Raw genomic sequence first — 144,179 nt, 5'->3', positions numbered from 1 at the left:
AAGAACTGTGGCGATGCAGGTAGATGACACTCGCTCCCCACCTCTGAAAAGGAAACCAGGCGCGAACGCGCCGCAAGAGCCCACAATGGCAGGTCTATGCAAGAAAATGGACGCCTTCCAGGCGAGATGGGAGGCAAAGTTCGCATCAGTCACCTAAGCCGTCCAGGCGCTATCGGAAGAAAGACAGAAACACAGGGCCGCGTTGGTGAGCATTAATAACTGGCAGAGGGAAACAGAGCAGAAGGTACATGGTGGTTCTCAGACGGCTGCGACCCTAATACCACTGGGTGATAATCCACAATTCAATCATGGCCAGTCACAATAAACACACGATTTGGCAGTGGAATTGCCGCGGGTACCGTCGCAAAAGGGCGGTCCTACAGCAGCTCCTTCTTGGCAAAGACAATCCGGACGTAATCGCTTTACAAGAAACTGCGGGGATGGCAAAATTATCGGGCTACATATTGCTACGGCATGAGCCGGGCGAGAAGAAGAGGAAGAAGAAGTGAGCTGGTGCAGCCTCAGGACGCCATCTTGACTTTACCATCCATCTCGTCCCTTGAATAAAGCCGGTTTAACATTAACCGTAACAGTTTTGTGGTGGAGGTGCGGGGTACTTCGACCAAGACGACGGAGCTGCTGCAGCAAGTGCCACGCCGGAGCCGACGCCTCGCTCGACTGCCTCCAACACCGCTTGAGATCCCGATGTCCCACAGCAGCGACGAACAGCCTTCTCTGGCAGCTCCAGTGCGAACAACCGGCGCCTGGATGCATCAGATGGAGCCCCGCCCTTTCTCTGGAAAATTCGGCGAAGACGTGGAGGAATGGCTCACCCACTACAAGCGTGTGAGCAAGTACAACGGCTGGAACTCCACGACTCAGCTCGACAATGTGGTTCTGTTCCTCACAGACACGGCGCTAGTGTGGTTCGAGAACCATGAAGATACGTTCACAACGTGGGACAGCTTCGTTACTCACCTCACAGAGTGCTTTGGCGATTCCACCACGAAACGGAAGCGGGCGGAGCAGACATTGCTTCAGCGCGCTCAAGTCCCAGGTGAGACCTGTACTACGTACATAGAGGCGATCCTGAAGCTTTGCAAGACTGTCAATCCTCGAATGTCCGAAGAGGACAAGGTTGGACACCTTCTCAAAGGCATAGCCGAGGATGTTTACAATTATTTAATCGGAAAGGAGGGTCTCGCCTCGGTCGCCGACCTCATCAAGCATTGCCGCACATTTGAGGCCTTGAAGCTGCGCCGTATCACGCCAAAGTTTGGCAGGCTAGCAAATGTCACAACGGTGGCAAGCGTTGACGAAAACGACAACTACAGCTTTCAATTTGACCTTGCGGCAACTATAAGGCAAATTGTCCGCGAAGAACTTGAACGACACACCAAAGGGGCGGATGTCGAACAGCTTGGTTGCGCTTCCCACCAACCTCAAGAACATGCATCTGCTGTGTCAGCATTGTCTGTCATGCCAGGCGTTGCAGACTGTCGAGGTGATCAGCTGCGACAGCACCGACGTACCTTTCCCGACGACATGACGCACGATCAACGAACTCGTCGAGCTACCACCACGAATCGGAATTCGGAAGATCGCGTTTATTATTCGCAGCGTCCCAGGGTTGACTCCGAGGCATACAACGTCGGTCGCGCATCTCCTGTATGTTACAGCTGTGGCGCCTCAGGACACATTGCTCGTTTTTGTCGCCGGCGCCGACAGACAACAACATATGGCCCACCACCAACTTGGCCTAATTTTGGACGTGATAGTTATGACGACCGTTGGCCGATAGACCCTGCAAACACCACAGGCGTGCCACCTCGGAATACCTTCCGTCAGTATAGTAGAAGGAGTGGCTCGCCAGCTTCTGACCGCAGCCTGACGCCCCCAACCAGTCGCCAACGCCGTTCACCGTCACCACGGCGACGTGCTACGTCTCCACCGCCGTCGGGAAACTAGCCGGCGCGGCCGATGGAGGTAAGGTCGCCGGACAGTCTGTGTATCTGCGAAATACTCCTCTGCCTATTATGATGGTGAAGAACAAAGTGCGTGTGTTAATTGATAGTATACCTGCAACAGCATTAGTGGATACTGGTGCTACCGTTTCCGTCATGAGTGTGACTTTCAAAGAGAGGCTGGGTAGGAAAGTTATGTTCCCGTGGAATGATGGTGTGACGTTTCGTGGTGTCAGCGGAGAGTGCCTAGTTCCCCTTGGTATTTGTGTTGCAATTGTTTTATTCGGAGGAGAAGATCTTAAAACAGAATTTCTCGTACTACCGCGATGCACTCATGATGTGATTCTCGGGATTGACTTTCTTCAGGATTGTGGTGCATCCGTTAACTGTGGCACAGGCGAAATTACTTTGAATAGCGCGCTTCTCGCCACCCTTGCCGACACATCCTTACCAGTGAAAAACTATTGTGTTGTTTCGAACGATTTGCTGCTACCGCCTTGGTCGCTGTCACGTATCCCTGTCAATTTCGCTGCTGCCGACCTTTCATCGTTTGACGCGCAAGTCCAGCCACTTACGTCGAGCTGCGCAAAGAAAGATGTACTTGTACCACGCTCTGTCGTGAGAGTAGTGAATGGCGCCTCCAATTTATGGGCTTTCAATTGTTCTTGCGTCCCTGCCGTTCTCCCGCGTGATATGAAGCTTGCTGAATTTGACGAGATTACTTACAGCTCCATTACAGTTCTAAGCGAGGAGGAGCAGTCTCATACTAGCGATCCCCAAAGAAGCATTTCTGAAGAGCAGATCCTACGAATGATCAACAAGGCACTGCCCTCACATGAGCGCCGCGCTCTCGCACAAGTTTTGTGGGCACATCTTTCTGTGTTCGATTTCACACAAGGCGACAAGCAGGCTTCACTCCCGCGTTCTCGTGCTCGCCACAGAATTGACACCGGATCTGCGCACCCCATTCGGCAAAAGCCTTACCGCGTTTCTTCAGCAGAGAGGACAGTTATTGCTGAACAGGTGAAAGACATGCTGCGTAAAAGTGTTGTCCAAGAGTCTTCTAGTCCGTGGGCAGCACCAGTAATCTTAGTAAAGAAGAAGGATGGATCGTGGCGGTTTTGCGTTGATTACAGGAAACTGAATGCGGTCACCAAAAAGGATGTGTATCCGCTTCCTAGAATTGATGATGTCATCGACTGTCTACATTCCGCTGCCTACTTTTCATCACTGGATTTGCGATCGGGGTATTGGCAGATACCCATGCACCCAGACGATAAGGAGAAAACGGCCTTCGTGACACCAGACGGTCTTTATGAATTTAACGTTATGCCGTTCGGCCTTTGTAACGCGCCAGCAACATTCGAACGATTCATGGATACTATCCTCCGAGGACTTAAATGGGAAATTTGTTTGTGCTACCTCGATGATGTGGTTATTTTTGGCAGCACATTGAGTGAACATAACAGCCGTCTCAATCTTGTTCTGGATTGTGTCAAACAAGCCGGCTTGATCCTAAATTCCAAGAAATGTCGTTTTGGAGAAACCGAGACGTTAGTACTTGGGCATCTGGTCGACAAAAACGGTGTGAGGCCAGATCCACGGAAGATTGAGGCAGTCAGCTCCTTCGAAGCACCGAAGTCAGTGCGGGAGTTAAGGAGTTTCTTGGGCCTGTGCTCGTATTTTCGGCGCTTCGTCCCAAGATTCGCCGACGTGGTGTACCCCCTAACATGCCTTCTCCAAAAAGCCGTCCCTTTCAACTGGACATCGGCTTGCGACGACGCGTTCCGTCAGCTAAAAGTTCTACTAATATCAGGGCCCATATTGCGTCACTTCGATGCATGCGCACCTACGGAAGTGCACGCTGATGCCAGTGGCATCGGCATCGGCGCCGTACTTGTGCAACGTCATCAAGGAGCTGAACACGTTGTGGCTTATGCTAGTCGCTCTTTGACTAAGGCGGAACGCAATTACACTGTGACCGAGCAAGAATGCTTGGCAGCTGTTTTCGCTGTCCACAAATTTCGACCTTATATCTACGGACACCCGTTCACTATCATTACTGACCACCACGCGTTGTGCTGGTTGGTGAATCTCCGTGACCCGAGTGGACGACTGGCACGTTGGGCTCTTCGACTGCAGGAGTACGACTTCGTTATTTCCTACAAGTCCGGGCGTCGCCACGCAGATGCGGACTGTCTCTCCCGCCTTCCTCTGACGACGACGGAGTGTGACGAAGACAATTTTGATGACTGTTTTGCTCCCATTTCTTCTACATTCCCAGACTCGATGACTTTCAAAGCAGAGCAGGAAAATGATATTGGTTTGGAACCTCTATTTGTGGCCGCATCGCGTCCTGGAGCCACCGGTCGATTTTGTGTCCGTGACGGCCTGCTTTACAAGACCAATTATTCGGTTAAAGGCGCACGCTTCCTTCTGGTGGTGCCGCAGAGTCTGCGAACGGACATACTGAGAGCCATGCACAACGATGTGACCTCTGGCCATCTAGGATTCATAAGAACTTTGAACCGGACACAGGAGCGTTTTTACTGGCCCAGAATGCGGGACACGGTCAAGCACTACGTCGCCAGTTGCGAACAATGTCAACGCTACAAGCGCCCTACGACCGCTCCGCCAGGTCTTCTCCAACCTCTGCCGCCGCCTCGCCTGCCATTTGAACAAGTGGGTATCGATCTTCTGGGCCCATTTCCCCGATCATCTAACGACAACCGATGGGTGATCGTATGTGTCGACCATCTGACCCGTTACGCGGAAACGGCGGCCGTGCCATCTTCAACAGCTGCGTCCGTTGCAAAGTTTTTGCTTCGATTCATTATACTTCGACATGGTCCCCCCCGTGTGATCATCAGCGATCGCGGTCGTCAGTTCGTTGCGGACGCCGTAGAAGAACTGCTTCGTCTCTGCAGTTCGCAATTCCGTCATTCAACGCCTTATCACCCTCAGACAAATGGGCTTGTAGAACGTACGAACAGAACTCTAACTAACATGCTGGCCATGTACGTATCTTCCGATCACAAGGACTGGGATGACGTACTCCCCTTCATCACCTATGCGTATAATACTGCAAAGCATGAGACGACCGATTACAGTCCTTTTTATCTCCTTTACGCACGTTCACCGCTAAGCTGCATTGACACTATACTACCGTTTGACTTTCACAGCGAGTACTCTGTTGCCAAGACGCTTTGTCTTGCCGAAGAAGCCCGGCGTATCGCTCGTCTTCGTACTGTGGCATCGCAAGACCGATCGAAAGAGCGCTATGACAGCCGACACCAGTCTGTCTCGTACGCCAAAGGAGACTTTGTGTGGTTGTGGACTCCTCAACGTAAACGTGGCTTATGCGAAAAGTTTTTACCTCAGTACACGGGCCCATTCGTCATCGTAGATCGCTTGAGTGACTTGACGTACGTAGTGGCACGCTTGACGTCGACTGGTCGTCGGTCTAGCCGGACCCAGTTAGTACATGTTGCCCGTCTTAAGCGGTTTCACCCTACGCTTTCCGAGTGATTTGGACTTGCCCAGCGGGCTTCATCTGGCAACCGGGGATTGCTACGGCATGAGCCGGGCGAGAAGAAGAGGAAGAAGAAGTGAGCTGGTGCAGCCTCAGGACGCCATCTTGACTTTACCATCCATCTCGTCCCTTGAATAAAGCCGGTTTAACATTAACCGTAACAATATCATTTAGTACAGATGATGGAAGATCCGGGGTAACCACCCTGGTCAGGAGAAACTTGGCAGTCGTTAAGCACGACACGGAGGTTATCAACGTAGACCACGTCCTTGTAGAACTCATTCCAGCAAAAAAGAAAGAAGGCAGCCTCTTTGTTCTCAATATCTATAGCAGCCCGAAACAAAGGAAGGCCCGATTTGGACCTCTTCTCCAAAAAACTCTGCGTATTGCCAACAAGCAAGCTTTGGTAGTGGTGGGAAACTTTAACGCCCAACACGCTGCCTGGGGGTACAGAAAAGAAGGAGTTAAGGGAAGGGAACTCTGGCTGGATGCACAGCAAGAGGGGCTCACCTTAATAACCGACCCCCAAACCCCCACTAGAACGGGGAATAGTGTCAGCGTAGACACCTCACCCGACCTCACATTCGTCAAAAACGTGGGAGATGCAACCTGGGTTAATATCCAGGAAAACCTAGGTAGCGATCACTTTATTCTCGAAACAGTGGTGAGCGCAGGCCCTGCCAGGAGAAAAGGCAGAAACCAGCTAATTGTTGAATGGGATGCCTTTCGCGAAATAAGAAGCGAGACGGCAGTGAGTGAGATAAGGGATATTGATGAATGGGCTAAGAAACTGGGCCAGGACGTTAAAAACGCAACCAAGGAGATAACGGAGGACTCTGCACTGGAGATAGCGGACAGCCACCTCCTCCATATGTGGGAAGCGAAGTTCAGCATGGAAAAACGGCTCAAGGCAAAGGTAGAACCGCAATCTCAGGAGACGGATCGCTAGGCTCAATAAAAATATAGAAGATTACGCGCTCAAACTAACCAGGCAGAAATGGGAGTCCACCTGCGATAGGATGGACGGAAATATAGGCCTAGCTAGGACATGGAATCTACTCCGCTACCTGCTAGATCCACAGGGCTGCCAACAGCGCAGCGACAGAACCTTCAAAAAATTCTTCACTTGTACGAAGGTACGGAGGTAGATCTAATGAAGGACATACAGGAGAGATACATAGGGGACACTAGCAGGGAACCCCTACCTAACTATGAAGGCGTCGGCAATTCCAGCCTAGACGAACCCATCAGCGAGGCGGAGGTCCGGGCGGAGATTGCCAAGCTCAAAACCAAATCAGCTTCAGGCCCGGATGGCGTTAGCAATAAAATGCTCCGCAATCTAGACGATAACTCTATAACTGCATTAACTAACTTTATGCAGAAGTGCTGGGAAGAGGGTAAACTACCAAATCAGTGGAAAACCGCTAAGGTGGTGATGATCCCAAAACCAGGCAAGAAACTCCAGATAGAGAACTTAAGACCTATCTCTTTAACCTCTTGTGCAGGCAAGCTTTTGGAGCACGTTATTCAAACGCGGCTCAATAACTACATGGAGGATAATGACTTCTATCCGCATTCGATGGTGGGCTTTAGGCCCAAGCTCTCCACCCAGGACGTGATGCTGCAACTAAAACACCAAATCATCGATGCGGAAACGGTGGATGCAAAGGCAATCCTAGGGCTTGACACGTCACACATAAAGCCATTCTTGAGAACCTTCAGGACTTGGGAGGCGTACGAACCTACAATTACATTAGGGACTTCTTGTCAGACCGAGAAGCAAAAATCCAGATTGGAGAATGCCAGTCGGATGACATTAAATTAGGCAGCAAAGGGACCCCACAGGGCTCTGTGCTCTCGCCATTTCTTTTCAATGTGGCCATGATCAAACTCCCTGAAAGACTGGAGGCTATTGAAGGACTAAACCACAGCATGTACGCTGATGACATCACGTTGTGGATAGCTAGGGGCAGCGATGCCCAAATAGAGGAAACCCTCCAAAGGGCTATCCAGGCAGTTGAAGGTTACGTCGGACCTAGGGGACTTAAATGTTCACCGCAAAAATCGGAACTGCTTCTATACCAGCCGAAAGGCAGGGCCAGTAAGGAGGAACCGCAAATCTCCCTCACAGCTGGGGGGATCCCCATTCCAAAAGTGGACAAAATCAGAGTTCTGGGACTTTTGATTCAGGTCAACAGCTTTAATGGCGAAACAATAAGGAAACTAGACGGCTGCGCAGTGCAGACCATGAGGCTGACCCGCAGGATTGCCAACAGGCGGTCCGGGATGAGAGAAGCGAATCTAGTTAGGCTAGTCCAGGCCTTTGTTATAGGTAGAATAGCTTATGTTGCTCCCTTCCTCAGTTTTAGGTCATTCGAGAAGAAGAAGATTGAGGGCATCATCCGTAAAAGTATAAAACAGGCGCTGGGGCTTCCCATCCGCACTGCAAATGAAAAGCTTTTAGCTCTAGGGCTCCACAAGACTCTTGAGGAGATTATTGAAGCAGTGAGGATCTCGCAGTATGAGAGACTTGCAGGAAGCCCTACGGGCAGGAAAATCCTAGCTAGGCTAGGCATAAACTATGAGGGGCAGGAAGGCATCAAAGTCGACCTGCCGCGAAGCGTGCGGAACCGACTAATAATACCACCACTACCTCAAAACATGCACCCAATCCATCACAAGGAACACAGAGAGAAACGGGCCGAGGCTCTTGAGAAGCGTTTCAAAAACTCGAAGGACGTGCTCTACGTTGATGCTGCAGACTATGACAACGGCCGCATGGCCCTAGATGTAGCGAGCGCTGAAACTAGATTGATAGCCAGTGGCACAGTTCCAACGGATTGCTCTCAGATTAGAGAAGAATCTGCCATAGCACTTGTAATTGCAAGTACTTCAGCCAAAATTATAGTCAGCGACTCTAAGGTTGCGGTGATGAACTTTGCCAGAGGCAGAATTTCTCCCGAGGCGAATAGAATCCTGCAGACCTGCAGAGATAGCAGGAAAATTGAAGTAATCTGGGCACCTACGCACGCCTCCCTCGCTGGGAACGAGGCGGCCCACGAATTAGCTCGAGGACTTGCATTCCGAGCTGGTGGGCTAGCCGAAGGCTTTACGGGGCGGGACCGCTTAGTGTGTTACAGAGAGATCACACAACACTACAGACTAGGGCGGGTTAAATATCCTCCGGCTGATATATCCTTAAACAAGAGCCAGGCCTCCACTTGGCGCCGCCTGCAAACCAACTCGTTTCCAAGCCCGGTGTCGTGCAGCCTCTACTACCCGGGTCAGTACTCCAGCCAGTGTAAGCTATGTAAAGCCAGGGCTAATCTTAATCACATTCTGTGGGAATGCCCACAGGCTCCCTCTGAGGGAAGAATAAAGTCTTTAGAACAATGGGAGACCTTATTACTCAGCTCCGATCCCGAGATTCAACTGAAGACCGTCCGACTGGCCGAAAACGCCGCTAAGGTCCAAGGACTCCTGGCCGTCGTCTAGGTTGGAAGGCTGAAAGCCTTCCCTACATCTGTTGGACAAATAAAGTTTTACAATCCAAAATCGACAGTAATAAAGTTTTGAGAGTACTTACAGAAATGTACAGGAGGGCTACCGCGTGGTGTTTTTATTAAGCGCCGTAAGCCAAACCTATGAGGAGCGTGCCGCGTGATACTACGCAAGGGGAGGCGCTTATTCCGACAGATGGCGACTCCGTAAGTCCTCGCCCCCACTACATGAATCATAGCATATGGATACAATGTTTTGCGGGATTGTAAAATACACTTAAAAATCAAAAGAGAAAGAAGCAACTCGTCAATTTTAAATTGTTTTGTTTACAACAAGCCTTCTGACGCGATATTTGAATTAGAGCTCAGTATAAGATGAAATTTTATTTTCTGCTTTGTGCGATTCAATAACACAGGCACACGATAAGTTCAGAATTTTTCATACTGCGTTTACGTGGCAGGTATTTGCATTTCCAGCTTAAGTAATGTGTATTTATGCGAGCATTTATATTCCGAAGTTAAGTAACGTGTATATTGCGGGCGGAAAACGATAGCTTGTAGTGAAGATATACCTCGTTTTAAGAATGTAATATTTTATACATAATGGATTCGTAGATGATTCCCTTGGATGGCCATGAAATCTTTAAAGAAAGCATCGTATTTTCTTTGGAAGAATTTCTAATTTGTTGAAATTCTTGTCGCTAGTAGCTCCCAACACTAGAATGCCATGGGCCGAGCGGAAGTACACAGCTGCCATTCCATCCCTACCCAGATGAGGCTGTTCGCAGCAGCAGGAACGCTTCCAGGCAAGGTGGACCAGCGAGGCAGGTGGAGGTGGTGGAACAGCTCGGCGACGCGGCGGCACGCCAACTTAGGCTGACTGAGCCGGACTTGACGGGCCGCTGAGACGGGATTTTCTCCAACGCGGCCGCCACGCTGTTAACATCAAAGGCTAGGTACTGCTTTGGTGAGCATCGTATGAAAGTTACTGTAGAGCAGGAGCAACAAATGACGCAGCACAGTTAACTAGCGCAACCACTACTTGAGTCACGCAGGCTAGGAAAACCAATCGTTAGCGGCTGCGCCGACGTAAATGCATTCTGCACGGGCCAGAGGACGTTTGCCGGCCTTCCAAACGCCGAGCGATGCTTGTCCGAGTGTCCAATGCTGGTCTAGCTTTGTCCAGTCCAAAACCCAACCGTCATAAGGCTCGCGCTGCAGCGTTCAAGCGCGACCTTTGTCCCCCGATAACGTTCCGAAGCGTCATCGGAATCTGAATCAAGTCCGAATCGCGTCCTTCCAATTTTGCTGCTTCCGCTCGCGAGGCTGTGGCTTCTGGCGCCGCTGTCCATTATGGAAAGCTTCGGCGCAAGGTGCTTGTAAGCCACACCGGAATATTGTTGTTTCGAACTTGCTTCTACATACGGCCGCTCGCACCGGCCACGCGCACCTTCGCATCCTTCTCTTCTTTTTCTATTTCTCTTCACCGCCCTGGCATTAGCATTACATATAGTGGTGGCGCTAGCAATGAATAAATATTGTCTCTTTTCAGAAACTCCCCCAAGGAGTCCAACATCTCTGGTCCAACAAGTGTCGTGTGTCCTGCCAAGTGTTTGCCTACATCCACGTCGACCTTATGAGATCCAAAGCAGCTCTGATACAGACGAGCGAAAGTGGAAAGAAGTGCCTGCAGTCACCTTTCATTTTCACTGACTGTGCAAGCAAATGTTCCAGTTGCGATGCAGTTCTCCAGCTAGGGAACGTTACGGTGCTACAAATGTTTTTGAAGATGTGCTCAGTTCTTGTGCCATTTGGTTACGACCTTCGTCAGTCTTGTCGGTTTCGCCAGCAAGTGTATAAAAAACTGCAATTGATTAACGGTACCGAATATACTCAAGAAAACCACGTTTAAGCGTCCTCTCGCCTAATGACTTGAAAGAGTGTTTACATGATGTTCCCTGTTCCTTGTACCATATTGATGCTCTTGTAGCATGAATAAACAAGAGAGATGTTCACAGGAAGATGGAGGCTTGAAGTGATTAACAGTGCTCGAACAAGGAATGTCGCGGAAGCCAACGTATTCGACAACGGGACTTCGTTTTCGTTTGACGAGAACAAGTTCCTTTGTCGAAACGTTGGCGCCAGCGACTTTATTTGTTTTACAAGTGTTGATCGCTTATAGCATAACGCAGACCTGTGAGCGTCTACGTATACGTGGCCGCAACAAGCAGCGCTTGTGATGGTGACATCTCGTCACACTGTGCTTGTCCAATAAAAGCAGAAACTTATTGTATACTGTCCGATTTATCATCATTAATTTACTGCTTAATGCCATTGCAGGAGAAAGGTCTCTTGTATTAATCACCATTACTCCTGTGCAGCGTTAGCCGAGTTAATTCTACGCCTGGAAAGTTCATAAATCTCGTCCCTCTATCTAACCCTCTGCCGCTCTGGACACCACTAATCTGCTGGCGTAAATGTGTCTGCGGTGACATAACTGTAGGTTACTATCTAAAAGGACGCAATACAAAGATTTGTTGTGAACCTGGCGTCCGTCTTATTGTTGCTCGTACCCACGAGGGGGATCGACCACGCTGGTGGTAATGAAAGGTGCACCCAACAAAAGACAAAGAGGGCTAAAATGCAGAGTATCAAAAAACAAAACATTAGGCAACTTAAGCATTACAATATTTTGAGTGCCGCTTCTTCCTGCCAACATTATCCTCCTTTCTCCCTTCCCCAGGCTCTTGCACTGCTTCATCTTCTTTCAAAAGTTTCATACCGCTTCACCCTTCCAGGTTTCTTTCGCTAACCCCTCCAGGAGTAATACTTGAAAACGTTTCCAACTGAAGAACATTCAACCATGCCATGTTCACCGATATACCATTCTTCAATTTTCCTCTCTGGGTGGCTGTCTTCCATCCACGATCCAGCGGCCCATCTCACCTGAGCCAGTGAGGTGGGTAGCTCCTGTTTGAAACTGACCATACAACAACATACGGTGACTCGCGGGAAGTTTTTCACGTGACAGTCAACAGGCAAAAAACTTTGTGCAGTCGGCCTCTGGAACAAATGCGCCATACACACTTTAAGGCGCCCTATACTTCGTATAGCAGACGACGTAATAAAAGCATGCGCCCGCAGTTGTCATCGCCACGCCAGTCATTTCGAATAAGGCGCCAGAAGTGAAGGCACCATTGCTAAACATCGCAAACATGGGCACGTATTGGGGAAATCCACGAGCCATGTAATATTTTTTTCTTTAGTGATCAACGGTGAAAGGGGTATATAGTCCCCCCCCCCCCCAAAACATACCGCATATTCACGATAAAGACTTCTTTCTCACGTTACGTGCTTGCATTCGTCGAGCAATATTCATCCCTCTCATGTATCACAGGCCAAGAGGCTAGCAGCTCCAGCCATTAAGAATTGCCACATATATACGCAATGCAGAAAATGAGGCGACAACATTCTGCCACAATGACATCATATTTTTTTCTCTGTATCTTGAAGTGAAGCCGAGCCGTTATCGAAACGGATGACGCAATGCCAACTTGTGCTAGTACTGAGAATAATATCATGTTATTATTATATTCTCTATTACGTTTGCGCATCTTGATGCCGCTTTGTTGAAGAAAAGCAAAAAAGAAAGAATAGCACTCTCTTTCTCCACACAAGCTTTTCTGAAACAAATTTTGACTGGGCATTGTCAACCGCTTTCTGCCTTGAGGAAGCGACGAGCATCGCGTGCCACTGGTGCGCGAGAGGTTTGGCCACGTTGACAGCGAGGGTGCAAGATCAGCTGCAAGATCAATGCGATCAACATGAAATGTTCTGGGATCTCCCCAACATGTAGCTACTGCGGGACACGAAACCGAGAATCATGGGTGGAGGAGTTCGCTAGTTCTGGTGGCTTGATTTGTTGCACGGAGGCCGCAGGGTTCGGGATCAGCCAAGGCAGCCTCGGTTTGTGCGGCGCATCAAATCATGGTTATGGCACGTAAAACTGTAGAATTCTTTTTTATTTCACTCATTGCACACACCAGAAGCGCAAAAATGAGAGCCCTGGTTTCTGAGAATACGTATGGGGATATAAGAGTACACCGCTGGTACGATTCATTCTCAAGCGAGTAGAAGACATCGCGGCATTTATTTCTATTTTTGAGGTCAGGATCACAGGTTCGTGTGAGATAATACCGGTGGCCTCCCACCGGCCTCTTTCAGCAATGCACAATCATTAACCGTTGTCGCATTATTTCTCACGCCTCCCCTGCCTACATGCAGCCTCACACATCTATCATGGAGCACATATTTTTGGAAGAAATTTTTATTTCGCTCCATTAGTCTCTCTCCCATACAAATGCCCGTGTACTATTGCGACTCGGCGTCGAAGATGAGGGACGTACTCTTAGAGCAGGCGCAGAGGAGACGAAAAGCTGTACATAATAGCAATATGTACAATGTGCACAATACAATAATATATATATATATATATATATATATATATATATATATATATATATATATATATATATATATATATATTAGCGTACATAATAGCGTACAAGTAGCGGTGTCGAAGAGCGCACCAAACCGACGGGCACGGCTGGTGGCGACTCTTTCCTAACAATGGGGCAGGTGTCCCATCGTTGGCAGGAATGAGGCAGGACCGGTGCTGACGTCAACCACGTCGTTTTCCTCTTTCGTCGCGGTAGAAGTCCAAGCTGCATACCACTGGTCTCCACTGCAAGGGATCAGCCGTTCTGTGGAATTCTGAAGGCTGTCAATAGCTTTGTCGTGGTGCTCTGTGCCCCTGGGCTCCTGACTTCGACTCACGGAAAGTTTCTTGGAACTTTTGCAGGCCGTCAGTGCATGTTTGAAGCCCAGCACAAGGGCAACCCCTTCAGAAGAACGAGGGGGGCGGGAAAAGCGCCCGTTGCCTCAACGACAGGCGCGCTGTGTGGCACAACAGTACGGATAGCTGCAGCAGACAACCCGCGTTCTCAGGTGGACATGCGGCATTAGTTTCAAGAAGCCGTTCAAGTTTGTTGCATTTGTTTACTTAATTTTGACCGGTAAACAAATTACGTATCCCTACACAATTGAAAACAAGATTAGAGGAACTGCATGCTTGAATGTTCTGAATGACGTCTAATAGGCCACCAATGAGATCGCTTGCTCGAGTAACTTCACTAACCCATGCTACGTAGAAATGCACACAGGAGTGATAAAATGCATGAACAGCTGTCACTTTGATCGGTAGGGCTGCGATATCTTCAAAATTCGTATATGTATTACTGAATTATGGAAAGACAGCTTAAAATATGGAGACAGTTGGGAGCCTGAAACCAACGCTTCGACATATGGACAACAAGGGGTCCTTACAAAGAGGCATCCCCTTGTTCCCTCCCTCTTATGTTCCCTGTTGATCAGGGCTAAACCTGATCGACAGTGGCCTCAAGTAACTTGTCGACAAAATTCATGTGAACCTGCACAAGACTCTGAATCGTTTTAAGGCACCTTCAAGCAGAGCGAATCTGAAAACACAAAAACTTTAGAATTTAGGCGAAATAAGTTATTAGTTCATTCCGACAAGTGACTCCTGCAGGATGGGGCAATAGAGACGCAGTGGGGATATAAAATTTGACGTGAAACAAAGTCATTTCTGCATGCAATAATTACGGTGTCCAAAGAACAAATATCCCGCGCGTATTCATCGAAGTATAGATTACCAAAGTTATGAGACGAAATATTGCAACGCTATCGTAAGCAAATATTTTATATTGTAGACACGAATATAGTACTGCGTTATTGGTACCAATTTTTCAAGAAATGAAGAAGGCGAAGATTCTGCAACACAATAATGCAAAAAAAAATATAGGTGAGAGGCCGCAGCTCCATTTTGAGGTATTGCTTTGGATGGACTCGAATGGCAATTACACTGCAATATTTTGAAAGGTTATATATTGTGGAGTAATAAGAGAAGCAGTAATAACAGAAGGAGCAGTAAGGACAGATGAATGTGTATATGGGCGGATTGATGGATTGATTTGAATTGGATCGACGGATACATTTTGCGAGCAACCTCCTTGAAACCGGATGGTTGGTGCCACCACCAGGCTCGTTGAAGCTATGCACTATACAATTATTCCCATGGTAGCTGAACTACTACTACCCACTGTTTCCACGGTATACCGCTATAGTTTCCCGAAGTGATTTTTGTAGGCAACTCTATGATATCCATGCTAGGCATATCGTCCTTCGTTTCTTTTTTTTCTTTTTTTTTTACTCGACGTCTTTATTAGTAAAGGCGGTCTGCGTCCAGACAGGGCAGCGTGCTTGGGGTGCTTCCGTGCACGAGAAGGAGCGGTAACAGCGGTGGTCCACGCGAAACCGGACGGGAGACCGCGGCTGCGACCGACACTCGAGTCTTGCGGCCAAGATGCCGTACAGCAGCGGCGGCCGGCTGATCCATGGGCGGATGCCCACCGCTGGCTGTCTCACCACTACGCGCCGCCTGCTCGCGGCCGTGCGCGCGCATATCGGCTCCAGCCGCTCATCACGCGCTGCGGACTCATTCTTGTTTTTTTTTCTCTTCGGCGCACGTGCGCGTCGCCCTATCACCGCTAGCCCGCATCTGGGCGCAATTAAGGCCGCCACCGAAGCAGGGCGTTGGCTCCTTGTCACACTATGCAGCGTCCTCGTTAATGCGCTGTCTGCCGTACGCTGGCCCCGGCTACTTCGTCTTGTTCGTTCTGCAACCACCGGACTTGCATCGGTGCCGGCCACCAACCCGCATATTCTTCGTTTTCAGTTAACAGCATTAGAAGTAGAAGATTAAAAAAAAAAAATCAATTCAAACGGCTCACTCTGTATCCAAAATGGGAAATCTTGTTCAATGTTTCGAGCGCCTTGCAGTTTTCTCCAAGATGCTTGTCATATTACATGCAATTTCTGTCAAATCTGCCTTCCGAGTTTAACCTGCACAATCGTTCTATACCTGATTTTTTTGCTGACTGTACTAGTGTACGCTAAAGATACGCACGTGATCGGTCCACCCGCCTCCGCTTTATGCATCTGTCCCCGGTTTTATACGCCGCCCAGCTACGTCACAGGAGAGTCGCAGCACCAGCGGCGCTTCGCAGTGCTGAGTGACGTAATCAGGCAAATTCAACAAATTATTTCAGGCCAATTATCTCGTTTTACATGGCCGTTTTGAAATGTTGAAACACGGAATTAGACTTCTATGACGATTCTCTTCAACTTTTCAACATAAACATGTGCTGTGAAGTTTGTAACTAACAGGGTTAATTAAAGTATAAGTCTAATTTGCGAATTGATTGCTTTGTTGTTTTTTCAAATGATGTCCACCTAGGGACATAATAATGCGTAATGACGTGATCTGAGAACATTTGTGGGCTTCTATAAAAAAAGAAAGTGTTTGAAGTAAAAAAACAAAACAAAAGAAAACACAGTTTCTTGATTAATATTCCAACTGATGACCTATTTTTAGATTTCAAAAATGTATTTGATAAGATGCCTCACTCTCGTCTTTTGCTGAAGTTATCATGCGTAAATATTCACCCTGTTTTTATCTGGATCCATGGTTGCTTAACCAACCGAAAGCAGTTCGTATACGCTAACAACCATGCATTTTCCGTTTTTCCCGTTCTGTCTGGTGTACCTGAGTGCACTGTTCTTGGGCCTCTCGTATTTGTTATCTATATATAGCAATGACCTGTCATTTTCAGTAACCTCATAGATCCGCCTTCTTACGGATAACTGTATTTAACCGCCCTGTCAACAACCTCACTGACGTCTCTTCCCTCCAGGATAACCTTTCACATTAAAGATTGGTGTGCAACTAGGCTCCCGTCACAGAGCGCTAGCAAGACTACATATTTAATTCCATCGTCGACTTCACTATACCTCCCCTGCCTACAAGAATATAACTGTATTATAGCTACCGTTGACTCCTCCAAGTGCATAGGCGTGCCCCTCTCCAAATATTTGTCTTCGTCGAAACATGTAACCCACACGATCGATTCATATAAGAAGGTTATTGTTTATCTTCGCCGTAATCTCTTACGTGGCACCGTCTTCCGTAAAATCAGTTGCTTATAGAGAACTCGTACGACCAAAATTTGAATACTCATGCGCTATTTTCGAACCACACGCCAATCTAATCTCACTAAAGCTCTAGAAAACCCTAGGACCGTTCTGCTAGATTCATTCTTTCGGATTGCTAATATCGCACTAGCATCTCTTCACTAAAATCTAAACTATAGCTTTCGACTTTTGCCTCTCGTCGCCGAAATATATGCGGGCACTCCAGGAGAATTTCCGCCGTCGTCATCGCCGTTACCGTCGCCGTCGCCGTGATGTCCCGCATAAAGTCCAAGTGCGATAATATCGCGGCCGCGCGCCGTATGCTCTATAGGTTCGAGCAAAAGCTTCTGAGGTGAGCCGAGAAGGAAGGTGCCTTGATGCGATGGCACTTCTCGCGCTCGCAAGGGAGGAAACGGTGGGAAAGTGCGCGCCGTCTTCTCGCACGCCGCAAGGGCGGGAGCGGGGAGATGTGCGTGCGCTAGAAGAGGGGAGGGGGTGGCAAGGGAGCAGGTTAGTGCGGATCTCCACTTCTACTCCAGCTGCGGTGGCTGAGCGCGGCATCGCGCTTCCTATCTTGGAGGCAATCTGTGGTAGGTTTCAAGGCTAGCCGACCGGTGATAGCTGATTGCTTCGTGTCAGCTGGGTTCTCGCGCGCCTACTTCGCGTTGAAGCGAGAGGCAGCACAAATGGGGAATTCGGTCGCCGCTGCTGCCGCTTTTCTTCACAGCAACGTTCTGACTGCGAGTGTCCGCAATCATCTGATGGCGATTACCGGTGCGTGCGTGACAAAGTGCTTGGTAATTTAATTACTAACCTGCCATGGTGGCGTAGTGTCTATGGCGTTGCGCCGCTAAACCCGAGAGCAGGAGATCAAATCTCGGTCACGGCGAGCGCATTGCGATGGTGGCGAAATGCGAACACGCCAGTGTGCCCTGCGTTGGGTGGCCAGGTGGTCAAAACTAATCCTCAGGTGGTCAAAATTAATCCGGAGTACCCCACTACGGCGTGCATCATAATCGTATCGTGGTTTCGGCACGTAAAACCCCAGAATTTAAATAATTCCCTTAGTAAGCGAATGTTCACAGCAGTTTATGCAGCTGATAAAACTACTAATCTTATACTTCGTTTAGCTCTTCAATAGTTTGCTATCTCAGTCAATGCTTCGCCGGTTGGGCGAAACTGATTTTTTCATTCTCACAGTTGACAACGATATCATTCAGACTGAACGCTGCATGACTTCTTGACAAGTATGCAGTTCAGATGTGCCTCAGTCACGAGGACGCGGTTTCGAACGCACTCAGTATCAAAGGGGTTTGCTTTTAGCATGTACAGTAAGTTCCCAGAGCTCGTAGAAGCCATCGCGCAAGCGACCGGAGCTGTTATCTTGGCGCGTACGCTTGCGCCGTTGTGGAATTCCCATAACATTCAGTGCCACCGATATGTGCCGGTTTCCCTTATGACCTTAGTGAGCACGATCAGAGCTACAGAAGCGCCGACACGGAGCTCGGCTGACAGCTTTTGTCACTCGCGTAGTGACCTTGCAACTTTTGCAGCAGAATCCGTGGACCGGTATAGCGCTCGAGCACGTGAAATACGCGGACACTTTTGAGAGCCACGGGCACGCAGCCGACTCAGCACGTGGCGGCAGCGGTGCCCTGCAGCACAGACGCTTGGGGAAGGGGGGGGGGGGGGGGGGTTCACGGTTTCTCGCGCATATGAGGGCGCCAATCAATAAATCAGGCAGGCTGGCTGGTGCAGCTCGCTACTGCTGCTGCCAGGCGCGCGGCTTCGTAACAGGATGGGGTTCGCGACCGGTAATCCATCAAATGTGCTACGCTTCTTCGGCGGTTGCCATGGCAACACTGCCACCGACAACACGCCCCCTTATGCTGGCGGCAAAGAATGAAAGCGGAGGGTGTCACTCGGGGTGCCGCCGTAGCGAACCAACGGTGGCTACCGTTTTTACTTCTTTTTTCTTTTTTTTCCCTTTACGGCAATATATTAGTTCTCGCTTGTGTGTCAGCGCTTTCTTTGCGTTGGAGTCTTAAAGAATTTAAACATGCAGCAGTCACGAAATTCACTCTCAAAAGACGTATGTCGCCAGTTGAACGGCTATGAAGCCAGTCCAGCCAGAAGAATGCGACAGGTGCAATTTGACACCCGCTTGTGAGCTTAAGCCATAAAAATGCGCGGTATGAATCAAAATTTACTCTTGATTTATGTAACCTGGTGAACAGTTGATACAAAGTTAATGACGCTCTTCGGCCTAGATGCCGTTGTGTCATAAAGCATCATCGATCATCATCAAAAATGCACGAGAGTGATGTGGCTTGACCGCGCCGCAAGTTGATTGCATTACTGACACGCCAACTAAACTTTTGTTATTCTCTTCATTTACGACATTGGCCTATTTCATATCGCTGCAGTTGTGTGCCATCTGCTTGAGCATTTTGCTTTCTTTCCTTTCGCGTTTGGCAGCTGATTACCAAGCAGCAGCGGATGTAATTCTTTGCGTTAATAAGTCGCCGAGGCTCTTCAAATTGTTGATATAGCCCGACCTTTGTGTGCCTTGCCACACTGAACCCATGACACTTAGTACATGTACTGCGGTAGTCGTGCATTCCCACTGGCACACGGCACCCGCATATATAGGTGAGGTAGTCATGTGAACGGGGCTGGAAGTTATGAAAGCTGTGCGTTCTTCCACAGTTACAAACATCTGTACCCGCCGTGGTTGCTTAGTGGCTATGGTGTTGGGCTGCCAAGCACGAGGTCGCGAGATCGAATCCCGGTCACAGCGGCCATATTTCGATGGGGGCGAAATGCGAAAACACCCATGCACATAAATTTAGGTCCACGTTACAGAACCTCATGTGGTCTAAATTTCTGGAGTCCCTCACTACGGTGTGCCTCATAATGAGATCGTGTTTTTGGAGCCTAAAACGCTCTAATTTAATTAATCGAACATTTGCAACTTCTGTACGATCTAGAACTGTGCGCGCATGGCTCGCATTTCGTGAGACGCACGCACACACGAACGCACAAGACGTACGCACACAAACATGCATTGTGTGCGCTCGCAAGTGTGCGGCATCTTCCCAGGCCGCATTCAGCTGCCGTCTCGCAGCGCTGGGTGCACGGGCGCGCTCGGGACGTCGCGATCCCATTCATCGAACGCGCGTGCTTCGTCGCCGGTTCGGTCGGATTTAATGAAAACGCGCACAAACGAGGCAAAGCTGTGCCCAAGCTATAGTGCGCGTTGGGCTGCGTTCACAGAAGACAGGCCGCACAAGCCCACTGCGCTTTTGAGATTGTCGAGTAAGAGGGGGGGGGGGGGGATGAAATTGTGCGCGCCACGACGCAAAAATTGCGACGGCTTTGTCGAAAGGAAGCTCGCGCTGCGGGCACCTTTTCAGGCATCGTCCTCTCGTCAGTAATTGATTCCCTAATTAGATCCGCATAATGAACCCTGTTACAGCGTGCCTTGCGAGAGGCGAACAGCACGGCGTCCGCCTTCGGCGCCCAGTTTAATCACAGGAACCGAGCAGAAGACCGGCTCTGATTCTTTGCGAAGTGGCAGCTGAGAGTCCCAGCGCGGCATCCGTCGTCATATATACGCGGTTCGCCTCCGTCTCTGGTGACGGCGTGGCTTCCGCAGCCGGCCCGTGCTCCGCCCAGGCTGATTCATCTGAATAGACTCGGCAACTCCTGGAAGCCCGCATGCGGCACTCGTGAAAGCGTGCTGTTCGTATAAAAGTCTGAGGTCAGTTAGCATTGCTTTTACGAACACCGTCTGGATTATTTCTCAGCAAAAGTATTCGCGTGCGCTATATGTTGTCTTGCACACTGCGCATTTATCATCGAGTGGACTATGTGGGTGTAATAAAAAATGAACAGCGAGTGATTCAAAAGGCTAAAATGGCTGAACATTTAACATAAATGGTCAACGGAGTTTTCTGGTTCAAGAGAGAGGCGAGATTTGTTTGATAAACGGCAGAAAGGTCGGCCTGAGCTCAAAGCTCTCCATAGCTTGCTACTATGCGCGGAGGGAATGGGGTTACTAATGACGGCTATTACGGTTGATGAAATAAATGCGAGGGTTTTACCTGCCAAAAGCACACTCTAGTTTCCATATATAACTTTGACCATCTAGGTTTTTTAAAGTGCATCCAAGGCACGGTAGACAAGCGTTTTTGCATTCCGCCCCCTTCGCAATGTGGCTAGCTCACTAGCTATGAATGTGGCTATAGCCAATGAGCTATCGCAGTGGTTATGACAAGCAGTAAGACTTTAGTATGTGAAAATTCGCAACCTGGAGGCCGTATATCACCGTCGTCGCGAGCATAAACCCGTGTTGCCTGCTTAGTTTACATATATTTCGGCCAAGGGCCCAATGGGACGCTCTGTCTCTGTCGCCTGCCGCACACGCGCATATATTGGGAGCAAACATAAAATTAAAAAAAATGTATGGCTCGTGTATTTGGATTTAGGTGAACGTTAAAGAACCCCAGCAGGTCAAAATTTGTCCGATGTTCTTCGCTAAGGCGTCCCTCGTAAGTTCTTTTGTGCTTCAATGCATAGAACGACGTTTTGTTAAGAAAGTAATTGGAACTAACTTGAGTCCAATAGTTTTTTTCAGTAGTTCCCAACACGGGTACCGCAAAGCGTTATCGTGGGAAACGGACCTGCTTGTCTTTCACTAATGATCTGTTCACTAATGCAGACCTGGGATTTGAACACCTTGTATATTCATTGATTTCGCAAAGGCCTTTGATTCGGTTTCGCATGATTTACTTATCTTCAAACTGAGTCAGCTTAATATAGATACCAATGTCTTAGAGTGGATAAAATAATTTATATCTAACCGCACCCAGTATGTGACATCGAACAACTTTTCTTCTGTCTCTGCAAGTGTTTTCGCATTTCGCCCCCATCGTAATGCGGCCTCCGTGGCCAGGATTCGATCCCGCGATCTCGTGCTCAGCAGCCCAGTACCATAGCCGAAAAGAACGTTAAACTTACCGGACCTTTCCTTCCGCCCCAAATGCTCCCGCCTGACTCTTTTTCATAAAATCTGCCATTACAATCAAGCATTGAAAGTCGATCTTTTTTCACCGCCTTGCTATGTTTCTTGTAAGTAAGCTTGCCGTCGTGTCGCACTAACTTATATCAGGATTCTTTCGTCCCAAGAACAGCCACCGAATGGAACCACCTTTCCTCCTCCCTTTGATGCCATTGCAGATACAGTACGATTCAAGATCGCCTTGGAAAAATACCTTGCAACATTTGTTTTTTTTTTCAGTTATTTCACTGCACACGTTTCTGTCCATACCACTCCTTTCTGTAGTGCCTTCGGGCCCTGAAAGTATTCACAATAAATGAATAAATAAATAAATAAATAAATAAACGCCAATGCTTTTCTCCGCAAAGTTCAAGAATTAATGATTCGAATGTGGTGTCATCCTAAGGATGCGTTCCAAGCGGATTTGCCTTGCGAACTGCACGGCTAGAATTTGTAAATTGTTATATGGGCCATAAGGCAATTAGTTTAAAGTTAATTAGTGATTTTTTGTTAACTAGTATATTATGCGTTTCAATTTTTTGTGCAATTTTTAGTGGCCGCCACTTCGAGTAGACCAGCTCACTAACTAGAGTTGTGCTGTCTGCCACAGGCAACCTTTAAAAATTTTTGAAAATGTTCGCTGGAACACCCGGTATATGCTGCTGAACTCTTGCTGCTCACCAGCGTCTGGGCCGAGTGCACGCGCGAACGAGAGGCGCTGACCTCCTCTTTCTTGCTGTTGAAGTTTATTGTCTGCGATAGTGTTCAATGTCCGGGTATACTGATGAGCCCACTATCTCAAGGTCGTTGCTAAACACAGACACATTTAAAAATCATTACAGTAGAAAATGTAATTAAAAAGAAAGAGCCAAAAGTTTTTAGAATGGCTTATAGAGTGAAACAAACACTCTACTTTATATAAAGTTGTAAATCTATATAAATCATGCATAAAGCAGAGTCAGCGTATGGCCTGTGACAAACAACAGTAGTTTCTTCTCGAAGCACAGCGCCTAAAAATTCGCTAACGTGGAAAAATTGTCATATAATAAATTGAGATGAAGAAGTAAAAACACACCAAAGCACGCAAAATGTCGATGACATGACAAAGTCATGATGCTGTTATCGTGAGTCAAAAGATTGCATCACTCAAATAGCATTATTCACAAGGAACTAATGAGGTCACCGTCCAGAAGAAAATCGCGCAAGGCTTTCACAGCTTCTCTGTGTTTATATTGACAGGACCAGGAACTAAGCAATTTTTGTTGTTGTCGTTTTACTACAACTAATGTTCACTACTGCTCACGCTACAAGATACCGCACCGTAACTCCAAGTAGTATACGTGTTCTGTTATATGTGCTCTACTTTGCTGTACTGCATTCCGACCTGCTCGTGCTTTCGAGCTCTACTGTATCGCGTTTGTATTTTGCCTCTTTCCGCGATCTTTTTCTTTTTTCCCCGGCACCTCAAACGTAGCTGAGTCTCCATCACCGGTTTACGTATACGTTAGTGATAAGCGACTAAAACTTACCAATCAACTGATTGCCCGTAACTGAAACCATCGAGGCCGTCTCGGGCGACAAAAGTGGGCGGCTGGATACGGCGACGTCAAGGACGCCGCTTTGCGCTAACCCGGGCCATAGGTGCCACACACGTTCTGGCCACACCTCTGCTTTGCCTCCCGCGCACTCGCGGGCGCCCGCCGGTCGATTACGCACACTGCGCCCGAACTTTTGCGCCTTGCGTCATCGGCCGACATTTATTCTCTCGGATGGTCGAGTTTCCTTATCTACATTAGTAACGCCGGCTGATGGGAACATGGACACGAAGGCCGGTCGCGACGGTGTTGCTGAGCGCGACCGGCGCCGTTTTGGTTCTTCCGCGCAAGAACGTCACGCGGGAGACGCGCCATGCGTGTCCGGCCGCATATCGCGGTGCACTCTGGAAGTTGAACGGTTGCGACATGTGTCCGCCGGCTGCAACCGCCCCCGGTTTGGACACTGTTGCGGCGTGCATGATTTTAGGATTGCGCCTCACGAGCGTACGGCTCGCTACAGTGCTTGCCACACACACATATGCGCGCAGCGAGAAAAACGAATTCTGTTGTATAATTTCGGTGATGGATGTTCTGGGGTCGGCGGTGCGCGCAAGCCGCTGAACAGGCAGCTAGAGATATCGTGGGCAAAAAAAAAATTAGGGGCGTGGGTGCATCGGCGGCATTGTTGCGGAATCCGGCTCTGAAGAAATGCTCTGAACGTACAAAAAAAAAAAAGGAAAACTGTAGAAGATATACGTTTACTTCGACAGGCATGGCCCGTAGCAACAGTTGTAACGTGCCTATATAACGCTATAGTATCAAACGGAACAAACGAGCTGGCTCACTTGCACGGTGCGTCCCACTATAAGCTTCTTCTGCGGCGGAAAACTGCGGCCGTATTTTTGGCTGACGCGTTCCATATACGATGCCGCATTTGCGTGACGTATGTCCTGCGCTCAGGGAGTGGAATACTGTTGTCCTCGATTTTACACTGCAGCGCGCGTTGTGCACTGCGCTCTTCGATTTGACTTCGTGCAAGGCAAGTTCTGCACGAGTTCCCGGTTCTCCTGCACTCACAAAGTACACTTTGGAAGTGCAGGCATTGCGCAAGCTCTCGGCACCAGACGGCACGGCACAGCGCTAGTTTAATAATGGCGCGCGGACGTAAATATCCCCCGCTTTGGTTACAACAGTTTCATAGTTGCAGGCATAACAATCAGAGGTGCGATTTCGACACCTGAATGGTTGTAAGGGCAGTTGTGTGATGCGTTAAGTTGCTCTCGATCGTTAAATTGCTTGGAACGTTGTCTGACTTAAAAACCAGCATCCACGGCTACCATTCCGTTCTCACTATACGTAGTATAGTAGTACTAATATGACAGCTCTTATTGCGACAACGAAAAGGAAATACTTTTGTTTTGCTACATGGGAATTTGTGGAAATAGTTCACGACAGGCCTGTACTAACTAGGTTGAGGGGAGGTGCTGCTAGATTGCAGAACCATGTCAGCACTAGAGGCAAACTTCGACGTAGTTAAAAACAAAACATACCTCGGACCGCGAGGAGCCGCATCAATTCAAAAAGCGCCCGTAGAACGATGTGGCGACAGCAGCAGACGCCAGGACACGCCCCACAGCACGCTGTGGCGCGTCACAAAAGCCGACGCTGCGACACAATGCGACAAACGCGCGAAATGCGCCGAGCAGACAACAAGGCTTGCACCTTTGTATTCATTTTTGAAATAAACGTACTGCGCTAGTGCAGGTATACTTCACATGAGCTATATATATGTACCGCAGCGGAACTAGTGCTGCTGAAAGCGAAGCAAAATCGAAGACTTTGTGACTCCTTGATGGGACACTGAAATCCAACGAGATGAATGGCATCGAATGAGCATTGATATTGACGAATAAATCCAAAGTTAAAACACTAACTAGCGCGTCTGGCAGTTCCATTTATTATTCACCGTCCCTACAGCATGACGATATCTAGTTCTTGATGTACCTTGAGGGGAAAAGCCGCAACGTCTATAAATGGATGCCCATCTAGTATACCTATATATATCCGCACCCGAGTAAAGCAGGCGTTAAAAACGGCACTCATTCCATGCTCTGTGTAAGCGTACAGGTTGCACACTGCATGTACTTACAGTCTGTTGAAACACAGCTACACATTTATCGCCAACAACGAGTTGAATCCATCGTCGGTTGCATATGCAGCTCACGGGGTTGTGTTCTAACGCTTAAAATGAAGTGCGGTAGTTGTTTCAAATTCGTTTGGCATCTGTGCTGCCAAAATCTACATTTATGAGATAACGCACGTCTAGTCAATATTTAAACCACAAAGCTTCGCGGCTCCTCCCAGACTCGGCATTATTAATCCGTCCTTCGGAGCTGACGCCACCGCGCCTTCGACGTTGCATATAACAGTGATGTCGCTCGGCGCCGCTCTTTTGTCGGCAGTCTTTCCGGCCTCATTCATCAAAAGTTTCGCCTACCGTCGTGACCTCGGATGCACAAGGCTGCTTGCGGATCCCGCGAATGTAACGAAAAATGAGAAACGGGAGACGAGCCCGGCAACAGGCGTGCAGCGCCTGTATGCGAGGCCTCAACGGCGGGCGCGCGTAGCGGAAGGACTGCGGAAACCTGCCGGTGGCGGAATTCGCGCCCCCTCTAATCGCCTGCTCCGAGAGATAATTTGGGAAACTTTGCGACCGGGCCGGGGCGTCATCAGTATTCTGCGACGGCAGCAAACCGCGTTGCCTTTCTTGGTTTTTCGCTCTCCGCCTCGTTGCGCCCCGCGTGTCGATTTGAAAGCGAAATGCGAAGACGCGCTTTGCATCCTAATGGCGCGCGCGCCAGAGCCCCGAACAGGTCTAGCCGCGCGCCTCCCGCACCTCCCCGGGCGAGCCCGAGGGCGCAAACGGGCCGAGCAAACATCCCGCGCGGAGGCGAATCCAACGAGTGGCCACGGAAGCCGCGGCCTCTATCAACGCTACCCCACGCGGATTTGGCACCCGATATATCTCTATGCTTGACACCGGCACAACTCCAGCGCAGACTCTTTTCCTCCCCCCCCCCATTTTTTTTCCCTTTAAGAGCGCGGCTTATCAGTCAACGCCTGCCGAGGTAACGATCGCGGTATACCCTCAGCCTTCAGGCTCAACTATCTTCGTTGTGACACCCAAGTATTCGGCTATAAACAGTGTAAGGCGTCGCCGATATGCTCGTTTTCCTTTCGAATATCAGATCGCCAGGCCTCGAATCCGCAAGGCCTTTTCTCCAACTAAGAACCGATTTTCGCTGGCCGACGTCGTTTCTTACAAGCCGCGCTAGTGCACTAACTGCTTTATAAGTCTAGGAGTCAAGGTTAACGTGACGTAAGTCTACAGTGTAGCTATTCTGCGCAAGCACATTTTCCCATTTATGTGTTACAACTACATTCTTATAACCACTTATGATAACATCTTTACTACCTTTTATGTTCCCGGTCTTTTGTTTTTGTCTGGTGTAAAGGTAATAAGGTTCAGAATAGAATAACGATTCCAACCATTGCTATTCCTTTTAGCGTTTCGTCAGTTGTGCAAGCGGCTTTCCACTGTTTGGATCGGGATCGCTGGTACGATCTGTTGGGAACTCGGCGCTGACGCCCGTGGTTGTACCTGGGTCGCAAGCCCCAAGGGTAGCGTTGGCCTGGCGGCCTGGGGTACAACTGGAAGCATCCGAAGGTCCCGGCAAAGCATGAGTCGACTGGTAACAACGAAACAACTTGTTTATTTTAACATCGCAAAGAGTTGGTGGTCAGGTTTGACCGAAGTAGAGAGACGGGAGAGCACTTCACTCAACAGAAGAAATCGGAGCCCTCTCTTTTGGCGTCCGGGGGCAGCTGTTTTTATACTCTCGCAGTTGAGGGCAAGAAGGAACCCCTCAAAAGACGAGCACGTGAATGTACAATGGGCTAATGGTGACGCACACTGTCGTAGCGATGCCGTAGCACCATGTCGAGCACGATCTCGTAGCACCCTGTCGTGGCGCTGCCGGTCGGACACAATGACTGTATTGAGAGGATGGTCCCTGCTTTGGCATCGCCTGTTTCGGGCATAATGACTGGAACGAGATCCCTGCTTTGGCATCGCCTGTTTCGGGCCCAATAACTGGAATGAGATCCCTGCTTTGGCATCGCCTGTTTCGGGCACAATGACTGGAATGCGAGGATGATCCCTAGGCGGTCGCATCGCCGCAGTCGCGCCTGGAAACACCTGGCGATGAGTGTTGCGGCGACGACGATCGGGCCAAAATGTCTGCCGCCCCGCCGCAGTCGCGCCGGCAAAACCACGTGTCGCAGGCGAAACGCAACAGACCGCCCCGCCGGGGGAAGGAGATCCCGATGGACAGGGGACTGCATCCGCTGGCCGGAGGGATGTCGCTCGATGATGCTCATAACCGAAGTCGGGCGTCCCTCGACGTTTCTTGAGCGCAGCGCACAGAGAAGGCCTCGTTCTCTCGTTCAGGTTCGCACGGGACACTGCAAAGTGACTTCGGGAGAGTTCACATTTTTGTTCTCGTTCCCGGCAAGCGTTAGAACTACGCTGAATCTCAACCGCTCAGTCAGCAAGCACGGCACAACCCTCACTAAGCCCTGCCAGGCTCTTTCCCCTTTTTATACCACTGCCTAGTTCCTTACAGTAGTCTAGCATCACTCAGAACGCGTCCACAAATTGAAAAATTGCACTAGAAAGCATATCATCACTTTGAAACACTAAACAAAAGCAATATGTTAAAAAAAAATCCTGCCTCAGGAAGAAAAACATCAGTAACAAACAATTTTGAGGCTGATTCCTACGTTAGGGGCTTCGACTTAAGCCATCGGCGTTACCGTTGAGACTCCCCTTTTTGTAACGCACCTCAAAGGAATATTGTTGTAAAGCGAGGCTCCAGCGCAGGAGGCGGCCATTTTTGGGAGAGATGGTCTGCAGCCATTGGAGAGGGCAGTGATCCGTCTCAATGATAAACCTCGAGCCGGCTAGATAGCATGACAATTTCTGAACGGCCCACACGAGACACGCACACTCTTTCTCGGTGGCGCTATACGCCTGCTCACGACTGGACAGCTTACGACTAGCATACAGGACGGGGTGTTCTACTTCTCCATTTTCCCGTTGGCACAGTACAACGCCCATGCCTCGCTCACTAGCATCGCACTGAACAACGAACCCTTTGGAATAGTCTGGCGATCGTAGCACAGGCTGGCTTGTTAGGGCACTCTTTAGGGCGCTAAAAGCTCTTTCCTTTGTCTCGTCCCAGACGACTGTTTGAGGCTCTGTTTTTCTTAGAGCATCCGTCAGGGGAGCCGCGATATCAGAGTACCTAGGGATGTACCTCTGATAGTAGCCGGCGACACCCAAGAACGACCGAATATCGGTCTTGGTGCGCGGTTGCGGAAAGTCTCGCACAGCGGCCACTTTTATTTCAGAGGGGCGGCGACGACCCAGACCAATCACGTGACCGAGGTAGACAACCTCGGCCTGTGCTAACTGGCACTTAGGAGCCTTTAATGTCAAGCCTGCTTCTCGCAGGCGGGTTAGCACTGCCCGCAAGTGTGTCATATGCTCAGACCAGGATGCGGAGAATATCGCTACGTCGTCTAGATACGGTAAAGCGAATTCTTGCTGTCCCCGCAACACTTTATCCATGAGACTTGAAAAACAGTATGGCGCGTTCTTCAAACCAAAACTCAACACTTTAGGACGGAATGTTCCCATTGGTGAAATGAACGCCGCATACCTACTAGCCTCTTCTGTAAGTGGAACCTGCCAATAACCCCTGACAAGATCTAGGGTGGAAATAAACTGAGCGCTACTAACTTTCTCAAGGCGCTCCTCGATGTTAGGGATCGGATAAATTTGATCCTTAGTGATGGAATTAAGCCTGCGGTAGTCGACGCAAGGACGAGGTTCCTTGCCCGGTACCTCAACTAAAATCAAAGGGGAGGTATAATCACTCTCACCTGCCTCAATAACACCGAGCTGTAGCATTTTCTTTACCTCAGCCTCCATAATATCGCTCTGGCGGGGTGACACCCGATACGCCTTGGATCGTACTGGCTCTGGGGAGGTAAGTTCAATATCATGAGTAAGTACAGAAGTCCTACCAGGCCTCTCAGAGAACAGACCTTGAAACTCTTGTAAGAGCTGGTGTAGTTCGGTTTTCTGCTCGGGCGACAGCGGTGCTTTACTGATAAGGTCACTAATGACTTGACCGGTGTCTTCCCTGTTCGTCACTGAGCCTAGTCCCGGAAGCTCGACCGGAAGCTCTTCAGGAACGTTTACCATCATGCACACCACTGCTTCCCTTTGTCTATAAGGTTTGAGCAGATTACAGTGGTAAACTTGCTGTGCTTTCCGCTTTCCTGGCAGACTTACCACGTAGTTAACGTCCGACAGTTTCTGAACAATTCGTGCTGGGCCCTCCCACTGCACGTCTAGTTTGTTGTTTAGCGATGTGCGCAATATCATGACCTCATCGCCAACCTCAAAACGACGGGCCCTGGCTGTCCGATCATAATAAACCTTGGCCCTCTGCTGGGCCTTTGTCATTGCTTCACCTGACAACTCCTGTGCCCTTCTTAAGCGTTCGAGGAGCTTAAGCACGTACTCCACCACGACTGGGTCGTCGCCCCTACCTTCCCATGATTCTCGAAGCATGCGAAGCGGAGATCGAAGCGAGCGACCGTACACCAGTTCAGCTGGCGAAAACCCCGTAGCCGCATGCGGCGCGGTCCTTAAAGCAAACATCACCCCAGGCAGACACAGCTCCCAGTCAGTTCGATGTTCAAAACACAACGCTCTCAACACGCGCTTCATGACGGAGTGGAGCTTCTCAACGGAATTCGACTGTGGGTGGTACACTGAGCTGTGTAACAGCTTTACCCCACACCTTTCGAGAAAAGTTGTCGTCAAAGCGCTAGTAAACACTGTGCCCTGATCTGATTGGATTTCCGCAGGGAAACCAACTCGTGCAAATATGGACAGTAGTGCATTAACTATCTCAACTGAGCTGAGTTCTTTAAGCGGCACTGCTTCAGGGAACTTTGTCGCTGGGCAGATCACAGTCAAAATGTGTCTGTACCCCGTGGCTGTTACCGGCAGAGGTCCCACTGTATCAATAACGAGCCGTCTAAAAGGCTCCGTAATGATAGGTACCAATTTCAACGGCGCCCTTGATTTGTCCCCTGGTTTGCCCACCCGCTGACAAGTGTCACATGTCCTCACGAAATGGTCTGCGTCCCGAAAACACCCTGGCCAATAGTACTCTTGCAAGAGACGGTCCTTAGTTTTCTTAACTCCTAGGTGTCCGGACCACGAACCCCCGTGTGACAAGCGCAACAGATCCTGACGATAGCATTGAGGCACGACCAGCTGATCGAACTCCACTCCTCTGCGGTCTAGATACTTCCGGTACAGGACTCCACCTCTTTCCACAAAACGCGCAGTTTTCCTGGCGATACCTTCTTTGACATTGCAGCGTATGTTTTCTAGGCTACCATCCTTTTTTTGCTCGGCTATCAAAGCCGACCGGCTGACTTTTAGCAACCTATCAAGTCCGTCTGACGTAGGCGCGATGAGCAAATCAGTAGATAGCTCTTCTAACTTTCCCGTGTCGGGCGTTTCCTCTCCAGTATCTGGCGCCTTCAACGCTACAGACTCAATTTTATTCAGTTCGGGCGTGCTCTGAATATCAGCTTGCTGCGCCTCTGACCCTTTTTCGTTGTTTGATAACGTCGGCCCCGCAACTACCGCCTTTGCAGCGAGCTCCCGAACCTTCGACCTGGTTAAGGCCTGAACACTAGCTTCACCAAACAAAAGCCCCTTCTCGCGCAGGAGGTGATCGGACCTGTTTGAAAATAGGTACGGGTACTGGGGTGGCAGCATAGATGACACTGCCGCCTCCGTCTCAAGCGCTCCGAAAGGTCCTTCAATAAGCACTTTTGCTACCGGCAGACACACGCTATGAGCTTCCACGGCTTGCTTGATCCACGCGCACTCGCCCGTGAACATATGGGGTTCTACGTAAGACGGGTGAACTACATCCATTGTAGCTGCGGAATCGCGAAGCACTCGGCACTCTTTCCCGTTCACGAGGAGGTCTCGCATGTAAGGCTCGAGAAGCTTCATGTTCTCGTCAGTGCTGCCTATTGAAAAAAACACAACTTTTGGTGTTGTTTCCGGACACTGCGCCGAAAAGTGACCCGGCTTCTGGCACGTATAACAAACGCCCGCTCGCCTCATCTCGAACCGCTTTCTGCGTTCGGCTTCGGCTGCCGTCTCTTTACGTTTGGTCGGATTGCTTTCACTCGCATCCTCACTACGCGTGTCCCCCTTAAATCTCATGGGCGTGAACCTTGGCCTCTCAGACTTGGAGCCAAATTCACCCTTTTGACCGTCCTTAGCTCCGCGAGCTCGACGCGTCACAAACTCCTCGGCTAGCTCAGCGGCTCTAGCCACCGTACTCACGTCTGGCCTATCCAAGACCCAGTATCGCACGTTCTCCGGTAACCGACTATAAAACTGTTCTAGCCCGAAACACTGCAGAACTTTATCGTGGTCACCAAACGCTTTCTCTTCTTTGAGCCACTCCTGCATGTTCGACATAAGCCTATACGCAAACTCTGTATATGACTCACTTCTGCCTTTCTCATTTTCCCGAAACTTCCGACGGAACGCCTCCGCAGACAGCCGGTACTTTTTTAGCAGACTCGATTTTACTTTGTCGAAATCCTCTGCTTCCTCTCTATCCAAGCGAGCGACTACGTCGGCCGCCTCGCCGGGTAACAAAGTGAGCAAGCGCTGTGGCCACGTTTCCCGAGAGAACCCCTGCTTCTCGCACGTTCGCTCAAAGTTAACCAGGAACAAACCAATGTCCTCTCCAAGCTTAAACGGCCGCATCAGGTCCGTCATTTTGAACAATACGCGTTCTCCTGCACCGTGTGCCTGACTTCCATTACGAGCGCGTTCCATCTCTACCTCGAGACGCTTCATTTCCAAAGCGTGTTCGCGCTCTTCTTTTTTCTCTTGTGTCTCTCGCGCTTTCTGTTCTTTACGTTCACGCTCTTCTTTTTCTTTCTGTTCTTTAAGTTCGCGCTCCTGTTTCTCTTTTTGCTCTTTAAGTTCGCGCTCCTGTCTTTTTGACCTCTCCTCAATAGTCTCAAGGCATTCCGACAGCTCGTCATCCTCAGCCTCTAACTCAAGAATAGCCTTTAGCAGTTCAGGTTTTCTTAGTTTGTCTGAGACATCCAGACCCAACTCTCTTGCAAGCTCCAACAATTTCGGTTTGCGCAACGACTTCAAATCCATGGCTGCTCTGAATGCTGCTTTCTCTACTGCTTACTATTGTCTTGCCGCAAACTAACCCGGCAGCAACGACAACCACAATTACCAGCTCTGTTTCTAACACTAACAAAAGCCTGGCAAAGCTCAGAAGAAGAAAGTCCCGCACTCACCAAACCTCGCAGGCAGGAATTCCGCGCAGTCGTTCCGCTGCAGGCAACCAGTCGTCACACAGGGCTCGTTGCACTGCTCCCGGATCGTCGTTGAGCTGCTCAGCATACCGTCAACTGCATCTCTTCGCTGCTGGTCGTTCCGCTGTCGCGATCTCGCCGCTGGCAGACAGTTGTTTGAAGTCGGAGGCGATCTCACCGCTGCCAACCAGATGTTTGGATCGGGATCGCTGGTACGATCTGTTGGGAACTCGGCGCTGACGCCCGTGGTTGTACCTGGGTCGCAAGCCCCAAGGGTAGCGTTGGCCTGGCGGCCTGGGGTACAACTGGAAGCATCCGAAGGTCCCGGCAAAGCATGAGTCGACTGGTAACAACGAAACAACTTGTTTATTTTAACATCGCAAAGAGTTGGTGGTCAGGTTTGACCGAAGTAGAGAGACGGGAGAGCACTTCACTCAACAGAAGAAATCGGAGCCCTCTCTTTTGGCGTCCGGGGGCAGCTGTTTTTATACTCTCGCAGTTGAGGGCAAGAAGGAACCCCTCAAAAGACGAGCACGTGAATGTACAATGGGCTAATGGTGACGCACACTGTCGTAGCGATGCCGTAGCACCATGTCGAGCACGATCTCGTAGCACCCTGTCGTGGCGCTGCCGGTCGGACACAATGACTGTATTGAGAGGATGGTCCCTGCTTTGGCATCGCCTGTTTCGGGCATAATGACTGGAACGAGATCCCTGCTTTGGCATCGCCTGTTTCGGGCCCAATAACTGGAATGAGATCCCTGCTTTGGCATCGCCTGTTTCGGGCACAATGACTGGAATGCGAGGATGATCCCTAGGCGGTCGCATCGCCGCAGTCGCGCCTGGAAACACCTGGCGATGAGTGTTGCGGCGACGACGATCGGGCCAAAATGTCTGCCGCCCCGCCGCAGTCGCGCCGGCAAAACCACGTGTCGCAGGCGAAACGCAACACCACCCATGTGATCACCGGGATCGGCCAGCCGTCAACGGTGGTTCATTAGGAAAATATGGAACAGAACGAAAAGAATCCTTGTATTACACCTAACGTTCATCGTAGTGACATTTCCGAGAGCAAATAGTGGTAAAAGCAGCGCCAGACGTCGCGTTACATGCGTTATAAGGCGTACCAAATGGACTCTTGACATAGCACGTCCCCGAGACACGCCGGTCGCAACAGCTGTGTTGAGAACTGCTCTGCGAGGTGGACTTTGTCCACGCCGAGTGTGTGGGGGTTCCACTCTGCGTGCTCCTAGGGCTGAAGGCGAGCTCCCGATCTAGCCCCACGTTGGGCTCCAGATGTGGGGTTTTCACCCGTGCTCTTGGGACAAAGAAACGACAACACAGTAGTGCAAACAATCACAAGGGCATCTATTGCACCTTTCATTGATCAATGCCTGCTAGCCGAGTTGCTATCCACAAAACATGCCCATGGGCGCGCGACAAATCGCGGAAGTCCGACTCACCGCGACCGGATAACAAGCGAATATGTTCGCCCCATGCTGGACACCAACACCTGGTCGTTCGCGCGTACGGTCACGCGAACTGTGGCGCGTTCGAACGAGGCCTCGCGAGACGATCTCGCAGAAGCATGGATCGGCGCACGCGCGGAACGTCCGCGCAGCTTTCCGATGCCGAGCCAAAGAGGAAGAGCCTTCTCCTTTCGCGCCCAAGTAACCCCCGCTGTTAGGTGGCGTTAGCACAGCCACACTCGCGCCATCTCTTGCGATGCGCTTCAACCACACCGACTGCCACGGGCATCAAGCCACGCAGCGAAGCCAGATTACAGAAGACGGGAGCTATGCGGGAAAACAACATATCAGGGGACGCACGAGAGTCACGCATCCCCACAAGTGTCAAAGAAAGCGCGTGCGAATCGTTCCTTCTGGCCAGTGTTTCTGACCCATCTGCGGTTGTGGTGTTAAATATGCGTCGTGTATTCAGGTTCACGCAGTGCTTCATATACAATGTCGCTAGCACTGTTTCTTTCCTTCCTTTAATGCGAAGCATTCATTGGCTCATTTGGAGCACTTCCCGGTAGGTTCATGTCCCGCATCGTTGCGAGCCTCTTCAAAAAGAAAAAAAAAAGAAAAAGAGAAACCGTCCGATGGTGCTTCACAGCACAACAGGTCAGTTCTCTAACCATTGGACCATGATTTTTTTCTTTACCACGGGATTTTAGCAGACACTAATTGAGGTAAATATAAAACATGTGAAACATAAGTTCAACATAACAGGCATCATTAACTAGAAGCGCCTAATACCGTCCCTGTCCCATCGCGACTAGCGTTGTCATCTAAGATACGTTTAAGGCTGTTAGGGGTTCCACCCTGGCCTGCCACGGCGAGGTCAGCCCTGGGTTTTAATTAACGCTAGAAAACTACTAACATGATCTCGAAAATACATACGGGCTGGCCTTTTGTCTGGATCACAATAGAAGCCAGCCATACGGGAAGGCCATACCGCAGCAGCTTACGGGAGCTCCACACACATTAGAGGCGAGTTGCCATTATAATTTGAAGGGTGTACCATCTTGATTATATTTCATTATATATTGCTAAATACCTGATAATTCTGCGATCTGATGAAAAAATCATGAGCCATTCCACTCTGTGAAGGTAGATGACCAGTGAAGCTGTGTAGCACACGACGAAGAGGTGACACAGAATTTTCAACAAAGGTACGAACACATTTATTGTCTTCATCGGTGGTCATCCCGACGAAAGGTACGCGCACACATTTATTTTTACGCGAATACATCCGTGTTCGTTCGTGTTAAATATTCGTTATATACATTCGTGTTTTAATTTTGCGATATATTGAGGCAAAGGATTTGCGACCGAAATCACTGCACCGAGTGGCAGTGGGCCAGTGCATATTACCACCCGGTTCGTGGCCTATCCCCCACAGTGGGTTTGTGTCATTAATGAGGGCTTCATCATCATCATCATGATGGGTGTAAACAAAGGATGTAAAATCAAAAGGGTGTAAACTTTTCTTAGAGTGTACACTCTAAGAACAGTTTACACCCTTTGGAGTGCCCCTTCTGCCACACAACGATAATCGTCATCTGCCTTGATGTGTTTCCTTTCTTGAAAACGCCGCGCCCTCTACTTTCCTGTCGGGAATGCTATGTCATGCTGATAACGCGCATGGCGTTCTTTACTGGGAAGTACCGGGCTCGCAGCGTTAAAGAAAGGAAATGCGGGCAAGACAGATGACGAATATCGCGTTGTGGCAAAAGGGTGTAAGTTTGCTTAAGAGTGTACGTTTGCTGCCGCGAGCATCGAAAAAAAAAATGTGAAATGAGATTAACAGAAATTGTTTTTTTTCTTTCCCGGCAAAAGTAAAAATATCTGCGCATCAATTAAACTTTGCGGCTTACTTCCGTTGCCTAGCGACAGGCGAATCGGCGAATGACGAGCCAGATGCATGCGTCATTCGTCAGACACACCGCCGAAGCGAGAGAGACCGGCCACGCATCTGAGCGTTGGCTTGTTCGGTCACCCGTCTGCCTGTTTTCTATTTTTGGATTTAGCCTGATTTGGTGGGATCCCGGCGAATTCTTGCGTTCCTTCTGAACTTCGACATGGCACCACTGCACTGTTGGACTACGGCAAGGTGAGGATCTATGTTCGACAGTCTGCGACGCATTTCAAGCAGTTAGGCTTACGGCACGACACCTGTAGGCTAGACTTGTGACGCAGTTAACGAAAAACAGCGTGGCCGTCGTGGCGCGGTTAACTTGAATTAATGACCCGTACTGGGAGATGTTTGCGACGCTTTCTATCAGTCCCGTTGTTACTTTAACTTATTTCGGTAGTTTTTGGGCGCGCTAGTCGCACCGGGTGCTGTGACGCAGTTTCGCGTGTACTAAATCATATATACTGCGACAAGTTCTGGCGCTTTCTCTGACCCCCAACAGTCGAATGAAACATCATATTGTTTGATTTTTGTACGATTTAGTCAAACTCCTTCATGAGTGAATGGTACGGCTTTGACGAGTAGAAATTCAGATCTACTTTTAATTGTGTTCATGTAGGCTCTGTGTAGGAATTCTGTCTGCGAATAATGGTTGCATTTGGTTGAATGCATCGTAGTGTTTTACAGTTTCTTAATGAGCTGTTCAGTATGAGATTAGTGTAGTATCAAGGAACTGTCGGTTTGTTTTCCCCGTAGCTTTATTTATGCGTGTACATTTTCTGTCTATTACAGTTGCTTGCAAGAGCGCAGTAAGGAGCTCTCCGTCAAAAAAAATTTGACCACCATCCGGCCACTGCAGTCCAAGCTAGCAAGCTAACGCCGTCCATTTCAAAGGTGCTGTTCATTATCCGTCCATGGGTGACAGAGGAGGTTTTTGCACTTCTGCGTACACACGTGCGGTTGCAGCAGAGGGGAAAAGGCAAGCACCTCCCTATCTGGCTCAAGAAGATTGCTTTGCATTTGAACTTCCGTGGACCACGCGCGTACCGTTTATCTATTTTTTTTTTGGGCACCAATTTTCTCTCTGCCAACACAGCTTTCTCTGAGACGCTGGTTGAACAACTTTAGGATGTCACCAGCAGTGATTCCCGGAGTTGTCGAAAGTATTTCTGCTCGCACTCACGTATGGAATGTGCGCGACCGAGTGTGCGCCCTCATGTTTGGTGAAATAGCTTTAAAAAAGAACTTGTCTTACGATGCCGGTGAAGATATTGTCCATTTATTTGTAGACGATGGCATGGAGCGGTCTTCGAGTATTGCCGACAGAGCCATGGTTGTGCTTCTGGCGGGCGTTTCTAAGGGGCGGGTTCAGCCAATCGCGTTTACGATAGGGCATGTATTGACATGGGCAAATATTATTGATAAATTACTAATCTCGATTATTGAGCAACTTAAAGCCGTCAGAATTATTGTCAAAGCAGTAATTTGTGACCAAGGCACGTCAAATGCCAGCTTAGCTCAGAAATTGGGCATCGCTATTGGGAAACCATTTTTTTTTAAGTTCTAGGCGAGCGCGTCTATGTCATCTTTGATGTACCTCATTTGATTAAAACAACTCTCAAAAAATATCCATGCTCATGAGTTGCTCATTGGGAATGAAGTTGTGAATTGCTCGTTGAACACCTCCACAAATCCACACATGAACTAAGATTACGATTGGCTCCAAAGCTCACAGAGCGGTACGTCTACCAGAGGCCATTTTCTAACATGAAAGTCAGCAGAGCTGCACAAGTTGTGAGCTCATCAGTTAGCATTGCAATTATGGCATTGGTTTGTGTAAATGAGCTTTCTTCTCTAGCTATAGCTACAGCAAATTTTTGTGAGCGTATGCATAAGCTGTTCGACACACTAAACTGCTTCAGCCCCCTTAGAAATCCTCAGAAATGCAGATATGCCATAAAAAAAAAGGCCAACATGAATTAAAATTCTGAAAGAACAGCTTCCGTGGATTGCGTCTTGGAAATTTTCTGGCAAACGCCAGCCACAAACAATCACTGGCTGGCAGATAATTCAGGCAGTCATCCATCTTTGAGAAGATCTCAGCCAATTGCAATTTCGTCTATTTGCTAATTCGTAGGCTGCAACAGGATCCACTAGATAACATGTTTGGGCACATCAGACAAAAACAAGGTTGAAATACTAACCCAAATGTCTCTCAGTTCATTTCTGGTTTAAAACATATTTGCATTCAGAAAGCTTCAAACTCTCTGAACAGGCCAATGTAGAAGATAGATCGGAATTCCTTTACGAAGTGTCGCCGTTCACTCTAAATAGTACCTCTCTGGTTGATGTAGTCCAATCGATTAGGTCTGTTGACTTTCCGTCTCTTGAAGACATTTCAGTTCTTGCAAAAGACATTCAGTCGCATATTATCAACGAGTCAACAGCATATTACATGGCAGGCTCTCTGGTCAAAGTGTTCCTGGCAAAGTCATTCATGGCGTGGTGGTATGGAGCGGGGGTGGTGGTGGGGGGCGGAGGTGGTTGTGGTGGCACCCTCAGGAGGTGCAGCAGCACCTCCGGAGATGAGGGGGGGAGGGCGACCGACATGGTCCTGCAAAATGCTATTCATTGTGAACACGGCGCCAACAGCAGGTTCGAAACAGTTGTTTTAACCTTTACGGAGTGCCAAAGTATGAAGCAGTGCGCACTGTGGTTGCCTCGGGAAGGTTACTCTCGCCTGCGTCAGGTTGAAACATCAATGCTTCTATTGATTTTGCACACGTGATAGAGCTGATGAGGAGTGGGTAAAGATTTAGGTGGAAAGCAATGTGGTGGTCTCAGCAATACTACTTTGTGTGTTAATTGGATACGCAATGGCAAAAGCATACGTGGATGTGCGTGTGTCATTTTTTCTTCCAGTTTGCTTGCAGCGCGTAAAATGGATCGCGAATGTATGACTGGTATGGAAGTTGCTTTTTTTTTTATGACCTGAGACTGGTATGAAAGTTGCTTTTTTTAACTGAGATCATGGAGATGAACATTACTTTTTGTTTTTCTCTAAACTTCTGTATTGTACTCATAGCCTCACGTTATGTATCTATCAGCATTCTTTTTAATGCGCCAAATGTATTGCATACCATGTTGGTGCATGATTTTTGGGGGAGGGAGCACGGATTTAAATTTAATTGCAAAGCAGTGTGGTGGCCTCAGCAAGATTACTTTGTGTGTTCATTGGATACGCAACGCCAGAATTATACGTGGATGTGCGTGTGTCACTTTTTGTCTTTCAGTTAGCTTGCAGCGCGCAAAATGGATCGCGAATGTATGACTGGTATGAAAGTTGCTTTTTTATCAAGTGAGATCATGTGAGATGAAAATTACTTTTTGTATTTCCCTAAGCTTCTGTATTGTACTCATAGCCTTATGTTATGCATCTATCAGCATTCTTTTTAATGCGCCAGATCTATTGCCCGGATTTAGGAGAGGGAGGCAGAGGAGAGGGGAAAGGCAGGGAGGTTAACCAGAGGGGAAGATCCGGTTTGCTACCCTTCGCTGGGGACAGGGGAGGGGGAGGTAAAGTGGTAACAAAGTAGAGATAAAGAATGGAGCGTAGGCATACAATCACAGTCGGTCACTGTCGCCGCATACTGCCACCGCACAGCACAGTAGCACTTGCAGCACTCCAAACATCTGTTCAGGCTACAGCCGCTTGTCCAATTCTGTCGCCCTCAAAAACCGCAACAGTGCCCTCGTCGCCCTCTGCTGCGATGGCTCGTGACGGCGGCATTTTAAAATAAGTTCCTCTGTGAGTTCTTCGGTCAAAGCGCGCTATCGTGATTGCGAGTGATCGTCTCTGTAAATTATAGCGAGGACAGTCACAAAGAAGGTGTTGAAGAGTCTCCTCGTTACCACAGTTATCACACGAGGCGTCGTCGGCCCATCCGATTCGGAAAGCAAGACTTGTTGAAAGCTACCCCTAGCCATATTCGACAAAGCACGGTAGCTTCGCGACGGCAGAGTCCAGCTGGAATGCAAAGGCGTAGAGAGGATTCAAAGTTGTGGAGTCGGTTGTTTTGAAAACTTCCTGCGTTCCACAAGGAGAACGTGATATCAGGGCTGAGCATTCGAAGTTTTCTAGCGGCATCTGTCCTTGATAACGGTAGCGGCTCCTCTTCGTCCCCTTCAAGAGCCGACCGAGCAGCGTTATCGGCGTGTTCGTCCCCTATGACTCCGCAGTGACTTGGAAGCCACTGAAATGTCACGTGGTGTCCTTTCTCAGTCAAGGTATGGATTAGTTCCCTAATCTCAAATACCAGTTGTTCGTGTGGTCCGCGCCGCAGGGCTGATAGCAAAGATTACAGTGCTGCCTTCGAGTGACTGAATATTGACCATCTTCGAGGTTGTTCTTGGCTGACGAGACGAAGTGCAGCGCGAAGAGCTGCAAGTTCCGCAGCCATCGGTGTCGTTGGGTGACATGTCTTGAAACTGACGGTGGTGGCTTTCGCTGGGAAGACCACCGCTCCAGAGGAACACTGAAGAATTGCCGATCCATTAGTATAAATATGTACCTGTTCGGCCTACCTCTCGTGCAAAAGGAGCAGAGTTGTTTAAGAGCAGGTGATGACAGCTCAGATTTTTTCCTGATCCCTGGTACGGTGAGGTGCACTGCGGGTCGAGCCAAGCACCATGGAGGAATCGATGGCTTAGTTGCGGGGGTGAAGCCTGATGGAAGGCAGGTGTTATACTCCGAAATCTTAGTACAAAATGATGTCTGTGGCTTCTTAAGTGCAAAGCAATGTGGTGGCCTCAGCAAGACTACTTTGTGTGTTCATAGGATACGCAACGCCAAAATTATACTTGGATGTGCGTGTCTCACTTTTTGTCTTTGTTTGCTTGCAGCGCGCAAAATGGATCGCGAATGTATGACTGGTACGAAAGTTGCTTTTTTATGAAGTGAGATAAACATTACTTTTTTGTTTTTCTCTAAGCTTCTGTATTGTACTCATAGCCTCATGTTATGCATCTATCGGCATTCTCTTTTATTGCGCCAAATGTATTGCATACTGTGTTGGCGCTTTATTTTTGTTGAGTGAAATAAATATTCCATTCAAAGCTTATCCTAGCATCTCTTGTGGAATGGCACTGTTGGACAAACCCTGTGTGGCAGCTGCCTTTCCGTATACTTTCACATCCTACAAAATGCTGCTTCCCGCCCTAAGCATCAGCGCGCGTAAATAGGATAAGCCGACCAGCGCAGCAGGCGTCACGCGTCTCAGCTAGCGTTCAAAACGCGCGCGCCCAAAACCGAAACCGGAAGTGTGGTTCAGGTGTTAGCGTCGGCGGCTTGGTGCGCTGCAGTCAATTCGGCCGCGGGACTCTATGGGCGTGTCCGCTCTTATATTCCTTTCTCTAAGATTATTGTTTGGGGGGAAGAACACGCTCCCAAATGTGTACACCTTTTTTTTTTTTTGAGAGTGTACACTTCAAACTAATATTTGTCGTTTGCTTCCCTTTGTCGTTGTCTTCCGCACCGTTTCACCATGTCACGACACTGACTTCTCCAGCTGTCCTTATTTCTGCTATAGTCTAAACTGCCGTAATCTGTCTTTCTCTGGAATTTACGTAATGAAATGTAAGGTATAGACCACTGCTCTAAGCAAATATTCTGTTAAGAATAAAGAAGCTGAATGTGCTTTCTTGACAGACCCATTCATGGCAAATCTCTCTACTACCCGTAATTCCAGCGGCGGCTGACCGACTGCAGCGCAAAAGAACTGGCCAAGTAGTTTCAGTATATTCGCGGTATATAGTGACGGTGCATAAGCAGGAGCAGTACAAGAAATAACTAATCGAACCTTTTATTGGGCGATCATGCACCTGAGGAAGCTAACCAGCACTATAAATATGACGACACCGACGAGCACGCCAGCAGGCGGACGGTTGAACCCGCTGCTCGAGTCTATCATAAACACACGTGGCTGTTCATTCCAGAGCAATCGCTAGCGCTCACGTTGATTCCAGACTGTACAACGTCACTCACGTCACGCTGGAAATCTAACTAGAATCCCGTCTCGTTATCGACGGTATCGACCTGGTGGCAACGTTCACGAATACAGCAAGCGCGTCTAGCGCGAGTGATAACGTGATTACGGGAATAATTTGGGGACACGAGCAACCGATAAAAAAAAGAAAATCTAAAAGAATGAAATCGGGGCAGTATGTGAAACTAAACAGGCCAGTTTACATGAATCCTATACAGTAGCGCATCGCATCACATTTCTAGAGTATCGTATATCATGTAAACGGGATTGATATACGGAGACTCTTCACCTTTTATCTTACCGGCCCACGGGAAATCGATCAGTTTGACTGTGCATATTTTGGAAACGTTAAAACATTGCCACCGGAACTCTTCCACGAGCAACGCCTTGCACCCACTGAAATGAAGGCTGCACTATTACTTTTTATCTGAAACAATGACAGAAGGTATCGTCGAAGCTGCAGCGTCCAGCATTTCTCGCACTTCCCAAATCAAACAACGCAAAATGTGCGCTTTAGTCGACTCGGCCACATAAGTTTTGAATGACAGCATCAGTGAAGAGGTGCAGCGGTGACGTAGAGGTAGAGCATCCGCCTCGCGTGCAAGAGGACCGTGGTTCGAATCCCGGTGCCGCGCAGTTTTCCACCGGATTAAAAAACAATCCGCACTAGGAATAGCAGGGGAGAGTTATTAGTAGAATTTGCAGAACAGAATAATAAGCGGATAATGAATACCTTCTTCCGCAAGAGGGATAGCCGAAAGTGGACGTGGAGGAGCCCGAATGGCGAGACTGAAAATGAAATAGACCTTATCCTCTGCACTAACCCTGGCATCATACAATATGTGGACGTACTCGGCAAGGTGCGCTGCAGTGACCATAGGATGGCAAGAACTCGAATTAGCCTAGACTTGAGGAGGGAACGGAAGAAACTGGTACATAAGAAGCCGATCAATGAGTTAGCGTTAAGAGGGAAAGTAGAATAATTCCGGATCAAGCTAGTGAACAGGTATACGGCTTTAACTCAGGAAGAGGACCTTAGTGTTGGAGATATGAACGACAATCTTATGGGCATCATTAAGGAGTGTGCAAAAGAAGTCAGTTGTAACTCCGTTAGACACGATGACAGTAAGCTAACGCAGGAGACGAAAGATCTGATCAAGAAACGCCAAAGTATGAAAGCCTCTAAGCCTACAGCTAGAATAGAACTGGCAGTACTTTCGAAGTTAATGAACAAGCATAACACACCTGACATAAGGAAGTACAATATAGATAGAATTGAACATGCTCTCAGGAACGGAGGGAGTCTAAAAGCAGTTAAGGAGAAACTAGGAATAGGCAAGAATCAGATGTATGGGTTAAGAGACAAAGCCGGCAATATCATTACTAATATGGATGAGATAGTTGAAGTGGCTGAGGAGTTCTACAGAGATTTATACAGTCCCAGTGGCACCCACGACGACAATAGAAGAGAGAATAGTACACAGGAATTGGAAATCCCACAAGTAACGCCGGAAGAAGTAAAGAAAGCCTTGGCCTATGCAAGGGGGGGAAGGCAGCTGGGGGAGGATCAGGTAACAGCAGATTTGTTGAAGGATGGTGGGCAGATGGTTCTAGAAAAACTGGTCACCCTGTATACGCAATGCCTCATGACTTCGAGCATACCGGAATCTTGGAATAACGCTAACATAATCCTAATCCATAAGAAAGGGGACGCCAAAGACTTCAAAAATTATAGACCGATCAGCTTACTGTCCGTTGCCTACAAAGTGTTTACTAAGGCAATCGCAAATCCAATCAGGAACACCTTAGACTTCTGTCAACCAAAGGACCAGGCTGGATTCCGTAAAGGCTACTCAACAATAGACCATATTCACACTATCACTCAGGTGATAGAGAAATGTGCGGAATATAACCAACCCTTATATATAGCTTTCATTGATTGCGAGAAAGCGTCTGATTCAGTCGAAACCTCAGCAGTCATGGAGGCATTACGGAATCAGGGTGTAGACGAGCCGTATGTAAAAATACTGAACGATATCTATAGCGGCTCCACAGCCACCGTAGTCCTCCATAAAGAAAGCAACAAAATCCCAATAAAGAAAGGCGTCAGGCAGGGAGATACGATCTCTCCAATGCTATTCACAGCGTGTTTACAGGAGGTATTCAGAGACCTGGGTTGGGAAGAATTCGGGATAAGAGTTAATGGAGAATATTTTAGTAACTTGCAATTCGCTGATGATATTGCCTTGCTTAGTAACTCAGGGGACCAATTGCAATGCATGCTGACTGACCTGGAGAGGCAAAGCGGAAAGGTGGGTCTAAAAATTAATCTGCAGAAAACTAAAGTAATGTCTAACAGTCTCGGGAGAGAACAGCAGTTTACGATAGGTAGCGAGGCACTGGAAGTGGTAAGGGAATACATCTACTTAGGACAGGTAGTGACCGCGGATCCCGATCATGAGACTGAAATAATCAGAATAAGAATGGGCTGGGGTGCGTTTGGCAGGCATTCTCAGATCATGAGCAGCAGGTTGCCATTATCCCTCAAGAGAAAAGTTTATAACAGCTGTGTCTTACCAGTACTCACGTACAGGGCAGAAACCTGGAGGCTTACTAAGAGGGTTCTACTTAAATTGAGGACTACGCAACGAGCTATGGAACGAAGAATGATAGGTGTAACGTTAAGGGATAAGGAAAGAGCAGACTGGGTGAGGGAACCAACGCGAGTTAATGACATCCTAGTTGAAATCAAGAAAAAGAAATGGGCATGGGCAGGACATGTAATGAGGAGGGAAGATAACCGATGGTCATTAAGGGTTACTGGATTCCAAGGGAAGGGAAGCGTAGCAGGGGACGGCAGAAAGTGAGGCGGGCGGATGAGATTAAGAAGTTTGCAGGGATAACATGGCCACAATTGGTACACGACCGGGGTAGTTGGAGAAGTATGGGAGAGGCCTTTGCCCTGCAGTGGGCGTAACCAGGCTGATGATGATGATGATCATTGAAGACACAGAAGCTTATGTGCTGTCTAATTGCCCACTCTGACAGCTACGCTGCTTTAATGATGCCTACAACCTCGGTACTTGCTAAGGAGTGTATGATGTTCTGATTGATGTTCGACTAATGCCGAGTGCAATTTTTTTTTCTCGCGGTGGGTTGCTTTTGTCTATTAGTCTTTCTGCAACGTTTCTGCAGCGTATTATGAGAAACCATCCCTATTGTGTGAAGCTTTCTCTCCCACGAGAGCACGCAGTCAACTCTGGAAGGTGGACCTTTCGCAGAAGCTAGGCTAGCCGCCTGGTGTCCTAGTGCTTCAACACAGCCTACTCATTGCTATAAATATTGTACAAAGCACGCGAAGGTTCCAACGTCAGTTCAAGGAGCACGAGCAACCACCTTGCTCGCAGAGAGAAGCCCATCGAGTACCATTATCGAGTATGAGGAGGTTAGTGGATGCTCCACCAACCTGATAAGGATTGCTTCAAGAGCCTCAAGAATGAAGAACGAAAGCAACCAGGCGCTTGCTGCAAAAAAAAAGGAGCCAATTAGGACAAACGTTCACTGCCACGACCGGCGCGTACCTCTTTTCCCATGAGCGAAGCCACGGCTTTCTCGCATACCTTGGCGATCCCTATGTCTAATTCGAGTGCCTCTAAACATGCGCGCATGTTGTGTATTTCAGACGTCTGTTTTACTATCGGTACTTTCAGCGAAGTCGCAAATTATTCATTTTATTGGCCTTTATTGAGGTACTGAAATTTCAGATACGAATTCTCATTAAACTTTTGAGAAATTATTTCTGTTTTACTTCAATTCAAAACACCAATAATTATCACGGTGGTTGCAATGTGGGCTTGTTGGTAACGCATCTTGAATAGGTGTACCGTAGCGCGATTAAAAGACAGGACAAAAGAAGAGACATAGGTACACACACAGCGCTGTATGTGTCCCTGTGCGTCTTCTTTTGTCCTGTCTTTTAATCGCACTACCGTACAGCTAACCAATAATGAAGCTACACTTTTATGTCTGAGAGTGTGGTGCGAGTGCGCTTGCACACGTTCGTTTCTTGGAACACCTGAAAAAAGCCTACAAAATGTGCTGAAATTGCGTCCACCGCAGATGCAAGGAAAACGAAAGCCATTCATTCACGAATTAAACCAGTCACATCAATTTACTTATTAATTGCAACATTTACGGCGCATATTTATGTCGGAAAGTTCAAGGGAAATATCATGAATTCTTAATTCGGTGCTTTTATATTGCAAGACTGTCTTTGTAGATGGAAACAACTGCCGTGAAATTACTCGTTAAATTTGTTTCATTACGCACCGCGAACCGCGGCTCGTGGCTCAACCCGTATATGACGTAGAAGAGCTGCTTAAAATGAATATGTCTTTGGGCTTCCCACATTACTCAAGGTTGAAGCCAACTGCCGCTTTGTGGCATTACGCACAGTGCTATTACGCACAGTTATTTCAGCTGCAGGTGCGAGCCATGCCCATTTATCGCTAGGTGTGACGAATTGCGCGAAGCGGCCATCGAAGAATTGGCGGCCTAGATTTTTAAAACCGTGTTCGGATGTCGGCTGTGACATCCTGCAGGCACAATGTGTTGTCTGTAAAATGAAAGTGCACAGCCATCCATATTCAGATGTTCTTGCGTCTTTATGAAGTCCAAATAAGACACAATTGTGTTTGGTGCAAAATGATTTATTTAAGGAAATGATCGTTCGCGCTCTTTTCTGTGGAATATCTGTTGGCACACAGCGCGACGATTAGAAAGGAAAAGCGCATATGAATCCTGCCTTCCACCCCTGCCACTCTGCGCTTCACTTTCCCTTTTGAGGTATCCGCACACACTTATGCCTGTCGTCGCGTCAACGCGTGTGGTATTGAGTCTGCTGATGATTTTTTGCACAATGCACGACAAATCTAAACTTGTGCCATTTCGTGGGCCCACCACGACTAAGGCGCAGAAGCAACCCTGCCTTGGCTCCCTTCACCCGAAGCTCTTCGCTATGTGCTCACGCTTATTCTGCACTCACTCCTACTACTCCTACTTATTCTCGCTGAAAGACTCCAGAATTGTACTTGGTAGTTGGTACTTGGAATTGTACTTGGCGTTTTGCCGTTCGTAACAGGTTTGTCTCAGCGACACATCGTCGACGTCATCACCTCCGACAATTCCACACTGTTGCTCACCCCAAAGTGTCCCCTTTTAACCTTGTATTTACTTGATCCGAAATCCTGCTTTCATCCGCTTACCTTTTCGTCGTGCGCGGCGACAGCCTACAGGCTTGACTGCTCGTCTCGTACCTGAGAGGCGCAAGAGGATCTCGTGCTGCGCAGGAATGTGCGACACGCGTGGGTGACGCTGAGCTGGGAGGACCGCGTGCCGAGTTTGGAAGCAACTTGCTTCCGGGCAGACATGTTGTTTACTTATTGTTCGCGCCTGCAACAAACTGTTAGAACCCACGCTAATACCCCCCCCCCCCCCCACCTCTTCCGCGTCTTCGTCCTCATTGTGTAGAAGCGCCATTATCGTCAACAACCCTTACACTTACTATTCCGTTTTTCTGAGACTCCCTGTTAGAAATTTCCTTTGATCACTTCGCTGATCCTCGCATCTTTAGTGGAAACATTTATCCAATATTTCCCGTGAAGTTTACATATGATACTGCTGTTACATCAACTGGATTACTTGAGAAGGTGGACATTACTTGTACGAAAAATCTCAGCTAGTAACAGTGGTTCACTTTACAACTTCGTAATTATTAACTTTAAAGTACATGTCTCATGCATTTGCGGTATTGAAGCCGAACAGTAATGAAGTTTTATCCATTCAGTAGAGATCCGGTGCTTAGCACCAGGTTTCGAGAAATACGTCATCAAAATCTTGTTCCACTTAACACTTCTCATCACTGTCACAAAATTAAATGTTATCTCTGTCGCGATATATGAGAAGCGATTTCTTATTAAGCACTTTTAACGTTTGTTTCGAATAAAAAATCGCGCCCTATTTCAAAACGCCCTTGAAAACGCCTCTCACTGGGTGTGATTGCGATTAAGCACCCTTTCTCCAATTTCGTGCTCACTTTATATGGGCAGTCTGCCCACCCTTGTGATGCCGATGCTCACAGCGCGAACACCTTACCTTGCCTAAGTGGTGCGGGTCAGGTCCCTGCAATCCGCGACAGACAAACAAAACGGACAAACGGGACTCGTGGGCTGGAGTTGTCGGCAATGCTTTTTTTCTCGCGCCAATAACAGCTGCGCAAAGTTATCGAATCATGGTTCCATTCATGAAGCTGAAATTAACGAGAAGTGCTGCGTCGACTGCCGCTGCAGATCTGTGAATATGGGCCGAAGAAATGTGCTCACTGCACTCATTTGCATCTCCTGTTAAGTCTTCTCTGCGCCTTGTCGAACAGACCCCTTGTTAAGCTCCACGTTTGCGCTAAGGGTTCGCTAGAATGCTCGCGGTGAGCAATCTTTGAGCCCTGGGAGAGAGAGAGAGAGAGAAAGAGAGAGAGAGAGAGAGAGAGGTCTCAAGATCATTCATGTCGTCCTCGACGGCCGTGCCAAGGTGAAGGGAGAGAAAGAAGAAACAGACAGCACGCACAGATTATATCAACAATACGGTTCTTTTCTTTAATGATAATGTACATTAAATTATACACACTCAACGGATGCTCCGCGAACGTTGCTTAATGACGACGGAAGTGACAACGTCTGGTGATAATTGGTAATAGCAATGACAATAGCAATATTTCTTTATATATACATAAACAAAATGTACACGAGTTATGCTACACCTAAGCGAACAAAAAAATGGCGTGACAAATGAACGTGGAACATGAGCATGTATACATACACCTGTAACGTAGCACGCATGGATAATCCTCTTTTTTTACTCTCTATCTTCGTCAGCGTAGACCCTGTGGTTTGTGCAAAGTGGTAGACACAGAGAAAGTGTTTGTACAGCGACGCGACTTGTTTCAAATAGAGGTGTAAACTGTTGGCCACTTGTGATATGTTCCTTCTTCTGCTGCCGCCCCGATGGCTGGGACAGCGGAACTGAAAAAGTTGGCCGAGCTTCGAGGACATTGCATTCGAGACAAAGTGAATGGGCTCGCGCTGAGGCGGCTCAGCTGCAGCAATACGTATGGCGTAACGAACGACAGCCGACCCAGAGGGCCTGTAGGCTGGCAGAGGCCTCGCCCCCGTTTGGCGATCGCGTTGACACTCTCGACGGCTCCTTCCTCTTGGGCCCGAGCCGCAATGTACAAACTCTTCGGGAAGATGCCTGCGGCTGGCAAGAGCTAAGCTGAGCGCCGGTTTACCGGGCTTTGGTGCGCACTGGGTGGCGCGACTTGGCGTCGGTGCGCGGATTGTGTCCTTGCCGTTGCCACGTCGTCGACACGAAATGGCGCTGGCTGGTGCTGAAATTGGTGAGGGCCGCAGTAATGTAAATTTTGTCTTTTCTTTCAAATTCAATTCACTTTTGTTGTTCGTAGTCCCGTCTACGTTTATCAGCACAGTCGGCCGGCCTGGACCAGCGGATGATAAGAATGGAAGTTATTTCATCAATTCGTGTGCGAAACGGCGATTCAAGATCTGGCCATTTCCAGTTACCACTTTTTAGAAGCCATGGCAGACGTGTGTGGCTCTCGGGAGTGGCCCAGAACATGCACAACTGTCCCCACAACGTTACAACATGGCAACGTCTCTTCGTTTGGCTGTTCGCCGCAGGTTACGTGAAAAATTAGCTGACCTTCAAATTTCCGATCAATGGGGGCGGTTTTTTTTTCGTTCTTCTTTTCTGTACCTTTCTTTCCCCTTTTCTTTCCTTCTTTTTTGCAATGAGCTCTGTGGGGAGTTTCACAAGTGGTACGATTAGAGTTCTGAAAAGCGGCGGGATTCTTGTTGCACTAATTCGGCATACTGTTTGCAATGTCGCTCTCCCGAAAAGCCTGTACAGATCTGACCTGGACCACACCGTATGGACGAGGAAGTGCAGCCTTTGATTCACTCGTGACACGAGCCTCATGGCGCGTCGAGGAGCGCGTCTGTCGGCGCTTCGTTGGTGTACAAGAGCGGCGCTGCTACACATACAACGAGGTTGTATGTGTGTGTTACCTGGGCATTGGAATCCGCGGCTACGAGCCCAAGTCATTATCGGCCCACATGACGCTGATAACACCACTGACACCACGAAATAATGACGAGAAGTTTCACGCTGGGCGGCGACACTCCTTAGCTGTCTTTTTTTTTTTCTTCGACGTGGAGACCACGTAATACATGAAACACAGACTCTGTGATAACATACAAAATGGATTTGTGCACAAAGAATAACCTATGCACATTCGGTATTTTGGCGCTGCGTTGAGCAAGTGCACAGAATATTTCCTTCTTAGCTCGGCCTTCGTAGACCACTTGACACTTGAGCTAGTATATTTTACCCGAACGCTGTCGAGCCCTTTTCAAGTGCTCAGAGTTTTGGAAAACATACCAGGCGAGGCGGTACAGTTAAGATTGCGTGGAGACTCAAACTTCTCCTGGCGCATTTTCCTTTTTTTTTTTTTGTTCACAGCGTGGGTGCACGATTCTTCATCTGCATTAACATCGTAGTACACAAAACACACGCTTCTTTGTGTTGTTGATGCAAACACGAGCCCACCGATTGCGAGATCGGAAACACAAACAAAAGCATTCCTCTACAGACGGCTTCACCACAGCTCGGTCGCAAAGCCCAGGGCCTTTCCCAAACGACGCAAGCTCCGACATCGAGGGGTTGTGTGCGTGTAGGGGCGAAGCGGTGTGGCAGGGAGCCGGTACTGACGCCGTGAAATAGGTCAGCCGAGGTACAGGGCCCACGCGGCGTCGCGCGCTGCATACAAATGGCAGAAGGGCCCCTCGCCTCGTCTTGAAGCTTTCCAGAGACGCAGCGCCGACAGCCGGAGTCGCAGCAGGCATTCCTGCCTCTCCGTTTTTGAGTCGGCTTGCTCTCTGCAAGGGCGCAGCGCGCGACTCGCCGCAAGGTGGCATATCCGGCGTCGCTGCCGGGGCATTCGGCGAGACGCCCTGTCCGCGACCGCTTGCCCCTAGATGCTTGCTCTGCGACTCGAAACCAAACACCCAACATACATCAGCGCAGCCTTGCTGGGGCCCCTCCGCTGGGAACTCTTGGCTACTATACAGGACAGCGGACACCGGCGAGGTGACTCTCTCCTTGTGAACAGCGCCGGCTGCGCGCTTCGACTGCGGTAAGCTCCTACTACAGGAGAATCGGGGCGATACGTGATGGGTAACGCCCCAGGAGACAAAACAGATATCAAACGAGCACTAATAATCGACACACATTTCAATCACGTATCACGCAGGGAACGAGCCTTTGTCCGCTGCGAAGAATATCCAGCAATGCGACAGAGTGCGCGCCACAGTATTGCAGAGTAAGCAGTACGAAGAACCTACAGAAGGGTGTTCAGTCATCTAAAACCAAAGCAAAGCACGTATACACGGATGTGATGGAAGCGTTTGTTCGCACCGATTTCTAATGTAGATTGTATTACCCACGTGAAGATCAATGCAACGTCAATAAATCAAAAGGTAAAGCATGTTCTAGGAATAGTCGGGATGGACGTATCTACACTACACACAGCCGTAACGATAGCGTTGCACTGACTTTCTTATCTGCGTCATACACTTTTCTTTCACCTCAGAGATCCATGGCCACACATAAGCCTCCATTATGGTCTCCATTCTAAGTTCTGCAACCTGAAGTCCTCTTTTTGAGCACGGAAAGGTGTGCTACCGCTTTTCAGTGGCGAGCGAAGTTTTTACACATCAGACACAGGGTACAACAGATAGTGTGGTAGTCATTACGGGCGTCCAGAACCACGCGACTACATCAACTGCGCTAGGTAACATCAGCTCTAGAATCACACCAAAAATTATGTTGCGAACAACTATACGAATAAAGTTGGGACACTTGGCAAAACTGATCATACGGTTAACAGTTTCCAGCTCAGCCCTGCTACCTGCATGAATGCTAAGCGGAGAGAGCTGGAAGGTTTCAGTGACTGCTTCTTGGTGCGCTCCTAGGTTACGCAACCTTTCGCATGTAATGGAGCGAAATAGTTTGCGGGACTTTTAGACGGCTGCTGCACGTCTTAGTTCAGAAGCAGTGCAGCTGTAGCCTTCCGCTCTCTCTGAAAAGGATGGGCTCAGCGAGACTTGCGCGGCACATATTATTTCACTGACCAGCAGCGCCTGGCCTCGCGGGCGTGATATCGTAGCGCAAGTGAGCTGCTGACGCTGCTGCAACATGCACTAAGAATAAGCCCGAATCCGGGCGGCGGACTAGACGGAAGGTGTTGGAGATGCACGCCGTTCAACTCGGGCACCAGCAGGAAACGTCCTCACACATGTGACAGCGGCAACTGCTTGCCGCCATGGCTGGATAACTGCCCGATGTGACTGACTGGACTCATGGACTGTTTGAATGTTCGTACATGGGGATCTGGAAAATCACCAACTCCTCCACCAGCCACGCTGCGACCTCGGCGGCGGCGGCCTCCGCAAAGCCTGGCGTAGAAATTCCACCAGGATTCCAGCGTCTTGCCGGACCATATCCAGAAGCCAGACGTGATGCCCACGACTAGACACATGAAGTACTTGACCATGAACATGAAGAAGTGTGGCCTGGGAGCCTCGTTGTTGCGTGGGCAGGGACAGCGCAAGCGGCGCAGCCAGGGCTCTCGGTAATGGTGCTCATAGAAGTAGCAGGCGATGACCACTGTAGCTGGGACCGTGTACAGCACCGAGAAAATGCCGATGCGGATCATGAGCTTCTCGAGCTTGTCGGCCTTGGCGCGCGCCTGGGCGCGAATAACGGAACGGATGCGGAAGAGTGACACGAAGCCGGCCAGCAGGAACGAGGTGCCTAACAGCAAGTAGAGGCAGAGCGGTCCGAGAACGAAGGCTCGCAGATTGGTCAGGTCCTGATTACCGACGTAGCAGACGCCGGCGACCGAGTCCCCGTCCACGGCGCTCAACAGCACGGCCACGATGGTCTTGACGGTGGGCACGGCCCAGGCCACCATGTGAAAGTACTGCGAGTATCCCGCGATGGCCTCGTTGCCCCACTTGAGGCCCGCAGCCAGCAGCCAGGTGAGCGTGAGGATCACCCACCACATGGAGCTCGCCATGCCGAAGAAGTAGAGCAGGATGAACACGAGAGTGCAGGCGAACGGCCGGCTGCTCACGTAGTAGCGGACCACATTGCCGTCGCAGGCGATGGGCTCGTGACCCATGGCCAGGCGTACCAGGTAGCCGACGGATACCATGAGGTAGCAGAAGGAGAGGAAGATGATTGGTCGCTCGGGGTAGCGGAATCGAGCCGTGTCAATGAGGAACGTAAGCACCGTGAGGCTAGTGGACACGCAGCACAGCACGGCCCACGTGCTCACCCAGTACGTAGCGAAGGTCTGGTCGTAGCCGTTGAAGTAGACCATGCGGCAGGGCAGCGCGCACTCGGGCGGTCTCGACGAGAGCCCGCGCGCGTAGAAGTGCGGATCGGACGTGTTGATGAGCGGCGCTTGGCACGGGCAGTCGCAGTCGCCGCTCGACGCACCCCGGCCGCCGGGCTGCCTCTCGCGCTGCCGGGGCCGCGAGCCTCCCCTGGGCTTGCTCGGAGGCACCGGAGGGGCCACCACGAGGCTCGTATCGGCGCTGTCCGGTCGCGCACCCTCCTTGGCGTCCATGCACAGCTGCTCCGGGTCACCGTACTGCGGCAGCGCGTCACAGTTCATGCGCTCGGGCCACGCGAAACCATACTGGCGCATGATGGGCGCGCAGCCCGCGCGCGCCCTCTCGCAGACGGAGCGGCAGGCCGGCACGCTGCCCGCGTACTCTTCCATGCAGATGGGCGTGTACAGTGAGCAGAGGAAGAACTTGAGGTCGTCGGAGCATTGGATCTCCACAAGGGGCCAAAACTGGTGCACCTCCATGCCGGCCTCGTCCTGCGTGTCCTGGTTGAACTGGTTCGGCATGGATGTCTGGTTGTAGCCGATGCCCTTGCACATGGGGATAGTGATGTCCTCGCAGCGCTCTCGAGACCAGCCGCCGCCGGCCGACGCCAGCAGCAGCAGGACAAGCACGTGCAGCCGCATGGTTCAGCGGTCACGCATGCCGGCCCGATCACGAGTGCGTCGGCTGCGCCTTCGTCCGGGCGCTGCACCTGCCACCTGCGAAGAACAACCATGCGTATGCAGCTGCCGGACGACGCTTTCACCTGGCACGCGCTGCCTGTCGGCCATACAGTGCGCGGACAGCGGCGATAGCCTCGCCGACTCCTCGGGCGGAGTGATTCTTTTAGGCAAATGACATCAAACACATTTTGCACGTTTCAAAATCCAATCGCCTAGTTATGAAAAAAAAGAGAGAAGAATACTCTCACTCCACTGACGTGCAAAACAGACATAGCATGTGCATTTCGTAGCGTCAATAAGCCTGATTATTTTAAGTTTCTTTTTTCGTAATTTTGGTTATGACCCCGGCATCAGCGCACTTAACACACTCAAATCAATGGACGCGGAGCAACAACAACAACAATAATAACAAATACATCATCATCCAAGCAGTGGTTCCACTAGTTTTAGGTATACTGTCAGCCTTTTATTAAAATTAAGTACGCATGCACTTATTGAGGCGCTCAGCTTAATTCTCCATCAACACAGTTGTATTATTTTACATAGTTCTGCGGCGAAAGCATCGCCTTCGTGAGATCTGTTAGAGGCACGTTCAGAAAATCTGCGAGGGCATGAGTCAAAATGGCACTCCTCAAGGTTTGTCCATCCCCTCAAAAAAAAAAATGCAATTGTTACGATAAAACACACCCTCTTTGTGCTATATGAACGCGGACTGTAAGATAGAAGAGGAGGTTTGGACCTTTGCACCTACCAAAGTTGATTTGAGTGAGAGGCAACTCACAACGCCAAGCATTCACGCGTGCAACATATTCTGAACTGGCAGCAACTCGCCACTTTTATTATACTTCATTTTGTCCGTCCAGTGTCCAATGTAAACGCCGCATGCGGGTCATCTGGTCGTGTATATATATATATATATATATATATATATATATATATATATATATATATATATATATATATATATATATATATCGAGAAGAAAGGGAACCGAGGGGCCCGATTTTTATTAATCATATCATCGATAGTTTCTATGACTACATATCTATGCGTGTCAATGTCCGAATGAGCTGCAGTAAACGAACACCTTGATACGGGCAGGTCTGCTGCCTCACGACCACGATTACCAGCCACGTCGGGTCGAAATGACAGCGAGTTGTTTTGGAGACAGGATGCAGGGGCCCGAGGGAGGGCAATCGCGAGAAGGGACCCGTCACCTGAGCCGCTAAGCCCGGGGCCATTAGTGACCCCCAGCGTCTAATCCCAGCTTATCTAAATCCGCACTTCCGCACGATAGCACCACCGGTCGGCAAATTCTCGGCCGACGAAAGAGAGTAACGGGCCGGGGAAGCGGAAAGAGGAGCAGTTCGCGCGACCAGCGGCGCCCGCACAGCGCCTTGGCCTGCCCGTGGCTCTCGGCCAGATGCGGCTGTTGCACGGGATGCCTCTGCGGACGCCCGAGTTGTTTCTTCTCCCGAGAATGACAGCCGAGGTGCTCGACGAGTTCGTCTCAGTGAAAACATACGAGGCGGGGGATAAAAAATTTAAAAAACAAACATGGGGGCCTCGGAATAGCCAGCGGTGCCTATATAGAGGATGGCGTTTGTTTTCATGCCGCTGTGCTGAGCGTACTTTCGTTGTAATTAATAGAGAGCTTTAGTTTAGGGGACGCAAGCGGCTTGCGTACGCAAGAACTAGGGGCCACGGTACTGCGCATGCGCAGACCTCTACGTCTGGATCTGCGCATGCGCAGTACCGTCACCCTTAGTTCTTGCGTCCCCTAAACTAAACCTCTCTAATAACTTACAAACGGGCGCAAGTTGTGTTGCGGTACCGGAACGGTTTGGTATAACGCTACCGCGCTAGTGCAACCGTCGCTCCCGCTGTTACTGGTGCCATCTGCACACGTGGCGTGGTAAAGCTAGCATGCAAGCAGTTGGCACCTGGTTTGGGCGGGAAGCTTAGCCGTATAGAAGACGAATTTCGATATGGCTGAATGCTATAGACTGAATGCTTGCGTCTGTCAAAAAGTACGTCTGCATTAGGCGCATAAATCCTTTTTTTTTCCCCATATGAAGCGCGTCGTTTGTGCATACATTTCATTTCCTTATATTTTTCTCTTACCTTTCAATGTATATATACTCCTTTGCGATAGTAGAGGGTATGACTAACCGCACGTTGTTCAGTTCAATCTCCGTCTTTACCTCTCGTTACCAGTCTCTCTCGGTACGCAGTACCATTTCAACAGAAAGTCTCCCTTACGACAAAGGGATTTCGATGTCCGCCCGTCTGCGCCATAGGAGTTAGCGCAGAAATACTGCCTTCGGCAACAGTCTATCAACGGACTTGGTCTTTGATGACGGCGTAAACGCTGGCAGGCACCCAGACATGCGAATTGTGCGCATCCACGGACGCCGGCTGTCACAAGTCAGGCCTTGAAGCAGTGCAGTTAGCAAGCGATCACCTTGACTCCGTCGAAAGCCCAGCAAAAAGGCGTAATTGAGCACTTTTTGATGCGCGACCTTTCCGCTGACACCAGCTCGTTAACTTCTGCGTTCAAAAGCTGCGCGTGCGCGACCTTGACGCGACTTCGCTGCGGCGGTTGTCTAATCTCCGTGAGTCGAACCCCCGGAGTGCGTCATTACGGTGCGACCTTCCAACCACAAAATTGTGAACGAAACGGTCGCTTTGGCGATACCTACCTTTTCTTCTCTCTTTCCCGCCCCTGGTACGAACCCCACTTTCACTCCGGCAGAAAGATACACGGAGCCAAGTTCACAGCGTTCTACGACAGCAGTAACTGCTAAATGCTGCGCTAATAAATGCTACACTCGATGTCACTGTTGATCCGCACCTGTTCTCATGGGCGGCTGTGCGTATACTCGCGGACCGCTTTTTTTTTTTTTTTTTTCGGCAATGAAGGGAAATCTACGAGGGCAGAGCTTCTGCACCCGTGTCACCGCACCAAGTAGTCTGATAGCGTTTTACAGCGCTTTCGGCCTCCAGGAACAAGTACTGAATCAGCGTAGCTTCCACAAGCAACGGTTTCGCATTTGTGGAGACGCGGAATGAGAAAAGCATAAAAAATACTTCAAATTCAGCACTCAGTAGTGTGTTTTGCCTTATGCTGCTGTAGTAAGTGCCTTGTGTTTTGTCTTCCGCAGCTTAAACTAACGCTGATGAAAATGTGTGACACTTTTTTTCGGTAGAGCTCTTACTTTTGCGCACTTTGCCTCCGTAGCTTGCACTTCATTTCCAGAGAAAGTTGTCCGCGAGTATAGCATGTCGAGGACGACGCAACGAGCTATGGAAAGAAGAATGATGGGTGTAACATTAAGGGATAAGAAAAGAGCAGATTGGGTGAGGGAACAAACGCGAGTTAATGACATCTTAGTTGAAATTAAGAAAAAGAAATGGGGAGGCATGGGCAGGACATGTAATGAGGAGGGAAGATAACCGATCGTCATTAAGGGTTACGGACTGGATTCCAAGGGAAGGGAAGCGTAGCAGGGGGCGGCAGAAAGTTAGGTGGGCGGATGAGATTAAGAAGTTTGCAGGGACGACATGGCCACAATTAGTACATGACCGGGGTTGTTGGAGAAGTATGGGAGAGGCCTTTGCCCTGCAGTGGGCGTGACCAGGCTGATGATGATGATAGCATAAGTACTGCTCTGTGAATACTGACCCAAGGTCCCGTATATGCAAAACTTCTCTTGCGCAAGTGCCGTTCGCGATTGAATATCGCCCGCTATTGTTGTTTGGTTTATTGCCTTGACAGAAATCACGAAAAACGCGCGTCGAGCGCCGTCCAGTAAAGAAACGCTTCTACGAATGAGGAGTTCTGTGTATAAGGACGTGACAACATCATATGCTGCATGACAAAGAGAGCGCTAGAACCACGTTCTCCTGGGCAGAGATATTGCCCACTTCGGGTACGAAAGGACTCCATCCGTTCGACAGCCATTAACGGATCACCCGCGTGCCACGCTAGGCACCATGAGCTAATTCTCGGTTTGCGATAACTACCTACGTAAAGGAAAACTACGTCGAATTAAGGTAACTATTCCATTCTAATCCTATTTCTTTTCGCGCTTCGTAAGTGGTGCGGTGGATGATCAAAAGTGAATGGAATCGAGGTAAAGGAATCCTTAGATTACACAGGCCCTGATGCTTGACTAACTTTTCACGAAACTAGCTATCACCGCGATCGGAGACTCGGCAGGTTGCGTGAAACGAAATGAATAGAGAAAGCGGAAATGAATCCTGACAAAATACGGACGCGCACTTGCAATGATTCTCGACCCGTATTCGCAAAGCAATTCGCGAACTACAGCGCTTCATAAGAACAGTTGTTGGTCAATTGTGATAGCGGAGATAGTATTGGCGACGGCCAGGCGCCCAAATGCAAACCATTCTTACGAACAAATGGCTTTGCAAATTCAGCCGTTCATTCGTAAGTACCATCATCCATTGGTCGTCATCGCGGCTAGCGTCTCGTTATCATGTCGATCGCTATCGTTAGTGGCAAACGCCCAAACGCTGACCAATGGGGAAACGCTGCTGCGCAAGACAAGCGTCTTGAATACGGGCCGTGCAGCGCACGCGCAGTTGTCACTGGTGCGTGAGGCTCAGGTAACCGACCACGGACACAAAACACCGCTCAAGCGAGGTGTTGTAGTGGTGGCTTGAATGAGATAATGGCATGCCAGTAAAATGTGAAACACCCAAGTACACCGATCGAGCTAAGCAGTTTTGAGTGGTTTCACGCGAAGCCAAGTGCCGTCACTTGTCTGGAAAACTTCCGTTTTCGTTTAATGGAAGAATCGATCACGAAAGTGTTCGTTTTACGGAAGTCGGAAAAATCGGTGTTCACCGCAGAAATGACAGGTACAGCACGCACAGCATATATGCCGAGGCGACTTGTCTTACGCTCCGAAAACATTTGTTATGTGAGTTGCAGGTCTGCGTGTACTGCAGCATGAAAGGGTATAGCATATCACCGTCGAAGGTGGAAGTGCGCGTTCAGTCCCTGTATTCGAGTGCGGCAGCACCAAACGTACAACAAACGATGAAAAAACGTATCTCGCCACTGAAAATGCCGTTTGTTCGCGGAGGGTCATGCGGCTATAGCGTATATAGGGAACTTCCAGCGCTGGCCAGCGCACGCTCCTCCCTGTCACTGGAGCCCGTTACCCGCAACAGTAAGCGAACGGACCCCGTGGCTGCCACCGCTGGGCTGGCGTCGTCTCCCGGGCGGCGGCCAGGCGTGGCGGCAGGTGCCCGATCAATGCGGGCCCCGAGCGCGCGGTCGCAATCCGACGCAACCCCCTCGCTTATTTCGCTGCGCACGGAAGAGACGTGCGGGGGCCGTAAATCCAGGCCTGCGTGATTTTTACGAGCTGTTAACGTCCCGGGCCGTTTTGTCGAGCAGAACCCAACAGCGTGTGATCGCTAGCCGACGCGGCGGGCCGCTTTTGTTATTGGCGCTGGTCACGCTCGCCGCGACCGCGCCGCAGCCGGCGATTTATGAGGCGCGAAAGCTCGAGTAATAAGTGCTTGCTTAAGGGCACTCACGGCGCGCTCCCCTTTCCCCTGTGTCGAACGAACACTGGCGAGCAGGTGAGGCCGGCGCGCGCATCCCGCCGAGTTCGGTCGCGGGGCGCAGGAAGCGGTTCGGGAGGGCGGACCCTGCGGCGTGCACGCCGGGAGGATCACGTGATACGCGCTCAACAGCGAGACGACGCCGGTGTGCCGACTTGCACAACGATTGTCGAAAAATTATACGACTGCGCAATACCAGCGCTGTGACTTATGGATTTGCATTTGCTTGTGGACTGCGAATACATATTAGTATGCAGCGCGGCCACTTCATTTGCGTACGCAGGTAAGTGAAGCTGTAATTTTATGGGAGGACACACGCACGAATATCTTCACATTCCTGAAATACGAGCGCTGTCACTGTTGGTCTGGATACTGACGGAGTGTTTTACTGTTTGATTAACTGATTGATATTCATTCCTGCGTTTGTACGCATCCGCTTAGGAGTAAGCGCGTACGATGCACCATCATCCCACCCGTCATCAACACAGCATCGTCATCGTTACCAGTAAAGTCAAGTCAACAGTAGCAAAAAGCAAGTTTCACTCGAAATGCGAAGCATTGATTGCGATGGCAAATTTTCAGACAGATAAACGAAGTAAGGCTAGTCGTTTTATCAGCTGCATAAACTGCTGTCACATTCACTTACTAACGAAATTAAGAAACACGTTGTCACGCACGTACAGGCAAACACGAACACATCTCACTCGATGACCGCGGACACTCGCTGTCAGAACGCTGGCCCGATGAAGAGCGGCAGCAGCGGCGAGCGAATTCCCCTACGTGCTGCCGCTGGTTTCAACGCGACCTAGCCGCGAGAACACACCGCGCACGAAGCCATCAGTTATCTCAAGTCGGCTAGCCTTCGAATCCACCGTATATTGCCTACAAGCTAAAACGCGCGCGGCCGCACTCAGCCGTCACCGCTAGGGTAGAAAAGGAGATGCGCACTAACCTGCCCCGGTTAGTGCGCATCACGGCGGCGACGACGGCGGAAATTCGCCTACAGTGTCCACATAATTGCTATTGTAATAAAGATAGCGGTCCACGGTGATATTTAAGTACATCTCTAACGCGATAATTTAACACGCAAATTTTCGAAACTGCTTATTCTGCTGAGTGACATAACTGTCCCACAAAGCACACGCACAAAAGGCAAAAGAACCACACAGATGACGACACAGGCGGCAATACCCACTGATTTATTTCATGCGCAACCCTGGAATATACAGAAAGACACATGCGCAGACAGCAACATACAGTCTCCGCCTCTTTTTATTTTATTTTAATATGAAAAACTTCCAAAGATTCCCAAGCCGTCTGGTACTTGATCCTGCCGAGAATCTTAATCTCTTGAAACCATGGCTCACATATGCAGACCTTGCAGTGCGTGGGCAAATGCGCGGGTTCATTTTTCTTTAAATCACGCTCCCTGGGTCGCTCATTAAGACAGTGGCCAGTCTGTGACACAAGACTTGCCGCACGTGAGGGGTATTTCACGCACAACTCCTGTCTCGATGGCTTTTCTGGATTTAAGGAAGAAAAGACACCCATACAACTCCTGTCGTCACATCATTGAAGCCATTACACACGTCTATACGGTACCTCCTTGAATGAGTAGGGCTTGCATGACTACACACACGTGAACGCACAACTCCTGTGCATCTGCGTGTGTCTTGTCTACATAATCAGTATTCAAGGAGGACACCTTCGAAATGGGACGATATTGCATACGTTCGCTGCATTTTCTTCCTCGTTCCTTTCGTTACCCTTGGAAAAAGCCTTTTCTTTCTTTCTTTCTAAAAGCGTTTGACGTGAGGCCCCGTCACACCTTAGAATGCCAGCCTCACTACTTTCCTGTTAGCGAAAGAAATTTCTCTCTCTCTCTCTTATATATATATATATCTGAGCTCTCTAGGTGCTTGTTTTTCTCACTTTCAAGTGCCCGTATACCTCAGAACAAATTGGGATCTCGTCTGCTCTTTACTGCTTTTAGGGCTATTTTTCCTCAGATTTATGAAGTATGATCCTATATTTATTTATTTATTTATTTATTTATTTATTTCAACATACTGCAGCCTTAAAGTGCTATCGCAGGAGCCGGGAGGACGAGATACAAATGTTGCAAAGAGAAAAACAAAATACAAAGCAAAATAATTTTTTTTAACAGCATATAAGGAATTCAGTAGACGATAAAGGTCAGGCATGACCAGAAAGCAGTCCAGTGTTATATAGTGCGGGCAAAAAAACTAATTAAAGGCCTCGGTGTGGCAATGAAAAGGAGATGCATTTAACCCACGATGGTGTTTTGTGGATATTGGTCAGGCGGATATGCGATGCAGTTGCTGTGTAGAGGAAATAGTGGAAAATATAATGAGATTTATTGTTAGACATTTTTTTCTTCAATTGGGTCACGCGAGAGAATGTAGCCATCGCCACTGCCACATCCCTCTTCCACTCAGTGGCTGTGTGGTTTCCCGATGCTGAGGAATAACGTTCCGGGTTCGATTCCCGGCCGCGTCGGAGTGCGAAAACTCAAGTAGCGACCGTAGTTTAAGTGCACTTTAAAGAAGGCCACGCGTTCAAAACCAACCCGGAGATCTCCATTGCGGCGTCTCTCATAGCTTGTGTTAGTTCGGGGCGTTCAAATGAATCAATGAATCAATTATTCGGCTAAGTGTCCTTCTTTACACTAATTTGATTAACAGAAAAAAAAAGAAAAAAAAAACGAGCCCCCTTTAGAGCTGGTAGGTCGGGTAGGGTTCACAAGAGAAAAAGTTAGTGACGTTTCACTTCTTGAACGCGGGTTAAGCGCAAGCGTATACGCAAGCCGCGAACATGCACAGTGAGCAACGCAGCGATTCTCTTCTGCACTTCTAGCCACCTTCCACCTTCGGCACTCGCTTCTCTCGCGGCTTGAAACATCATCTCACCGATTTCACAGACGGGCCATCTACGTTTACGCGTAAAATTCCTGCAGACACTCCGCTGGGAATTATTAAGTATGCGCAAGCATCGTTCCAATTGCTCATCTTCACGCAGCCCGATGTCATTGTCAATGTTAGGAAACTTGATCCGACCAGTACAAACCCGTATCAATCCTTATCGGTCGTTATCGACCTTAGCGGACTTGATCCGAGCCTTATCAGTACTCGTAGATCGCTATCAACCTTATCACAATCGATCCGATACTTATCAACCCTTATCTGTCTTTATTCAACTTATCTGGCATGATCCTACTTTTATCAACTCTTATCGATCCTCATTGGACTGGATCCGACCCTTATGAACCCTTATCGGTGCTTATTAACCTTATCAGAATTGATCCGACCATTATAGGCCCTTATCACTCTTTAGCTCCTTATCCATCCGCGTCGAGCCATTAGCAACCGTAATAAGACCCATCTAATCCCTCAACACTCCTTATCATCCTTATCAACTCGCTGACTGCTCACTGACCATCGCCAACATTTTCCCTTTAGAAGTGACTCTGTTTTATACATGAATTTCTTTATAGCGAACCGTCTTACGTGACAGACGGACGGGTTTTCTCGTTGGGTGAGCATAGCAATGCTTACGCATTTAAAACAAACGTTTGCGACGGAATGGAGTGAGAGAGAGAGAGAGAGAGAGAGAGAGAGAGAGAGAGAGAGAGAGAGAGAGAGAGAGGAATATAAGAGGTGATGCGGGCGGAGGAGGAAAGGGTGTGAGGTTGCAAGGCATGAACTCTCGCTACCTGGTGTGCCGAGGGCGATGGCTCACCTCGGGGTCGATTTGCGCTTGCTTAAAAGCGTCTCAGAATGCCGAATGCGTAGCCCATCTTCTGACGCGGAAGGCGTTCAGAAACGGCCGAGCAACGTAGGAAGCCTGGCGAAAAAGGTGATTGCATTTCACACCCGTCGGTCCGGGCGAGAGGGCCGACGGCTAGGCTCGGCAGTAACCGCTTCCCACGACATTTATCACTGCGCTGGCTGTCATCGCGCCGATCACTGGTGGAATCCCCAACGGGGATGGCGCCGCAGCTGCCCCGGTGCGCGATAAGATCGCCAACTTATTCGGGGCTGAACGGAGGTCGGGAGGGGGGATGTTTCTCCGGCGGCGGTGACGACACGCGCCCTTCGGCGGGGCCGCCGCCTCGGAGGATAGCGTTCATTCTCGCGTTAAATGCGAAGGCAGAAGACGGTCGCGTCGTTATATAGGCGCCCTCCCCCCCCCCCCCCCACCCATCTGTTACACACCGCTGTGCATTAGTAGAAAAGGGGCATAAAAATGTGTGCACTACCACTTATATGTGAAAACAAATTAGATTTGCTTTCACTTAATCCGGCTCTCTCTGTCGTGTCTCTCTCCTGTTGTGATTCTGGACGAGAGCGCAGCTTTCTTTTTTTAAGAGCACTCGTGTGTTGCTATCACTTAAGGTACAATCATTATCTTTGGCGATATTGTGATCGTGCTTATTACTTCAGCTGCAAAAAGCGCTACCGTGTAAAGGAGCGAGAGCACTTACACTTCTTCCGTTGGACCTCTGCTACCCCTTAGAGACGTAAATAAGAGTGATTCTCTTGTTTTCGAGAGAGAAATAAAAGAAAGGCGGGGAAGTTAACCAGAGAACATATCTATAGTCGGCTATACTCTGTACGGTGAAAGGGTACTAAATTTAGAGCGAATGTTTTAAGCGTGGTAAAGAGACGGGCCAGCTTAGCTTGCCGCCTTCGTGAAACCCTCTTCGAGTGCTGAGATAAGTCGGTCAGACATAACTGACGAATGTCAAATATACACCGTTATTTCGCAAGCACCTTTACGCAGATACCATGCACCGTGCTGTGGGAATCGATCCAAGCAATTTGCAGCTGGCTGGTTATCCAGCATCGTATGGGGTTCTGCAGAGCTTTACCAAACGGACTAGCGCGTTTGTGTAAAGCGAGCAATTACGTCTGACGCAAGCATGTGCTGCCGCAGGTCGTCACACATATGCTTGCGACACACACGCAACTTCTCGCCTTACGCAAACACGTTGGTTCATATGGTAACGCTTTGCAGAACATGAAACGATGCTTGGTAGCCAGCTAGCTGCGAATTGCTTCGATCGATTCTCACAGTGCGTGTAATGTGCATAATTTTCTTTACAGGGTACACTTATTTAGAGTGTACGCCTGAAGGGGAAGCAAAAATTTGAGCCTTTACTAAAAAAAGTTACTTTGCTCATAATTCCTGTCACGCCCACTCTGCCCGCTCTTGCTTCACAATTCTGATCCTCCTAAGATATTCGCTATCCTGTTTTTTCGTGATATATATATAAGCGCGGTTTTCAACGCAGTTTCGAATCCCCGCTTTCACAGTGTACGCAAGAGCAATTCACAATAACATTATTTCAGTCAATCGCGATCTCTGACAAGAACAAATATCCGAGGTGTGGATCAGTGATCAAAGGAATGAAAACCTTCGCGAGTCTGCAGGTTCCGTGACGAAAAACATGCATGCCAGAAATTGTTTGACTCACTGTATAAAATATTCGACGCGGCCTGATAGGGGGTGGGGGGTGGAGAGAGCAAAAGAGCACATGTTTAGTTCACACAAGTAAGCAATAACATGCATACCAACACGATTCCCTTGTCACTTTAACACTACGGGTGGTATATAATTTAACGATTCTATTCCGATTGTTTCCCTTTTCGCACTTCATCAATGGGCCAAGCGGCGCTGCGCATTCGTTATCAGCAAGACCGGCCGTTCTTTAGCCGTGCACGTGGATGATAATAAAGGAATACCATCGAGCGAAAGAAATCCTTACGTTAATTTTACATGCCCACCACGGGTGCGCGAGGACATTTAAACAGCGCCGATTCCAGTTGGAAAACATGCTAATAAAACACATTCAGGCTTCCTGCTACTTATACTCTATTTTCCACATGACAAGCAACACTACGACAGTAGAGAGACTTCTCTCACTGTTCGCATTCGCGAACATAAAAATAGTGCGTCACACACAGAAAAGATAGATATATAGGTATGAGTCATGTAGACTGATTCAACGTTATGTCTCATACTTTTACCTCGCAAGATATGCGTCGCAGACCTGAAGCTATCCATTTCCGAACGAGTGGAGTATACGTTTCTGCAGCCAACGGCCGCGTCAAACATCTTGCGCTCGCGGCCAAAACCTAGTACGTCGCGTCTCCGAAACTCGAGATTACGCGACCTCCAGCACTAGGCGCGCAGGAAACTACGGCCATCTCGGCTCGCCCGAACTTAGCACCAGCCGCAGATTATCTCCAAGATAGGACGCGCCATCCGCGTATTGCTCTCAATAACCCCATACATGCGCAGCCACGGCCAGGCTAGAGGAGGAGGCGCATACTCGCCATGCCCCACCCGCCTCCTACAGCGCGCTTGATCACGTGACCTCTAACATTGGACGGCCGGAAAGAGAGCGCACAACATGCCACCATCCTTCTTGGCTTAACTTCACACGCGTTCCCTAGCTACCACATCACACGGCACCGGAGCGCGATCTTGTCGGACGTTGACTTTATACGAAACATTACGAGGACGCCTGCGCCGACGGCGAAAGTTCACCTGGACTGTCCTTATATTGTTATCGCCACCCAAAACAACTGCGCCACTATAATCGCACGGAGTGAGACTTCTATGACCGCACTATACTTGCGCAGCTTCCGCAGCGTTTCCTGCTGAGTATGACACAGAATGTAGCGGCGGTGAGAGAGGAGAGGGATAACGAAGGACGGTTGATTGGAAAGAGGTTCGGTTTGCTACCTTTCACGGGGGTAAGGGAACAGGAGTCTAAAGAGAAAGCAAAGAGGTGAGATAAGCACGAAAATAGGGATTTGTGCATGAAAATCTGAGGCGGCACGCATCACTGTCACTGCCTATCTCTCAGGCCCGGTAGAATGCAGGAAGCGAACTATATCGCACTAACTGTCCTTAGCGTAGACGTCCGTTTTTACCAATGTCCTAAGTTCTTTTTTTTTTTTACAATGCCGCTGAACAGAGATAAAGCATGCAGGGAATTTTTTTCCCGGTCCAACAAACCAGCATGGTGTTGAAGACTGAGATTGCGACAGTGCGTTTAGTATTTTTAAAAGACGAATTTATAATTCTGCAGGCTCGCTGCAAAAGTCTCCCTGGTGATCCAGTCGCAGCATCCCGCGGCGGTTCATTGCATCGTGCAGGACGCGTTGGTCGTATATTCAAAGCTGTAACTTCGTACTTCTCTTTAAAATGTGCCTTGGTGGTAAGTTGAGTATGCACAGCGTAGCGGAAAGACAAACCGAAAGGAACTGACACTATCGTCGCGATGCTTGCCAAACATTCTAAAACAGTCTGAATTGCAAGAATTCGCTAGTAAAATATGGAACAATTCGCTAGTAAAATATGCATGCTGGGTATTTTCTTTTTGTCGTTCTTGTGCAATTTTAGGGCGACATTATGGCTATTTTAATGTCTGTACCACAATAATACGCGATACACTACGTTTCGTGATAACCTGTTTCCGTACATTCCTATGTATCTTGTCTACCAGGGAGATTTTCATGCGACAGAAAGCGCTCGTTCCGGCGCAGCAATGCCGGTTGCAGGAACACATTTCACGAGACTGATTAGGTTCGAGCCGTTATCAGTCGCACATTGTTAGAGTTGCGGGCGGCGTCCAAGCCTTTTGAGAAAAAATCTAACTAGGACGCGCCAGGCTTCCATTCCTAACAAAAGGTTATCTTAATGAATCAAGGTGAATTCGAGACTTTTTCGGGAACTCCAAGATAATGTGAAATCCGGGACGGTTGGCATTCACTACACCAAGCAGGTGGCGTAGGTGGAAGCAGACAGCACGATGCAGTGTCTAGGAACGTTTACTCCAGCAACTGTTAAAGGATTCTGATTTCTAGTTTCGGGCTGCAGCGCATTTTCGTGTATAACATTACAGTATCGCTTAACCGACTGACGATTCACACGCACCTCCAGGAACATGCCTGCAAAGGCACTTACGTTGCCCTATGCAACGTTCTCTTCAGACCGAGAGTTTCAAAGTGAGCTTATACAGTCGAGCTGAGCTCCATCGTCGGATGGCATGACCCCAAATCACCCTTGAAATCGAACCAGAAAGAGTGACGGGCGCGCTAATAAAAGCAAAACAGAGTAGCCTGCAAGGGCGGCTGCGCACGCAGCTAAGAGCAGTGACGCCGCCAGACCTGCGAACGCTGATCACTCGGTGGCAATGAGTGCAGCAGCGTCCAAATGGCGCATCCATTTCTGCGAGGCGTCCGCGTCCATTAGCGCGCGGCACCAAAGCCCGCGTCGGCGTGGGGGCCCCAAAAACGCGGCGTGTGACGCGCCGCCTCTGTGGCGTCACCATCGCGCGGTGCTCTTTCGCCCCTTTTCATAAGTATCAGTAGCCACCTCGTAAAGATACGTGGGCGCACGCTGGCTTCTTGCAGCGGCCCCCCTTAAGTGGATTCTCGTGTTTGTTCCCATCTGCGGGGCCGATCGGAGACGCGTCTCGCGCCGCGAGGAGGGGACGCGCGGGGCGCGACGGTCAATGTCACCGCGGCTCTTCCTGCCCTACCTCCACTATGACGGAGTGCTCGTCGGGTTGCGAGCGTTTCGGGCAGCAGGCCGGTTTCTTGTATTCACTGCCGCCCAGCGCCGTAAAAGAACGCGGCCCGAGTGTTGAGGAGGGGGGGGCAAGAATGGACCGCTTCGTCTTAGCGCCGGATGCCCTCATTCCGATCGTATCGCAGGAAGTCCGAAAAGTCGCGCCTCCAAGCGCTGTCTCTCAGCCCATTTAGAACCTAATCGTGACTCCGATGGACGGGGTCGGCTTTGCACTTTAATATGATTGCATTTCTTTATTTTTTTTCGAGCAGCCACACCATATCCGCGCTATACTTATGCTTGTTATCAGCGTTCGTTATAGAGTCAGTGGCTCCTCAGCGAGAAGTTTACGCAGGCGCGCAAGTCCGACGGCATCATTTTTGAAGTCGGTCAGAACGAATATAATTATCGCCGTCTTTCTGCCACTCCATGAGAGCGCAATAACTCAGCCAAAGTCATTATAACTATGTTTTGTGCGGTGCGCGAACTAATTCGTGCGCGGCGCACGAATAAGCTATCAGAACAGCTGGCATCTATGTCCCGAGACAAAAATCTTTTTGAGTGACTAGACGATGAATTACATCACATTTTTCTCGGCCCACAATATCGTCTGGACTGGTAAAAAAAAATTTGCCTTGTCTTGTATGTGCGTAAACATTAATAGAGCTGGTGATCATACTACTAAAATCGATTTACTTGCTTTTGTTTTTTTCGCCTTTGAAACAGAGAAAGCATCGGGTATCTCAAGTTTCACAGAAAAGCTAGTCCTGGCGATTATGTAGTTTCCCGTTCATGGGCAACAAAAGCGTGAGCCGCGGCAGTAAAAAAAAAAAAAAAAAAAAAAAAAAAAAAACCATCAACAGTAGCGAAGTGGCAGGGCCAACAGTACGCGGCCATCATGGCAAACATTCTTTCCCGGGACGGGGGCCCGAACCCTTGGTGTGTTCGAACACGGCAAGCCGGCGCGCTCGTACAGCTACAAAGAACGCGCGGAACCGCGTCAGCAGAAATGGGTAACGTCACCGCGCAGGGGGTGGCAGCCAGCGTCGATTGAGGCTCTGCGCCTGACACATTCTTTCCGCCAGGCGATCCATAATGGTCCTCCACTCAGACTTGCCGCTAATCTCCAAAGCCGCTCGCGCCGGAACCAACAGTCTGAAGGGGTCCCGCTTTCTTCGCCGGGTCTGCTGGCTTGCCCGTTTGCGCAACGGAGACAGCGGGAAAAGGACACAACCGAGAACGGCCCTCTGGTCTCTCCGAAGCCAGCAGACTGGCCGTCTCTTTGCCGCAGGCAGGCAGGGGACCGCTCAAGGTCGCCAGCCTTCTGGACGGATGCGCGCCTCTCAAGAGGCCGAGGCGCCCGGGCGCTGGGCGCTCAATGACAGCTTTGTGTGCGCGGCGCTGGGGAGCGCTGCGCTGAGTGTTTATGTCGGGGCCTGAAACCCCCCCTCCACTTACTCGACCCATCTCCCAGGCGGCGGAGCCTGCCTGCAGCACCGAGAAATCAAAGGAGGGCGCGAAGTGGCGCGCATGATAAGACAGGCGAATGATGCTATACGCTACATTATATTCTCGGCGCTGTTATACATACATGCGACGCAGCGGGCGCAACCGCAAGTGAACCGCGCAGAACAACAGTACTGAATTAAAAGCCACCTTGAAATCGCAGCTGTAACACGACATTGAGAGCAACTGGCCGAACTAATGCCAGTTGACGAGTTCACAAGCATATTTGTGGGAGTGCGCGAATATTCAAAATTTTCGAATAGCGAATTCAATAATGCCCAATTCGATTCGGTCTTCGACTCGAATAGTCAGTATACGTAAATACAAGTATTTTTCGATTAGTTTTGGAATAGTTTAAATCCTCTCGTGAAAGCAATGGAACAAAATTTGGGCGAAACTGCGATAAATTTCATCGCGGCGGCCATGTAACGGAATAATAACGCGATAAATTACGTAGTGCAGCACGCTATACGTATGATGGCTCACGGAGCTTGACTTTTCCTTCTGAACCGCAATCATTCGCGCTCTCCGAAGATTTCCTGGTATGCGAACAAGCTGCCTCCTTGTTACGAATATTCAGTTTCGACTTTGAATAAAGAACGCTTCATAACGTGCAGTGCTATGACAGAAACTTGCTAACATTGCGAATACTAGGATATGAATATTGTTTTATATAGATGATGAGAACGACTGTTAATTTTTCAAAAGCTATTCGAAAATTATTCTATATTCGATTCCATCATGGGACCATTTGATTGGCGTTCGATTTGGTCTCAAAAGTTAATTACACCCCTAATATTTGTTATTAGTCCTGCAGACGTCCCGCGCCAGAAAATATGTTACAGAACAGTTAGTGGGAACTTTTCATCGTAATTTATTGACATATAGACTAAGTGAGAAGAAGACATTTATTTGTTTCGATGCTTTGTCCGTATCGCCCCTAAGTGAGAGGAAGACAGCAGGCAGACCGCGCGATAAAGGAGACGGAATGACAAAAAGCGATGCATGCCGATAGAAAAGCCGGCTACAGCAACACCGTTGTAGCCCAGCGTGAACAAAGAGAGAGAAAGACAGAGACGTTAACCAGTGTAAGTACCGGCAGGATACTGCGTGCTGGGGAAAGGAGTAAAGGGAATAAAGGATGACAGAAGGAATAAAAAGAAATCCGCCTCCATCCCACCCAGTGAAAGTACAGCGAAGCCGGTGCGGGCGTTAGACGACGGTACACAAGCACCATCAATACAAGCGACGTACGTCACGCACGCACGCGCTTGTGCGGAAGTGAAGCATATGTCCTCAATCTTCTAGGCCCTCCGCCAAGCGCAAGTGCCTTATTGAACTAAATGAATGTTTAAAAGTTAATTGCGTCAGAAAAATGCACGAAGTACGACTTGCACACAAGCTGCAGACATGATGGCTTCGGATTGTTGTTCGAATATACGAGGAAACATAAATCTGTTACGCGGAAACTGAAAGACAAAGCCCTTTTCCAGCTGCCGTCTGAGGCCTGTCTGAGTGGGCGCGGCCGCTAGGTGGCGGTACCGTTAGCACAGCATACATCCTCATTCTTGTAGCACCTCCGCCTAGGGCAAGTGCGTTATTTAACTAATTGAATTTCTCGAAGTAAAATCTGTCTGAAAATTCGTAAAGTACGACTTACACACAATTTGCAGACACGATAGCGTCGGACTGTAATTCGAATATACAAGAAAACATATACGGAAACTCTAACACAAAGCCTTCCAGCTACCGTTTGTTTTTGGATGAGCACGCCACGAAAAATCCCGACCAACTAGAGGCTAACAACTTCGCTGTAAAAATAGATAGAAAAAATATACAGGGTAACGCGATGCAATGCTCTACAACTTTCAAAGTCAGTCGCACAACCTTGTGAACAAGACCGACCGCACAAAACTACCTTCGAAAACTGCGTATGGTGCACCGCATAGACCTGCGACCGGTAATGAGCGGGGGCGTCGCGAAGCGAGTTGAGTGGTGCCACCGTTGGAAGCGCTGTATTAGGGCAATACGGCATACATTAGAAACCCTCGACTGCGACGTCTCCCGTATAGCTGGGTGTAGACGGGCTTTGATCTAAACCACTTAACGCTGTTCTTGTTGCACTCGGGCATAATTTCGCGCGAAGAGGCGAAAGACGTAAACTAAAAGCTGTAAACAAACAGTTGCGTATTCTCCCAAACACTACCCGTTATGAGTTCAATCTTTGTACTGACATTGTAAGGAACATTGTAAGGACATTGTAAGGAACTGACATGGAACGCAGTGGGTAATACATCGGAGAAGTAGTTTTTTTTTTTTAAACAATAGTTTGGAAAAGCATTGAAACGCAGATGGGGTGCACCGTAATGGAAGTACAATCATTCTTATTCGTACACTTTTGCAGACGGACCGGCGATACTTTGGCGCTTATGCGTGTTTAAGGATCATTTAATGCCTGGCGATAAATAAGTGAGGGATAGAGAAGGTAAAAATGCAGTGAACGTTTTGTGTGCGCGCGCATCAACTTCGGACCACCTTGCGAGTCTTATTTTCTTCCTGTGTCCCTTTTCCTATATTCATTGCAGGGTAGCAAACAAGAAGCCAGCTTAACGATTTCAGGGTGCCAGTAAGAGGCTCCTAATAGTGCCGTCACAGAAGATGTGTCATCTACTCATTCGATTAGTCTCGTTACGAAGGAGGAAGGCATGAGCGACTCCCTAGCGCTGGTCAAAACACTTCATGTGAAGCTTGCCGAGGCGAGCGTAGTGCAGTGCTTGTGTTTTACAGAACCGCACCGCGATCGCGAGCAACGGACTTTCGCCCCGCACGAGCTAGCAAAGCCGCTTTAACTGAGCCGTCTTGCAAACGCGTTCCGCAAACACGGTCCCCACATCACGCGGCTCTCCACACGGCTCCCTGCGGTGCCCCGGTCTCGCGGCTGAGCAGTTGACGGCCATGCCACGGAATTTTGCTATACTGTGACCACGGCGTTTGTGATAAGGTTATGGTAAACTGCGGTACCGATTAAAAGACCGTAACCAATCCTGTTAGGCGTGCTAAACAGTTGCTAGAGTTCTGAAACATGTCACTAGGGCAAAATGAACGGGACACAAGGAAAGGCAAAAGCACCACGAACGCTGTACTACAACAAAAAGAGAAATATTACCGTGAATTCATGCCAGTCATTCTATAAGGAACTCCGTTTCTTTTTTTGATATACAAACAGCGGCGATGCTAGCGCAGTTATCTCGATCTTTATTGATGCCAAATGCTTCAAAGACCAATCTGTTCTGTTCTTATTTAGGGCGCATGCGTTACAAAAAAAAAAAAAAGCGGGTATATAGACACTGACGTCTTCGAAAGATAAATCTCCTGGCCCTGCTGTTGCTTCTTCGTGCGTGCGGTATGTCAACCTATCATTATGACGTCAAAGAACACAAATGTGAGCTAATCTTTCTCCATCATCGTAAAGACGATAGTAAGGTGCGTACGAAGGAAATGCGCCGAGTGCTTAAGAACGTTAATTTTCGGACAGAGAAGCTGCCTGTTTGCAACAGGCCCTATTGCGTAAGCCGCCTGCACACGTGCGGTACTTTGCTCCGTTTCCTATTGTTGTGCCATACTACATGCACCATGTGGCTACCACGAGGCGACGCGAGCTGGTTCCTCCCCACGAGGAGTCGCTGAAGGGATTTAAGGGAGAACTGGCCCATTGTGAAAAGGGAGAGTTGCTTCCAGCCTCCCAGTCGGTCTGATGCGCTCTTGCAGCTACGTGTACGCTATCATCTACTGTCTGTAAATATTGTATAAAGTTTTTCGTTTCTTCGTCTGCGGAAAGAGTCCGTCTATCGTCCTCCATCCCGAAGTCACAACAGTATGGAGTTTTATTCGCCGAGTTGGAAGCAGAAAGCTTTCGCTCTTTCTTTAGACTGCGGAAGTCAGTTCGCGATAGATGCATGCTGGGAGGAGTTCAGTGAGTGAAATGAATAAATTCTTTTTATCAGAAAAGGGAGGACCGAAGGTCGCTGGTGGGGGAGGAGGGAGAACTGCGCAAGGAGTCAGAACAGCGACGACGGCGCCTGCGGAGTTATTTGAGTGTCCGCAGCCCTCAGGATGTGTTACAAGGGACAGAGCAAAAGTGCGAGCAATAGCGATGAGCAATTAACCGCGCGCTCCGACGTCTTGCGTAGCAACTTTCAATAAAACAAAGGGTATACGAGCTTAAGCCGTGCACAGCAAGAAGTTCGTAATCGGTGGCAGTCAAAGTTCTTGACACTTCGCGAGAATAAGTGAAAGGGAAACATTTCTTCGCAGATGTTATGTCACTCTGACAACTGAGACATCGAAGAGAGGGAAGCTGCAACACGTATAATCGAGTGAGCGCTCGCACCACCCTTCGGATGTATACTGTGGGTCTGTTTGCTGGCTCGCAGCCTCGCCGTTCTCAGTGACGGCTCCCACGCGAGCTGCTCCAGGCAATCAGCCTTTCGCCGCCACAGCCGTACAAACTCCTAGCTGAGCACCTCCGTGGAGCCGGTATAACGCGACGTGAGAAACAAACACTACGGATTACTGGTTAAAATAATAATAATAATAAACGCGCATATAAATTGTCTGTTTGAACGAGATTTACGCAAGGTAAGTTTTGTTTTATAATGATTGATGATTACGTTTCAAAGCAAAATCGGGGCTCCGACACACGTAGCATTGCATTTGATGTCGTCGTCACACGACCGACCTTCACCGCCACACAAAAAGCGTGGTGGATCACACCTTCGCTATAAAAAAAAAAATATTATGGCTTGAAATGACTACAGGGCTCTCAAACGTTTGTTTGCCAGTCTCTCGTAATCCTGCTGAATTTTAACTGACTATAGTCAAGAACGTACTGCTTTATAATAGTTACTACATTTTAGTTACTACTACAGGGCAAAAGCCCGAAGCCAGCGTTCTGGCAAGTATGCGTGGGCTTGCTGAAACGTCGTCGTTGAGTTCAGGCTCTTGCTTGGTTTACAGTACATGTTTCACAAGCCTGCATAGCGCTCAGCCACTAGTCTTATTTACTTCTTGCGTCATATATTGAGCTTATGTGGCATCCGGCAACAACCGTCGGTCGCAATATAGCATACGCCGCACAAGCTGCGTGAGACGAAAGAACTAATCCGATGTTGGTTCATTTTGACGACCACGGCGTCTAGCGAATGACTACGCTCCAATATTGCGCGCGGAGAACGTTTGCATCGTTTTCATGACAAGAGTAAAGAAAGTGTGCTGGATCCTCGGACTACTCTGAACAAACGAAGAAAAATTTTCGCGGCAACCCTACTTACGCTTGCAGGCGTACGGGGTTCGACATGCCAGCTTGCATTACGGTGACGACACCGGCAAACAGGCATGGGAAAGGTCCATAAACGGCCAAGCTTGTCGGCGGTAACGGCAGCTAAGTGACCGACAGGAAATGACGGACGCGAGAGAATGCATGCGTGGACGCAGATCTCTATTCCTGTGGGAAAGCAGCTCGGATGCCGCCACGCCGCGTGAGAATCAGTCGGCCGGTCTGGAGTCGCCTAATATTCGCACGCCGCGATTCGCGCGCGCGCCGTGCCACCACCACCGTGCCTGCGGCCACCGCGCCTCGCGCGCCACCCGATATGGGACGCGGGCCTCGCAAACACTTCCGCCGTCGGGAAGCGCTGGCTGGCACTGATGGCCCCCGGAATGACGGGAAGCTGAGCTGACATATATTTGTTTTCGCCAAAAAACAAACGCCAAGGTGCCCTCCGAGGGAGCCGCTCGAAAAGCCGGGCGCGCTCAGGTGTCGCGTCTCTTTGGCTATGGTATGTTCAGGCGCGGCGTCAGGCGCGGATCCAGGGTAGCAACAAAAGGGGTTCGGGGAAGTGGCGAGGCCTCTGGATCCGCCAGTGCGCTCGGTACAGTTGCGCGGATGCTCATGTCCGCTCATCCGCACTGCACGGTGCTCCTTGAAAGAGAGCTATACGCCACAGGCGGCAGTTTCGCAGCGCAAGTGTCTGGCGCTGCGCAGAATTTCACCCGAAGTGTGCTTCCAGTGGCATATGTGTACCTGCTATCGCTTTCTTTCTTTCATTACATGGCGCTTAGGAGATGTCGTCGCCTTTAATTGGCGCCGGCTAGTCCTTTCCACGCAGAGATATGAAAAAAAGAAGAGAGAATTAACGTAGAAGCATTAAAACTAAGGTCAACTCGAAACCACAATAACAAACAATAACAAAGTCCAGTCACATAAGTACACTTTAATGCTCCACTAAAGCTGAAAGTCGAGTGAGAAACACAGCAACACAACGTCCAGCCACATAAATGCACTAAAGTCAACAGCAGATTCGCTTTTCTTTATTTCTTTCTTTCTTGCACTACGAAATCTTCCATGCACTGCATGCGAACATCCAAGCACCTTCCTCTTACGTAATACACTAAAGTCATGGCATGTTCGCTGACGTTCGTGCAACATGGTGCTCATTCGATCTGCAGATCACGTAGACGAATCTAAGCAGCACATATACATGGAGGTAACTTACGCCCAGCTGTGCCCTTCATGCGTACTACGATAACGCGTAACTAGCACTGGGCATGCCAAAGTAGCAAAATAAGGTTGCAGCTGACGCGGTGACGCGTTAAACGCGCTACACTGAATATTTCGACAGGAGAGACCAACAAAAAACACAGTCGCCGTCAGCAAGTTGATTGAGACTGTGTTATTTTTCGTTGGTTCTCTTAAGCTGGAATCTCCAGTTGAGCTCGCTTTACGGAACCATTTTGCCAGATTTTTACTACGCTCCCGTTCATTTGTCTTTTCTTTGCACCGCAGAACTATTTCAAGATTAAGGCATGTATCGTGGTAACAGTGTTGCTTGTATTTTTTAACGTTGGAATTTCTATTCTAGTTCTTCTGTCATTTCGAGCACTTTACAGAGAGTTGTTTCTTGGTCAAACCTTACAACCTATCCAATGTAGCTTTATCTAAATATCTTTTACCTCCGATTACTTGCTGGCGTGGAGGTGCAACTGCACATCGCAGGTTGGAGATGCAGTTCCTATATGGATACGAGCGGGAGACATACACAGTTGTGACGATCAGTATTTCAAAACTACCTCTGAGATACCTTCAGAGTCATTCACGTTAATAACTAATAGTAACACCCTCTAACTTGGACCCAGGGTATATCCATTCCTCTTAACGACCTTAGGTGCTCATCCCAGCGCAATAAAAAATCTCTTCCACTCAGCCTACAAACGCGGACGCACGTTTTTTACACAGAGCTGGTGCAATAAGTTTTGCCTTTCAAGGTGACGGCGTGAAAAGCCCAGCATAAAGGGCAACTGAATATGCGCACTTTGTGGCACTGTCAGACGAGGCGTCTATCAGATTTAATCGCTGCATATACGAAGACACGCTCGCCTGTTCCGAACAGGCGCCAAGTATAGGCTTCCATTCCTGAAACCATGCAGACAGCGCACAAGGGTCGGACTTCCTCATTACGAGGGCCCCGAAGCAGCCCGCGGGTGCAGGCTTTGTTTATCGTCGCGCGAGGATCATCGGATGCGACTTTTCTCGCTGGAAGTGCAGCGATCGGTCCGAGAGCCCGACGCGTAGTGTAAACGGAAAGGCCGCCGCCCCGCACGCGTGCGGAGAATGCGGCTGTCCACACGCGGCGTTGGTGTAAACAGGCCGCTTGTCAAGAGGCAAGGAGAGGAAGGGGGGGAAGTTGGCGCCGTAAATCACGCGGTCGCGCGCAACCCCGGCAATTAACCCCTCATTTGGGGTCCGTGTAAACAGCGCCCGATAGGCAGCTCTGCGGCCCATCGCACGGCGCGGCAGGAGACCGCTGTGTAAACAGGCGAACCCGCGGCGCGCGTCGTCCGTGCTCGAGAGCGACGCGCTTCGTACAGCGACTCGGCGCCGAGTCCTTCGACGCCCGCACGGAGGCGCGAGCACGCGCGCGTTGTTGTCCAACGCACAGCGGCGTTGGCGCCATCGCGCGAAAGACGGCGGCGGCGCCTGCATGCTGAGACGAAGGGGGTCGCGGCGAGGCAAGGGGTGTGGAGGAGGCGGCGTTCCATTACGCGTTTTGTAAATGCTCTCGCCGGGCCGTCCGGCCCATCATGGTTAGCGCTGGCTCAAGAAAGCGCCTTGAATATGGAATTAACCTCTGGCGCTGACTCTCCGCAGGCGCTCCTTCCCCTGGGGCCGCCCTTGGTTGCGCAGAACGCCGGGGACGACGCCGGCGTTGTTGTTTTGGATCCAAATGATGATTGTGTTGCCTCGTGCCGTCATTCCACAAATGCCCGCGCGCGGCAGTGCCTGGGAATGAGCGTATAATAACAATAAACCGGATGGCCACTTTTCGTCCCTTCCCACTTCTTTCTTCCTCCTCTCGTTGTTTAATTTTTTTTATTTTGATGCTGTTGGTCCCGGTTGCTCCTTAATATTCATCCTCACACTCTTTCCCTGATGTTTCAAACCTACAGTGAGCCTTTGTCAGTGCTTTGTTGGCACGTAAGAGTGAAGAGGCCGAGGGTCGTCGGGGGAGGGGCAAGGGGTGATGCTAGGCTGATTCCAGCGTGCTTGTCGCACTTAAGTGGCGTTCTGCACACTGGCGCCAGCTTTCACGCAGGTCGCTGACCTCCTCCCCTCTTGGCGGCTTGATCAAGTTCACGCAAAAGCAGCTGCAAGCCCCTAAGACGCCCGTTATGGCGATCACAATGGCCTCTTTTCGTTTGATACCGTTCCAAATTCATTCTTTCTGAAGTGCTCGCCGTGAACGTTTGCACGTGAAGTTCAGAACGTGGCGCTGGCCACTTGTACTATGCGGCTGCGCGAAAGAGAGGAGCAAAAGAAAACACGACTGCGCATGCTCATGTGGAGCGCAAATGTGGTTAACGTGCGTTTGCGGCGACCGCTGCTTGCGTGCACGCCCACAAAAAAGTACGTAGAGGTTCTAATGCTTATCCGCATACCTCTATCAGCTTATATGTAATTTTCTGTGTTAGTCCGCTAATACCGGCGTCAGAGAGACAGCGCAAGATGCGGCGACACCACGCGCGCGTCGCCCACGTATGCTTTGGCACACGTCGGGGCGCGGTCTGGCACCAACGCGCAATCGAAGCTGCGGTCGTGTTGGGAGAGCCCGCAGGGACCCGTCGCGTGTCGGACCCAGCGGGGCGGGAAACGGCGCGGTTGTCGCGCTGCATTACCTCAGCGCCTCGCCCTCGTCCCCCAGCTTCGGTGATCTATTGTGCTGCGCTCAGCCGCAGAACAGATTTTCGCCGGGGAAGCGCACCGCATTCGGCACACGTGTCCCGTCGTTGGGCGCCAGCCGCCGTGCAGCCGCCCTGCAGGGAAGCCCCGCGCCAGGCCAAAGCCTTTCGGAGGAGAAGCCGTGTGTCCGAGCGCCGCACAGCACCGCGCAGCTGGCCACGTCAGAGCTCGCAGTCGTGACCATCCGCGTGCAGTCGGGTTAACTCGCGAGACTCTCGCTGCTAGTGGGTATTAAATGAGTGAACTGACAAAACAACTTTTGTCTCGCTTGTCTTTTTGCTTTACTATAGATACTTCGGCTGACTTCGTTATCGCAGTATGAGGCCTCAATTCCTCGAAAGCGGGACAAATAGTCGAATATACCAGCTTTCAACGCGGCCAGTTCCAAATGTATGCTAGCCAAGTAGAGCGTGGCTTTGGGATTGTAGAAGTTGAGCATTGACTGGAATTTACTCTTACGAACAATCCTATAGCAGAAGAACTTTTTTTGTGAATGCAGGCCAGTATTATCAGTCATAGCTGGAGAACAAGCTGCGAGCGGACGGAACTACTAGACAGACGCCATGACAGCGATAAGTTTTGCAAGTTCCTGACAAAGCCTTAGGCTTTAACGTTCACTTTGAAACATAAATAACGCTAAATCCTCACACGGGAGCATCTGGAACAGCCAATTCTAAGATCCCGTTCCGTATTTACAAAGTAGTTCACAAGAACAAGCCCAATGGTGATAATGAACACATAAGGAAGGGGAGGCGAGCCAATAATAAATCGTGCTGAAGATAAAAAAAAATATACACAAAGAAATTCAGCCAGCCATCATGTGGCCTCGTACGAATTATTCCCGATTTTTATTTTTTTTTATTCCGTCAAGGCAGCACAGGACGATCAACGTAAGGGCGGCACAGATAGCCTGGTCGCACTGTTTGAACTCAGGTTACCAAGGTTAACGAAAAATATAGACATAAAAGGAGGAAAGCCGGAGGAGAGAGAAAGAACACGCGCCCGCGTTGGAACGCAGCGTCGGGCGACAACACAATGACGGAGGCCAGCCACGGAAGCCGCCGCCAAGTCTCAAGTCGCATCTGAGTGACGGAGCCATTGTGGAAAGTGCAGCCACCTCCATATACGACGTCGTCCCTTCGCCGTCGCGCGATTTCCCGGGGAGCTGAAGTGGCCGCACTACTTGAGGCAGCTTTTGTGAAGAGCCGCGCAAAAGGCGCGGGGAGGCCGAGCTTGCTTCTAGACAGCCTGAAGTGCGCGGTCTTCATTCGAAACGACGAAAGCGAAAGGATCGTATTGGTTCGTGCAAAAATAAGAGATCGAAAAATCTGCGTTAGTTTCAGCGAATCCTCGCAACGGATAAGGTTAAGAAAAGCGCGAGCACTTGTGAACCGGGTTATTCTTTACCATAAAGGTGAAGTTTGAGCGGCGCGCGAGAAGTTTCAATTGCACCCGAAGTAAGTATGCCTAGGCGGCTAGTGAAGCGCTGAGACCAGTTGCAGCGGACTCTGCGCCCACTAAAGGTGGCAGACGACTCATTCCTTCTTTGACGCGTCTGCTGCCGCGGCCGCTCGGTTTCGACGCGCACAACGGAAGTGGGGCGGCGACTGTGGCTGCCAAGCGGTATACGGTCTAATCGTCGCGATCATCTGAGCAACGACCGCCCAGGGCGCCGTACGGGACGCGACTCCAGAGCGTGTGTGTCGCCCACGGCCGAGCCTCGTGAAATAAGGGCGGCCAACCACCGCAAGCCGGCCAGTGCACCCGCGGGGGCCGTAAAAGCGCGCGTCGCGCGCCTCTTCCTATTTTCACGTCCCGCCGCGGAGAGTCCACTGGCGCTGAGTTATGGTCAAGGCGGGCCGCGAGAGATCGGCGTCGGCGCATCCAATTGCGCGCGCACACATACGTCAGGGGACAGTGCGTGTGTTCCCGGTGCCGGTCATAAACCTGTTGTTGGTGCGCGCTCTGGTTGGTGGCCCGGCGAGAATCTCCCGCTGTTCCTTCCTCTGCGACCGCGCTTGTTTGCGGGCGGCACAGCGCGATGCATATCCATAAGTCTCGATTTCCGGCCGGCACCAACGACTGCACTCGAAGTGGCGCGCTCTCCCCTCGGCGCGCTTGCCAGCTCGCGAGTGCTGCCGTTTGGCGACTGCGACGGAGTGGCAGCCGTCAAGGCGAGAAGATGCGACAGTCGTTCCGGTCTCCGGAGCAGTTGCTGTACGGAAAGGCGCCTGGCGTTATCGAAGAAGGAAGGTTACAAGGCGCGAGGAGATGCTACAGTCACCTTGCTTCACTGTAATGCTGCAACGCCAGAGAACGTTTATTCACTGTTTTCTTTCGTTTTTAATGAGACGTACACCATTGTACCTACCGAAACTGGGCCGTCGGCATTGTATCCGGCATTGTAACGGCAGGTTGTTCCGGGAGTCAATCTCCAAGGAGCGATAGGTGTGGTTAGCATATGTATCTCTGTGTGTGCGTCGTTTTATAGCGCTAATAGGGTCAGTCCGTAGTGAGTTCCTGTAGCGATAGCTCTAGCTTGTATGGATCGCGTTTAAGAGCAACGACAAGTAGTCGTTGTGGTGTTGTGTTTAGGTTGACCGTAAGGAATGGTGTAGATACGTAGATAGCAGTGGATCGCAGTGTTATGCTAACGTACAGGTGAACGTGAGGTAGCAAAAATCTCGCGGATGCCTATATATAATCATCGAATGCTCTCTCTCTCTCTCTCTCTCTCTCTCTCTCTCTCTCTCTCTATATATATATATATATATATATATATATATATATATATATATATATATCTATGGACCTGATACTTTCTCGCAAGCAAGTCCATGCCATTGTAAAACCTTCATAAAATACCAGTAAAATATCTGTCGGTGCGCGCTTGTGGAGCGCTTCGAAGCTCGCGGCATCGTACGTGCTGCCGCGAGTGAAAGCCATAACACTCGATAGCAGGCCGCCATAAAGCAGCGCAAAAGGGAAGAACAATGGATGACTTGACCGGCTCACGATCAACTAGAGCGTCAAGGAAGGTGCCGTCAACTTCTACCACTCTCAGAACCACGAGACCCGTTGGACGCAGGCCAATGAGAGAACGTGGATGCACACGATCTTGGCCACAAACGCCTGCTGCATAAAGCGTACATTCGGTATTACGCGCAAATAGTCTACACTCTTAGGCAAAGCTACACCCTCTGGGGTGTATGTCTGCCACACAATAATAATCGTCATCTGCCTTGCTTGCGTTTCCTTTCTTGAAAACGCCGCGCCCGCTACTTTCCTGTCGGGAATGCTATGTCATGCTGATAACACGCATGCCGTTCGTTACTGGAAAGTACCGGGCTCGCAGCGTTAAAGAAAGGAAATGCGGACAAGACAGATGACGATTATCGTTGTGTGGCAAAAGGGTGTAATTTTGCTTAAGAGTGTAGTTATCGACAACCGACGGGCACTTGCGCCCCTACTGTCAGAATTGGAGGGGCAAAGTATGTCATGTGCCCTCCTGCCCGGCCTGCCTTTCACACACAAACACCTTTGGAACGCCGGACACATTGCACGCCGGACACATTTTCTTTGTGAATGCATTAACCACGTAAGTTATGCTTTTCTTTTTTACGCATCCTCTGTTTGGGCAGTGAGGATTGTCTTTCGTGCCTTGACGCGAAGAGCTGTAGCAGACGACGAACGGGAACCTGCCTTGCAGAGAAAGCCTTGCAAAAAACCACTTAACCCTCATTTTCTTTTTTCCTGAGCGTCATAAGACGTTCGTAGTTGGCTTCTGCGAGGTCCTCAGTGAACTAATCAAGGCACCTTGGTTATATTTGGCGAAAATAAGGAGCGCGTTATGGGTTTTGTGTAGACTAAGTTCAAAGTGAGGGGACAAATTATGACATTTGCAGTAAATTGCGGATGCAAGTGATTCAGAGCTTAATCAGTGTGTTTCCCGAACAAACCAGAATTGATCTCGCTGCTCTGGGAGATCTGGGAACTTAACCGTGATAAAATCCAGCAAAGATAAGGGAAGGGGGTAGGGGCTATGCTATGTCATGCCATAAGCCATGTTGAATGTTCTGGCGCATTAAAATGCCTGTTTATGAATTATTGGCTTTCCAAAATTCCTAACAATAAGTGCTCGAAAGCGTTACATGCGGGTATGGTTTGAAAGGGAAACAAGCACCCTTTTAAACTGTAATTAGGTGTAGTGTATGTTTAGGTGTAAATATAAGAAACTAAAAATCCTATTGCAACAGCTCGATATATATATATATATATATATATATATATATATATATATATATATATATATATATATATATATATATATATATATATATATATATATCGAGAGAGGGAGATAAACCGGCCACAGCAACATTTCTCTGACGTTTAATAGGTTGCTGTGGAGAAACTGCAGTATAGAGCGTGTCACGGCTACTTCATTTATTTGTCATGCAGCAGATCGTAAATGAAACAAAAATGACAACGAAACTAATAAAGATAAGAACGGCACAACAACAGCACTGCTAAACGAACAGTATTGCTTCAAGATAATGTAAACAAAACACGACGCTCCTGCATTCGACGGGGCCAGCAGTCCAGTATACACGATGCCGCTGCGTGCGTTCCTTCCTCGCTCAGGCCTCACCGGCACCCGCAGTGCAGGAAGGCACAACGGGCCTCCGCGGCCAGTCCACTCACCGTGCAGTCCACCTTGGTTCGTATGCAAGCCGGCGCGTGTGTTGCGCGGCGTGGTCGCACGCATTACACCGGCCGGCGAAGGCGGCCGCCGATCGCCGCTAAACGACCGGGGCGGGGCCGCCAAATTACGGGAAACGAGTCGACGGCCGGCGCAGCGCTCGGGCGAGGGGGGGGGACTGCAGCCGCGAGTCGCGTGTCGCTTCGACGAGTGGGGCCGATAAATCGGGGGCAGCAGCCGACGCCGCGGCGCGTGTCTCTAATCGCGCATGTGCCGGAGCGCGCTGCTTTAATTAGCAGCGCCTTGTCGGCGACACTGGCCACGTAAATCAGGCGAGCCTCGGCGACAGCGACGCGGCGCGCGCGCCGCTCGTCACCCGCCGTCGGCCCTCCTCGCGCCCGATGCCTGCAGGCAGCTGTCAACGGCGAGCGACAAAACCAAGAGGGGCGGCCACTGCTGAGAGAACGCTTTCGCTGCCCCCCCAACTTGTACGGTATCTCTCCGAATTTCGGCCGGTAACCACCTGCCATATCCGCCGCGACTATACCGCAATTGTCAACCAACTCGATCAACTCTTCTGCGGGCTCTTCTGCGGGACACCGCGGTCACAGCGAGGTATACATTGATTCGGAATGTGTTGCGTTGTGATTTCTTGTGTCTCTCGGACCTCCTATGCGCATCATTTCATTTGCCGTCTCAATCGCCTGGAGTAGCCTGCCACCAAGCGATCCCGAATGGGTTGGAGTAGAAAGCTACGAAGGAAAAACACACGCGCTTCTCGACATTCTGAAAAAAAAAAGAAGAAAAACATGAAAAATAAAGGAGAAAAAAGAAAAGCTGCGCTGTCTACAGGATCACAGAAAGACGGACAACACGGGCACCGAGCTTTATTCGCCGAAACTAAACAATAATAATATTTGGGGTTTTACGTGCCAAAAACACTTTCTGATTATGAGGCACGCCGTAGTGGAGGACTCCGGAAATTTTGACCACCTGGGGTTCTTTAACGTGCACCTAAATCTAAGCACACGGGTGTTTTCGCATTTCGCCCCCATCGAAATGCGGCCGCCGTGGCCGGGATTCGATCCCGCGACCTCGTGCTCAGCAGCCTAACACTACTCGTATGGTGAGTTTAGGCGTTAACTTTACGACTTATAGATTTCGAAGCGGTACGGCGAGGACTAAACATGTCCAAATGCAAAGTTCGCAGGAGAAAACTCGATCGATCTCCGGCGCTATAGACTGCGCTGTTCGATGTACCAGGCGGTTAGGAGACGGCGGCGCGAGGTCGGATTCACAATTCGAGGCAAGAAAGCTGCCAGAAATTACTCTTGCACCAAACCGTCTATACCTTTTTGAATTCCCACAGATATTTCTTTGTCAAAACAATACGTAAATAACACTCGGCAAGCATTTTAAGGCTATAAAGTTCTGTACCCTTTAGGTGAATTACCAATCAGGGCACTGACCCTTGTAAACTGTATAATGTCAAAATTATACGAGCAGCGGAAGCAAAATAGGAGTAACAACAGAAGATGCACAAAAAGGTTGAAAAGCAAAGAAGAGAACGTACTAGGGCGAAGACTTATTCAGTGGGCAGCGGTTGCTATCAGCGACGTTAAAGAAGCTTTCATCGGAGCTCATTTCTTTGCAAAGCATATTGGTAAACGCTGGCAGTGGATGGCCAAAAGGGTTGCAAGAAGAACGCGCATCCATTCATTTATTGACGGGAATGTGCCAGCTGCCCAACTCAAACTATAAGCAGCCCAGCTCAACTATGAAACATAGTAATGCACAGGGCAGTTTAGAACAATTTCTAGCGCGATCAATATTTGTTTACAGACTAATAAACATAGAGCGCCACCGAATATTGATTGTTTCCTTTACTCTGAGTTTCGATTGGCATGCGGGGCCAACAAGTCTGGCGCACGGAGTTTATACATCATTATAGTATGTCAATAGAGATAACCACTTGCAGCGCACTATGTAGCGTATACGGAACGATAAAAGATAATTTGATAAAGGACGTACGCCTTTAGCGCGAACCTATCCCACTGGAACGCGACTGAATTTACACGAGACAGGATCGCAGAAAGACGGAGACATAGAAGTGATCGAGCAAGTGATGTACACAAGTGAGCAAAAGTATACGGACCAGGGATTGCGCGATAAAGCCGATTTTATCCTCTGCCTATGAATGCAACCTGAAATTGAGGACTGCAGTCCAAATCTGGAATTACAAACTTTGCAGTGTGCTTGTCAATTTCAATTTATGCATGTCAATTACAAAACATTTAGCTTTTCGGCGACCCTGCGGTCTGTATACTTTTGCTTACGGGTGTACATGTATAGCTGGAGCTAGGGCTTCGACAACTGGACATTTCTTCCACTTGTGTGTAGACAAGCTTCTTTGTCAAAACGACGACTCCAATCTAACATCCCTGTACTTCGACCCACTGCTGAGCGCTGCTGAACTTAGTACGAATAACTAACACTCAGAATTCAGCCTGTTCCAGGAAAGGATCTATTTAAGTTCTATATGAACGTGGTTTTATTGCGATGGTAAATATATGGACACTCCAGGCAAATTTTCGCCATCGTAGTCGGCCTTGCATTGAGGTTCCGTATTAAGTCCAACCGCGATACGATGCCATCGCGCGCCGTTCTGTGGCTGCGAGGGGAAACGTGCGAAGTGAGCTAACAAGGATGATGGCTTGATGCGTGCGCAATGTTGGAGGCCACGAGATAAAGCGCATACAAGGTGGTGGTGGGGGGGGGGGGGCGCAGGTGAGCGCGCATCTCCTCCTCTAGCCCGGCCGTGCACCGCATGCGCCCTATCTTAGAGGTAATCTCCGGCGGGCGCAATGAGTGGCCGAGTCGAGATGGCTTGCGACTACCCATGCGCTGTCTTCGCGCGCGCCTAATGCTGGAGGTCACGTAATTTAAAGTTTCGGTGTTGTGTTGAAGGGAGAAGCAGAAGCGCTTGCACCCCTCTGTTTGCGCTCCTATCCGCCAGCGTCGTGACAGCGATTGTTCGTGGTAATTGATCGCGGTTCTGTTCATGTTTGCCTGTGCATCGCGTGACGCTATACTTGCTAATTTAATTAGCAAGCGAATGTTCTTGGTAACTTATACGGCCGATAACACTACGAACCTTCGTGTAGCTGTGCGATACCTTGCTATCGCTATCAATGCCTCGCATTTCGGGCGTATGTGCCACTTTCTTTTTTATGTCGATGGTGCCTGGGACCAGTAAAGAGATGGCATGTGCAGTTTGCGTTATATGCTCCCATCAAGGAAACATTTAAACGCTGAAAAAGTAAATTGCTTCGCGGATATACTATCGTCAGCAGTTGTGGAAAGTATAGCCCCCGCGAAAGTTGATTCAATGCTTTAGCACTCACAACGTGCCTGAGGTTCTACGTTTTCTCGCTAATCATCTTCTGGATATCGTGACATCGTCCTTCTCGCGCCTCATAAGAAATGTTTCGTTCCTCTAACCAACCACTTATCGCTTGTCTGGCACTGCTAGACCTGCACACCAACGTCACAGATGCGATCGCAATGCGATACATGCAGTTAATTATTCCGTAGCAGAGAAAACTACGGTAACGAATCCTGATGACACGTTATGAAACGCTTCGCGATTGCACTTACATACAAACTAAACGGGCACGGGACAGACGGGTTACTTTCCAGTGTTGAATCACCGCGGTTTCTGAACTGCGCTTACACGTGCCAACGGACAAGGGCCGGTGTTTTTTGTTCCTTATTTTGTGGCCTTTTTGGCAAACTGAATGAGTGAAGAAACGTTTTTCGGAGAAGATAGCCTAAGGTCTTTTAGAGAAAGGGGGTAATGCATGAGTAAAGAAATTAACACGCTAAGAAACAAAAGGCAATAATACTGAAATGCTTGAATGAAAAACATGTATAGCATATCTGAGCAATTCAAGCAGGGTAGGTGACTATCTGTCACCACCGCGTTTCAAAAAGGACGCCAATAAATATTCAGCATCATCATGGTCGTCGTCGTCGTCGTCATCACCATCATCATGCTGTCTGCTTCGTACTCAGGTTGCTAACTGAACCTAATTGATGGCGACAAAATTGGACGTTCGGCTACTAAACAGCCCGCTATCGCCATATCGTAGTTCAAGAGATAACACAAAATTAAAAAGAAATTATAAAGCGATACACGGAAACACGTCTATTAAACAAAAATAAATAAATAAAAGGCGAGCCCTCGGTGGGTTGCCTTTTATTTACTCCTTAGCAGCTATTTTACTCCTTAGCAGCTTTTCCCGGTGTGCAGGGGTCCCTCTTGGAAAGATCCGGTCGTTTAACGACTGAGCACTGTATAGCTCAGCAAGGCAGATGTTTTGCAGTGCGGATTAGGTCAGGGCCGGCGAAACATTTTCACAATGGCTCCAGTTTTTAAAACGACTCTTAAACGAGTCGTAAAAATGTTCCACCAACTCGTAATTCTTCACTCCCGGCTATAATTTTCTCACGCTATAAACTGTTCCAATAATACGGGTTCGTATTCGCAAAATTTCGCCCACGTAAGTGCCGTGCGCGACTGGTCCTAGCCGTGCCGATTGTTTCGATATCACGCCAATTGCTATGACTCGCGAGCGTCCGCGAGCCCTGGCCAATTGGCAAACGTTCTGAGGAAAGATGAGTGCTGCTGAATCGAGGCTCTTCTCTGTCGCCAAGCGCTTCTTGTGCGCCTACGGTACTCGTGAAGAGCCACATGCATCTATGCTGCGCTCAATAAGCCATGAAATCGCGTTCGCTATCCGCCACAGTGGCTATGGCCTCCTGATGAGTACGTCGCCCCAGACAAGACGCAAAATCTCGCATAGATAGTTATTAACTCATTGTCTTCATTACTACTAGTATGTAATAATAATAATAATAATAATAATAATAATAATAATAATAATAATACGTAGTATTAGTAGTAGCAGCAGCAGCAGCACGTAGATTAATTCGTTCTGGCTCGCCCACAGACAAGCAGGGGCATTCCAGTGTTTGTCTCCCCTCAACTCGCTTGTCCAACCTTGCCACCGTAGAGAGTCACAATCTTAAATTTGGGCGCGCCCGACGCAAACTAACGAGAGCCAAAACGTTCGCAAGGATCGGGCGGAGGCGGTTAAGAGCAGGAATTTTTATCTGCCTATGAGCGTCGCGAGAAGAGCTGTCGTATACGCTCAGGCGCCTTTTTTTTTCTCGTTCAAAACTAGTTCGGCGGACCCGGCACTTGGTCCGAAGAACCGGCGCAACGGTGCCGCTTATCTCGCCCACCGAAGGGGACCGCGAAAAAGTCGGGCGCGGGTCCCCCCCCCCCCCCCTCCATTCTCTTTTCTCCGCTGCTCCGAGGTGGTGGCTAGCTACCCTTACGAACGGGGAGCGCGCGCCCTTTTTATCTTTCGTTTAATTCCAGTTTCCCGCATAATTGCGCCCGATACGGAAACGAGCCGAAAACGGGAGCTCAAAAAGTCGTCCGCGGACGGGGCGCCCCGAATGGTGCCACCGGACGGCCCACGCGATAGATACAAGGCTCGCAATGGCGGCATTACAGATAATTAAAACCGCGCCCCTCCTCCTCCTCGTCGTCCTAGCCCTTGCCGGGGGCCCCCCACAACACCGCGGCGATCGATAGCTCGACGCTGGTCCCGAGAACAATCGCGCCGGGAGGAATGCCCGCCGATTTATCATGTCGCCGGCGGCAGCGGCGCGCGCCGGTTCCCGCCGTTGGCGCGGGCGCAGCGCACCTGCCGACGTGGGCCGCGCAAACACACGAAGTGGACGTCGTTCGACCGTCACCTCCCCCCCCCTTTTTTTTTTTTCTTTTTTGCCGCCACAGGACTGTCGTCAGGAGGTGGTGTCGACTCGCTCGAAGTAACACGGATGACACCCATGTGGCGTTAGTTGTGTCGCATAAAACACACAGGCGGGCGAATCTGCGCGCAAGCGCCGTGGCATAATAACATGCTCGGCACCACATGCGAAGGAGAAGGTCGCGACGCATGTTGCTTCGCGAAGCCAATTGCAAACATATTGTGAGAAAAAAAAAAAAAACACAGAACGCCGACCAAAGTGGCGTGGTAAGAGGGGTTAAAAGTTTCCGCTTCCATATACGGAAGTAGTGTTCGCTAAGCTGTTCGCTAAGTTCACCACACCTCTCGGTCGGCGTTCTCAGTTTCCTTTCCTTAATATGAGTTTACTTAATTCGCGACTAGACGAGATATGAAGTCCAATTATCAATTTCATCTAACGCCATGCTTTAGTGTAAACAGCGCAATACGCAGGAAGAGTTCCGGCAGAATGCAACACGAACATGAGGCGTGGGCTCTGTTGAAAACTGACCACAGCTGACTGAGATCGGTGCGGAGATGCTGCGCTGTCGCAACTTCGGTAGCGGTAATTGGCTTCGGAAGCTTTAAAACACATTATCCTGGAACGTCTACCAGGACGTAACTATTATGTCACCAATAAAGCACGGAGGCCCTTGTCGAAACACTGTTCACTTTCGTAAAGATAAATTTGTTAAGGTTCTAGTTGTGGCCATTGGATATTCTTAGATATGCCATTGCCATTGGATGTACTATTTTATTGCCTGTGTCAATTGCCACTACGTTGCGCGCCTGTCGACGCGCGGCCAGCATTGTGCAGCAGGCGATTGAATTTTCTGTAATGCTGACATGAACTCGTTTAATAGTATTCGCTTAGCTCTGACCGAAACTCCTCTGTAGTAAACGGCTCCTTCAAGTATACGGTAAGAGACAACAAGGAAACGGAGTGCCTTCTGAAGAAGCAGTGATGAGGTCAGATGCTCTTCAGTGCATTCAGCCAGCTGTCGTCTCTCGTATCGCGAGATCTGCTGCAAAAATAACCCTTGCAAAGGATTCTCCCTTCCGACAAGCGAGCTGAAACATCGCTCTTCGGTATCACTTCCGGTAAAAATCGGTGGAGCTACAGGCTCCCCAGTGATTAACTTTGAATGTTGAAAACAACGAGGAAGGCCACGCCTCCAACACTGGGAAGGATGGCTTAAGACTGAGATAGTGACGAGCTCGAAGAAAAAGAAATGTGCATTCAATGCGGCCAGCAGTAATTTTCCTCCCTTCCTTTTCCTTTATTGATGTTCAATAAATAAATAAATAAATAAATAAATAAATAAATAAATCATCTTCCTACACGGGTTTAATTCTCAACTGCATTCCAGTGGGCGAAATGCAAGAACGCTTGTGTACGGCGCATCGGGTTCCACACAAAGAACACCAAGCGGCATTGCTACTCTCTCTCGTCACCCTTGCGTAGGTTGAACTCGTGTTCTGCGCTATTCAACTACTCCACGGACTGCGTTTTAAGTAAGCGGTAGATGGATCGCGTTATGAACAAAACACCCTGCTATGGGGACTGCGCGTAATAACAGTAGTGAAAAGGGAGAAGGTTTCGTCATTTGCTGTGATAAGATATGCAGATGGCTTTCTGGCGTGACTTATACTACCAAAGAAGACTTTAAAAGTCAAAGTACTCAGCACAGTGGAAACCTTCCATTATACAGGATGTCCCACATAACTTGAGCCAAGAATTTAAATATGAAAGGCACGTCGGACGCGGATTGAACCGAACGCATACTATTCACAATAGCCTATAGTAACTTGGACAATTTTGTTTTTTTTCCCATAACTCATTAATTAATTCAGTTTGATTATCCAACCTTTTAATTATTGGCTGAGGACCCTGACTATCACACGCAGATTTGCAGGGCACTTTCATACACCACCAATCGAGTTGTTTCCTTTACGATACTTCTTACGTAGCCCTTTTTTCCGGGTTGCAAAGAAAGCCCGCGAAATATGAAAAAAGCCACGTGACGGAGCGTTTGTGCAGTGGTATTGTGCTGCTCTCAAGCGTGCGTTCGGTGAACAAGGCTTTTTGTTTTGTGATCCTTCGTTGAAAAATTGAAGAAAGAGAAAAGTCGCAGCTTCGCGGCGAAGCATCGATTGCGATAGCAAATTAGTAGACAGCTATACGAAGTAAGAATAGTCGTTTTATCGACTATATAAACTAGTGAACATTCGCCTACTAAATAAATTACCAAGCATGGTGTCACGCGCACATAAGTAAACATGAACTCATCTCAATGGCTGACCGCACAAACACGCTGTCAAAACGCTGGAGTCAGAAAGCGCGGCAGCAGCAGCGAACGAATTGACCTTCGTGCTGCCTCTCGCTTCAACGCGAACTGAGCGGCGAGAACACAGCGCACACGAAGCTATCAGCGCTCGGCGCACTGTGTCCCCATCGCAGATTGCTTTCAAGATAAGGCCCGGACGGCCGCGCATACGCAGCTGCCGACGGAGTGCAACGCACTCACCCTTCCTCCCTTCGCCTCGGTGCCTCATACACAATGGAAGACAGCTCGCTTCCTCCCCGCTTTCCTCCCTTACGCGCGCGAGATTGAGCATTGGATAGAGCCACCATCGTCGGCTCACCGTCGCACGCTTTCACTCGCACATACAGCACACGGCACGCGCCGACGATGTTATCTCCCTAGGACTTCAACGGAAAATCACGGGGCTGCCGACGGCACAGAAATGCGCCTGGAGTCCCAAACCGGTGAAGCTGAAAAGTAATTGACAGAGCGAAGTGAAAACCTGCGCACCAAATATAGTGACGAAATCGGATCTAGCTGATCGAATAGCCTGCCGTTATAAGATTGTGCGGTTGTTCTTCTTCGTCTAAGATTTGCTTTTGTTCATTCGCGTGCGAAAGAAAGTGCCGTAGAATTACAGGAAGGGGGTGGGGCAGGGCTACGGATTCGAGTTTTCCATCTGAGACATCTTACTTTGCGGGCACGCAGAAAGAAAGATGTCTTGTGACTACAAATGACCCTGAAAGGTTCGTGGCCGGAGGAGACACAGGTATAGGCGACCGCATTGTGAGGGAGCGACAATTCGAATGACCACTTCATCCCCAGGTCTAACCCACATTCACCACTATATGACCCATCGCGCCAGCGCCCTCGGTAATGCGGACGAATCACTTTTTTTTTCTCGAGCGTCGTCGCCCACCCGCCTGGTCGGTGTAACGAATTTGCATCGGCGGGCGGTTCGCTGGACGTCAGCCAAGCAAGTTCGGTTCAGGCCCGTAGTCCACGTTGCCGGCGCGCGTCGTACGCCATGTGTCGCGACGGGCGGCGATCCGACAGTTTCCGCGGTTTATATCGGCCGCAGCACGCTCGTTGACGTCACATATGTCGGGGGAAGTCGCGACAGTTGCGACTTTAGCGCGAGACCGGGCTGAAAAGCGTGTTCCGTGGCGTCTCCCGACCGTTCCGCCTCTCCATCCCAGGTGACGCGGGCAGCTGCCAGGGCGGCGGCCGCGCCGAGCGATGGATGGGGTCCGTTGCGGAGGGAAAAAGCCGGCTGGGCGCGCGCGCTTCACGGCCGCCGCCGCAAGTGTCGCCGGCGCACAAAGGGGGGCCCGCGGCGCCCAGCGTGCTCCATCACGGGACAGAGACCGCCCTCGCCACCCTCCTCCGGGTTTACGCTTCGGCCGCGAGGCGCGCGCGTGGACCCCGGGCCATTTATATGGATCAGGACGCGCATACTGCGGGCGCCTCCCTCAGGCAGGCCGGTCGCCCGCGGTTCTTCCCCCCCCCCCCCTCTCTCGCTCCGAACACTCGTCTCTCTCCGCCTGCGCCTCGCTTCCAAAGCGACGAAACAAAGAGAGACGCAGAGCCGTGACAAATGTATCACGCCTGCGTGAGTGGAGAGAAGCCTCGTTGTTTGAAGACGTCGGCCACGTTGGGGTACACTATTGTTTGCGGCATGTTTGCTAAACAACCGCTGTTCCATGCACGAGTTGCTTCGCTCTAGTGCTTCGTAGACGGGACGAATATCTGCTAACGCTGATGTTCTGCCTGCGTGAGCACTCTATCATGCTAATTAAGGCGCGCCAAAGAGAATGGCCCTACACAAGTTCAAATGGAAAGAACGAAAGCGCCCTTGCAGTATTGCGATTGCGTGGTTACACAGAAAACGGCTTCCATGCAAATCCGTACGGTCGAGGTAGTTCGGTAAAAGGAAAAGTTGCTACCTATTGCAGTATAATACCAGAAAAATAGGTCTTACAGGTTTAAAAAAGTAAACTTAATATATTTAGGGTCGCGCATTTTCGGGTTTTATATTTTTTGAAATTCGGGGAGTGAGAATTGGATGTTTTCTTTGAAAAAGTAAACTCGGGCATAAATTGGCATTTTTCTTTCTTTCTTTTTTTTCTGCCTGACACGAAAACAGGGCGAGAAATCGGCGGTTTCGTTTTCTGGCAGCCGAATGTTCGGGATTCTACAGCTAACATTTACAGACAATTAACACAAGCAATGGTCTCATTTTACCCACAAACTTTCTATTCAAACAAGCGAAATCACTCACAGAAACATGCAATGGCACAGAGAGCTGCCCGAAAGTCATGCCACAAAACTGATATCTACAAATCCTCACTCACAGACATTATTACCACATTTAAAAGAAACTGTGTCATTAAAAGAACAAATAGAGAACGGTTTGGCGATCTCTATGTTTACTTTATTCTCTTCATTTGTTAACCAAAAAAGAAAGTTGTGCTCACATCCACGTTTCGCAGGAGGTGGAGTGCTTTTCCTTATCTTACAAGTCTTGTTTACGTACTTTCCATTTCTGCGTCCCTAGTAGGCTTATCGTCCGCGTCTGTACTCCTATTTTACTGGTTACCAATATACGCTCTCGGAATAAAATGAAATACCAAATCGACAAATGGAATAGGAACTAGATGAATCAGCCACACTTCTTCGAACGTAACGTAGTTCGGTAAACATCCTCTCAGCGCCCCAGCTATCGTTTGTAATGTCAGTGCTGTATTAATTAGCTCCCTAGCTAATTACCACCTTTTAGATGTATGAGACGTGCGTGAAATGCGATGCAATGCACCATTGTCGTAGTCGTCTAAGCGCGGCTAATAAAAAATCAAAAAGCTATCGTTGACTCAGGGCCGGGAGGCGTTGAATATATTATATTTTATATATGCCAGTTTTCACCGAGTGTTAAGCGAAAGCGAAGTACATAGCATATTCATGTAATAAAAACATCACTAATGTGATATATATTGGTCACTTATTCTCACAAGGTGTACAACGTTCATTAGTTTTATAAGAGCCGCATATATTCCCCTTTACCAAGGGTCAAACTTCGGGGAGAAATCGTGTTGAACACGATTTTAACAAATTTTCTTTAGTTTGCAGAAATCGGGAATTATTGGATTTTACCGGAAAAACGAAGGACCTTAAATATATTTGGTCGAAAAAGGAAATGCTAGATTTCGTAGCCCTTTGTACAGTATTTTACTAAAATCGGTCGGACCAGTAAGTTTTCTATGACACCGTTTGTTCAGGGAGCTTATCTACGAGAGTTGGCCTTTTGAAGATGAATTCATGAAACATCTGTTGCCAGCTTATCTCACGTAAACCCGAGTTTCAGTTCGTGGTGTTCAGCCACGCCACCAAAGGTTAACTTAGGCCTGCGATTACACCACATCGCGTAAACGTGTGAACTGCCGGAAGGAAATTCGCACGACCACTTCTTGCAGCGTACGTACGGAAGCTACCTTCTAATATCAAAGGGAGGTGAGCAGGCAATCAGGGCTAGAGTATAGCCGGTGGCCACGGCGCAGGAACGAACTACCGGAGCACGCCAAAAAAATGCGGGCGTCAAGCACGGCGCTGCGAATATGGCCCCCCGGGGAGTTGCAACACGTTGTCGAGCACACAAAACACACACACGCGCCCACGAGGGCACAACGAGAGATCACCGCGCAGTAACAACGCACTCCGCAACGCGGGCGCTAACAACAGGCGATCCACCAGACAGCGTTGTGATCGGAACCCCTGCAGGGAGCAGCGTAATACAGCGAAGGCACGCGCTACACACGGTGGAAGCCAACGTATCCCTCCCGAGAGGCGCTGCTTTAGCGGCCCGCGCAACCGACGAGCCCGCCACCGAGGAAAACGAAGAAACGACTGACGACGCTGCGTCGTCGAATGCACCGCGGGACCTATTCCGGAAAGCGGCTGCGATCGTGTGGCAACTGAATGGCTCCACTGATTGATAGGTGTTCGCCAACAATCCTCGGCGCCTGTAAACAGTCTGCGCGACAATAGAACAAAGGGCCCTGCCAAACAACCGCGCACGCATGCGCCCGTCGGCAACGCGTCTCCTCGTGTATGCACTCCGAGCAGACAAATGGCGCGCTGAGCTCTTTGCAACCTAACAGTCTTTCACGCCAGAAGGAGCGTCACCTGTAAGAACATCGGCAGATTTGTGATTGAATACAAGCCGTGCACTTTTATAAGATATGGTGCTATGGCCTGAAAATTTACACGCAGATATTGGACGTTTAATTGGACGCAATATACATACATAACGACATACATTCTTTATCGGAAGTACATGCCGTGTCTTTCGATTTCAAGAAAGGTTTTGACAAGGTTGCACGTATCCGCTTATTAAAGAAAATTTCAAACCTAAACGTAGGGCCTTATAACGTAAAACTATTCCAATATGTTTTTATTCCAATCTCCTGATGTCAAATATGCGTAACCGCTGACGCAAGCACCGGGCGGTCACCCGCAGGGTTCTCTGAACAGACCAATGAAAAGCTCTCCTCGTTCATAGGAGGTCACTTTCCTTTGCATTAAAAACGAATAACATTGCCTACGCTGAGCAGCTCGTCTTATGTAATTGGCTGACAAGAGGCGAGCAGCACGCTCAAGTGAAGAGGGATTCGATGGGGCCGAGCCACTGCACTAAAAGTCGATAACTGGATGCAGAAGGCGGTGCCGGCGTCTGCGATCGGTCCGCTTTCCCTTACTTAGCTTGCGGTGGCTGGTCGAAAATTGCGGCGGAATGCAACGGAAGCTTCAGAAGGGCGCTAAAACGGATCCTCAGCAATGAAGAGTTGGCAGAAAGAGGTCGTAAACGTGCCGAAAGTGCTCGAAAACGTTACACGGTCACGCAAGAAGCTTTATCATACTCAAATAAACCCATGCTCTCCGGCAGGTGCGAGTACCCAGCGCCTGAGCGATCGGCGGCAGCCATCTTTTATTCCTTTCGGAACGGGGCAGCCTGCGGCTATTCAGAAGAAAATTCAGTTTTGTTCGGCATATTAATGCATCTTTAATGCATACACGTCACTTTGACGCGGTGAGTTTCTGCGGTTTTGTGACGTCGCGTGACAGGCAGGTGAAATAGGTGCAGCCCGAAAACTTTTGACCAATAGCCGGGGGCTAATGGCGAAAAGGCGTCGAATAAGAAATAACTATTTTTTTTCTTTTTTCGGTCAAATCATGTATAATCAGTGTGTACACGTCAGATCAGTTGGGGGGGGGGGGGCTATCGCGGTTTTCGTGACGTCGCGTGACAGACAGGGGAAGTTGGGGTGCTCCAAAAAAGTTTTTGACCAATCGTTATAGCGCCTATAGACACGAAAATTCAGATGGATAGAAAGCTTTTTAACGGGCCGATCACAGACAGTTTTTGTAAATCAACACCTATCTCACTTAGCCCGAGTCAAATCTTGGGTGCCCCAGGGAACCGTAGTTGGACCGGCTTTATTTCTAATATACGCGACCGACCTAAACGCTAACATATGCTGTACAATACGATTGTTTGCAGACGACTGCGCGATATACAGACCGGTCACTAATACCTCGGATGTTGACACGTTCCAGGATGATCTAAACAAAATTAATAAATGGTGTAAAGTGTGGCAGGTGGAAATAAATGTTTTAAAAACAAAAGCCATTATATTTACTACACCAAACACCACAGTGAATGCCGTTACACCTTAAATTACATGCTCATCGAGACGGTGCCTAATATAAAATATTTAGGAATTAATTTGACATCGGATATTTCGTGGAATCGCCATATTGATGAGGTGGTTCGCGACGCATCTCGCGCGCTCGGGTTCATTAGGCGCAACCTACACTCTGCTAACGCCGATACAAAACTACTAGCTTACGCTTACGTTGGTATGCTCGAAAATAGAGTGCGCATGTATAATATGGAACCCTCATCAATTATACCTAATCAACAAACTAGCATCAATCACTTCAGAACAAAGCCGCTCGTTTCATCGCAAGGAAGTACTCTCGAACATTTAGCGTAATGGAACGAAAAACATCGCTCAAATTACCTTCACTGAAAGATCGCAGGCATCAGGCACTGTTGTCTTTTTTTCCGCAAACTTTATCACAGTCATTTACCCTCCAGTTACATCACGCCGGCTTATCGCGTTTTTCCTCGACTAGACCATTCCTTTAAAGTGCAGTCTATATATGCGCGAACTAACCATTTTTATCACTCGCCATTTGTTGTCGCTATCAGACACTGGAAGAAGCTCTCAGAAGATGTTGCATGTCTTACCAATTTTGATACATTTGTTAGCCACGTAAAGAACGTATTCTTAAGAACATTATTGATTTTGTTTCCTACTTCTATCGCTTTCAGATTCAAGATTCAGTTCACTTTTATCATGTTATTGTTTTATTTTTCTTTCCCGTAGTTTTAAATCGGAGATCCCCTCTTTGGTTCAGTGTACTTAGTGCCGAGTACCTGGAAACTGCAGGCCCTGTTATAGGTTACTTGGTCATTGTAATTTTCGCTCCGTTCTTTTACATTCACTATAATGTGTATAGGAATCTATATTGCGACCTTTGCACCATTGGCGTATTTGCTGACAGTTTTATGTTAGCTGTAGTATGTACTAGATTCATTGTCTTGTATCGCGCTTTCTCTTCCTGTTTCGTTTTCTTTCTTTTTTTTTGACGTAACGTACTTATTTTCAATAAGTTACAGTAGTATCTTATTTTTGTTATCATTTCCCCCCTATGTAATGCCTCCACCAGGCCTTTAGGGTACCTGAATAAAAAAAAAAAAAGGTATAAAGCCGGATAGCGGAGGGCGACTTTTTCTTTTTGATCCTACGCGTCTTCGACAGAGCTAATGCGGTAACGTTGGTAATAACGATCGTGGTAGCGCCAGCCGCGATCGGTATGAATGAAACGTGATAATCAAGCCACTACTGAAAATTACTAGTTTGCGTGTTTTTCCTTTGCATGTCACCCCCGCCATCGGCAGCAACCTCGACGTGGCCATACTAAATTTAAATATATATCCCACGCGTCGCTGATGAAAAGGCCGCCTTGGTAAACGCAGCTCCACAAGTGAAAACATGCGCGGCTAGCATTTCTTGCCAACTTTAACTTGGTTTAACCTTGCAATTCGACAGCATGTGGCTTCGATTGTTCAGCGTTCCATCTGAACTTTGCAATTGGAGGCCTAAGCTTCGTATTTGACAATCGGCAAAGCACCGGACGCGTAGTCGTTGTAAGGTTGAGTTACTGAACATGTTGCCGTAAACATGAATAGGACCGAAGCGTCTAACTTCACCACGGGATGAACAATGCGCATTTAAAACATTGCGCAGTTCTGCACAGTGATAACGCAATTACAGAAGACTGGCGTTAGCCGCGTTACGGCACTGAGTGCATAGCATATGGCAACGTCTGACAAGTACTGGGATTTCCAGATTGAAAAAACGGCAAACTTTAGATGAAAGATGGAGAGACAGGACACGCGCTCCCTTTCGTCCTTGTCTGAAGTGCCCGCTTGTTTAAACCTGCGAGTATGACCCAACAACGCAGCAACACGTTCTCTTAAATATTGGGAATCTTGGGCTGAATTCACAAAGCTTTTCGTTCGAAAGTGCTCGTAGCCATTCAGCCACTCTTGGGTACTCTTAGCCACCTCAGCTAATAATATGTACTGCATCAGCATTGGCTGGAAGTTGCTCTTTCGAACAATGCTAGCGTAATAAACGTTTTGTATACACGGACCCTTGTCCAGTTCAACGGGTACGATGACGACCGTGGCAAAAATACACCGCGCTGCCCTCCTCCACGTATACGGGCCCACGCAACAGGACGAATGAAATTTGAGGTGAAACGAAGCGCTTGTTGGATGAATTAATGTATATTGTATGGCGACCGGCGTGACAACCCGGGTATTGAGGTCTTGTTCATATTTATTGCGTTGGAGAAGTGTGTCTGCATTTTGAGTGCGCTCATATTCCGAGACGCGTTTAAAATATTCCTTCATGTGCCACTCCCTAAGGCTGATGCGCTGGCTTTTCCGTTACCGTCGCACATCGCCATCTCGACGAGGACTTTCCATAAGTGGCCAACACGCCAGCCCAATACTGCGAGGATACGAAGCAAGCAAGTAGTCAACTTCGAATTGCGTCCCATTTCGCCGACGGATGCGCGCACTACCATAAGTCTTACTTCTGCGCAGCCATCTACGCAACGCAGGCAGAAAACAACAATAACCTCAACATGGTGAAAGCCGCACATCCGTTTTCCTAAACTACAGGCTTTCAGTATGCGCGTGTGCCTTGCTGATACAGATGGGCCACTCCGCTTCTCAGCTCATTTTGGATGCGCAGTCATTGCAGATGTATTCCAGGTCTTCCTGTCTTATACGTAAAACGCGGATTCTCTAATACGATGTTTTGGTGGGCGAGTGAAGGGAGGATTGAGGAGCGCGCGCGTCGCAAGAGCGGCACGCCCGTCGATGCCTGCTTAAGAGTCGCGACGCCTTGCCAATGCGCTCACAGCATCCGGCCTCGCGGACGCTTCTCGGCGTTCAAGAGCGCAATCGATCATCTCGTCATGCGTGTGAAACGCTCTTTATGTCCAATATCCGAGAAGGTCGCCCGAGGGGCCCCTCGCTCCAGGCAAAGCGGGGGTGACTGCGTGGACGGTGGAAACTTGGGCAAACTGGAAAACCCGGGAAGGCACATTCATTTGCGGAAAGCGAGGATAGGGCGACGAAGAGGAGCCTGGTTCTCGTTTTCGTCTCTCTTTTCATTTCCAAGTAGCCGCGAGTTCGTTTTCTTCGCTCGAGCTTTCCCGCCCTCGGGGAGGCCCGCCCACCGTGTTTCAAATTGAAGCGGCGCGCTGGAAGAAGACGAAGCACGTAGTGGCGGTATCGACAGCAAGAAGAAGGACGTTTATTCCGATGGAAAGGCCGAGCTGTTCGAGGCTTGGGGGGGCGGTTCAATCGATTTATCGATATACGCGTGGACGGGCGGCTGGGCCCAGGCTCTAGTTCTCGCCGACGCCGCGCGCGCCGTGCCAACGACCGCGAGCCGTGGGACGACGCAGCCCTTTCCTGCTTTGCATGCGCACCCGTTCGGCAGAGGACACACATCGCGGGGCCACCACGCACTGCCTGCTCCACCAGCGGCTTGTCTCCCAACGGGCTACCGAGCGCGACAGACTCGCGCATTCTACGTCGACGCCAGCAGCGCACGGCCGACCGATAGTAAAGAAGCGGGAACTGCTTAAAGGGCAGCTTCAGCGTTTAATTTTCGTTTTTTAAACCATGCTAGGATATGTGGTTTCTTAAATTACGTAGATCCTGCTGTTAAACGTACAGTGGGCGGATCTTCTTAGAAACTTGAGAATAATTTTAAATAATCCAGAAACAAGTTATCGTAACCGAAACTGAACTGCAGCGCCACCACGGGGCGCCACCTTCATGTGATGACATCATAGCCTACCCTTCGTGAACGTGAAGAGCGTCGGAAACAGCGTTCTGCTGCAAGTACCTGCAGTAGTTTGGCCTTGCGAGGCCGAAAGCCTACTTAAGTTCAATTGTTAAAAAATTTAGGAAAATCTAAGACGCAGTTGAATACCACGCGCTATTCCACTGAAGGGTGTGCGTGCAAAGGGTGGTCAGCTTAAAAAGAAAAAGAAAATAAATTATACACTTGTGTGCACGACTTGAAAGCATGTATTACAATATTTAAAATTCGTTTTAATTGAAACTAAACTTCCAGTTGTATCCGTTTGGCACGCCACGTGATCAGAGTGTGGCAAAGCACACGCAGTAGAAACCTAAGACACGTTGACCACGAAAAATCGTCGGATTTGCACTTGAAATGCTGCATGTGTCATGGATCGAAGGAGATAACGCGCAGGCATGACAGGGAGCCCACAACCCCGAACCCGTGCACGAACCCCGAGCCAGCATTGTAACCTTCCCACAGTGGGTGGCGCGGCGATTATGGTATTTTTTGCTGCATGCAGAGATGGAGAACGCTGGTTTCATCCCTGACCACGGCTACCACATTTCTGTGAAGGCGTAACGCACACAAATGCTCGCGCACTGAAATTTCCTACGCTGGGACAGGGTATAACGAAATGAGCGGGCATTGCGTAGTAATCTCGCAGTGTCACGGCGAGCGACTACAAAAAGCGGCTCCTCACGTTAGGAGTTCTTTCCGAACATAAAGAAAACAAACCCACAAGGAAGGAGCATGGCATTCCAAAACAGATGCCTATATTTAAGAAACATCTTCTTTCTCGTTAACACCGCCTGAAACGTGCCACCAAAGTCAAGGAGACCGGTCCTCAGAGAGGTTGGTGATTTCCTTCATACGCGACAAGTGCAAGCGCGCATTCAGCGGCACCATTGAATAAGCCGCCGATCTTCACCTATTTTCCTTTCTGCAGCAGTTGCTTCACCGGCTTTTGTTTAGCGGACAACGCTTAATCCAACAACACAGTGCTGCGATGACCGACGTGGCAAGCTCTAGAAAATTGTTGATGCACATTAGAATGACCGTACTTCACTGTATGAGCAAATACCGAGTCCGCCTTTCTCGTTACCTGTTTTTCGCTATTTCGCCCTGTCTCTCTCTCCTAAGGGCTTTCATTTCCTTATCGCCTTCACCGTAGCATGTAGGCGACTAAACCCACGCTGGTGGAAACCCCTGCGCTTCATTAACGATATTTCTCCCTCCTAACTCTCTCTCAGCAATGGCAAAACACGATAAGACGTCTCTGAAACTTCCAGGTGCCCCTTTAAAAGCACACAAGGTCTCTACACTGTCAAAATGTCATTATGATTTCAACTGAGTGAACGCAGGTTATCTATACTGTATAATACTGCAATATAATACTGAACGAGAAGAAAGGGCGTTAACCGAGGGACCCTATCTTTATTAATCATAGCATAAGAAGCCAACAAAGACACCAAGGACAACACAGGGGAAATTACTTATACTTATTAATTGAATTAAAGAAATGATAAATATTTAATTGAATTAGTAAGTACAAGTAATTTCCCCTATGTTTTCCTTGGTACCTTTGTTTCTTGGCTTCTCATGATACGATTAATAAAAATCGGGCCCCCCGGTTAACCTCCTTTCTTCTCCACTATACAATGAGGGTCTCGAATCCGGCAACATTGATGCCTTGAGGTAGCATGTGCGGGTTTATTGACCAGTTTCCTTCACCCAGAAAGATGACGTACTCGTAATTCCTGCGGCAGAAAGGACGTTCCACATCCGCCACCAAGGTTTGTGAGTCGCGGCGCTAGCTATAGCACTCAAAGGGTTAGTTCTAGTAGTAACACATAAATACCCAAGAAAGTGAATCGCAAAACGGCGCCGCGGTAGCTCAATTGGTTAGAGCACCGCACTCGTAATGCGAAGACGTGGGATCGTTCCCCACCTTCGCAAGTTGGTTTTTTCATACCCTTTCATTGCCATTAATTTATGATTTCTTTAATTCAGTTAGTAAGTACAAGTAATTTCCCCTGCGTTGTCCTTGGTGTCCTTTGTTTGTTGGCTTCTTATGTAATAGAATACTTATTTTACACACCATCTATTACACACTTCCCACTAGGATACGAACAGCCCGCGATTGTTTATCAACTTTTATATTCCTCAAGCTAGCATACTTCAGCCACACGTAGGGTTCCCCATTTCTGTCATTTAGCAGTAACCGTTGATTGTTATAGATTTTATTGTTGTGCTCATGTACCTTGTTTTCGCGTAACATGAGGGCACACACTAGTATAATCTTTCCTATCGTCTACTCTGCTCATGAATGCTTTGTTGCTTAGCAAGCATTTAAACCAATCAATCAACTAATTATTCCCTCAAAATGAGCTGTGTTACTACAGAACATTGCGTAATCTACATCGCGAGTCGCGCTGGTAAGCGAAGGGTTGAAATGGACACGCGGCCAATTTCTATGATACCATGGGTGTGATCGGAGATGGTTGTTCGGCACGTTCGTTCGGTTACCGGCGCGCGCGATTGGCCTACTCCGCGCCGACGTCGCCAGCCGCGGGGCGCGGCCACGTTTTTGGTGACGTCAAAATGACGACACGCTCCTGTCAATCATCCTCCCACCGAGCATTTCGTCTGCTATGCGCCGAACCCGACGGGAGCTGGGAAGCTTGGAGCGATCATACGGCTTCGCATGGCGCGTCTGGTGGATTGGATTGGATCCAACAGGCGGCTGCGGCATGGCACGTTTGAATCCAATCTATAGTTTAATTCGAGAAAATGGCGCTTCCGTTGGGAACTTAAGTTGTTGCGCTGGCGTTTCTAGAGGAAGGAGGAGAGCGGGTGGCGGTGCGAAACGCGTTTTAATAAATGGCAGAAAGTGAATTCCGGCGTCGTTTTTGTTTCTCGAAACAAATAATTCGCTGGTTGTACAGAGAAACCGACCACATCATCGGTGGCAGCGAGCCACTGGAATGTTGTCGCTGCCTCTTGAAAGGTGCGCCACTCTTCCCGTCGTTTCATTTCTTTTTTCTTCTCGCTGTGCGCGACACCACCTAGGGACGACGCAAAGAAACTAATAGTTATAAATTGCATTAGTCACACATACTACTATTTGAAAACGTGTTTGGACTTGAGAAGAAAAAATAAAATTTTTTAGATAAAGATTTCATTCATTTGGAAGACGAGAAACATTTCGTTTTGTAGTATACCGTCTGCAAGCAGACGACAAGCGACGGAAGTAAACTTCCGGGGAGGTCACCGCTTCCTGATTGGCTGCTCTCTCCGCCCCGCTGTCCCAAATTTTGCATACTGCAACTTTGTGAAGTTGCAGCAACTGAACAGAACGCGTATCGAACAAAATATCTCCGATCGCGCCCCATGTTCGCACATGTGCCAACAACCTGTAATTTTTTATGCACACACAGAACGCGAACGATATGACTCCTGTGCCGCTATAACGTAAAACTATTCCAAACTTTTCTATTCCAATTCTGCTATCAGCCCTCCACGATTGGTCAAAAACTTTTTTCGACCACTCCAACTTCACCTGTCTGTCACGCGACGTCACGAAAACCGCGATACCTCCCCATCTGATATGATGTGTACACACTGATTATGCATGATTTGACAGAAAAAAGAAAAACAGTTATTTCTGATTCGACTCCTTTTCGCCGTTAGCCATCGGCTATTGGTAATAAGTTTTCGGGCTGCACCCACTTCACCTGCCTGTCACGCGACGTCACAAAACCGCAAGAACTCACCGCGTCAAAGTGACGTGTACGCGATAAAGATGCATTAATATGCCGAACAAAACTGAATTTTCTTCGGAATAGCTGCAGGCTGCCCCGTTCCGAAAGGAATTAAAGATGGCTGCCGCCGATCGCTCAGACGCTGGCTACTCGCACCTGCCAGAGAGCATGGGTGTATTTGCGTATAATAAACTTCTTGCGTGGCCGTGTAATGTTTTCGAGCACTTTCGGCACGTTTACCCCCTCATTCTGCCAACTCTTCTTTGCTGAGGGTCCGTTTTAGCGTCAGTCTTGAGCTTCCGTTGCATGCCGCCGCGATTTTCGACCAGCCACCGCAAGCTAAGTAAGGGAAAGCCGACCAATCGTAGACGCTGGCACTACCCTCTTCATCCGGTTATCGACTTTCCGTGCAGTGGCTCGGCCCCATCGAATCCCTCTCCACTTGAGCGTTCTCCTCGCCTCTTGTCAGCCAATTAGATACGACAAGCCGCTCAGCGTAGGCAATGTTATTCGTTTTTCAAGCAAACAAAAGTGACCTCCTATGAACGAGGAGAGCGTTTGATTGTTCTGTTCAGACAACCCTGCGGGTGACCGCCCGGTGCTTTCGTTGGTGGTTACGTCAGGAGATTGGAATAGAAACAGATTGGAATAGTTTTACGTTATAGGGCCCCTGGATGCGTATCGTGCCCATTGCTACGCGGCAAACCAGTGGCTTACACAAAACAAGCAAAACGAAGAGCGAGGAAATAACCAGGAAAGATAAAACGCATTTCGTATGCCGCGGCTGCGACCAATGTAAGAGCAAAAAACTGCCAGCTCCTTGCGTTACACACCACCGAGGGGCTGTTGCATGTTTCACGACAGGCGGGCTTTCACCGGAAGCTCTGGCTGCCTTTCTCCTCCCGATTACATGCGCTCGCACAAAAGAGCACGTGAAGTACGCAGACGCAGCACGGAAAGCGGCCGCGCCGTCACCACCGCGTACACGAAGCCTTGCTTTTCTTTTTTTTGGAGGGGGCGTTCTCGGCTGGCATGTTTAGAAAATACGCCCTAATGAGTAATGAACTGCGTGACGTCCGCGTATTAATGGAGCGCCACTGAAGCAAGATTAATGCGCGAGTCCATTGGGCGCAGCGCCGCGGACTTCCGGTGTCCGTTTCCCATTTGCGACGCGCGTCCATGGCGCAGCGAACGTCGCTGCATTTGGGGTCATGCTCATCGCATGGGCCCCTGCCATTAACCTCCGCTGGCCGCCGACTCCCCCGCATGCACACCGCTCGGAAAGTAGGGCTTCCCAAAGGGCTTCCGAAATTTTCGCTCATGTGCCCCAGTGGCTCGCGTCACCTTTCCGAGCCAGCCTTCACGACATTTTTTCGAAACAATAGCCACGCTTGGCGCTGCAACCGGGCGTGCGAGGCGAACTTGCAAGCCTGGTTATCTATGCGCGGTTATTATTATATTACTCGTCTGGCACAATACTGCACTCCACACTACGTCAGCGAAAATATGTCTTTCTTCCGGGTGAAGTTCTGCACGTTCTCCTTCCTGCTTTGTTTTCCAATTTCGGACATGCTCACTCGTTGCTTGTTTTGATACGCGTAATGGCTGCCCACAAAGTTACCCCGAATATCCGCGTTTCTTCAGCTTCCCGGTGGATCAGGGGGCCGTTCTGCTGCCGAGCACAAGGTCGCGGGTGTGGCGCTACCGGCCCCAGGTATATCATTCCGATAGGGTCGACTCGCGCACAGCTTGGGATGCACATTAAAGATCTCCAGAGAGAGAGAGAGAGAGAGAGAGAGAGAGAGAGAGAGAGAGAGAGAGAGAGAGAGAGAGAGCAAATGATAAGGAAAGGTAGGGAGGTTAACTAGGACTGAGCCCGGTTGGCTACCCTACACTGGGGAAAGGGAAAAGGGGACGGAAAGATTAAAAGAAGAAGAGAAAGTCTACCGGGGATATCGTTCAGTCACTCAGTCCGGATCATAGTCGCTGACTCAATCCAGTAGCCTTCAAATATCGCAGCAGAGCTTTTGTGGCCTTTTGTAGCTGCGATATGCGAGGCCATGGTCCCAAGATCTTCTTCAAGGTGAACGGTGTGCTATCTAGCTGATTGAGAGCTGTGCAGAGGTCATGTCTTTCGTTTTGAAAAGATTGGCAGTAGCACAGTAGATGTTCTATAGTTTCCTCGGCACCGCAGGCATTGCAGTCGGCGCTATCAATCATTCCAATCAAAAACGTATATGCATTGGTGAACGCGACGCCCAAGCGCAAGCGGCACAGCCAGAATAGTCAAACGTAGTCTGGAGCTCTCCAGGACGGCGTCTATTACCGCCTACGTTCTGCTTTAGGGCATTCAAGTCGATCAGTCAATACTTATTTAAGGCGTGTTTCTTATCGAGCAAATGCATTATTGGTTAACTTCTGGGCCGCATCAAACATATCGCCGATTGTCGCTGCTGTCGATACACCGAAGAACATTTGTAACTGATACAGTGGAGTGCCGAGCCGCTGAACTGGTAACTCGTCATGCGAAACGCAGCCTCTGAAGGTGACCCCACATATTCAGCCGTAAGACATGGAGCACACATGGGCTTGAAACATGATGCATACGTTTCGCAATGTTTAGGAGAAAATAGGGTGCATTTTATTTTTGTGAGTATAGTTTGAAAGTGAGCGAGTCGGGAGGTCGGTGTCTGCGCACGTTGCCAAGCGTGCGCAGTAGCACCATGTTCGTCCACCTTCGTGAACACTGCTGACGAAAAAGAAAAGAAAAAAAATTATGCAGATCTCACGCACTGTGGCAATCGATGTAAGCGGAGCTTTCTGCGCTGTTTGCTTTGATTGGCGATAATTAGCGGTGATGTTCACGGCATATGTGTAATTTCTTCAACATTTTGTCCAACACAAGAGTGGCGCGTTGATGTTAAACGTTACCTTGCGTGCACCACTGCTGTTTGTCTGCGTGCTACACAAAACACAAAGGGAGAGATGTTTGCTTGAGGTTGTTGTGCGCCATATTTGATAACCTCTGATAGGCTTGAACATTGTCATTGCTTCACATGGCACATCGCATCGTGGCAGAGGCATAGAACTTGAATTGGATTATGGGGCTGTATGTGCCAAAACCACAATCGGATTATGAGGCAGGCCGTAGTGGCACACTGCGGATTAATTTTGGCACCGTGGTGTTCTTTAACGTGTCCCTAAATCAAAGTGCGCGAGCGTTTTTTATTTCGCCCCCATCGAAATGCGGCTGCTGCGGTCAGATCCGCGACCTCGAGCAATGCCATAGCCGCAAAGCTATCGCGGCAGGCACAGAAGTGTTGATTTGACGTGCGACCGCTTCCGTTGTGTCACCTAGACCCTGCGGTGCGCTTTAATTAATGCGGCTCTGCTTCTGTACTCCCTACGTAAATTGCCCGCTAGACATATTTGCATGGTTTTATTTTTCAGAAATAGCAGAAACGCACCGTACCGTACCTTGAACTTAAGTTTGTCCAGCGTTTCCTTGCCTATCCCCCCCCCCCTTGTATTTGTATGGGAACTGCGAGCAAGGCTGTTTCGCGACTCGTTTCGCGACTGCGTCGGTTCTACGTTCTATCCATTATCTGCCTCCTCTCTCCCCTCCTCTCTTATGTGGCGACGACTCGAGAGCTCCACAGGGCATTGTGCACATTGGACGCGGTGCGGTCCAAACGAGTTCCTCGCATCTCTTTTCTTCTCTGCCACGCTCCTTTGAACCACCCCCCGACGCGGTGTGCCGGACAGCAGCAGCAGCCACAGCAGCAGCCACAGCCGCCACAGCAACCACAGCAGCAGCCACAGCAGCCAGCAGCAGCAGTGGGAAAGTCGAAGGAAAAGGAAAAGAAAGCTTCGCTTTTTAAAAAATGAAGCGCACAGTGCCAGGCGCGGAGCGGCCGTAATTTCGAGCGGCGCTTTCCAATTCCTTTTATAGAAACCATTTCTAGGAGGCATTGCGCTTTATTGACGATCCTTTTCAGACCGGCCTCACAGTGATTGCGCGCTTCCCGTGTTTCAAGTCGGACTTGGCAAAGTCCGAACTAGCTAGCGTATCACCGTTGTATAGCACTTCGAAGGCGTTCGCAAGCGAAGCGGGCAAGCATACCGGCGAGTCTTAAACTTTCCGCGGCAGCCTGCGCGCAACGTTCTCTCTGCAAGGCTTGCTTTATAGTATACAGCCGACCGCAGCGTCCGGGGTGGCCCATCGCGCGAGTCCAACGGCTCATCTGAGGACAAGCACTGCATGCCACAACACTGCGGAAAGGAGAGAGAGAGAGAGATAAAGAAATAAGTGTCATACGTCCCTGTGCCGCGCCCGAGTGACTGTAACAATGCGATAGCATTAGTGCCAGAGCACTGTTAGTGAAATTAAGAGTTGGCTCTGTGTTGGTGCGCGAACGTTTGTATCGTCAAAGATGTGTGGACAGTCCGTCGTGTACGTCCTCCTGTTGCTCGTGTGAGACGCTTGAACACCTTCTATTGGAGTGCCCCGCATTCGTCACACAACGCGCACTGCTAGTTAAGGAATATGGACTGGTTGGACTCAATTGTACGACCCTTGATGGTTGCCGGTTTACGAGAGGGAGTGTTGCTCAACGCGACCAGGCCCGTAGAGCCTTGCTAAGTTTAATGCAGAAAACTGATTTGGCTTTCCGTTTATAGACATTTCTTCCATGTTTCTACTTTCTTTTGTCCGTGTCTCTGTTATTTGTTTATTTCGTGTTTTCGTTCCTATTTCGTTGTTTCCTATCTTCTTCTCCTCTTATCCTTTTTTATTCCCTCCTCCTGCAGGCGTAGGCAGGCGTTGTGCCCCTCTCGGTGGCAGTTGTCAGCTTGCTCTTTCCCTGTTACCTTTGTGTTTTGCATATTTCAAGAATAATAATAATAATAATAATAATAATAATAATAATAATAATGTGACAACCTATCATTCGACGACTATATACCTACTGACAGCCCTCGGTCCTGCTCACCCGTGAGCCACTTCTGACCTTTAACTCTCTGCTAACGCATTTCTCTTCTACCTACCTCAATTTTGTCCCCTTTCCCTCCTTTGTTCCCCCCCTCGTCTCTTTATTCTGTCTGCATTTATTATTCTTGTTCTTTGTCTAAATTTTCTCTTCTATAATACTGATATTCTCGTAGTGTTCGCGTGGTTTATGGACTATGTCGGTAGCTCACCAATGAAAAGAAGAAACAAAGAAGAATATAAAGCTTGGATCCCTTCGTGGAAAAGGTGCAACCGATCCCGGCGAGCGGAAGCGCTCTCCCGACGGAGCAGGGAAAACGCGAGATGGAAATTGGCCCCCGCTGTCGTCCGAGATATGGATGGCCGTCTTAGCCCGGACGGGTTGCGCGCCTCGGAGGCGATCGATGGTCGTTAGCGGACAGCCAGCCGCGGCCCGGCTGGGGCCCTCGTCTCTCGGCAGCGAGCCTGTTTGCACACCACCCCCGGGCCAACCACCCCCCAGCGGCTCATCATACGAGACGCCACGCGAGCCACGTCTTGGCGCTTACGGAAACCCGGAGACGAGTGGGTCCGACGGAAGAAAACAAGATCGTATCACGCCGAAGCGCATACGACTCACCGTCTTCCGTGCGCGCGCGACATGCAAGAGCCAAAATGCGATAGCGGCCGCTTGTAAAACGCGGCAGCGATTTCTCTCCATCCGCAGAGTATATGCGGGGCGGTGTAGTTCGGGGCTGGTGGTTGGTGCTCTGGAGAAGAAAGCAGCTCAAAGACGCGACTAAGGCGGACGCCCGACTCACAACTAAGTCCTTATTGCGCGAGCAGAAGAACGCACACGAGAAGAGGGGAAGATAAGGGGGTTGGTGGGTGGAGGTGGAATTGGAAACAAGTCGAATGGAAACGCAATAACAAAAGACGTGAGTCACTGTATGTCGTAACAGAAAGAGAGACCTGGAGTAGAAGTTGTAAAGCCCATATTCTAAGGAGGTAGAATACACTACAAATATACGTGGTGACACAGCTAACGTTTGCCAAGCCCTTGAAAATAAAATATAGAATATACGAGGATGCAACCAACGGTGTTCTGTCAGCAATGACGTACCGCATCAAGAAGAGTCCTTTCATAATCGATCTATCGATACTGAGACTACAATAGTTAACGGACATTTTAGTTGCTGAATTGAGGGCGCTAATTCTGATAGAAAACTAACGAGCGTGTTTTTAAACGCCTGATTAGGTTGTTTTGAGTGCGCTGTGTCTCACGTGGTAATTTTCCTCCGGGTTATAAAGAAAAACGCGCGAAATATGAACATAGCCGCATCGTTACGCGTACGCGCGCCGCGACACCAGCGGTCCGAGGCGTTACTAGGGGGAATTAACTCTGCTCAACGCGTTTGTCCCCAATGCCGCTGCGCACTGCATTGGCTTCGCACAAAATGCCGCTCGTAGTTCGCGGTGACCATCGTCAATACCGACGCCTCGTTACCGACGCCCGAGCCAAGAAGCATTGAGCAGAGTTCAATCTTCCCAGTAACGCCTGGGGTCGCCGGTGTCTCGGCGCGCGAACGCGTAATCATGCGGCTACTTCCATATTTCGCGCGTTTTCTTTGTAACGCGAGAAACAATTACTACGCGAGACATAGGACACTGAAAACAACCAAATAGGCTTTTTGAAACGGACTAATTACTTATATATGAAAAGTTGCGGCATCAATTCAGCAATTAAAAAGTCTGTTAATTCATCTCATCTAATTATGGAGGGTTGAATTATGAACAAAAAAAATGCTTCCGGTGCGGTACGTCACTGTTGACAAAATGCCATTGGTTGCGTCCTAGTATACTCTATATGTTTATTTTTAAGGGCTTGGCCAACGTTAGCTGGGACACCCTGTATACCGTATATACCCAAAAAACTAATTCTATGGTTTTATTACACGCACCTAGTGCACCAAAACATTACAGAAGATGTATGGAGATCGCCGTTTTATTTAGTAGTGTTGAAAAGGGCTTAACAAAGAGTCTCTCTCTCTCTCTCTCTCTAGAGATTGAGAGAGAGAGAGAGAGAGAGAGAGAGAGAGAGAGAGAGAAGGTAGGGGGAATATTTAGAACAATGGTTTTAATTTTTGGGTATAGACGAAGGAACAGTGGATGACCAATGCCTCATGTGCAGAACGTCGACTGTAATTTACGTTTCGCGCTTGCGTCTGTCCCAAACGCAAAGGTCGTTAAATCTCGTGCCAGCGCAAAAGCCGATGGCGTCAGGGAAGAGATGGCGGAACCGCCTCCGCATACTCCTCCAATTCGCTGTACAGTTAGCGCGTCCTCCGTTATGGACAAGTGAAAATTAATGGCGAAGTATTCTCCCGCTTTCTCCCACCTTCGTACACGCGATAACGGTTTGAGGAATAAGACGTGTGTTCTTATACGGGCAAAATATTAAAGGCTTTCTCAGGCCTATAGTAAACACGCGACTTTGCGTTGAAAATGCGAACGTCATAACGAGTGCGACGTTCAAACGTGCTAAATTCTTTGATAAACAAAACAGTAGCAGTTAAAATAGCGTAACTTTAAGGCATTATGTCCCATAGTGTTAACGAATACTAGTAAATTTGAAGCCGGCAAAGTTGGCGCGAAATGGCATATGTTGCTGGATGCCATTGCTTCCCAGTCGTAAGCAGCGCTGCAGTTGACAAAACCTGACGCACTGATTTGCGTTAAAGCTGCATAGAATTCTATGGCTATGGGAATCTCGCGCCAGCTGAAGCAGCGAAGGGTGGGCAAACTGTTGAGCATGGCGCGAAGTTAGAACATTTGGTTATACATCTTGACAACGAGCAAGGGGCGGGATAATCTAAAGATTAGATTCCGACGCTATTCCTTCCCGCGCTTCTTCAGTGGTCCGAGCGGCGCCCCGCCCATGTTATCAACGGTATCGGCAACCTATGAACGGTGTTCGATAAGAAGTGAATAGAATGGAACGAAATGAACGCATTACATTACACCGGCATAGATTTGAACACAGCGGCACAGGACAAACAAGGGAGCTCAGGTACAGAGCGCACGCTGTCATTGTTGCCCCTTATGCGTCTTGTGTAGGGCTGTTAAATCTGTTCACCAGAGGGCTTTAAGGTTGAGAAAACTGTCTATAGTGTTATAGGTACATAATAAAAGCGGGTAGTGTAAAATACGGACAAGTTCCAAGATTCCTCACCTGCACCTCCCAGCCCTCCCATGAACGCTCGTATACCAAGTCTGCAGTTAAGTGTTCCCCATCCGCGCCTCAAAACGTGAATATCTTGAAACAGCAAAGCTCCTGGTACGCGCCGTGTCCTAATCATCACTGACGTGTAAGTGATTATAGCATGTTGAGAGAGACAGCTAGATGGCTGTTACAATGGAAGGTGGAGCGCTTAGTTTAACCGCAGGCTTGACACATTAATGTAGATGGAAATGTGTTAGAACCGACGCGACGCTCTCCCCACGGCACCGTAAACCGTTCGAGGACAGAAGCAACGGCAAGCACCGAAGCTTATAGCCGCTCTCGCCGTCCTGTCACTATTTCCTTCACAGAAGCAACACATTTGTAGCGTTCATATTTGACAGCCTATACAGCATGTGACTTGTAAAATGGAAACTCCCAGGGTCCGAATTAACAAATATTTTCGTTCGTGAGTACTGTTTGTCATTGGTTGGGAGCACTCGCTAACAGTATATCCAGCACTGCGATTGGCTGGAACTTGCTAAAAGCTCTAGCGTAAAAACTTTTCTGTGAATGCAGTCCCAGAGGCCGTATTCACAATTTTTTTCGTTCATATGCGTTCCTTGCCACTGGCTGGCCACTTTAGCTAATATGATGCGTCCAATACCAGGTTTGACTCGAACTTATTGTTACGAACAATTCCACATAATAGCTTTCGTGAACACGATCTCAGATTGTTTAGGCAACTGTCACAAATGCGCAGTCAGTGCTTTCGTTTATGGGACAATTAGATGGCTCCCGAATGCGTGCTCCACTCTGGCGATGCTCCGTCACGCCCCGCAAAGGCACAATGTAGCGAGTTGCCAAACAGCCACAGCAGTAACGATCACAGATGATTCCGCACATCGGTGAGAGCCGTCCCGAGCCAACACATTTTCTCCACGGCGGCTTCCCCCATTCAGCGGCGAGTATTACGTGCAAGCTGAGAGAGAAAAAAGAAAGGACGACGAAAGAAAAAGAAACGCAATTGCTCGCGCTCCTGTCTCCGTCCGGGTTGATTCATCTTTTCCGGGGAGCGCAAGTTGTTTTGCTTTCGATCTGACTCCGGCGCTTCTCCACCCCAGCTGGACCACTCCCGTTTCGAAGCCAGCTCGTAATGTGAGTCGCCTGTCTATACGGCCCGCTCAATAGTCGCCCAGTTGCTTCTAAAAGCGCCACCACGGTGATGGCCTTTGGTGGGATGAAAGGAAACAAAAGACTCTCGCTTACTTTCTAAGTCCTGATGCATTCTTTTGTTTCTACGGCAATGCCGCAGCCAAGGCTAGAAGTAATGAAACCCATTTCTTTTTTCTATGGCCCTCTCGCGTGTCGAGAGTACACTGGGCGGATCTAGAGTGTGGACGAGCACGCGAACGTATATACATCCGGCACCCATTCAACAGCGCGTCGACTAAGAAGGCACTTAGTCAGGAGAGAGAACAAGCTGTCCACGCCTGTGGCGACAACAGACGGGCGTGTAAATGTTGTTTGACATGTCGTGAGAGCATCAGATAAGTTCGGCGGCTGCGCGATACAGCCGATATTTTGCTTCTTTTTTTTTTACTTCCTTTGAAAATGTATGCGGCGCGCGGAAAAATACAGAAGAACGGGCTTGCAGAGTGCCGGCCATGGAACAATACGCGTAAGTGAAGAGAGGCGCTCGCTACTGCTTCGCTCGTGTCTGGCGCTAACAATCCTCACTGCGACAGAAAATACCATTAAACCAGCTTCCAGACACTCTTGGAACAGCTAAACGTTGGTACGTGGTTAAATGTGAATGATATTATCTGCAAAGCCGTTTTGTAAAGTTGGGGCGGTGGGAAGTTGCGCGTTGCTTAGAGAGTAGGGCAGCGAAGCTGTGCGGAGAAGCCAGTTTATTGTAGCTCTCGTATCTGCGGCGCGAGAGCAGTTCGTTTCTCAGAAATGACGCTTCGCGTCCGCCACAAAGTTGCTTCGTGCTGGTATCAGATGGAGGCCCCTCACTTGCTCTTTCTTTCCATTTCATAAACCTTCCACCACCTTGCTCACTTCCGCCCAACTCATTTGGGGGCAAAAACCGCGTTTACAGAGTGCCCACGGTTCGCGCGGTCCTGGCTGCTGTGGATGGTGTTTCCACGTTTCTTAATGCCTTTCTCTGCACTACATGCGATATTCGCTCACGGGTTCACTCAGTGGCTCGCGCACTGGTTTGTAGGTTCAAAAATTCGGAAATTCTACTTTGTGTTAACACTAGCCAGCCTCGCGGTTAGCTTCAGCTACAATGAAACGACTGAGCAGGCCTCAAGAAGCTCTTACCGAACTGTCAGGTTTAATATCTGCAAAGACATTTCCGTCGTCGTCTCGCACTAAAGGTGCTCGTATTGTAAATAAATGTGAAATATTGCCTATAAGAATGGCGTTAATGAGGGGTTTCCTTGTGTTCATTTCAATACGCCGTTGCCGGTTCTTCAGCGTATGACAGGTATTCTGCGCTCGCGACATTAATAAGTGGCGTTGTCGCAACAAGATGTGAGCTGAACGACAGCTTAAAAGCCACAGACAACACAAAAGCTAGCAGTACAGAACTACCGTCTGAAAGGACAATCAATTGGGCTGTTTCGCACAGTATCGCACGCCGACGCGGACGTATGTGCGAAAAATAATATTTTATGGCGTCAGGATGAATACAAGCTACGCTACCGTCATCGCCAAAGCCAGAGTAATAAATTGCGTTTTATATCGGAGAACGCTGAAAGAAGCTCCGTGAATGTTCTCGGTCGACCATAGCCGAATACCCTGTGAAACAACGCTGCATGGAGACGGTTCATGGGGACGCACGTGAAGAAGCGATCTGAAAATTAATCTACCCAAGGTTTTACCGATGAAGGCATCGAGATCGTTTTCTATATCACCAACACCGCTTGCTTTGATAATAGTGTTCCCGTATGCCCAAGCCGAAAAATGATGATTTAACGTGCCTCTAGAGCTCTTACATCAAAAAGTGCTTCGTCGTTTACAGTTAAAGAACATGTTTTTTCTTCGTTTTAGAACTGAAGAATGAGTGCGGTAATAACCATAAGCTTATTATGTGCCACTATTTTAATTTGCTTCAACATTTAGCAACCATACAACATGTCCGTTTTGCAGCGATCAGGGTCAGAGCGTAAGGATATAAGTTTTCTATTGTTGTTTTTTGTCAGAGCTACCATAACAGACAAAAAGAGAAGTCGGATTTATGTGAAACACAAGCTGTATGTAGTACGTGAGCGCAACTCGCTCGTTAAACGCCAAATATATAGTTTGCTGTATTACAGAATACTTTCGAGCACTGACAGTCGGAAATATAAAAGCTAGCTGGAGACAGAAATAATGGACCGAAACGTATTGCGGAGTCCTTTATCGAACGACGCGAACCAACGAACTTGCACCAATATTACCACGTACTTCACGTAAAGATGTTTTCCGTTTTGTTAATCGCATTACAACCCGTCTTTCAAGAACCGATTACGCTAGCTTCGGCAGCCACCATACCAGCCTAACAGGGACGAGCGCGAAACTGAGTAGTGCGCAAAGATCAGTCGTAGTTTACGGGAGAACTACGGACATTGAACGTGCCGCTATGCGACACACCAAGTACAGCAAAAATACAGGTTACGTCTTCCAATCTAAACTGCTTTCAAATGACCAAGCGTACCGATCCAGCACACTACAACGCCTAGTGCTCGAAGCAAGCGCCACTTAGCCGTAATTGCTGGAAATAAATGCGCCCATCGGTCGCGTATTTTCAGCCCCAAACGTGCTCTTTACATAAGGAACCGAAATGTATTTCTCGAGATGAAGTACTTGGCTGTCAGAGAGAAGTATTTCATCTTGAGAGGGTCGGATACCATGCAGGTGTTGGTTGAACAAATTCAAAATAAAGGTTTCAAAACCGTTCTGCCAATCACTTTGGCATGCCTACAATAGATGCCTTCCGAGGAGACGGACAGGTAGGAAGGAGTGCGGGGTTGAACAGACACAAGCGAACGCTCTCACCCTACAACCACGCTGTACGCAGAAAAGGGGAGGTAAGCTGGCGCGACGTTGGGGACGTGGGTGGAGCCACACAGACAAGGGAAGCGGGGGCAACGACCGGTTGCAGGGAAACAAGTACGGGATATGGTTTTTCCCGCAAGGCCCACTCCCAGGACGACGCAGATATTGCGCGCCAACGTGATTTACCAGAACGGTCCCGAAAACAAAGCGACACGAAGCACAGCACACATGGGTGTCAACGCACATGCACGATGTCCTCAACGAGCGCTCGTGGTGGTGTCGCAGCGGCTGTGCCGTTAGGGGCTTTGCGATCGGGCGCCAAATGAAGCTTCCAACGGAGTTAGCGGGCAGCCGCCGTGACAACACCGACGCCGCATCTCCGATCTGCGGACACGATGAGTCGCCGAACGGATCCATTGCCGAGCGGGGTCGCGCACACAGGGCAGCGAACCCGGCGAGGAAAGCCCGGGTTGGGGACGCGCGTCTGCGGCTGGAAGCGCGCGCGCGGCGTGGGCGACTCACCGGCATGCCACACCTTGGGGTGGCGGAGATCGATGGGTGCCGGCGTGCGCCGCGTGCAGCGGAATAGGTCAGCCTGGACCAGTGGAGGTCCGCGGTTGCCGGCGCGCACGTAGTGTGGAACACTGGAGGCAGGGTCGTCCCGGTCCCTCGCATGCGCGCAGCGGCAGCCACTCCCAGAGGCAGCGGCCACTCTGGCTGCTCAATACACCGGCCGACTCTTCTCCCGATCGCTCCGAGCGCCGGCGTCGCCTTCTCTCTCTCCTGCCACTGTCGCCCCTAGTGTCAGGCGGCCGAGGCGGTTGCCACGGCGACCGGGCGGCGGCTCCGTCGCCTAGGCAACGGCACGCCGGAGAAACCTGCATCGCGGCCGGCGCCGGCACAGGATGCAACCTGGATGAAGGGGGAGCACCTAGCCAAATTTATTTTATTTCATTTTTCGCCTACGCCTCACGCATTCGATCAACATCCGCGGCTCGTTTTTGCCTCCACCGGCGGCGTAACGTTACGCGGGACTCCGGAGCGGGCGCTCTTGTCGCGTCGCGCCGACCCGCACGGCTGCGCTTTTGTCTCTCGCGCGCTCCTCTGTCACTTGCGGGCCAGTACCGAGTCGCGCTTTATATCAATGTTAGCGTTACACGGAAAAGGTGTTGAAGGAGGAACCACAGTTAACAACACGATCTCCTGTGCCGGTACAATAACAGAAAAAAGAAACTGAGCACGAACGCTCCAGGAGCAAATTTCCGCAATATGTCGAAACTGTCTGCGGAACAAATAACGCCGGCTGAAACAGCAATCATCAGAAATGACGATGGAAAAGTGAGAAGAAAAAAAAACAAGAAAATGGAAATACATAAAATTTAGGGCACCTAAGCACTTAAGAGTTGTGAATGCGACAGCATTAGTGTCCCATCGAACGCCGCTAAGCGGTCCTTCGAGTAATGAACGCCTCGCGGGAAAGAGAGCGCGTCGAGACGCTTGGCCAACGCCACCTAGATAGCACAAGGCAGGTGCACTTCGATTCGTGACGTCAAGCTACCTTGCCCGAATGTCATGGAAACTAATGAGGACGATCCCTAGTAAGCCGCGGTAATTTGACGTCATCGCTTTCTCCACGCCGGGCTTGGCAATGAAAGTTTCGGTCCAAGTAGCATGATGTCATATAACATAGTACACCGCCCTCCCTCCCATCTAGGAGGCACTCGTTCTGAGCGTGGGGTCGCAGGTTCGGAACCCACTATCGCCAACATTTTCCCTTTCGAATTTATTATGTTTTTTATACATTAATTTCTGTATAGCGATTACCGAGGCGAAGTTAGAACGCACTCGAGAGCTTACGCGGACAAGGAATGCGCGGATAACACAGGCCTCCGAGAGCGAGGGCGACTTGGCGTCTCGGCGATGCCCTCTCCCTTCACGCAACACCTGGCGCGCCAGCGCGGCAGCAGCTGTTCCTTTCCGCTCGCTCTGCTCCGTCTAGGCGCGCACGTGACGTGACGTCGCTGCCAGCGGGAATTTAGGCGCCGTTTCGCTGCGACAGACGCCGGCCTTTTCGCCCAACGTACCATTTGATGCTTTCGCATAAAAAGTAAAACTAAAAAAAAAAATAAACTAGACGAATTACCGGGCATAAGGAAATGTCCAAGGAAACATCAGTGGTCCATAGTTTCGGAGCAGCATCAGGAAAGAACGAGAGAGAGAGAGAGAAAAAAAAAGAAAGGAGAAATGCGGCGAGCTTAACCAGAACGGAAAAGCTGGCTTGCCATCTTACAACTAGGAAATGGGAAAATAGAGAGCGAGAGAGGGATGCAGCACAGACGCGCGATTACCGCTGGTCACGATCAACACGCTCTGTCCCAGCAGAGTATCACGAGCAGGACAGTGAACACCAATTAAGCTAAAGTCGTTTGGCGCAGGTCTGTATCATAAAAATTCTGTAGGAAAGATAGCTTCTATTCGGCGAATTTTGTCAAAGAATCCTGCGTCTATCCGTTATCCTATCTCTATTTATTTTTTCTTCTATTTTCACTAAGTAGCGCGTTAGGCATCTCTGACGCTGTTCGACTGTCGTATAGCCGTAGACACGTAAGAGCGTAGAATTTCTGTAGTGTTCCTTTTCTCCACTATCGTTACGCTGTCAAAGGATACGCCAAAGGTTAAATGCAAAAACGATACTATAAAAAAATACACAAAGACCAACAGCGGGCCTTCCGAAAAGAGCATTTCTTGCTTTGAAAAAGTTTTTCGAAGACAAACATTTTGGGGAAATATATTATTCCAGTTTATCATAATAAGTGATATAAATGTTGTTCTATATTCAAAATTTATTTATGTAGTGATCGTGTTTTTTATGCCATGTGTAATCCGCCTCTTTCATGGCGCGACGGCGCATGCGCCCTGCCCTAGCGGAATAGTCGCGAAACGTTTTGGAAGGGTCGCACGCCGGGAAGTCCCCCGAAAAAAAAAAAAAAAGAAGAAAGAAAGAGCGCTCGGACGCGCGCTGCTGCAAACACTCGTGCCGTGTACCGCGTTGAAAAACTCTACTGGTATCTCGACGTCGTATAGCGGTGCCGAAAACGTGCGTAGCGTAAGACCGCAACTCCACTTTAAAAGAGAAACTGGCCAGGGCATCGTTTGAGTTGTCCGGACTGCACCGTGAGCCACCGTGAGCCGCCTTTCTTGAATGGCTCGCTAATTTAGCGAAAAAGCCGTGCGTTACACTTGGGCGACACATAAGTAGATCACATTGCTGACGAAGTCTTTTTGTAGCATCGGTCCTCACCTGCTGGTGGTGGAAGCGCGTTCCATACTGCACGTACTCGTAAGGCCCGGCAACACTGGGTCGATACGAGACCGACAAGACGCTCACTCCAATGATTGACCGGCTACTGTGCGTCACTGAAACCTTTTAACATACCAGGTCGACAACGACGCAACCGACGAGCGCGAGTTGTACTGCGACAGGCTTTCTTGTCGAAGGCATGCCGACAAAATCAGCGTGCCCACCATCGTTCGACCGAATCCCGCGCGATCGGCCATCGAACCGACAACACAATAGCGGCAGCGTCTTCCATTTGTATATATAATTAATCAAAATTAGTCAAGCACGCCTACTAAGTTGAAATGCACAAGCTTTAACCCTCTCAAGCCGTGTCCACGAAGGTTGAGACAATGTCGATCCTGTTCAGCGAAGGTTAACCTGGCGCCATCGAGTTCGTGCAGTCGCTACCGGCGGACCTGAACTGAAATGTAAGCAGTTAGGTCGGGCGAAACTGCTTTTATAGTTCAGTTCTGGCCTTAGCGATTTGAAATCAGCTACACTTCACTTCGCACGGCGCTTACACAATAAGCGGTAAGCGGCGACACAGCGCTGTACCAACATCTGTACGTCACCGTACCTGTAGGCTGTCGACCGCATTCACTACGTATATGGGTGGGCCTGTACGTGTTGCTTTGCCGACACATTTCTCAATTTCAGAGATGCACTCTTTGCCTCTGCGTCAAGTGGCAAGCAAGAGACGGTGTATTCGGTATACAGCAGCATAAACAACCGCCTCGCTCATTTAAACCAACGCCGTGTGAGCGATGGCATCCGCGCATTTTCGTGAGAGAACAACATGGCCCACAAATGAGCCATTATGCGAGCACAGTTTTCTCTAATAATACTCTATGGCACGCTAAAACTGTAAGTATGATGGAGTTAAAGAAAAGCGAGAATTAGTTAATGAACAGCCCGTAATATATGTATCTGGATCACAGTTGCCGTTGTTTAAGTAGTTCGGCCGCTCATATTGACTCGTCTCAGGGTGTAACAACATAGCAAATATGCGCAGATATGCATGTTTTGCTACATTTTGACACTATTTCATATCAGCAATGGACCTGTTACACAATATTTGACGATGGCAAAGACCTGCGGCTGTAGATGTCGATGTAAACAAGTGCACCGCTTTAATAAATCCAACGCAGAAGGCTGCGCTAGAAGATTTTTTGAATATGCGAAACATTTAAATAGTGCGTAAAAAGAATACAAAAGGTGATGTCCAAGTGACAAATCCCAAGGCAGCCGTGTCGCCAAACGGAACTCAGCGTGCCTTTATCGGCCGCACTGTTTGCAGAACAGCGCGCTGAGGCCTGCTCACCCAGTAGTCATTGAGTGCTACATGGCTTCAGGAACGACATGCTGTCCCCATGAAGCCATTAATGATGATTCGCGATCCACGAAACGCACGACCGACGCGCACTCAACGTGGGCGCAGGTACACAAATCAACCGGCGAAAGCCCCAGGAGCCTTCCAAAACGTTTTCAGCGGCGTGCGGCAGAGGGCAGCACAGGAAAAGGAAAGAGGCGGATTACTTGTGTTCTATGGTTCGCAGCGCAACGACTTTTGCTCTATGTTTTGGCCACTCAATATATTTGACTTCATATATGCTTATGTGTAGCGAACCAATGCACAAAACTTCGTGATTCATGTACTGCTGGGCTGTATTGTTTTCATACCTCTGGGGCCGAATTCACAAAGCTTTTCGTTCGTAAGTGCTGTTTATCATTGGCTGATCGCCATCGCTAATAATATGTCCCACATCACTATTGGCTGGCACGAACGCTTTTAGCGTAAGAACGTTTTTGTGAATACGGGCCTTGGCGTTCTATTGAGTGCCATATTTTGTGACATTATTCTCTCTTTTTGTGCATATTTATTTCCTTTCCTATGTAACAAGGAGTAGCCTGTGCCTCCATAAAGGCGCCAGACTCTCTTATTAATCATTTCAATAAAAAAATTGCCGACGATTACGTTACTTCCTAATGCGCAATTTGAGCGCAGCTCTTCAGCTGTTTCGGCTGAGCTGTTTTGTGAGCCCGGGACAATCCGTCTCGAGTGGAACACTTCGCACCAGCCGCCGCAAACAGAGCGTAGCTTGGCGCAACTGCCTCGCTTATCGGGATATCGCGGGATGCAGCGCGTAGGCGCATAGGAACGTTGCGCGGCGAAGAGATGGCAGTGACTGACTGACGTCGCTGATGCTGCTAGCAAGTCAACTGAAGGTGGCTCTGCGTTTCGGTTTGGGAAGCGCGCGCCGTGATCCGCTGATACTGAGCCGGCGCTTCGTCAACCAGAGAACAAACACCGCGCGCTCTCGCGCGGTCGCCGCCACGGAGGAGGGGGGCAGTGGAACACGCAGTGGCAAACGGCGGCGGCAGTGCGTTTCGGTTTGGGCAGCAGCACATCATCGAGATTAGCCGCTATTGAGCCGACGCTCTGATTGTAGCCGCACAGAGGTGACATTGGAGGAGGAGCTAAGAGAGCAACGCTCTTTCCGTGCGCGAGAGATGGCGCCAGGAGCGCGCGCAGCTAGAGCAGCGCGCTGGCCCCGGCTACAGAGTTGGTTACGGCGAGGGACGACGGCGAGGCTCGACGGCGACGCGAAACGCAGGAACTGGCGCCAAAGAGCTGCGCTCTAAACGTAAAGGGAGGCGGGGGGTGGTAGTTGAACGCGTTTGCGAATATGCGTAACATCAGCGTCCGTAAGCGATAGCTATAAACTGCCCGTCATAAATAAGAAGTTGCGCTACATAGTTATAACACACACGCACTAATAGTCCAGCTCAAGAACTAAAGTTATCTGCAACAGGGGATTTTTAAAAATTCCGGGAAACTCAATATGATCACCCCGTATACAGTGCGTGTTATTCTCTAATTTTTGAAACATTTTTTTTAAAGACTACAAGAGTTACTTGAATTACGTCACTACAGATGAATTATTCATCCGGGTGGATCTAATTAGCAACAAAAAACCAAAAGCATGCCATTCACTAAATATACTAATTGCATCAAGTAACTTCTTCGTTACAAACTTTACGGCACAGATGTATATCGGAAAGTTGAAGGTAATCGTCTTAAAAGTCTAGTTACATGCTTATACATTTAAAAATGTCCATGTTAGACCGAAATAATTTGCGTCAAATTGTTCGTTAAGTTTGCCTGATTATGCACGCGGCACCGCGAAGTGTGGCTCTCTGTCCAACCCTTCTGGAACGTAAGAGCATGGCGTCAAATGAAGCTGCCGTCGCACTTCCGTCTTCCCACGAGCCGATTTCGATTGGTGCTTTGCGCAACTCTCAGTCGGACTTACTGCTGTAGCAGGAACGAGACAGGCTGCTTTATCACGCGGTATACAACCAACATTTTTTTTAAGCCACCTTCTGCGTCACAGAGGGGTTGCACCGCGAGCCGCGGTTCACAATGCCGCGTGCGTGGTCAGGTAAGTTGAACGAATAATTTGACGCCCGTTATTTAGGTATACTGGGACGTTTTGAAATGCACAGAAATAGGGAACGAGAATTTTACGACGACGACGTCGTTTAACCTTCCTACATAAACATGTGCCGTAATGTTTGCAACTAGGAACTTAATTAATGTAGTTAGTATATTAATGAATAAATTGCTCTGAGTTTTTTATTTAATTATGCCATCCTGGGCAGATAATGACTCTGCAGTGACGTGATTTAAGTAAATAATGTAGGTTTAAAAAAAGTGCTCGAAGTAAAAAGGAAAACACAATATACCTTCCTTGCGCACAAAGCTTCTTGTTTGATTGTTTTAATAAAAATATTTTCTACCTTTCTCTATTCTTTCGCGCGTGTCTTCCAACATGTTCTAAGACAGCGCAGTGGCTCAGTGGCTGTGGTGATTTGATGCTGAGCCTGAGGTCGTGTGTTCGATCCCGGCAACGGCGGTCGCATTTCTGCATCGCTGAATCCAAAAAGGCTCATCTGATATGAGCATTCGTGGGAAGGAGTGGTCACATACGCGCTCTTGAGCTTATGGACGAATCGCTGCACGGGAAATGAATGCGGACTTCTGAATTACTTCGCCCGAGAGTTAGAATAAATGATATTTAGAAAAAAAAAAAATAAATAAAGTTTCTGCGATGCTTCCAAACCGGTGTCGTGAGATACCTAATTCATCCTAAAAGGAAGCCGATGGCGGCACGTGGTGAATTATATAAGGGCCTATGTTTTGATGTGGCATGACGCAAGCGTACACTTCCTCATTTCTAGCGCGCCAAGCCACTGGGGCGCGCGTATACGCATCACGGGGGCTTACCGTGGCGGCTGCGTATGAACGGGCGCCTGCTCGCGGAGGCACGCAGCGGTAGCGGATCACGGGGCACGGCAGGCCACAGTACAGTTAATCAAAACACTCTCTTGCTACTGGAAGGCGTGGGCGCGACAGCCCATTTCGTAACGCGTGGCACAAGTGGAACGAAAGGCGATGACCGTCGCGCGGGGGCGCCTGCAGCCCGCGGAGGCAGTGTACGCGAGTGCGTGTGAGAGTCTGCGTGTCTGCTGGTCTCTGCATACGTGCCGCGCTCGTGCTGCGGTTGTCCCGCGGGCGGCGGGAAGACGGGGCTCTCGACCACGCGGAAGCCGTAACTGCCGCCGCCGACAGCCGCCCGCTGACGAGCGCTTACGAGGGTCGCGGTCTTATCTCTCTGGCCAGTTTACGGACGCGGGGCGGTCCGAAGCGTTCGGACCGCGGGTCGTCAAGGTGGCCGAGCGCCCAAGGGCGCAGCTGGTCGGCCGTGCGAGCGGGGTCCCACTCCGGTTCGGGGAGGGGAGACGGTCCGGCTCTAGACGCTGGCGCGCAGCTGCAGAGCCACGCTCGGACGCAGGTGTTCCGCTGTCCCGCCGCGCTCGTGATGAGGAGCGAATTCGGAGGAAACGAGGTTGGCCGCGAACGCGCCCGCCGACGAGCTTCTGGTTTTGCGCGTCACGGGTCGCGTAATTCCGCGGTAATGCGTAACGATGTTGGTTTTTCTCCGCGCCACAGCCGAATGTTGCGCCCTTTCGTTTTCCTTGAGTTGCTAGCGTGTCATGCATACAGTACCGCCTGGCATGAACGAGCCTATGGTCGAATATCACTATACAACGAAGTGCGTGCCATCAACATATAGCTAAAGACAAGTTGTACTCGCCGGTCTCATGCACGCAGCGAGATGAGCTCTTCTAATGGCTCGCGTGGACATTCTGAAAAGTTAGGCACCCCATTTCTTGCTGTTGCCATTGCCTTTCCCTCAGAATCTCTGACCACTTCACGTCCAATAGCGGCCAGCCTGAGGATGTGTACTATATTGTGAGTTTGGGAAACCTGAGTTAGAGGGTATACCTATAGTATTCCGTATTAAAACAGCATTCCGACCTCGACAAGAGCTTCGAAAAGGTGTCCATTGGATTGATCAATAGCCATTCAATCGATGGGACATGTTATGCGGCTCAACCACTCAAAGCCTTTAGTTCGCACTGCTTCACGGACATCACGAGCAAATGCAGGTGTCTAAATTTGTCAAACTCAAAATGCCGCTGCTGATAATGGACAGTTCATGTTTCAGTGCATGTCCCACCACTGTGACATCATCGGCAATGACAGAACTGACAGTGGGTTATTCAATAAATTCACCATCAAAAAAGACTGGTCACATTACCCTACGACCACTTAGACCATGGAATTCATCTGAATCAGCGACAGTGAGTGTGCTCCCTTGGCCGCTCGTTGCAAATTCGATTGTCAACCGGACTTCTACTGTGAAGGAGCGTTTTTTACTGTGCAAGGTTGTGGCTGAGGCGCTGCCAACCGTAGGCGTATCTACTGGGGCGCAAGGGGGCACTTGCCCCCCCTCCCCCTCTCACGACAGGGAGGGGGGGGGGGCAAAGTAGGTAATTTGCCCCACCCACTTTTGAAACCCGGGAATATATGCGCCTAGAGTCCCAACCAAGATCACTCGGTTGTACAGAAAGCGGCTTGAAGCCCTGGTAATGGGGGTCTGGAATCTCGGCCACATTGGTTCTTCAGTGCACTCATCACTGGTATTTATATAGCACATGGAGTCTATTCGGTAACAGTTGGTAAAAGTCTTGATCTAGACATTTATTCGGACTACTTGGTCTGTCAATAGTGCAATGGAATCTCAATAGTGCAATTGAGGTTCCCAGAACTTTGAAGACTGCTTTCACTCATTTGGTCGTGAAAGGTGTTCTCGCGGTGAAACTGAGGCCGCACGAAGCATTCGCTTCTCGCCGCCGGCGCTCTTCATTAAGTCAGCGTTCTGATAGCAAGTGCTAGTGGTCATCGAGTGAGATGTCTCTGTATTTGCCTGTACGTGCATGACATCATCCTTGTCATAGGTGTTTCTACCGGTTGGGGGGGGGGGGGGGGGTATGCTCCTCCGCCCTCGATCAGAATTGAAAAGGAAAAGTTGGTAATTTATTCCCCCCCCCCCCTATGCACACACACTTGTAAAAGCGGGCACTGTCGGCTGCACACTGCACAAATACAACAAAACAAAAGCTGAGGCCAAGTTTTCTCTCAGAAGTGGGTTCACATAGGTACCATTTATTTATTACGCATCCCCTGCTTTCGGGCCTCGCCTCCCCGTGCTGCAGCACATGATTCTCGGCCGGCCGTACTCAGCAGCTAAGGCTTGCCCCGTACTTTGCGGTGCGAGGCCCCTGCGGGACCTGCCTTGCAAGCCTGCATTGCTGAGAAAGCTGTCGCTAGGCTGTCCAAAACAAGTTCAACCTACCATCACTTGCATCATCCCGTGTTTGTTGGGGCCGTCTTACGTAACCATCTTTGAAAACACAAAATCAAATTTGTTTTTATAATTTATCGGTATTTTATCGGTGTTGCCTTTTTGGCGATTTTGACGCTAGGTTTAGTGACTTTTTTGTCTGTTTACGGCAAGATTTGCTATTTAGCAATCAGTGACATTTTTAGGGAGTTGAATGATCAGTCGGAGATATTTTAACGACTTATAAGTTAGAAACATTGCTTGGAAAAGGGCCTCCAAGAACGCGCTTTGATATTCAAAAGCCACATGCAAATGGCCAAAACTCGCAGTACGATGCATAGGCTCCGTGACCATGATGAACCAAAGGTTGCCTTCACATTGTGATTGTGCTTCACAGCACACTGGTGATCATAGCCTCGACAATGTGGTCACAAAATTGAAGTTTCCTTATTATTTGCAAAACTTATTTGAATGCGTTTAAACGCTGCGGGTTCAGCGGTGTCACTAAATCCATTCGTTTGGTAGACGCTTGGGAAGCGTGTCAGAGAACTAATTTACCAAAACCAGGTGGAATGAATTTATGTTCAGATTTAGAACACAGCAGACGAATAAGCCGTATCGACTGAGTAAAAAAAGCGTAAATATAGGAAAGGCTTAGCTCGTTCATGCGCAACTGAAAAATCGCTTCCGTTTCTCACGCCTTTCAGACCGATCAGTACTTCGCGACGATTTTCAGCTAGATCAAGGGCGAGAATATAGTGAGGTTAATACAGTGGCAAAACGCGGACACAGCGCTAACTTCCACTGTCACTGTCTTTCGTCCCTTTTCGTGCGCTAAAAAACCTCAGTTACGGAATACCAACACGCCCTAACCTACGCTCTTTCGAGAATATAGTATTTAATCTGTACAAAGCTCGGATAATTGTCATTGCCATGTTAACAACATGTGGCCAAGCGCGTTTCACAGAATCTAGTTCTGCTACCACGAATATCGAGAAGCACTAAAGTTAGGGATAATATGCAGACTAAATGCATTTTCGTGCTAGGAAAACTACGTTGCTTGTGTTCTTTTGAATCGTGCTGTATTTGTTACCTTCAGATCTGAAGATAATGGAAAATTAAGCTGTCATAATCCAGTATGTAAATAATAGACGTAGGCGATTAAATATCGACTTTTTCAAATACGAATCGAATACGGATAATAATTATCGAATATCGAATAGTCAAACGCAGACGCACATATTCACAGCAGGAATATTTGTTTCAATACAATTAGGAACACGCTTGCACTGAATAGATAGTCAACTGTCACGCACAATTACGATCGTTTTAAACGCAAGATCACAAGTGTTATGAAATTAACTACACGAATAGCCGCTTGGCACCTTTAAGACTGGTGGCAAACAAGCTTTCCAAGAATGACATGCATTTGAAACTGACTAACTTTTCAAAAACGCATAATAAATAGTTAAAAAAAATATCAGAAGTTATGGAAAAGGAAAATAAAACGCTAAAGAGGTATTTGTGTGCCCTAGACAGAATACAGAGCTTTTTACAAGAAAGAAAACAACACTGGTTGTAATGTAAGAGATAAAACTCCTATATGACCAGACTGCAAGAAAGACTAATTGGCCGACTATAAGCCGATTGTCAAGTATTGGACGAAAACAGGGCGAGCGACCCACCTCTGTAAGGGCACCGTTCTTGTAATAACGCTCGCACGCATTTGTTAGTCCGAACCATATAAAACCAACATATAATGAAGATACAGAAAGCATAGGATAAACAATTTGCGGTTTCTAATTGAAGTGCAAAAATGAGATGCTAATGGGAAACGGAGAAAAACTCAACTTGCTGACGGTGAGTGCCAAACCCGCAACTTCTGCATTACGCACGTGTTGCACTACAAATTGTGCTACGGAGATGGCAGTTCCAGCGTCCATGCATTCTTGGGTATTTATGTATGTGCACAAGATGTAACCCAAGGAGTGTTAACCAGCGCCACACTTCCACCGCAGAACCGAAAACAAAGCTTGCATTGCTGATTTGTTTCTGAATTTCTTCGAAAACTGTCGCTGTTTTACTTCTGATAATTATAATTTGCGATACTTTGTTCAGCAGGTGGAAAACAGTAACCCGATTTGTACAGTCGGTCGTTGCAAATTATTTGGTTAATTTTGATATTCGACAATACCTAACAATTCATTTTCGAATATTTATAAAATATAACACACCAACTATTCATATTCGGAACTTCGAGATTCGCCTATCCTATAGTAAATACATTACTTTGTAGCACTTAGCTACGTTTGGGTGAATGTCTGATATTTCCTTAATTATCTGTTTAAGGCTATTAGCGCAGCTCAGGACGAGCAAAAAAGGAAAGAGGTAGGGGTAATCAAAGGGAGCGGAAAACAGGGTGATTTGATTTGATTGCCCCTAATCCTTTGATTACCCCTACCTCTTTCCTTTTTTGCTCGTCCTGAGCTGCGCTAATAGCCTTAAACAGTTATGACATACCAACTCGCCCAAACTGCCACGCTTTTCCTTAATTAATTACTGAAGCTAAAGCCCTCTATATTCTGTCGGTAAATTCACTGTTTTCCTTCAGCTGCACGAACATTAGACCAACATCATATGATCTAGGTAAATTATTTACTCCAAGCTAGCTTATATTAGAGTGTTTCAAAGCACCTACACTCTTAAAATTCACTTCACAGTTATGGCGATAACTTTAGTGAATTTTCTTGTCTCACTTCAATGACGCGCTTCCTGAAATGTTGGCAACACTACGCTGTAATGGTTCACAATGTACGATTGAAAAGCATATCTGTCGATGACAAAGATAACTTTCACTGACGAATTTTCAGCCTTTTGTGTTCCAATAGCAATCGCGTAATCCGCAAGGGAGGCGAACATTACAGTATATGTGCCACCTGGGCCCGCTCTGAGTATGCATTATCCACCCAGTCGGAAACATTAACTTCCGTATAATCTCCAATGAGTATTTTCCAACAAATCAACATGTCTATTAACACATTAAGTAAAAGAACGTGTCATCGTTTATTGGTCTGTGGCCGCTACAGCGGCATCTACCTAACCTCTCTCCCACCCGCGCTGCACGGCTGCTGGCTCCACTCCCATTGGAAGGAGCCCTCGTGTCTGGCTATGTGGTGAAGCATATGAAAAACCAACGTGTACTGCAGAGAAGTCAAAGGGGAAATCATATGCAGGGTAGTGCAGCTGCTGTTGTTGTCGTGGCGTCAATGCGGACAGAGTAGCGGCAGCAGACTGATCCAAGGTGGCACGCATTGGAAATATCACTATATATATATATATCCAGCACCTCCACCAGAATGTTACGTGTGGAAAGACACAGACGAAAGAGGCTATTTACAGGCTATTTACACTGGAGCCAGACAGCCAGGCCGACACTCGCTCGCGCCAAGTGCACAGACCCACTTCGCCGTTCTCGCGGCGGCTCGTCTCTTGAGCATCTCTCGATGACATCGTAATAATATATATATATATATATATATATATATATATATATATATATATATATATATATATATATATATATATATATATATATATATATATATATAGTGAGAGCGAGAAAGAGAGAGAGATGACACGCCCTCCCCCCCCCCTCTAGAAAAATGATTGGTTCGCCACTGCTACTAACAGTTTCCATTCTTCGTCTGAATGGTCGATAGTGATTCCAACAGTGACCTCTTGTGGTTGATACGAAACTATTGAACTCCTCCTACTTTACTGTGCCTAGCCTAACAGAACCGTACCACTCTGATGGCGCTTTCGATCAGGCGAACAGGAGCGTTCATATAACAGCCGAAGGTGTGCTCCCGTGAGCAGTGTTTCTCGCAATAGTGACTATAGGAAGAAATCTGGCATCACCGTCTATGCCAATTCCTTAAGGTCAGCTGTGTCGGACATAGTAAAACAATTTCGAAGTCGCCACTTGTCCGCATTGCAATGTATGCAACGACACCGCACCATCACTTTTCCTTTTAGGTAAAGAAACTATGTGATGTTGAGCGCTCGCTTCAGATTCAGTCAACGGAAACGGCCACAGCATTCGCGAGAGCACTTTTCTAACAGTTCTGAAATTTCCTTCTCACCCACTGGAAAACGCCGTGGGAAAGTGTTGTCAGTATATCTTGAGACCCTGGACGCACATGAGCTGCATAAGAACAGCTATATTTGCTCTGTTGCGCGTGATACTCTGATTTATTTTCTATCGGCATCTGATACTACGTGAGGGTGTTGTTTTGTCCTTAGTAAGATATTATGACTACATTATTTTTTCTCTTACATATGTTTAGCCAACTGCATGGGCCACAAGAGGGCCGTCATGTATAATAAAGATAATATAAATAAAAAAAGGCGGAGTCTATACTGCCGTCCGCGACTACCAATTAATCTGTAGCGAATGTTTATGCCTTTCTTTCTTTCTTTCTTTCTTTCTTTCTTTCTTTCTTTCTTTCTTTCTTTCTCTCTTTCTTTCTTTCTTTCTTTCTTTCTTTCTTTCTTTCTTTCTTTCTTTCTTTCTTTCTTTCTCGAAGAAAACTGCCCCATGTGAACGGCAAACGAAGGGTTGGGGCAGCCTTAATATTATCCTTGGTTTCACACACGGAACCTTTCAATGCATCTTGAAATTATCGCAAATCAGTTCTGCTGAAATCAGCACTGTGGAGGAAATTGCACGAACTGTTAAGAATAGCATTCACCGACGAGTAGCCCCAAGCTTCGAAGGGATGACCGCCAGGAAAAGGCGTTGGTCACGTGCTCGATACCCGGTGCAGGACGAATTTTTCAACTACGAAGCTTTTTGTCTGGCCAACCCATGTTGAGTTTCTTTTGCAGATTCGATCCTGAATCTCTGGTGGATGAAACTATTCCTTTCATTACTTGCGAATAAAAATTATTCAAGAAAATAAACTGGTATTTTCAAAAAGCATCTTGGACGAGCTATATATAGCACATCTTTTCCAGTATTATTTTACTGCGTTTTGGCACTCTCCAAAAATAGGCATTCGACGCTCTACGGAGGGATACTTGAGAAATGCATAGTTATTTCATAATCTTTTTTTTTGTAAATGTATTAAAAACAGGAGCAACCTGGCCCCAATGCATCCGCGCGTCATCAAACGGAAATCGCCCCCCCCCCCCCAAAGAAAAGAAAGAAATAACGAATGAGTCACTTTGTTCCAAGAGACCGCAACATATACGCGCACACGCACACGTACACAGGGTTTCAGTGATCGACAAGAGTGGAGTTTCCTACAACGCCAGCAGTAACTTTTCTACTGATCTTACAGTTACTTGCCGTGGTTTTTTGGATTGAGAACGAGAGAAAGCAAGGGTAGTAAAGGCAGGGAGGTCAACCAGACGAGCGTCTTACCCTACAGAGAGGGTAAGGAAATGGGGGAATAGAAAGAGTCAGAGTATTGTTTGGATCGCACCGCTGGTACGATCTGTTGGGAACTCGGCGCTGACGCCCGTGGTTGTACCTGGGTCGCAAGCCCCAAGGGTAGCGTTGGCCTGGCGGCCTGGGGTACAACTGGAAGCATCCGAAGGTCCCGGCAAAGCATGAGTCGACTGGTAACAACGAAACAACTTGTTTATTTTAACATCGCAAAGAGTTGGCGGTCAGGTTTGACCGAAGTAGAGAGACGGGAGAGCACTTCACTCAACAGAAGAAATCGGAGCCCTCCTTTTGGCGTCCGGGGGCAGCTGTTTTTATACTCTCGCAGTTGAGGGCAAGAAGGAACCCCTCAAAAGACGAGCACGTGAATGTACAATGGGCTAATGGTGACGCACACTGTCGTAGCGCTGCCGTAGCACCATGTCGAGCACGATCTCGTAGCACCCTGTCGTAGCGCTGCCGTAGCACCATGTCGAGCACGATCTCGTAGCACCCTGTCGTAGCGCTGCCGGTCGGGCACAATGACTGTAATGAGAGGATGATCCCTGCTTTCGCATCGCCTGGTTCGGGCACAATGACTGGAATGAGAGGGTGATCCTTTGCGGTCGCATCGCCGCAGTCGCGCCTGGAAACACCTGCCGATGAGCGTTGCGGCGACGACGATCGGGCCAAAATGTCTGCCGCCCCGCCGCAGTCGCGCCGGCAAAACCACGTGTCGCAGGCGAAACGCAACAGACCGCCCCGCCGGGGGAAGGAGATCCCGATGGACAGGGGACTGCATCCACTGTCCGGAGGGATGTCGCTCGATGATGCTCATAACCGAAGTCGGGCGTCCCTCGACGTTTCTTGAGCGCAGCGCACAGAGAAGGCCTCGTTCTCTCGTTCAGGTTCGCACGGGACACTGCAAAGTGACTTCGGGAGAGTTCACATTTTTGTTCTCGTTCCCGGCAAGCGTTAGAACTACGCTGAAACTCAACCGCTCAGTCAGCAAGCACGGCACAACCCTCACTAAGCCCTGCCAGGCTCTTTCCCCTTTTTATACCACTGCCTAGTTCCTTACAGTAGTCTAGCATCACTCAGAACGCGTCCACAAATTGAAAAATTGCACTAGAAAGCATATCATCACTTTGAAACACTAAACAAAAGCAATATGTTAAAAAAAATCCTGCCTCAGGAAGAAAAACATCAGTAACAAACAATTTTGAGGCTGATTCCTACGTTAGGGGCTTCGACTTAAGCCATCGGCGTTACCGTTGAGACTCCCCTTTTTGTAACGCACCTCAAAGGAATATTGTTGTAAAGCGAGGCTCCAGCGCAGGAGGCGGCCATTTTTGGGAGAGATGGTCTGCAGCCATTGGAGAGGGCAGTGATCCGTCTCAATGATAAACCTCGAGCCGGCTAGATAGCATGACAATTTCTGAACGGCCCACACGAGACACGCACACTCTTTCTCGGTGGCGCTATACGCCTGCTCACGACTGGACAGCTTACGACTAGCATACAGGACGGGGTGTTCTACTTCTCCATTTTCCCGTTGGCACAGTACAACGCCCATGCCTCGCTCACTAGCATCGCACTGAACAACGAACCCTTTTGTATAGTCTGGCGATCGTAGCACAGGCTGGTTTGTTAGGGCACTCTTTAGGGCGCTAAAAGCTCTTTCCTTTGTCTCGTCCCAGACGACTGTTTGAGGCTCTGTTTTTCTTAGAGCATCCGTCAGGGGAGCCGCGATATCAGAGTACCTAGGGATGTACCTCTGATAGTAGCCGGCGACACCCAAGAACGACCGAATATCGGTCTTGGTGCGCGGTTGCGGAAAGTCTCGCACAGCCGCCACTTTTATTTCAGAGGGGCGGCGACGACCCTGACCAATCACGTGACCGAGGTAGACAACCTCGGCCTGTGCTAACTGGCACTTAGGAGCCTTGACTGTCAAGCCCGCTTCGCGCAGGCGGGTTAGCACTGCCCGCAAGTGTGCCATATGCTCAGACCAGGATGCGGAGAATATCGCTACGTCGTCTAGATACGGTAAAGCGAATTCTTGCTGTCCCCGCAACACTTTATCCATGAGACTTGAAAAACAGTATGGCGCGTTCTTCAAACCAAAACTCAACACTTTAGGACGGAATGTTCCCATTGGTGAAATGAACGCCGCATACCTACTAGCCTCTTCTGTAAGTGGAACCTGCCAATAACCCCTGACAAGATCTAGGGTGGAAATAAACTGAGCGCTACTAACTTTCTCAAGGCGCTCCTCGATGTTAGGGATCGGATAAATTTGATCCTTAGTGATGGAATTAAGCCTGCGGTAGTCGACGCAAGGACGAGGTTCCTTGCCCGGTACCTCAACTAAAATCAAAGGGGAGGTATAATCACTCTCACCTGCCTCAATAACACCGAGCTGTAGCATTTTCTTTACCTCAGCCTCCATAATATCGCTCTGGCGGGGTGACACCCGATACGCCTTGGATCGTACTGGCTCTGTGGAGGTAAGTTCTATATCATGAGTAAGTACAGAAGTCCTACCAGGCCTCTCAGAGAACAGACCTTGAAACTCTTGTAATAGCTGGTGTAGTTCGGTTTTCTGCTCGGGCGACAGCGGTGCTTTACTGATAAGGTCACTAATGACTTGACCGGTGTCTTCCCTGTTCGTCACTGAGCCTAGTCCCGGAAGCTCGACCGGAAGCTTTTCAGGAACGTTTACCATCATGCACACCACTGCTTCCCTTTGTCTATAAGGTTTGAGCAGATTACAGTGGTAAACTTGCTGTGCTTTCCGCTTTCCTGGCAGACTTACCACGTAGTTAACGTCCGACAGTTTCTGAACAATTCGTGCTGGGCCCTCCCACTGCACGTCTAGTTTGTTGTTTAGCGATGTGCGCAATATCATGACCTCATCGCCAACCTCAAAACGACGGGCCCTGGCTGTCCGATCATAATGAACCTTGGCCCTCTGCTGGGCCTTTGTCATTGCTTCACCTGACAACTCCTGTGCCCTTCTTAAGCGTTCGAGGAGCTTAAGCACGTACTCCACCACGACTGGGTCGTCGCCCCTACCTTCCCACGATTCTCGAAGCATGCGAAGCGGAGATCGAAGCGAGCGACCGTACACCAGTTCAGCTGGCGAAAACCCCGTAGCCGCATGCGGCGCGGTCCTTAAAGCAAACATCACCCCAGGCAGACACAGCTCCCAGTCAGTTCGATGTTCAAAACACAACGCTCTCAACACGCGCTTCATGACGGAGTGGAGCTTCTCAACGGAATTCGACTGTGGGTGGTACACTGAGCTGTGTAGCAGCTTTACCCCACACCTTTCGAGAAAAGTTGTCGTCAAAGCGCTAGTAAACACTGTGCCCTGATCTGATTGGATTTCCGCAGGGAAACCAACTCGCGCAAATATGGACAGTAGTGCATTAACTATCTCAACTGAGCTGAGTTCTTTAAGCGGCACTGCTTCAGGGAACTTTGTCGCTGGGCAGATCACAGTCAAAATGTGTCTGTACCCCGTGGCTGTTACCGGCAGAGGTCCCACAGTATCAATAACGAGCCGTCTAAAAGGCTCCGTAATGATAGGTACCAATTTCAACGGCGCCCTCGATTTGTCCCCTGCTTTGCCCACCCGCTGACAAGTGTCACATGTCCTCACGAAATGGTCTGCGTCCCGAAAACACCCTAGCCAATAGTACTCTTGCAAGAGACGGTCCTTAGTTTTCTTAACTCCAAGGTGTCCGGACCACGAACCCCCGTGTGACAAGCGCAACAGATCCTGACGATAGCATTGAGGCACGATCAGCTGATCGAACTCCACTCCTCTGCGGTCTAGATACTTCCGGTACAGGACTCCACCTCTTTCCACAAAACGCGCAGTTTTCCTGGCGATACCTTCTTTGACATTGCAGCGCACGTTTTCCAGGCTGCCATCCTTTTTTTGCTCGGCTATCAAAGCCGTCCGGCTGACTTTTAGCAACCTATCAAGTCCGTCTGACGTAGGCGCGATGAGCAAATCAGTAGATAGCTCTTCTAACTTTCCCGCGTCGGGCGTTTCCTCTCCAGTATCTGGCGCCTTTAACGTTACAGACTCAAGTTTATTCAGTTCGGGCGTGCTCGGAATATCAGCTTGCTGCGCCTCTGACCCTTTTTCGTTGTTTGATAACGTCGGCCCCGCAACTACCGCCTTTGCAGCGAGCTCCCGAACCTTCGATCTGGTTAAGGCCTGAACACTAGCTTCACCAAACAAAAGCCCCTTCTCGCGCAGGAGGTGATCGGACCTGTTTGAAAATAGGTACGGGTACTGGGGTGGCAGCATAGATGACACTGCCGCCTCCGTCTCAAGCGCTCCGAAAGGTCCTTCAATAAGCACTTTTGCTACCGGCAGACACACGCTATGAGCTTCCACGGCTTGCTTGATCCATGCGCACTCGCCCGTGAACATATGGGGTTCTACGTAAGACGGGTGAACTACATCCATCGTAGCTGCGGAATCGCGAAGCACTCGGCACTCTTTCCCGTTCACGAGGAGGTCTCGCATGTAAGGCTCGAGAAGCTTCATGTTCTCGTCAGTGCTGCCTATTGAAAAAAACACAACTTTTGGTGTTGTTTCCGGACACTGCGCCGAAAAGTGACCCGGCTTCTGGCACGTATAACAAACGCGCGCTCGCCTCATCTCGAACCGCTTCCTGCGTTTGGCTGCCGCCGTCTCTTTACGTTTGGTCGGACTGCTTTCACTCGCATCCTCCCTACGCGTGTCCCCTTTTAATCTCATGGGCGTGAACTTCGGCCTCTCAAACTTCGAGCCAAATTCACCCTTTTGACCGTCCTTAGCTCCGCGAGCCCGACGCGTCACAAACTCCTCGGCTAGCTCAGCGGCTTTAGCCACCGTACAAACGTCTGGCCTATCCAAGACCCAGTATCTCACGTTCTCCAGTAACCGACTATAAAACTGTTCTAGCCCGAAGCACTGCAGAACTTTATCGTGGTCACCAAACGCTTTCTCTTCTTTGAGCCACTCCTGCATGTTCGACATAAGCCTATACGCAAACTCTGTATATGACTCACTTTTGCCTTTCTCATTTTCCCGAAACTTCCGACGGAACGCCTCCGCAGACAGCCGGTACTTTTTTAGAAGACTCGATTTCACTGTGTCGAAATCCTCTGCCTCCTCTCTATCCAAGCGAGCGACTACGTCGGCCGCCTCGCCGGGTAACAAAGTGAGCAAGCGCTGTGGCCACGTTTCCCGAGAGAACCCCTGCTTCTCGCACGTTCGCTCAAAGTTAACCAGGAACAAACCAATGTCCTCTCCAAGCTTAAACGGCCGCATCAGGTCAGTCATTTTGAACAATACTCGTTCTCCTGCACCGTGTGCCTGACTTCCATTACGAGCGCGTTCCATCTCTACCTCAAGACGCTTCATTTCCAAAGCGTGTTGACGGTCACGCTCTTGTTGCTGTCGCTCTTTCTGTTCTTTACGTTCACGCTCTTCTTTTTCTTTTGCAGTCTCCCTCTCTTCAATAGTCTCAAGGCATTCCGACAGCTCGTCATCCTCAGCCTCTAACTCAAGAATAGCCTTTAGCAGTTCTGGTTTTCTGAGTTTGTCTGAGACATCCAGACCCAACTCTCTTGCAAGCTCCAACAATTTCGGTTTGCGCAACGACTTCAAATCCATGGCTGCTCTGAATGCTGCTTTCTCTACTGCTTACTATTGTCTTGCCGCAAACTAACCCGGCAGCAACGACAACCACAATTACCAGCTCTGTTTCTGACACTAACAAAAAGCCTGGCAAAGCTCAGAAGAAGAAAGTCCCGCACTCACCAAACCTCGCAGCCAAGAGTCCAGCGCAGTCGTTCCGCTGCAGGCAACCAGTCATCACACAGGGCTCGTTGCACTGCTCCCGGATCGTCGATGAGCTGCTCAGCATACAGTCAACTGCATCTCTTCGCTGCTGGCCTCCGTTGTCGCGATCTCACCGCTGGCAGACAGTTGTTTGAAGTCGGAGGCGATCTCACCGCTGCCAACCAGATGTTTGGATCGCACCGCTGGTACGATCTGTTGGGAACTCGGCGCTGACGCCCGTGGTTGTACCTGGGTCGCAAGCCCCAAGGGTAGCGTTGGCCTGGCGGCCTGGGGTACAACTGGAAGCATCCGAAGGTCCCGGCAAAGCATGAGTCGACTGGTAACAACGAAACAACTTGTTTATTTTAACATCGCAAAGAGTTGGCGGTCAGGTTTGACCGAAGTAGAGAGACGGGAGAGCACTTCACTCAACAGAAGAAATCGGAGCCCTCCTTTTGGCGTCCGGGGGCAGCTGTTTTTATACTCTCGCAGTTGAGGGCAAGAAGGAACCCCTCAAAAGACGAGCACGTGAATGTACAATGGGCTAATGGTGACGCACACTGTCGTAGCGCTGCCGTAGCACCATGTCGAGCACGATCTCGTAGCACCCTGTCGTAGCGCTGCCGTAGCACCATGTCGAGCACGATCTCGTAGCACCCTGTCGTAGCGCTGCCGTAGCACCATGTCGAGCACGATCTCGTAGCACCCTGTCGTAGCGCTGCCGGTCGGGCACAATGACTGTAATGAGAGGATGATCCCTGCTTTCGCATCGCCTGGTTCGGGCACAATGACTGGAATGAGAGGGTGATCCTTTGCGGTCGCATCGCCGCAGTCGCGCCTGGAAACACCTGCCGATGAGCGTTGCGGCGACGACGATCGGGCCAAAATGTCTGCCGCCCCGCCGCAGTCGCGCCGGCAAAACCACGTGTCGCAGGCGAAACGCAACAGTATGAACACTGCGTGCAAGCGGGAGGGTGCGCAGGAAGCTTATAAACGGTCACTGAGGTCGCTGCACGTAAAGAACGGCACTATAGTGAGCGAATGTCTTTTTGCGCAGGCAACGGTGGTCGCCATGGTTCGAGTATTTTTGACTGGGAAATGCTCACGAGTCCAGCTGGTTTAAGGTTTTCCTGGGAGAGGCGTTGGACGACGCAGCGAGGACAGGTGCGCAACCGGTGCTTAGCGGTTTCCTCGCAACTACAGGAAAAAGAAATTAAATTATGGGGTTTTACGTGCAAAAACCATTTTCTGATTATGAGGCACGCCGTAGCGGAGGACTCCGGAAATTTAGACCACCTGGGGTTCTTTAACGTGCGCCTAAATCTAAGTACACGGGTGTTTTCGCATTTCGCCCCCATCGAAATGCGGCCGCCGTGGCCGGGATTCGATCCCGCGACCTCGTGCTCAGCAGCCTAACACCACAGCCACTGAGCAACCACGGCGGGTGCAACTACAGGAGTCGCACGTCGGCCAACCAGTCCACTACGGTAGGAGTAAGCGTTCGTAAAACCCACTCACAGCCAGAAGCGGTACAACAACATTGCATCGCAGCAGGAGATGCTAGGTGGCACTTGCACACGTGGCGAAGCGTCCAGGTTAAGCAGCCGGGAAGAGGAGACACTGGGAGTAACCCATAAAATTTATCTTTTTTGAGAGCAAGCAGACGAAGTTCCCTTGCAGCTTCCGTCCTCAGCAAAGGAACTGGAAGCATCTGGGTAACTTCGGGGGGCAGACCGGGCAGCCTTGTCAGAAAACTTGTCGACGATGCCAAAATGTGACGGGAGCGTCTGAAAGTTAATGGCGTGCCCTCTTTCTCAGAGCACGATGGTGTATTTCCATAGGGTCAGACACCAACTGCTCGTGGGTTCCGTGATGGAAAGCAGACTTGAGGCTCTGAAGAGCTGCTTCAGAGTCACAAGATGCGACCCATTTCTGTGCTGGTTCACTAGGGGCGTAAGCTCAAAGCAGCACGCAGGGCTGCAAGTTCTGCTGTCAAAGATGTCGTTATGCGTGACACCTTGAATTTAATTGTAATCCGCTTCTGCGGCACCACGCAAAATCTGCTGCTGAGCTTGTAGGCGAGGTTGCATGCACATGCGTGGTCTTGGTATGTCGGGTGCAGTAATAGCAGCGCCAGCTGCTTCAGAACCAGAAACGATTCAATTGACTTTAACCGAAGCCGTTGTTCTTGTTGTAATAGTAGTAGTTATCGTCGTCATCGTCATCGTTGTTGTTGCTGTTTTAAAAAAAATCTATCTTAATATTTTAGACCAATACCTCAAATTTTTAGGACGTTATAGAGTTGCCTCCCCACTGCCTCGTGCAATGCGAACTGGCAGTCTGGAAATTACTTTCTAGAGAAATTATTAACAGCAGCATGTTGGAGTGCCACACTATTTGAGATCATTGTCCTTGATGAACCAAACATCGATATCACTTTTTTCCCTTTTCACGAGAAGTACAAAAGACGTTCTACAACACTGCTTCACGACGAGCCGGCTATTGGTCATGCCGCAAATATAGATTTGCCCGGCACAGCCGGCTCCCTGTTCATTATACGAAATGCGCAAGAAAGAAGAGGGAAAGAGAAGTTAGGGAAATGACGAAAGGCGGGAATTAGAGAATGGAACAGGACAACAATGAGCGCACGCAATATTGAACTCATCCAGGGGTCACGCTATAGCATAGTGCCTAACGACGTCGCATCACGCAACGTATAGACCCAATAAAATCAGGTCACCGAGTACTACAGGACAGTGTTACGAAAGGGGACAGAAGCTCTGGGACAAGAGCTGCTACTGCCGGTGCCTCGTGGGAGAGGTTCTGCGAACAAGGGTCGTGCGGCTGTTTCTGCTGGCCTTACATGGTTTACCATGATTACCAGAGATATGAGCAAGCTTGCAATGACAGTGTACGCAGTGCTGTGGAACGAGAATTGGGCGCAATATGACTGACTGATTCACAAGGTTTCCCGTTCCAATGAAACGCTGCAGGGGCTATGAGAGACGCCGTAGTGGAGGGATCCACATCAATTTTGACCGCCTTGGATTCTTTTTAACAGGCACCTAAACCTCAGTAGACGAGCCTTCTTGCATTGCGCCCACACCAGAATGCAGCCGGTAATCGAACTGGTGACTTCTTTTTCTACGGAGAACGGCATAGCCAGTGAACCACCGCGACGAGTCCGGGTTTCAAACAGGCGACGGGTAGCGCACTTGTGTAAGAAAACAGATCGCAATAGTTTTACACGAGGGTGCTAAATAATGCAGGCAATTACGATAGAGATACGTGCGTCTCGGCATGGATTCCAATAGTGACAAAGGCAAAGGAGTCTGCGTCGCGCTGTACAGAACATCATTCTTGTACGGTGCATCGGGAAAACAGTGAAAAGCTGTCCTCCATACGTCTGCGTACGCGCGTCACTGAAATTCTGCTAATTATTAAGGTGTCGGAGGCGTTAAGAGGTAGTCTTATGAGGCAATAGTTGGCAGTAATTTATCTTTGCTTGTGCTTCCAGTAGGTCGAGTTGTCGCAATAAATAAATAAATAAATAAATAAATAAATAAATAAATAAATAAATAAATAAATAAATAAATAAATAAACGCGGCAAAGCGGCGGATGACATCACTGAAGTTGACCTGAGTCCCTGTTGCCCTTGACAAGCGCGACTAAACCATCCCGATTTCTTTTCAGCCTACCGTAAAGGTCAATCCAAACCAATCTCAACAGTGCCCGACTTGGCCAAGAAGCATTATAGAGAAGAATAACCCGTCACTCGTCAGCCAAACCAGCACAAATGGTTGCGTTCATTTGAGAATGGCGTCTATCGACACAAAAGGCCATGTGTCTCACTCGCAGTCGACATCCGATGACGTTCGTTACACAGCTTTCTCTACAGCTGCGTCGTTTTCCTCCTTACATCATTATGCGAACGATGGATCGAAAACGTCCACTGGCACTGTAATGGGCTACACGTGAGCGGCTCCGCCCATGTTTAAACGATACCAAAGTATATGATGCAGGAGTCCATTTCCTCTAATCGATGTATCAAGCCACGCGGTAGCGAGTATGCAACGTGTAGCTCCACTGGAAATCTTATGGCGGTTGCCATGGCTCGCCATGAGCATAGATGCTAATGGGGCTGGCTTCTACGCGAGCGTTTCAGGTGCTTCAGAATTCGGGTAACTTTTCATCTGAGAAAAGCTGCCGACCGCATGTCCTGATGTTCAGTGGCTGGGCCGTCACGCAGGAGAACGCCAAACAAACAAACAAACAAACAAACAAACAAACAAACAAACAAACAAACAAACAGACGGACGGACGGACGGACGGACGGACGGACGGACAGACAGACAGACAGACAGACAGACAGACAGACAGACAGACAGACAGACAGACAGACAGACAGACAGACAGACAGTCATTTATTTATTTATTTATTTATTCCTGTAGCGTGGTGAAGTTCGCGTGTTCGAGAAATTGGGTTACCACCGCCTTTTTGAGCGAGCGATAAAAGAAAAATAA

General features: G+C 49.1%; 1 protein-coding gene across 1 annotated transcript; it reads right to left on the bottom strand.

The window, feature by feature from the left end:
• Nucleotides 1-49,306: 49,306 nt before the first annotated feature.
• Nucleotides 49,307-119,054, bottom strand: fz2 (frizzled 2). The gene is made up of 2 exons (XM_075676875.1): nucleotides 118,806-119,054; nucleotides 49,307-54,929 (listed from the first exon to the last, which is right to left on the bottom strand). The coding sequence occupies exon 2, from the start codon at nucleotides 54,852-54,854 to the stop codon at nucleotides 53,103-53,105; it is 1,752 nt and encodes a 583-aa protein (XP_075532990.1). The 5' UTR covers nucleotides 54,855-54,929; nucleotides 118,806-119,054; the 3' UTR covers nucleotides 49,307-53,102.
• Between the last annotated feature and the right edge of the window lie 25,125 nt (nucleotides 119,055-144,179).

The sequence above is a fragment of the Dermacentor variabilis genome, unplaced genomic scaffold, assembly GCF_050947875.1.
Source record: "Dermacentor variabilis isolate Ectoservices unplaced genomic scaffold, ASM5094787v1 scaffold_12, whole genome shotgun sequence".
NCBI lineage: Eukaryota > Metazoa > Arthropoda > Arachnida > Ixodida > Ixodidae > Dermacentor > Dermacentor variabilis.
The sequence above is the reverse complement of the archived record's forward strand: the minus strand, read 5'-3'. Positions and strand labels throughout refer to the sequence as shown.

Bases quoted from the DNA above. Each gene is read 5' to 3' on its own strand.
- fz2 (XM_075676875.1), bottom strand. From the start codon at position 54,854: ATGCGGCTGCACGTGCTTGTCCTGCTGCTGCTGGCGTCGGCCGGCGGC.